The sequence below is a fragment of the Mesoplodon bidens genome, assembly GCF_964165515.1.
Source record: "Mesoplodon bidens genome assembly, chromosome: 7".
NCBI lineage: Eukaryota > Metazoa > Chordata > Mammalia > Artiodactyla > Ziphiidae > Mesoplodon > Mesoplodon bidens.
In genome coordinates, this window is record NC_138164.1 from 115,575,649 (window position 1) to 115,714,852 (window position 139,204).

Consider the following 139,204-nt stretch of genomic DNA (forward strand, 5'->3'; position numbering starts at 1 on the left):
TGTGGACCCTTGGTCCACAGGCCACGTGGGCCCGTCCTCCAGGTGTGTCCCCCTCCTCTTCTTAAGTAGAGGCCTCAAGACACCCGTGGAACTTGACCATGGGCCGGGCCTGGGGCCCAGGGAGGACCCTCTGGGGGAAGCAAAAGGAAGGGCAGAGTGGAGCCGGGCTGCTGGGTCCTCCAGCTATACGTACAGCAGGACTTGTAAGCAGTCAACTGGGATATTTAGCTGAGGAGATCTCCAACCAAAGTGTTGAAGGTACAGCCTGCTTTCTTCTTGCTGTGTGAAGTGAAAGATGAGATGAAAGGTAAATTGAGGGAAGAACTGTCAACAAAAGCGGGGAAACACTTGATGGTTTGAGAAATTCTCAGCCAAGCCAGATTGCAAAAGACGCTAAAATTAGGAGATGCGCTGTCGGGAAAATGTGCCCTAGAAAGAGAAAAAGTCAAGGGTAGCTGGACAGCCTTTTGTTAATACCTCAGAAAGATGAACAGGTCAGAGTATTCAGCCCCACAGAGGGTTCTTTGAAAAGACCTCAGTCCTCTCAGCAAAAGCCAGAAACAGAGGAAAGCTTTTCTTGGAAGGGTCTGGAGGAGCCTCTTGTCTTATGGAGTGAACCCCCATGACATACACAAGAGACCCACGTGGTTCTTGAGAATTTAATTCCATCAGAAACCCTGCCAGCTTGGGCTGAAAGGGACAGAAGATCCGGTGAAAGGCTGTTGGACTCAAAATTCTCTGGGCAGGAAACAGACTGATGAAACCTCAGCTGAGGACACTTGCTACCTTTCTTAAAAAGAAAGGATGGGGCTTCCCTCGTGGCGCAGTGGTTGAGAGTCTGCCTGCCGATACAGGGAACACGGGTTCGTGCCCCGGTCCGGGAGGATCCCACATGCCGCAGAGCAGCTGGGCCCGTGAGCCATGGCTGCTGAGCCTGTGCGTCCGGAGCCTGTGCTCCGCAACGGGAGAGGCCGCAACAGTGAGAGGCCCGCGTACCGCAAAAAAAAAAAAAAAAAAAAAAGAAAGGATGAAGGTGGAGCTGTGAGTCCTCCGGGCAGAGCCTTGGAGCCACAGAGGACGATTCCCAGGCCTTGATGGGCACCTAATGGGGCTTTTGCCCAGCTGGATTCTGAAATTGTCCACCACCTTCCATTTTCTCCTTTTGGATGGAACTATCTGTGCCTGGCATCTTATGCCTGTTCTACCACTGTAGTTTGGAAGTAGATAACTTTCCTAGGGTCACAGGTTCAATATGGAAAGGAATTTTGTGCTAGGATGGGTCGTACTCAGTCTCACTTTTACCTGATTCAGATGATTTAGATGAGATCTGGGGTTTGACTTGAAACCGTAATGGGTTGAGACTTTTGGAGACCTCAGGAATGGGGTGTGTTTTACACGTGAGGTAGATGTGGGACTTGCTAGAGGGCAGGCTGCGGTAGGCAGAATAATGCCCACCTCCCCCACCCAAAAGAAAAAGAGTCCACACCCTAATGCCTGGAAACTGTCAACATGTTACCTTCCATAGCAAAGGGGAAGTAAAGCTGCAGGTGGAATTAAGGTTGCTAATCAGCTGAACTTGAGATGGAGAGATTATCTGGGCCCAGTATAATCACCAGATTCCTCAAAACTGGAAGGGGGGCGGCAGAAGAGGGAGGAGCAGAGAGATGGCAGTGTGAGAAGGGCTCCGTCTGACGTGGCTTTGAAGACCGGGGAAGGGGCTGCGAGCCAGGGGCGCAGGCGGCCTCGAGAAGCTGGAAAAGACAAGGAAATGGATTTCCCCCAGGGCCTCCAGAAGGAACGGAGCCCTGCCGGCACCTTGATTATAGCCAGTTGAGACCCAGTTCTTGACCTCCAGATCTTAAGATGGCCCATCTGTGTGGTTTTAAGCCACTTGGTTTTTGGTAACTTGTTACAGCAGCAATAGGAAACTCATACATCTGTGAGATGGGCCATGGAACTCTCATAGGGTCATTTTGAGGGCCCACAGAGATGATCCACTTCACCCAGGGCCTGACTCCAAGGATGAGTGTGACAGACAGCAGTGCTTGGGCTTGTGACTAACAGCACAGACTCCGCAACCCCACCTGAGGCCCCAGGGCTGGCACTTGGCTCCCCTCCCTTGTGTGTGTCCATCTCTGCTGCCCTCCTCCTCCGCAGACTTCCCTGCCTGGAAGCTCACACAGGTTTTCTCTCCTCCTGGTCCTGGCCACTGTCTGCTCCCTGCTGACCTCCACCCCTTGCTGAGTCACACGGAGGACCTGGGCTGGTGGTGGGGAGTGGCGTGGGCCCAGGAAAGGGAAAGTGTGACGGGGAGTGGAGTGGACCTGGTGGCCTGGGGTGAGGGCAGGAGGAGTGGGCACTGACCCACGGGGAGAGGGCAGGGCGGGACGAGGGCCAGCCCACCTCCCGCAGCGCGCTCCCTGGCTGCTGCAACACCCTCCCTGAAGCGGCCTCAGAACACCAGGAACCGCTCCATCTCACAGCCTAGGAGCCTGGGGGGTCCTCTGCCCTACCCGTCAACGGAGAGCATGGACAGAGTCTAGGGCAGGCTCCTGGCAGAGCAGAATGAGGGCCGGGCTGCTGCTTACACATCCCCTCGCTCGTGTGTGCCCCCGCCCACTCTGGCTCTGGCACCCGGTAGCACTCAGAGAGCCCCTGTGGGGACACGGGTCAGACGGTCTCCCCCCACCCCCATCCATGATGGCTGTGGCGAGCACACCACGTTGTTTGTTCACCAGGAACCCAGCTCCCAGGCCAGTCGGGCTGGCTACCTGAGAGTGGGGCCTGAGAAGTCATCCTCTCACCAGGTGCTGGACCCACCACCACATCCTTTTTGGTTTTCACAAGTACCCATTTAAACTTCTACTTCATAGCAATGGTGTGAGGACCATTTGGCTTAATGCTCAGTGTAAAGTGCCCAGAAGGTGTCTGGCACATGGTAAGTCCTTCTGTGTTGGTTTTTATTTTATATTAGTAAATACTGACACTAACAGTTTTTGAGCTTGCTTTGGTTTCAGAAGTGGGATTGCAGGGAAGTGGCCCCTTCCCACTAAAGGAGTGTGGTGGTGGGCATACGGAAAGCTGCCCGTCTGCTGGGTGCACTGTGGTATTTTCTTTTGGGGACTCCATCATGTGCCCACTAAGGTTGACACATCAGACTGCAAACGTTGAGAGGGCCTAGTGGGACAAGAGGAAGAGGCCTGTGTGTGTCAGCTGCCCTTTCAGTAAAGCACATGCAGAACCGCAGGTCAGGGAAACTCTGGTGGCTGGCCAGGAGCCACATAACCACGTTCCCTGCCGAGACGTAGCAACCAAATCCCCTCCTTCAACTTGGTTTTTAAGCTAAAGTTAATGGGACACCACGCAGTCCAGAGATAGCAACAGAACCTGGTTCCCAGAGTACCTTCTGAGGCCTCCCTCAAAGGTGGGGTGCTGTGTCCGGGGCTGGGCAAAAGAGGGCACCAGCTCCACGTTAGCAGCCCTCCTTTGTGTCCTGGGCCTTGTGCCCTTCCAGCAGAGCCCCCGAGCTCACAACTAAGCCAGTGAAGCATGGCACGCTCCTGGCGCTCTCCAGCAAGGGGGCGGGGGAGGCAAGAGCGTGAACCCTTTAGGGCTGATTCTGTCCGCCCTCAGGGGCGGATGGCAAGGTTGGGAACAGTTTGTCACACGGGGCTGGGAGGCTGCTACCGGCATCTAGTGGGTAGAGGTCAGGGATGATGCTGACATTCTCCCACGGGCAGGACGGTCCCCACCACAGAGAACCACGCAGCCCCGAGGTTGGGAGTGCTGCAGTGGTGTAGACGGCTGGCTGCAGAGTGGCCAGGCCACACCTGATCCCCTCCACACGTCGGGGAGAAGGTGCATGCGTGAGAGGCTCGGGGAGGCCTCCGAGGGCATTGTGGTCTCTGCTGGGACCCCTCGTCGGGCTGCTCCTCGTCCCCCCTCAAGGCTGTATGGTGACTCCCAGGTGCTGCCCTCGAGACGTGGGCCTGGGTGGTCCGTGGCGCTCGGGAGGCTGGACCTGTCCTTGACGCTGCAGCAGCAGAGGGGGTGGCTCCCTGGTGCGTGGTCATGGTGCCTCCGTCCCTGGCTGGCGGGCGTGGTGGGCACGGCTGGGACCACACTGCCCTGCGAGCCGCCATCCCCAGGGGCTGCCCGCCAGCCTTGGCCCATCACTTGCAGGGCTGGGCCACGCTCCCCATCTGTCTCTTCCCGTGGAAGGAGTGGAAAGAAGGTTCGTCCTCCAGGAAGAAGCGCAGGTGCTGGTCTCGGGGTGAGGCCTCAGCGACCGGGCAGGGGGCCGTACTCGCCAGGCACCCCATCCCCAGCAGAGCTCTGCGTCAGCCTCTGGTGGTGCTTCCCTGTGCTCTCTGCTTCCCACCTGGCCCAGCCCATGTGATGCCCGCACAGACCCGCGGCACAGGGCCTGTCCTCTGGCTGGGGCGGAAGTAGCACCACGCACACCTGGCAGGGTCGGTCCCAGGTGGTCCCACATCCCCGCCCACCCGCCCGCCCGCCCGCCCGCATGGAGACCGGCGTGGGTGTCTTTGCTGAAGGAATTTATTGTTCGGAACTAACGTTGCTCACAGTTACTCGACAGGGGATACACGGGGCGGGGCTTGTCCGTTGCCGTGACGTCTGTGTGCGTCCCGAGTACAAAAGAGGAAGGCTAACGAGAGGTATTGCTTTCTGGTCCTCCGTCTCCGGAGAAGCCCTCCCGCTTGTACCACGGCTTTTGCCGTTAGAGGTGTTTCATTTTTTGTTGTGTATTGAAATCCCAGCCTGTGGTAGGGGGTCAAGGGAACAGAAGCATTAAAATCTATCCACGACGGGAGAGGCAGCAGGGGGGGCGCGGGAGAGACGCCAGACGCGAAGTGGACTCGTCACAGCGAGGGCGTGCAGCCACACGTGCCTCGCGGCCCCTCCGGGAGCAGAGGACACGCTGCCGAGGACGCTGCTCCCGTTCTCTCTGTCCTTTGTTGCTTTTTGTTTTAACTTTTTGTCATTTTAGTAAAAAAAAAAAAACCCTGCAGTGGCCCTGCCATCTTGCATGTTGTGTATAGGCAGCCGGCTCGGGCCTTCCTCCCGCCCCACACTCGGACACAAAACCAAGATGGCCCCCAGCCCGGGCCTGGCGGACGGGCCCTGGCCATGCCCGGCCCCCACAGGACTGGAGTCGCTTCTCCACGGTAACGGCACAGAACCGGGGACGGAGTGAACCGCGCCGTTCTCTGAATATATTTATATGCGTGTGTATAGAAAGAACCGAACTCAAAGCCTAGCCCTGCCCCGTGGTCCCCCCGGCCAACACCCTTCTCCAAAAACAACCAAGAAAAAAAGTTTATAAAAATATCTTGCAGGAATTCTTTAAAGTTTACAGTAGCTTGCCGGCGCTGCATCGGCCGGCTGCCCCCGCGGCCCCAGCACCCCGACCGCTCTGTCCACGGGGCACCTTGGCCCAGACCCCACCCTGCCCAAGACACACACACACAGACAGACAGACGGCAGGACGGCGCTGCTGCTGCCCCTTCCCTGAACGGAGAAGTAAAGAAACTCAGTAAGTTAAAACAGCAAGTAAATGATACTGATCTCGGCCTGCCCTGGGGCGGGCGGGTGGGCAGGTGGGCAGGTGCTGCGGGGCCCCCGGGGTTGCTTTCCACCTGCAGCCCCGGGGAGCTGGGGGGTGGGATGCGGCGAGGCAGGTGGGCGGCGCTGAGGTGAATGGACGTGGACGAGGAGGGAGCAGCAAGGAGGGGACGTGCCGAGGAGAGGCCGTGGCGGCCGGGCCAGACGGCTGCTTCGCCCCCTTGGGCCTGCCCCGGAGGCCGGCCGGACCCGCCGGGGGCACTGGTCGCCGCGCGTCCAGTCGGGTGGGCCCGAGGCGGCTTCCCCTCGGGGCCGGGTCCTCCTCCCCGTGGCCATGCGGAGCTGAAACTGGGCAGAGCTGGCGGGCGGGCAGGACCTCACTGCCCAGTGGGCGGCAGCAGCAGGAGAGGAGAGAGGGCAGGTCCACGGCAGCTGCCTTCGGTCAGCCGGTGTCCGGTGCAGAGCACGGAGGACGGCCTCGTGGAGATGACATGTTAACTTTTCGGGATAATTCCTGGTATCAGAGCGGAAACAGTGGCGTTGTCAGAGACAGGCAGAGAGAGAGACAGCGAGAGAAAGAGAGAGCGGGCGCGGACGGCCCAGCCGCGGCTGTGGCCCCCGGTGCCCCCTTTCCTTTCCTCCCCGGCTTCGCAACAGTCTAGACGGACAGACGGGCGCGGCCCCGGGTCCACACCGGGCGGGCGGCGGGCGGGCGAGCGGGCGGCGAGGCGGCCTGGGGGCCACTGTCGGGGCCGTGCAGGGGGAGGGGGCTATGTGTCTAAGGCTGCTCTCGGCGGGCGGCGGGCGGCCCCGTCCTGGCCGTGTCCTTGCCCGCTGGGTACTCGGCGTCCCCTCCAGGGCCGGGGCCAGCGGCCGCGGAGTCCCCGAGTGGGCCGTGGGCACTCCGCTTGGCGGGCGTGCTGGGGGCCTGGGCCGCCTGCCCGTTCTTCTCGTCTGAAAAAAGTTGTTTAATTACGTCAAAGAAGTTACTCAATGGGCTGCCTGGGTGCACAGAACAGAAGACAAAAGAAAAAAAGAAAAGAGAGAAAAGGAGGGAGGGAGGGAAGAGAGAGAACAACAGACGAATGAACGACAGGCCTGTGAGGGGGTCCGAGCGGGTGAGCGGGGCCGCGGCAGCAAGCAGGGCAGGGGGCCGGTGGGGGCTCGAGGCCTCTGGGCTGCGGGGCGGAACCTGGGGCCGGTGGGCACCCTCCTCCCTCGCCAGGCCTCCCGAAGGACCGGCCCTCCCTCCACCTCAGCCTCGGCCTCCCAGTCAGCCCTGCAGCCTGGCCAGCGGGCCGGCCCAGCTCTGGAGACAGACGCGTAAAGGCCGGGGTCGAGCAGGACCCTGGGGCTGGCGGCCGGGGAGGCTGGAGCCAGCGGGCCTGCCACACTCCTCCCAGGAGGCCTGGAGCCCGGCCCCCAGCCAGCCCGGGTGGCACAGCGTGGACACAGAGGTCAGCAGCGGACAGACAGATGGATGGGTGGGTGGACAGGCATGGAGCTTGGGTGTAGGGGGGCTGGGCAGGCAGCCACAGTGGGGGCCCTGGTCCCAGAGGGCATGTTCAGAGGGCAAGGAGGAGGGAACAGAAGCAGGGCCCCGCCCCACCCGGGGGCCCTGTGCTCACAGTCCAGGTGCGCGACTGGGGTCACCTCAGTTCTACCTCCTAAACCTGGCCCCCACCTGAGCAAGAATGGGCAGGGCCCTCTCCCCGCCAGCTGCGGCAGGGCGGCCGGCACACCTGCGGCCAGGCAGCTCAGGGCCTGGGCAGGAGCCACTCCCCGCCCCCCTCCAGTGGGCAGAGAGGGCCTGACGCCACCCTGACCCCCGGCCAGGGCCCAGACATGGGACCCTTGCTGGCCTTGGGGCTTGGGCACCCCTTCATGCTCTGAGCCTTGGGGTCCCTCCGTGGCCTGCCCTGATCCTAGGGCCAGGCCTGTGCCCACCCTGGAGGGTGACCGGCGCTGCTCGTGGCAGGGGCTGGGGGGCTGGGCACAGCTGGGCGCCTTGGGGGCCAACAAGGCCACGTGTGCATGTCCGGGCCCCTCGTGTACACAGGGATCCCAGGACAGCCCCGGGGGTGGGGGGGGGCGGGGCAGCAGCCGGCCAGGAGCAGGCTGCAGGGGGTGCAGGGGTGAGCGGTGGGGGTGACAGGCTGGGGGGGCCCAGGTGAGCGTGAGGGGTTCTTACCACATTTGGAAAGCCTCCCCGTCATCATTTCCATACAGTTAGTGGTGTCTGGAGCACAGAACGGAGAGAGGGGGGGAGACGTGTGAAAAAGGCTTCCAGCTCAGACCTCAAGCTGGATGCTGCCTGCAGCCTCGGGCCAGGCCCTGGGGGAGGGGCGGAGCCTGGAGTGGGGTTGAGGGGCTGTGGCCAAGGGGTGGGGCTCAGGTGGGTAGAGCCTGGAGTGGGGGGCTCAGAGAGGAGGGGCTCAGCAGAGGGCCAGCCTGGAGTGGGGCCCCTCTCCTGGGCACTGGAGGGCCCTGCCTGGCCCTCCCTCCCTTCTGCCCTCTGGGCCCAGCACACACGCTTTGGAGCTGAGAGGTCCAGGTCTCCGGCTGTGGTCTACACTGGCCACCTCCGTGTCCTCACCCTGCCGCTCTGTGACTCACGTGGCCGCAAGGCTCCCATTCACCCCTCGACTCACGGTGGCAGCCCCTTCCCTGACCCCCTCCCACTCTCTGCTGGGCTTGGCAGTGTTAGGGCTGGGGGTAGGGAAGGCAGCAGAGCCTGGGGTGGAGGGCGGCTGCCTCACGGCCCTCACTGGGGCCTCCCCTCCCTGGGCTGGGTAGGGGCCCTATTGGAGTGGCCACCAGCTCTCTCGGCCTGGTGCCCGAGGGGCCCCAGCTTCTGCCCCCTCCTCCAGTGGCTGTAGGACTGAGCTTGCTGGACAAGAGTGTCCAGTATGGGGCGGAGGGTGTTGGGAAAGGCTGACCCCTCGGGGAGGCCTGGGGACGGGGCCAAGGGATGGGCTGGGGTCCCGGAGTGGGCTCCCTAGGCCCAGGGCTCCCTGAAGGAAGGCAGGGGAGACGGGCTTGGCCCAGGGCAGGCACCCAACAGTCTCCAGGGACGTGGGTTTGGGCCCAGGGCTAAAACGGGGATGGGGCCCTGCAGAAGGGCCGTGTCCACCCTGCTTCCTGCTGGGCCTGGGACCTAGAGCAGGGCACGTTCGCCGACAGACAGAATGGTACTCCTTAGGGTGGGACTCTGCCTGGCCAGGAGCAAAGAGGGACCGTGGCGCTGGGCGGTGGGTGCAGGCACGGCTGTCCCCTGGGCGGCACACCAGGCCCCTTGCTTGCCTCCCTGGACAAGCTCTGTCCTTCCCCAGCCTCGGTTTTCCCCTCTGAGCACTGCCCTGCTCCGACGTGGAGGCCTTAAAGGCACCGGCCCCCAGGCCAGCCTGGCTCCCAGGGCCAGGGTGTCGGGGCCCCTCCAGCCCCAACCCACCAGTAGGGCAGTGAGGCACACGCTGGGGGAGAAAAGGGGGGGCAGGTGAAACACAGACGATGGAATGAGGATGGCAGGGGTGGGGTGGACGGTGGGGCCGGTCTGGCCTCTAGGACCCTACACAGAAGCACAGACAGCTGGCCACGGGGGGCTCTGAGAGGTGGAGCTGGGCTGGACCCTGTGCTCCCCAGACCCCACACCCCGACACGGGTCTCGTGGCAAGCTGGCAGCTCCCGCTCAGCGCACGCGCGCCGCTTGCCCTCCCTGACAGCTCATGCACGTGCCCCCGGGGCTCACCCACACCCACAGGGCTGCAGCCGCTCCCCGCCAGGTGCCAAGTGGCACAGACCCTCAGGCCCCTGGGCCCCTGGCGCCTGCAGGCCTGGGCAGACCTGCTGCTGTGTGGCCCCCTCTAGGCCCAGCTGGGGAGCCCCTGCTTTGACTGGACCTCAGGGCCCCTGTGTCCTGCCCACCACGGGGAGGGTGGGTGGCAGACAGCCCCTCACGTGCCAGCCAGTGTGGGTACCAGGCCCACAGCCCTGGAGAGTGCTACATGGGGGACCCTTGAGGGCGGCAGGGCTCCCGGCAGCACCTTGGTCACTGCTCTCCCAGAGCCTGCTCTCACTGGCCTGGCTGCCCCTGTGTCCAGCCGTTCGGCTGGGTGCTGGGCCTGCGGGGCCTGTCCAGGGCCGGGAGGTGGCCGCTGGACACGTGGGTGGGCACAGGGTGTCTCCTCGGGGCCAGTCTGGCTCTCGCAGAGGACCTGCCCGCAGCCCCTCCCTGCCCCAGCGGCGGGGCTGGACACCTTACCTGCCAGCGTCAGAGGCTACTCTCGTAGCTGGTGGCCACCTTCTGGCCCTTAAGCCCAGCACCCCAGCTTAGTCCCGGAGCTGGCGGGGGGGGGTCTACAGTGGACAAGAGGCGCCTTTCAGTGTGGCGTGCTGGGCCTACCCCCCTGGTGTGCAGAGACGGCCGGCTGCTGCGCCGGGAGGGCCCTGCTCCCGGGGGTGCCCACGGAGGGGCCGCACCCCATCGCCAGCCCTCAGGGCGGCCCTAGCTGAGCCCCTCCCTCACCTGACAAGTGCTGGGCAGAAGGCTGCTCGTGTGTGCTCAGCAGCTGGGTCTGAATGGTCTCCACGACCCTCTTGAAGCGGCGGCTCGGGCCTGGGGGTGATGGGGGGTGGGTGAGGCAGGGGCAGGGCTGGCCCGGAGCCCCGCCCCCGGGAGCCCCGCCCCCGGGAGCCCCCGCCCTCGGCCTCTGCCAGCAGGCTCACCTGACAGGAGCGTGAACGTGACGGAGTAGACGCCGTTCTCCTTCTGCGCTGCGCCGCCCTCGGTGTAGGTGATGTCCACCTGGAACTTGACCGGCTTCTGGAACACCGCCGGGCCCCCCGTCGCCTTGTGCTCGGCCCGGAAGCTCGTCTGGGAGATGACGCTGTGGCTGAGGCTGGGGATCTGCGGGCAGTGGGTGGCGTGAGCGTGGCCTCGTCTGGAGTCGCCAGAGGAAACCCCAGAGGGAAGGGAGCCAGCCGCCGCCAGAGGCCCCAGCGGCACTGGCTCCCCAAGAGCCTCAGCCGGACAGAGCTCCACACGGGTCGCAGATGGATCGCGACACAGCAGCAGAAAGCAGGGCTCTCAGCGGCGGGCGGGGAGGCCAGCGGGCAGCTGGAGGCCCGGGGCTAGAGCCCGCGCCCCGTATTGAGACAGAGCCCCCGGGGTCAAGGCCCCCGGCACCGCTGACGACAGCGCCCGCTGCTCTGCTGGCTCCGGGGTCTGCGGCCCCGGGCGCAGGCGAGGGGCCTCTGCGTGATTGGGCTGCACGGTGGCCAGGGAAATGTCCAGCAAAACGAACCCAGGAGGCGGTCTTGCCTCAGAGGGGTCGCCCCCAGGACAGGGCTCTGTTGCTTGGGAGAGCACAGTGCTGGCTCGCCGGTTACAAGGGGCTGAGTCCACGTCACGGGGGAAATCTTGGTGTCCCAGGAGAGGCCTGGGGGGCTCCAGGGAAGGCCCAGACCCGGGGGCCCGGAGGAGAAGAGGCTGCAGTGGCGGGGCTCAGGGGGACTCAGTGGGGCCAGGGTGCCCACACCTGGCACGAGGCCGAAGTCCCCGCCTGCTGCTGAGCTCTCCCGTTCCTGGAGACTTCCGGGAGGAGTGCCACGCTGTGCCCCAAGCCCTAATGGAAACCTGGCTGCGCCCAGGAAGGCAGGGTGGCCAAGTGTGTGTGTGTGGGGGGCTGAGGCTGCCACCCCGGCAGGCCCCGCCCATACCAAGGCGGGAGCCCGGGCTTGGGCTGTGGGGATGCCGAAGAACCCCAAGCCTGTGATCCCGGGGGGCCCAGCACAAGGCCGGCCCCATGCAGGGCAGGGCGGGTGAGGCCTCCTGACACGAGTGACTCTGGAAGACACTCTTCAGGGTTTTCTGCCCCACGCGCCCAAAGATCCCAGCAAAGATAGATGGAACCCACCCAAGGCCCAAGCACAGCCCACCTCAAAAGCCACCAGTGGGAGGCCAGGGACTGCAGGAGGCCGGCAGCATGTGGGAGTGGGCAGGGGCACACAGGACACGGAGCCAGCCCCCCGGGGCCATTCTTGAGGCTGCAGGCGCACCCACCAGACCCAGCAGAGGCCCCTCCCCTCTGTGTCAAGGCCTCAAGTTCCCTCCTCAGAGCCACCTCGCAGCCGCCCGTGCTTCACCCCCGTCTCAGCGAGGCGCCCCCCGAGGCCCGCCCCCGACCCGGGCCTGTGCACAGCCCGCGTCTCCCGGCCACAGTGTGCCTGCTGCCCTCGCACGCACGGCGCGAGGCTCACCGACAGGAAGGCGTGGACGATGTCGGCTTTGATGGAGCTCAGCGGCTTATCCTTGATGACCGCGAAGACCTGTTCCTCCTTCTCCAGGCTGATGAAGTTCCCAAACCAGGACCTTTTGGCGAGCCTGGGGGCGGGGCGGAGGGCTGGACAGGTCAGGGCATGCCAGCCGAGCCCCGAGCCTCCCCTCTGGGCTGCGGGCCAGCTGGCTGTCCCAGCCAGACCCTGCCCTGGCCCTGACTCCCCGCCCTGACCCGCCATCCTGACCCTGACCACCCTCCGCCCTGCCCTGACCCTCACCCGACAGCCCTCATGCGAATCGCAGAGCCCTCGGCCTCACACCTCACCCCAAACACCCCTGCCTGCTCGGGCCTGGGCTGCGCCCACCGGAACCCCACCAGGAAAGAAAGGAGGGTGGGGGTAGGGTGCCCTGCCCTTGAGCCCACCCTGACCCCCAGCCTTGCTCCTCTCTGTTGAAGCCACCATGTTTCGGGGTAACTCGCTAAGCCGCGATCCTGCAGCTTCCTGGAGAGAAGTCCCCCGCCTGGGGCTATGTGGGGGGCAGGAGTTGGGGGCGGGCGGCAGGCCGGGGACCCCTGCACAGGTATGTACAGGAGAGACAGGGGTGACATGGTGCAGAGGACCGGGGCTGGGGGCCCCGGGTGCTACCTGCCCCTCCCCCGGCGGACCACCCTCTGTCCTTGGGGACTGGTAGCCACCTGGCCGCCTGCAGCCCCGCTGCCCCAGCCCAGGTCACTCTGTGGAAACACAGTGGTCGCTTCGACCCCTGGGGGCCCAGCTTCTGTACGGGGCAGGGCAGGGGCCACGCCAGGGGCCCCAAGGCTGGCAGTGCCCTCCCGCATGAGACCCCTCATCTCACGGGCGTCACGTGTGCGCCTCCCTGCCCTCCACGCCATCATCCTCCGGTCTGGTCACTCTGCCCTGCTTCTGGGGGCCCCTTCTCTGCGGCGGGGCCCTGCCCTAGGGCGCACACCAGTGTGGGGGAGACCCCTTGCCAGCCCCACCATCCTGCCTCCGGGGTTCAGCCTGTGCGGGCCCCTCACTCGTGTGGACGAGGCCCGGGACTTGCTCCCGACCAGGAGAACGGGAGGCGGGGGAGAAGGTGACGGGGGTCACGTACGAGCTCAGTCTCTAAAAGGCTGGAGCTCCGTCTGGCGAGCGGGTCTCCACCTCTTTTTGACGAAGCCGACGGCACAGCGGGGACGGACGGACGTGACAGGCCCACGTGGCCAAGACCCTGAATCCTGCCCGCGACCCCACGAGCTCAGCAGAGGATCCTGTCCCAGCTGGGCCTTGAGATGACCACCGCTGGCTGATAGCCTGAAGCAGGGCGCAGCTGGGCCGTGCACGGGGCCTGACCCCAAGCCACGTGCCATTGGGAGCGGCGGCTGACTATCACGCTCACCCAGGCAGCTGTAGTGCGGACACGGCCAGGGCCCCCCTGGCAGACGCGCCCAACTCAGGCTACACTGGGGCCAGGGCCGGCCCGCTCGGGCCCGGTGTCTTGCTCCGGCGGCGCTGGCAGCGTGAGCCGTGGGGTCTGAGGCTCGGCTGCTGTTTCCTGCTGTGCGCCTTCCCTTTTCCTGCCTGTTTCCAGAGCCGGCTCTCCAGCCCGTGGCGATGTGGCGTCAACAGGCAGCTTGCCGCCAGAGGCCGCCCGCTCCTGCGGCTGGAGCCGCACAGACCTGACGGAGGCAGAGCCGCGGGGACACCTCCGTCCCGGCGCCACCCCGTCCTTGGCCACCTTCACCTCCTTCCCCACATCCTGCCGCCTCTGTGGCCGCGGGCGTGCTCAGAGCTCTGGGGTGCAGGCCGCCCGCGCTGCTCACCCCAGCACCACACTGGGGCCTGAGCCCAGGACGTGGGCCGGGAGGCGGTTCTGAAGCCCCCGGTGGGGGCTGCTGCCCCTCCTCCCTCGATGAAGACACAGAGCAACAGGAAAGCTCCGTGTTGTACTTTGGTGTCTGGTTGGCAAGCAGCCTGGACGAGCCGGGAAGGCCTGTGACAGGTAATTAAGTCTGGGCGTCAGCTGGGCCCGTTTGGTAAAAGGTTGGGTGTGCTTCTTGAGAGCAACTTTGAGACACGGTGACGAGCAGACTCTGGACGTGGCGGGCCTTGTCCTCTCGGCGGAAGGTCCTGAGAGCAAAGGCTGAGGCTCCTGGAGGGGAAGGCATTCTCAGCACTGAGACGGAGAAGCCGCCCGGATTCCCGCCTGCGAAGCCTTCGGTCCCCAGACTCGCCAGCCCCACGATCGCACGGGCCGGTTCTGGAACACGCGGACGCACACGCTCCATGGACACGAGGCTGCTGGCCGCTGGTGGAGGGGACGTCCTCGGGAGGAGTGGGTGCTGGGGGTGCAGCGGCCCTCCAGGGCCACCCGTCTGCTCCTTCCCGTCAGCCACATGCACCGGGCGGCGACGCTGGCCAGGGCCCTCGGGAGGGGGACGAGGCCTCCAGGACTCGAGAATGGGCAGGGGAGGCCGCAGGCCACCTGCACGGCGGTGTCAGCTGCTCTGGGTGGCTTTTTTTTTTTGAGTTTTCCGATAAACCTAACAATTCTGTTACAAACATGGTTGCGAGAGCTTCTGACGACAGCAGGAAACCGTGACCGAAGGGAGACCAACGGTGGCTCACGGAGATGCCGAAACCCCACACTTCAGGCTGGCTGTCCTCCAGCTCGGCCCCCGCCCGCTCCCGCTGCGTCCGCAGGCCCCACGCGGGGTCACGACGACAGGGTAATGGCAGCTTCTCCTGCCGGGCCGAAGGCTGCCGGTGAGGCCACAACAGGGCCCTGCCCTGTGCCCACTCCGCACTTCACGTTCACACGAGGTGGTGGGGAGCGAAGGCTGGCACCTTTCTGGGGTCTTCACCCCAGACACATGGGCTCGCGTCCAGACACCTGGCTGGGCTGCAGCGCTGCCCCCCCGTCGCCTCAAGGCCCTGCTTCCTGCCCTTGCAGGACGGTGAGCCGGGGGCTTGACCTGTCCTGACCTTGGCCAAGGCCACCCGGCCCTGGACACGTGTTCCCGCCGGCCATCCCTCCTCCTCACCTCCTCCCTGAGACCCTCCATCCCTAGGAGCCGCCAGGTGTCCGGCCACACTCTAGGCTGGGCTCACCCTGGGAAGCCCCAGTCAGCACTGCCCAGCGCCCCTCCCTGGTGGAGGCCCCCCCTGCAGGCACCGCATCCCCGGTCACCAAGGGCTGGGGACCCACACACTCCCCCATGTGGAGGCCAGGGCTCTCAGCAGGTGTAGACGGTCACCCTGAGGCGTGGCTGTGCTCTCCCCTGCCACCCCCAGTCCCAGGCACCCCCAGGCTGTGGCTTCTGAGCACATCTGGGAAGAGCAGCTCCCTCACCGCCCAGGTCCTGCCCCCCTGGCCTGGCATTCAAGGTGGAGACACAGAGACCCCAGCACTGAGGGGCCCCAAAGCCCTCAGTGGATCCCCCGGCCTGATACATGGGAGGGTCCGTCACAGACCCCCACGCGCTAAGAAGGCGGCGACAGGTCACTTGACCTCGGGCAGGGCCACTTACTCTGGGGACGACTCCGGGGTCAGGTTGGACATCTCCTCGGGCGTCGGAACTGCACACAGGAAGGACAGGGAGAGCGTGGTGACCACTCCACCCTTCCCCCACCAGGGCGCCTGCGCCGCGGGTGGGGTCTTGGGAGCCATGGCACTGTCTCCAGCGCCCATGGGCACGGGTCAGCTCCCGGCTCCTGCCCGCCGCGACCGCAGGAGCCTCGGGCCACAGGGAGCTGTCCTGCCTTCTGGTGCTGAAACCGGGCCTCACCGTCTCTGGCCTCCAACCAGCCCTGCTGTCCCGGGATAGACGGCACCGCCTGTCGACCACACTGGGTGGCTGGTGGGGCCTGGTGGCCTGGAGGTACCAGTTGACCCTCGGCACCCAGCACACAGGGGCAGGCTGCCTACCACTGCCCCGGCCCCGTGGGCTTCCTCACCACACCCACCCATGCCCGCCCACTGGCCCGCTCTCCTCTGTGGGGCTCAGGCAGCCTGGCCTGTGCAGGCCACTGGGCCAAAGGGAAACAATGGAGCCCGGAGGGGTCCCCAGGCCGCACCCACCGGGCAGGCATCCCTGCACTGTGGGGTCCTTGACACACAGGCTTGGGGCACACGTGGACACTGGGGGTACCTCCCGCCAGCACTTTCGGGAGGATAAACCACCAAGGGGGAGGGGAAGACCCTCTGAAGCTGGCTCCTGCCTGCCCCGCTCACCAGGACGGTCAGTGATCCCCTGGACCCCCGCCACCAGCCCCCCTGAGCCCCGCCCACTCCACGTGTCCCGCCACACTCACCTTGCAGTTTCCGGCGGTGGAAGCGGGGTGACCCCAGGAAGCTGTTCTTGATGGAGTTGAGCCGTGTCCTCCAGGGCACCCCTCCCACGCTGGGGCTGGACGGTGGCGTGGGGTTGGGCGTGCCGGCTGGGCTCTCCTTGGGCGTGTGCACAGGCGTCCCCTTGGGGGTAGGGAGGGGACTGCCCCTCGGAGAGGGGTGAGGGGTCACCTGTATGGTGGGGACAGATTTGGTGTTTGCTTCAGTCCCGGTGGGTGGGAGCCGGGCAGGGGCCGGCAGGGTGGGTGAGCCCGGGGTCAGGGCCAGCTGGGGGCTGAGGCCTCCCACAACAAGGGGCCGGGCCTGGGTGCCAGCCGGGAGTGGGTTGGACTTGGTGCCCTGCAGCGGCTTGTCGGTCAGCTTGGCCTTGCTCGGCAAGGTCTGGGTCTTGGGGTTGGGCCGCGGGGCGGCCTGTGGAGGGAGGACGTGTCCGGGCCGCGAGGCACTCCGGCCAGCTTCGGGCTCCACGGAGGTGGCCGGGGGGCAGGCCACAAAGGGGAGCTCGGGGGGCGGGGGAGGCAAGACAAACTTCCTAGCAGGCTACAGGGCAGCGCCGAGGGCGGGAGGGAGAGCGCGCGGGCCCCCGAGAGCCACGCGGCCCCAGTGCGTGCCCCGCCCGCCCCGCATGCACACACAGCACCCGGGGACCCCAAGGCAGGACCGGTGGGGGGCAGGCAGGCATGGGGGTGGGAGCATTCGCCACAAAAGAAAAGAACACACGAGAAAACAAACAAAACAAAACAAAAAACGTGCAGTTAGCGAAGGCAGCCGAAGCCCACAGAGCAGCAGCTGCCACCACGCGGGCGGCCCCAGCAGCAGGCGGGGTTGGGGGGCCCCACCGAGCCACCCCCAACCCGGGTGCACGCTGGCGACAGAGCTGGGGCGGGGTCACTTACCCGGGGGCTGCTGAGTGGGCTGGTGGAGAGGCCTGAGGAAGCGCCGCTGATGGACCTAGACCTGGGGACACAGGTGCAGAGGGCGGCTCAGACCAGGAAGGGGCCTCCAGCTCTCGGCTTCTCTCTCCCCTCAGGTGGACCCTCCAGGAGGCCTGGGGCCCTGGTGGAGAGCCCCGAGGCTGCCCCCGTCTGCGGCACACCTGGCCGTGCCTGGGGCTGTCCTGCTGTCCCCACCCCGCCTCTCACCAGGCCCAGGAGAGCCCACCGCCCCTTGGGGGTCCCATCAGAGCCCCAGTGGTGCAGCTGGAGACCGTGAGACTCCTCTTCCCCCACGCAGAAGGTGCCCTATGTCCAAGGCCTGAGGCCCCAGGTCCAGGATGGCACGGAGAAGCCCTCGGCAAGGATCTCTCGGGGCCCAGGATGAGAGGACACAGGGCTTCCTGTGAGCCGACGCCAGCCCCGGTGCCCTGAGGCAGCCCAGCTGAAGCCCGAGGCTGAGCTGTCACAGGCCCCGAGTCCTGCACTCGGCCCGGCGCCTCACACCCGGCCGTGGGCGCCACCAGCTGGCACCAGCCCAGCCCCTCCACGCTCGCGGCCCTCCCCTTGCTCACACCACGAGCACCTGGGACGGGCGTCAGCAGGGACGCGGACTCAGCCCACCCCGGCCCCATCTGGCCTGCAGACCTGGCCTGGGCCTGGCCGGAGAGAGGCCACCAGCGCAGCGTGCCCAGCGGAGACACGCGTGCAGCCGCCGCCCCCCCAGGGCAGGAACTGGACACCTCTCGGGGCGGGGCAGGGCCAGGCCTGCGGGGCCTCGCCCCACCACCCCGCGTGGCCTCGAGGGAAAGGAAACGCCCGCTCACCCCTGGGCACCAGCACCTGCCATCCTTAGAGCAAGGAAACCGGAGGGGTTGAGGCAGCCACAGGAAGAGGAGGACAGAAGAGTGAAGGGTGTCCACACCGCCCACCCGCCAGCGCGGCCACACCGCCCACCCTGCAGCTGGCCCCTGGGCCTCGGGCCGGAGCTAAGCCCACGCTGGCCGGTCCCCCGGCACCTGTGGACTGGGGCCCCGTGGCGATGACCCTCCGACTCCCGCCCCGCGAGCTGACACAGCCCGGAGCCGGGGGCAGCGCTGACCCTGCTCTTGGCACCCCCGACCCAGCCTGCCCGAGCCCAGGACTGCACTCGGAGCCAGGCCCGGGCCTGAAGCTTCCAGATGCTGAGAACGGGGCTGGGGGGCTGGTCGGTGCCAGCTGGTGCCCACCCCAGCAGCCACAAGCCAGCCATGAGCTTGCTGCTCGGCACGAGGAAAGCGGAGAAGCAGCAGCGGGAGAGAGAGGGGAGCCGCGTGCACGCCCTCCTGTCTAACCAGGCGGTCCCTGGAAACTGAGCTGCGGAAGGACGGCGCCAGCACGAGAGCAGCCAGGGCGCGGAGCAGGGCAGGTGCAGGGGGAGTCAGAGGGGGCCCGGGGGCGAGCGAGGCTCCGCCACTGTCACCGCCAGGCAGGAGGCCCTGCAGGGGCGGGGCTGGGGGCTCCGGAAGGCCAGACCCTGTGCAGAGACCCCTGGGACCGCACACCTCCTGCCCCTTCCTAGGGAGCCTGCAGCCGCCTGGGGCTGCCACGTCTACTCCGGCCCTTACGGGACATGAGCCAGCGTGGGATGGGGGAGGGGAGCTTAACGAGGGCCACGGAGGCCCACTGACCACAAGGCGAGGGCCGGCCGGAAGGGACCTCACGGCCTGCAGCCCAGGGGCCCAGGGCAGGGAGAGTCTCTGGGTCTCCCGGCCCCTCTCGGGGCCGGCCGTGGGCCTCGTCCCAGCAGCCCCGCTCCTCCTCCTGGGCCTCAGCCTAGCCTGACCCAGGCCCTTCCCCGGCTCGCTGGAAGGTTCCCTTGCCAAAGGGGAGAGGGCCAGATGCACCTCAGGCCCAGCCCTGCCACCAGGCCCGCCGCTGTCTTTGGGGCTGGGGGGCGGGGGATGGGTGGGCAGGGTGTATACCTGTCTTCTTTGCTGTATTGGGGGTGGGCTTCAGCGATATCCAGGCTTTTACTGAACATTGCTTTACTACAGCGGGAACAAAGCGAGAAAACAGAGTTACTGACGCAGCCCCACCAGGCGGTCCAGGAGGCCAGACCTCCACACAGCTCCGAGCTGGGCACCACCCACCTGGCCCCAGGCCAGGGTGCACAGACGTGAGGGGGGGGGGGTCAGGCAGGAGAGCACCAGGGCCGTCGCACACCCGGCCCCAGTGACTTGTTCGGCAGAGTGGCCTGGCCAGGGCTTGGAGGATGCCTAGCACTGCCGCCAGCCCCGGGACCCCTCCAGCCCCAGCGGGTGTGGCCTGTTGTGGTAACGAGTGGCCAAGCCAGAGAGGAGATAGAGCCTGAGAAGCAGCAGCGGGTGGGGAAGTGCCAGGGAAAGGACGGCTCACACCTGACCCCACCCCACCACCCCCGGGCACCCCCAGCCCCCGAGGTGTCCAGGCCTGGAAGGCAAAGCAGAAGCCACGACGGGGGGCCTCCCACGCCCAGCCCCTGCCCCTGCCCCTGCGCCTGCCCCAGGCAGCTGCGGTGTGCGGGGGTGTGGGTGGCTGGTGCGGGGAGGGCTGGCGAGCCTTCAAGCTGCCCTGCAGGTGTTGGACCGGAAGCCAGGACAAGGCTCGGGAAAGGTGGGCTGGGGAGAGGTGACCTCTCACCTGGGCCGCTGGAGGGGGCCGTTTCCCTGGGGCCCCGCCAGGAGAGGTGCACTCCCAGCGAGCGGGACACAAGGCACAATCAGGGCAGGGCCGCGGCCAGCAGGGACCTTCCTGCTGCTCGTCCCCCCACCCAGTGCACGAGCCCGCAGCGGGTGGGCCACGCGGCCCGGAAGGAAGCCCCAGAGGCCAGGAGCCCAGGTCAGAGGCTGAGCCAGCCTGCTTCCCCGGGGAGGGCCTGGCACCACCATGGGGCTGTGGCCTGTGAGCTGGGAAGCCAGTTGAATCCTGATGGTGGCCCAGTAGCCCTGCGGGTCCTCGGAGGCCTGGCCGAAGGGGCTGTCCCCAGATGGCTGAAGCCCCTGCCTGGGCAGGAAAGCTTGGTCTCGCCCAGCCAGCCCCGAATCAGCAGAGGCTCTGCAGGACCTGGACACCCTTCCCTCCTCCAGGGGGCGCTCTGTTTGGATGCCCAGACCTGCTCCTCACCTACCGCCCTGCCCCCAAATTCCACGTCCCTGACCCCTGCACTGCCACAGGTGACCCAAACGTGGGCTCAGCATCAATCAGGGATAAGCCTACTGGGCTGCAGCTCTGAACACAGCTTGATCTCTGAGAAGCCCAGCTCAGCCCACTTAAGTCCAGCTCAGCTAAACTCAGCTTAGATCTGCTCAGTCTAATCCACTCCAGCCCAGCCCAGCCCAGTCCTGTCCAGGATGGCCTGACCCAGCCCAGTTTAACCCAGGCCAACAAAGCAAAGCCCTGCCCAGCTCAGTCCAGCCCAGCCCAGTGTACTCCAGTCCAGCTCAGCTCAGCCAGTCCAGCCCAGCTCAGTCCAGCCCAGCCCAGCCCAGATCAACCTACTTCAGCTCAGTCCAGCCCAGTCCAGAGCTGCCCTGCCCAGGGCAGCCTAGCCCAGCTCAGCTCAGTGCAGCCAGTGCAGCCCATGCAGTCAAGCCCTGCCCAGTGGCCTTAGCCCAGCCCCAGGGCCAGGGGCGCAGAGAAGAGCCAGGCCAGGCCCAGCACAGCCCGTGAGGGGCCCCGTCGCTGACTGGGCCGGAGCACCAGGAGGCAGAGTGCTGGACCCTCCCAGAAGGCACGCACCTCTGGCCGTGCTGGGCCATCTCGATGGCCCGCCGCGCAGGCACCGGGGAGCCGCCGTCCGTCACGCTCAGCACCTCCATGGACTTGCGCTCAGGCCGCCGCTTGCCGTGCCGGTTCAGCATTGGGGAGTCCACGCGCTTCCGGGGAGGGTCTGCGTGCAGATGGGGGTCAGGGCCAGGCAGCCTGGAGGGGGCAGCATGGGCCAGGCCACCCTGAGACCTTGTACCTATCTCGTTCCTGGGCGGCAGGTCCTCGTCCTCGTGGCTCGGATACCTTTCTTTCCGGTCCAGGAGGAGGAAATAAATCATCTTCTCCTGGTTTTCCCTGCAGCGGGCGAGAGGCGCCAGGAAGGGTGGATGCGGGTTCCCGGAGGGCGGTGTTCCCACCCACAGACTCCACCACGGCCCCGCCCCGGCGCGGCTCCCAGACGCACTCCTCGGACAGCAGGTCCTGCAGCAGCTTGTTGCGGTCCCGGAAGCAGCCCAGCGAGTGCATGCTGTCCAGCACGTCGGGGTCGATGTCCTCCAGGCTGGGCAGCGAGCGGATCTGCACCTTGCGGGGGATGGGCTGCTCCGGCTCAGGCTCGTTCTTGCCTCCTCTGTGGGTGACAGGGCACCACCACCACCAGTCACTCACCTCTGGCCCAGCCCGAGGCTTCCCCCGCCCCTCCCCTTCCTGGGGCCCCGAATCCTGCTGCTCTCCCTGTGCCCAGCCCCTGCACACCTCCTGCGTCCTGCATGTGCCCAGCGCAGGCCGGCCCAGGGGCCCCCGAGAGCTGGCCGGGTGTCCCGAGGCTGGAGGCAAGCCTGCGCCGGGCCCCCTGCCCCCCCCGCCCCCCCGCCTTCCCTAGCAGGCCCTCCAGGCCACAGCAGCAGGCAAAGCAGGCGATGAGGGGAGGAAAAGCTACTTACATATACCAAATGTGTTTCTGAATGTGCTCTAGCTACAAGGAAAGAGAAACAGGAAGTTAGTACGAGGAAGGTGCACAGACCACGTTAGGAGGCCAGAAGGAGCGGGGAGGCGGGGACCTGAGTGTGGAGAGAGCAGGAGAATGGGGGAGGGGAGGAGGGGAGGAGGAGGACCCAGAGGGGTAGGGGGAGCCTGGGGGAGCATGGAGAGTGGGGAGAGCGCGGGGCTCCAGGCTAGCACCTCTGACCCTGCCTATCTCAAGTGGAAGAGAAAACGCCACCCTAGAGACAGCAGAGCGCTGGGGAGAGTGGGGGCTGCAGGCACGGCCGAGGGAGCGGGTGGGGGGCGGGAAGCAGGAGCCCCCGAGGCTCAGGGCGGGAGGCCTGAGGGAGGACAGCAGGGGGAAGCAGCCAGGGCTCAGCCCACCTGTGCCGGAGGGGCTGGGTGCAGGTGTGAGCAGGAGGCTCGGGGCTAGCCCCACCCTCCACCCTGACCTGGGGGGCTTGCTTGGGGAGGGCGGCCTCTTGGGCAGTCCTGCTGCCCCTTCCCCGGCACGAGCCGAGCCCAGAAGAGGCCAGAGACGCTGGCGGGGGCTTCCCTCAGACCCTGGCCACCCCCTGGCCACTGGAGTCGGTCATGAGGAACTATTCGCGCGTACAGGGCAGGCCCCGGACAGCCGGAGAGGCTCCGCGCTCCTGGACCGCGCTCGCGCGCGGACGGCCCCGGGCGCGCGCACCCACCACCTGCGCACGGTCACGCCGGGCACGCGCCCATGCCTGTGCCCTCGCGCGCCCGCGGCCTCCGCCCCGCGCCTGTGCGCCCAGGGACGAGCTCTGGGGGAGGAGGGACGCACCGTGAGGCGCCGCGTGGCGTCCACCTCGATCATGCCGCGCAGCAGGCTCTGGCAGTCGGGCGGGATGAAGTGCGGCATGTGGAACACGCCCCGCTTCACCTTCTCCAGCAGCTGCCGCAGGTTGTCGTCGTCGAAGGGCAGCGCCCCCTGCCGGCGGGACCGGGTCACCGCGGGGGCGGACCGACGGCGGGGGCGGGATGGGGGCGGGATGGGGGCGGGGGCGGGGGAAGCCTCACCACAAGCAGGGCGAACAGAATCACGCCGCAGCTCCACACGTCTGCCTTGCGGCCATCGTACTTCTCTCCCTGCGGACAGCACTGGGGTTGGTGCGGGCGCAGGGCCGGGGTCTTTGCGGGGACCGAGGGGCCCAAGGGGAGCGTCTGGGAGGAGCTGGCCCCGTGGGCGCCGCCAAGGACAGGAGGCCAGGCCCCGGCCTGGGGGTCCACGATCTCCGGGGCAGGGAGGCCCCCCTAGGCGGGACAGGGACCAGGGTGGGGGCGTGTGGTGGGTTGGCTACTTACCCGGATCACCTCCGGGCAGGCATAGTGGGGGGACCTGAAGGCAAAGGCAGCAGTCAGGGCAGGAGACTCAGGACCCACTGTGCACGCAGCCTTCCCGCCCCCTGGGCTTCTGGACTGTCCCCAGGGCCGCAGCAGGTGGAGACGGAAGGAGGGGCCCTCCCCGCTCCCCCCCCCCCCACCGCAAACTCTGCCTGGGACGGATGCCCCACTGTGGGATGCTCAGGCCCACCAGGAGGCCTCAGGGCTTTGGTGCCGATTCCCTCACAACCTAATCACCCCCCCTGCATGCTCCTGGGGGAGGCCCAGGCCTGGGACCCAGGGGCCCACTCTGCTCCAGGCTGTCTGCCCACCTGCCCTGCCCAAGGAGATGGTCACCAGAGGCTGGACCGTGAGGCACGTCCAGGGTTCCAGCCTCAGCACCCCCATGAGAGTGCATGGAGCCAGGAAGCTGGCATGCCACCCTCACTCCCAAGCAGGGCAGGGAGCTCCCAGGGCAAGACCAGCCTTTCCGAGCCTGGCCACAGAGCCGAGGGATGTAATGGGCCAGGCGGGTCGCCTGCAGCCCCTCACTGCACTGGGGAGACGGTGCCAGGAGCAGAGCCGGGGCCCTGCCTCCAGCCCAGGCTGTGGGGTGCTGGGGGGCCCTGGGGCTGCGGGGCCACCTGGCTGGGCAGCCGCGGGGCCAGGCTGTGGGCGGGGCAGCAGCCCCTGGCCACTGTTCCTGGCCTATGGAGAACCGGCAGCCGGTCCAGGGCACAGCTCACCCGCAGCTAGTCTCCAGCAGGCTGTCGCCAACCTGCAGCGACGCCATGCCGAAGTCTGCGATCCTGATGTTATTCTTCTCGTCCAGCAGAAGGTTTTCTGGTTTCAGATCCCTGTGGCTGGGAAGGAAGGCGGGACTGAGGCTGACAGGGGTGGGAGCTGCCGCCCCTCCCGAAACCCCGCCCTCACAACATGAGGCCAACGGCAGCGCTGCCTGGTGATGTCACCAGCAGCCAATCGGAAGTCTCCTACGGGGCAGACGGCTTCAGGGTGGCAGGATGGAAGGACAGGGACTCTGCCAGCAACGGGCACACTCGGCTTTGCTCCCTGGGGTCCCGTTCCCCTTCGCTGCTTCCCCCACCACACCTACTCTGGGCCGAGGCCAACCTGGGGCCCCCAGACCGAGGGTGCCGTGACCCCAGGACCCCTGAAAAAACCAAGGAGACTTGGGTGGGCACCTGGCAGAAAGCTTTCTGATGCCCCTGGGCTGGGAGGCCAGTAGAGGATATACTGCCTGATCCAGGGGGAACGGGGGGAGTGCAAGAGTGGGGGGAGGCACACCTGCAGGGACGGGGGCTACCTGGTGGGGGACAGGGCACCTGGAGGGGCGGGGGACGCACCATATGGAGTGACTGTGGCAGAAGTCTAGTGCAGAGATGATCTGCCGGAAGAACTTTCTAGCCTCTTTGGGGGTCAGCCTCCCCTTCTTGACAAGGTAGTCGAAGAGCTCCCCACCAGACACGTGTTCTAGCACCAGGTATCTGCGGGGGACGGGCGGGTGTCGGGTGGGCGCACCCAGCCAGGGCACCGCTGGCCAGAGGCGGTGGACCACCACCCCATCCCGGCGCCATCCTCCACCACGCCCCGGCACTGGGCACCCTCAGCGGGTGGGGTCCCCACCCGCCTCCAGGGAAGCAGGTTCAGAGGAGCAGGGCCACATTGGGCCCCAAGGCGAGAGGGGCACTGCAGTTGCTACCTTCTTGCGAGCCTGAGGCTTGGCCCTTCCAGGCCCTCCCTGGCCACCCCGGGCTGGGCTCCCAGAGGAGGGGGGGACACATCAGCCACTCAGGCCCTCAGGGAGCCCTGGCCAGCAGGGCAGACCTCAAAAAGGCATGGGTGGGGGACAGGGCACAGCTGGTCTCGGAAGATATGGGGGCAGGGGTGGGATGAGGGACTGGGTGGGTGTGGCCAGAAGGCAGGTGGTGAATGCCCCCAGCTTGGCTCAACACTGCTGGGGTGATGCCGAAGGGTAGGGGTGAGCTGCTGGAGGGGTGGGCTTCCCATGGTGCCCCGGGTCCCATGGGGACCCCACGCCCCTCTGCGGTGAGCAGTGGGCTGTGTCCAAGCTGAGCCTCCCTGGGGTGGAACCTGAGGGGCTGGTTTCTAGGGGGGGGTGGGGGGGTGGTCCAAGACACATGGACACGGATGCCTGCAGGCCTCAGGGGAGCTGGGCCTGGAGGGTTGAGCACAGGCCCGAGGAGCCCCTGGTGGGAGCCAGGGAGGGGTGGTTCTGGTGGGCTGTGGTGGCTTGGGGAGGGGAGGTGGGTGACAGGAGACGTGCGGGACCAGGGCGGGCAAGGATGAGGGTGTGGGCCTCGGGGGGCTGGTATCAGGAGCTGGTCTTGCAGGAATGGAGGGGCTGGAGCGGGCGGGGGGGCAGCCTGTCTGCAGAGAGGAGGGGTTGGGGGGAGGAAACGGCTGGAGACACAGGGTGGGGACACTGGGTGGGGTTCGAGCAGAGGCGGGGCCAGTCCCAGGGGACCTGCCCTGCTCCTGAGTGGGAGGCCACACAGCACAGGCCCAGCGGTGCCCCAACCTCGGTGGCAGAGGCCCCCTGCCTGCTCCCCTGCCTCCAGGCTTCCTGGGCCGCCTTAGGACCCCCGGGAGGGCGCTGGGCCCAGCAGCACCAAGGCCGGCCTCTGTCCACCATGCTCCTGGCATCCTGTTCCTGTCACCCCGCCTCTGCTCGGCTGCACCCCCGCCTGGCCTGCTGTCTGGGCCCCTCCCTGCTTCCTGCCCCTCCTGGGGGCCTCTCCCCCTGCCTGGCACCCCCACAAGTAGCTGAACAGAAGGAGGCAGTGTGACCAGTCTCCTGTGTGCAGAGGTGGGCAAGGCCTACCCAGCACCCGCCCGTGCCCCAAACTCATGGATGTCATCAGAACACTGCCAGGTGGGTCCCCACGTGGGCCTGTGGCCCTCACGGCAGTTCCGATGGCGGCTTCAGCTCACCAGTGTCGGGGGCCCAGGACCACCACCTGCCTCCCACCCCCAATCCCGTGGTAACCGGTGCCCTGCTCTTCTCAGGGCCCCCATGGGGGGTGGCTCTTGTCATCCCATCTGCAGTTAAACACTCAGAGTTGGGCATTCGTGCAGCGCTGGGTCCGCGGCTGGCACAGGAAGAGAGGGAGGCCCGAGAGCGGGCGCTGCTTGTCGGAGGGGCTGGGGCCGAACCCGGGCCCCCTGCTCCCCCAGGGCCACTTCCTGCCCCCACCTCCCCTGCCCAAGACAGCGCTGCAGGGGCTAAGGCCAGCCTGCATCAGGGACCCAGTCAGGGCTGGGCTCGAGGCCTTGAGGGCCCCTGGGGCAGTGGGCCTGTGGGGACCGTGCCAGGCCAGCCCCCTGCCCACACCCCCGCACTCAGCTGCCCATCCCGAGGAACGCTCTGGCAGAACCCCTCCCTGAGGGACGCGGCCCCGCAGCCAGGCCTTTCCTACGGCCACACACGGGGCAGCGGCAGAGCTGACTCCCCTGAGGGGACCCTGTGAGCAGCCGCCCACACCCCCAGGGGAGCTCGCTGAGGCCACACAGCGGGGGACGTGGGGGGCTGCCCACGCGGGGAGACGTCCGCCAACCTCAGTGGCCTCGGCGGTGACAGGAGGTCAGCCACGCTCAGCATCCCGACAGCAGCCTGGGTGAGGGGCCTGGGTGGCGACAGTGCGGTCGGCCGGCCTGGGGTCCCCACCCACATGAGGGAGCACACGGGGGCTCCAAGGGGCTTGGCAAGGGGTCCGTGGCAGCCCCCGGCAGAGCGGCGGGTTCCTGAGGCTCACTGGGGCCTGGAGAAAGGGCCTGAGCTGCTCCTGCCCCTCGACCCTCCCCCCCAAGTCCACTCCCCACGAAGGCCCCATCCTCAAGCCGGTGGCTCTGCAAGTCCCCGCTGACCAGCCCTGGACCTGGGCAAGGAGCAGTGACCGCCATGGCCTGTCCTTCAGTCCCCCTCCTGGGACAGCCCCCCTCTGCCCCCCAGCTCTCCAGACCCAGCAATACCTACAAATATTTTTTGTTTTCATAGACGTCATGCAGCTTGAGGACATGGGGGTGCTCGATCAGCTTCAGGATGGCGATCTCCCGCTCCACCTGCAGGGAAGGGGGCACCGTCACGGCAGGCTGGGCTCATCCCCCACCCGTGCGCCGCCCACCCACCCGTCCAGGCTGTGGGGTCACAGAGCCCCCGGGATGCTGGGCTCCTGGGGGCAGCACTGGGCCCTGGGGCAGGTCCAGCCTCGCACTGGCATCTCTACCCCTTGGGCCGCCTCCCTGCCCCTCCCCCAGCTGCGCTCGGTCCCTGCCAGGCCTCCGGGGGGGGGGCCCGGTTACACCCCCAGGTCCACTTCCACTGAGATAGCTCCTGTCTCCCCACTCAGGTATCTTGTGGCATCTTGACCTTAGCGCCCCAAACTGACGTGTAAGACCCCGCCCCCAAGCCGGGCGCTGGCCAAGGCAGCCACCAGCCCTGCCCACACCCCATCCAAACGACCACCACCTCCCCTTAAAACCAGCCCGTGGCGCATCCCCCAGGGTTCCCCAGCTGGGCCCACCCGGTCTCCCCCGCCCCCCCACCCCGGCCAGAGGGGTCCTCACTGTGTCACTGGCCGGCCCCCGCCACGGCCCTCCTGCTCTGCTGCCCCCGTGTGCCTGGAGAGCCAGGCCCGCTCCCCCTCTGCCCCTCAGCCCTGCCCGCGAGTTGACAGCCGTTTGGACAGATGAGCACAGACAGATGGGACGGCAGGACCCAGCAGGAACCCCCTTCCCAGGCTGGCTCGCCTGCGGCCTGGCTCCACCCCGCCCACTGGGCGCTCCCCACCTGCCCCCCGCCCACCCCCGCCCGCCCCCATGCTCACCTTCATCAGTACAGACTCGCTGAGCTTCTCGCGGTTGACGATCTTGACAGCCACCTTCTGGCACGTGACACAGTGAATCCCCAGCTTCACGAGGCCTGGGGGCGAGGGGAGCCCTCAGACCCCGTCCGGCCACCGCCCAGGCCTGACCAGCAGGGCCCCTCCCGCACCCAACCCCGGCCCCTCACTCAGCACCGGGATCCTGTGCCCCTGCCACCACCACCCCGCCCCGCCTGTCTTGGGCCAACCCCAGGCCAATGTCTCTCCCAGCAGCTGCGGCCCCGCGGCCCGCCTCCCTGCACCTCCCACGGGACAGGACGCTCCGCCGATTCACCTCTGCTGTCATCACCACGCTGCAGGCAGCCGCAGTCCTGGTCACTGCCCCCTGGCCTCCTGCCCTCCGCTGGACCCTCTGTGGCCTCAGACCGAGACGCCCTGCACTCTCCCCTCCCAAGCCTGGGCCCGACCTGGACGTTCCCGAGGTGGCCTGTGTCCCCCGATGGGCACAGAGGTGACCACCATAGTTTGGGCCGCCTCTGGCATTCAGGCGCCTGGATGCAGCGTAGGCCGACCTGCTCCCCACGGCACTGCAGCCTGTCCACGACCTGTGCTGGGTTTTGAGGGATGTGGAGCGCTGGACACCCCTCGGTTTCATTCACACTTTGCCGACTCTGTTGCTGCTGCTTTAGTTCCGACCTTGACACAGTCTCACGGTTCCGACCACTCGGGTTTGCACTTGCCCCTTTTTATGCTGCTGAGGGGTGGCTCTTACCAATTTGCAAAGCCCTTTGCTTTGTATGGGAAATGAATTGTTTGTCATATGCATTGAAAACACGTTCCCCTAAGGGGCACATCTCTTTATCAGGCCTTCGGGGTCACGAGCAGTCACACCCTCCCAGCAGTGTCGTGTCCTCCTCCTTCCTGCTCCCCGTGGGCAGTGAGCCCGCTGGCGGCCGGGAGATGACCTGTGCCCCCCAGAAGCGGGAGCAGCGGCAGGCGGGGCTGGACAAGGGGCAGGGGACCAGGCCCGGTGGAACCCCCGAGCCCTGAGCCTGGGGGCCCGAAGCTCCTCGGCTCAGGGAAGGACAGAGGTCCCGCAGGGGGGCCCGCTGAGCACCAGCTCCCACCCAGGAAGGGCTGCAGGCTCCTGGGGGCTCTCCCCAGCTGCCTTTGATCCGGAGCCCGAGCCCTGCGATTGCAGGTCAGGAGCCGAGCACAGAGAACGGGCCCCGGGCAGCAGGAAGAGTGTCACCGGCATCTGTAATTCAGAGCCGTGGCCCAGGACGGCCTCCAGGACGGGAACTGGGCCTGGCACTGACCCCTCCACTCCGGCTCCAGGCAGGTCCGGGCCCGGACGCAGAAACGGAGCGGGAGCCAGCCTGAGTGAGAAGCAGGCTTCTGCCTGGCGGGGCCCCCAGACAAGATGCACAGGCCTCGAGGAGCCGCAGCAACGGCGGCCAGGCTGCTCCCCGGGGGCACAAGTCCCTCCAAGTCCCTAATGCCCAGGACAGATGGCCCAGAAACGCCCCACAGATGAGCCTCACACCTGTGCACACACACCCCTACACGCGTGTCCTCAGGAGGCAGGGGTCACGGGCACATGGGGAATAAAGGGAAGTGAGCTTCAACTCAAAAGGGAGCTGGACAAGGACGCAGGCGACCCTCCGGAAGTGGAAAACTAAGTGGCCGCTGCCACCACCCCCATCACTGACCACCACAGCAGCCAGTCTGCTGACAGAGCGTTGGGGCCATGTGACATCGGGGACCTCACTTCACAGATGAGAAACTCCATCACCAGCTGGTGCACAGAAAGGCCAGGAGGACAAAGGACCCAGTGGACAAGGTGCCCTGGACGAGCCCCATGCCACCAGGGCGTGAGCCTTACCCACCCTCACAGCTGCTAGCAGGCCTGCGGGCTGGGCCCCCGGCCAGGATACGTGGCTGGGGTGCAAGGGGCTGCCCTGGGCCGTGTCCTAGAACTCTGGTGGCTATCTCCCTGCCTTCACCTTCCTCCGCTTGCTGCCTCTTTCCCCGAAAGTCCTCTGCCCACAGACTCCTACACACCCCTCAAAGCCCAGCATGGAGGTGCCCCTCCTGGGTGAAGCTTCCAGGCCGCCCTGGCTGTGCTGGTCTCCTGCAGCCCCGGGGTCCTCTGGGGTGGGAGGTTTGGGTTCCAAGCAGTCCTGCCACTTCCCTGGAGGCAGGGAGCAGAGTGCACCCTCAGGAGGGCCTGCTAGGGAAGCCCAAGACCGCCCTAATTACCCCGCCCTCCAACAGCTCAGGCTCATTTTCCAATTGTGATTTCACCTCTAATTATTGCCTTTGCAGCAAATACGGCGCACGTCAAGAGAAGGAAAGTACAGAGCGACACAGATAATTGCGGGAGGAACAGAGGCAATCCCGCCCGGCGGGGGCCTGAGGGTGCTGTGCCGTCTGGGCCCTGCTGCAGGAAGGGGCTCCTCAAGGGCATCCTGAGGACCCCAGGCCCACCACGAGCTCCCCACCACACCCCAGGCTCAGGCACAAGGACGCGTGTGCACGAACACGGGCCCCCACCTCCCGGGGCTCCTGAGCATGGCTGGGAGAGTCAAGGGGATCCAGGAGCCGCTAGCTGAGAGCAGACCCCGCCCCAGGGCGCCCAAGTGTACGGGACCTCCCCGCACCTGGGCCAAGGGCGCAGGGCAGCAGGACGGCCTTCTCGAGCACCCCGGCCCCTCCACTCACCTACTATGGCTCGAGGGCCAAGAGGCGGCCCCAGTGCTGGGGGCAGGGAGCTCTCCAGGCCTGGCTCAGCGCCCTCTGCAGCCCCCGCTGGCCCCCGGTTAGCCGTCAAACCCAGGGCACCAGTCTGGTCGGAGGAAGGAGGCCAGGGCCCCGGGCGGCCCGGGAGCGGTGGGGAGCGGGAAGGTGCAGCCCTCGGGGCTCTCAGACCGGCAGGGGTCCAGCATGGGAGGTGGCTGCACAGGCCTGTGGGGTCAGAGGTCAGGCAGGGGTGGTCCTGAGCAGATGCCTCACCCTACGGCTCTCTGGTCATCCTTGGCCTCCCTATTCTTCTTGGTCAGGTACCTTCAGGGAAAAACCCTGCTGGAGGGCCCTGCACCCAGGGGGCTGCCAGCTCGTAGGAGCGAACAGAGCACGAGGGACCACCGCCCAGTGGGGAGCTGCCAGAGGGGGGCCCAGACTCCACTGCCCAGAGACTGCCATTGGGGCTGGACAGGGGTCCAGGCCAGGTGACAGTGCTGCATCTGGGGCGGGGGGCGGGGAAGGGGACCCTCTGCACCTCAGGCTCAGCCCCGTAGCCCAACAGGGCAGTCAACACTGGGGGTGTCAGCGGGGCCGCCTGAGGACTTCCCTCCCTACAGACACAGTGGGGTCACTCCCTCTAACTGCATGCCAGCCTCTAGCGCTGTTTCCACCCCCAAGTAATGAGCCTCTGTGGGTGCCTGGGAGGGGAAGGCCCTGGTCTGGTGCAGGCGGCATCAGGCTCCCCTCTCGACCTCTCAGGGTGGCCCGGCCAAGGCCTGCTGCCCCAGCCCTGCAGCCCCAACCCTGCAGCCCCCAGCCCCGCTGCCCGCAGCCCCGCAGCCCCCAGCCCCGCTGCCCCCAGCCCCACAGGCCCCAGACCCGTGGCCCCAGCCCCGCTGCCCCCAGCCCCGCAGCTCCAGCCCCGCAGCCCCCAGCCCCGCTGCCCGCAGCCCTGCTGCCCCCAGCCCCGCAGCCCCCAGCCCCGCTGCCCCCAGCCCCGCGGCCCCCAGCCCCGCAGCCCCAGCCCCGCGGCCCCCAGCCCCGCAGCCCCAGCCCCGCAGCCCCCAGCCCTGCAGTCCCTGTGGGCAGACAGTGCGGCTCCCAGGGGCCTGCCCCTCCGCCCTTCGTCCTGAGCTCGGAGCCGCCCCAGGCCCTCGGCTGTCTGTCTCCTCTCCAGGTGCCAGGCCACTGCACGGCCTCCTTCAGGGCATGCTTGGAGCACCTCCCAGAGGGCCCTTCCCCCCGCCCCGGGGCCCCTCGCTCCTCTGCCTGTGGCCATCAGGTCCTGAGACCCCAGCTGGCCCCACCCCACCCCTTGGGGGCCCAGTGAGCGTCCTGCACCCAGGGCTTTCCTGGCCACCCCCAAGTGGCGGCTGCAGGTGGATCAGGACCAGAGGGAGGTCCCACTCCTGTCAGTGACATTCCTCTGTCAGTTTCCATCTGATTACCATCCCCCCACCCACCCAGCCCACGCGCTGCCCACCTCATCTGAACCCCCGGATGGCAATGGGGGCACCGTGGCTCAGTCTGTCAGCCCCCCACCACACGGCACTGTGTCCACCCTCCCGGAGGGGCGGCGTCTCGTGGGCGGGAGCCTCCCTCCCAGAATTGGGGTGCCTTTCCTACACTTATGGCCCCTGAAGATGGCCTGTGGGTTCCCGTCACCCAGGGCCTTCCCAGCACCCTCTTTAACAGGCCGGGAGGGAGATTCTCGGGGCCTGGGGGCCATGCTCAGCCGGTGTCTGTGGCAGGAGAGCTTCGTGACCTTCTCCCCCGCAGCTGACCTGTGTCCCACCCACCGCACGACAACACAGGAGTGTGACCTCGCGCCTCCTCTCCTGGCTTGAGCTCCACGCTGCCAGCCAGCGCTCGCCGGCCGTGTCCTCTGCACACGGGAGCCAGGGCACGAGAGGGGTGTGCGCAAGCTAGCGCACACACACGTACGTGGGTCCTGTGCGTGGTTGCCCCCGCCCACACCTCCACACCGCCGACTGGCTGTGTGACCTCGGTGACACAAATCCCACAGGCTCTGCACAGCAGCCGGGTCTGCCCCAGGCCCTGCTGGCAGAGTCCTGCGAAGTGACACATGCAGGGTGCACGCGGCTCCCACACAGACGGGAAAGCAAAGAGACAAGAGACTTGTTTTTGCCGTTTCTCGTTTCAATCACCAAATCTAGATCATTCTGCCACCGTGAGCACCCATCCCTGGGGCACGGAGCCAGCTGAAGGAAGAGAGAAGGCCCCTCCACCCCCTGGGCCGGGCTGTCCCCTGCGTGGGCCCCTCCCTCGGTGGCGTCAGCTCTGCAGGGCCCTGGAGTTTTTGCCTAAAAGGCCCTTCTCCCCGCTGCCCCGCCGTCTCCATACTGCCAGACGCACCGAGCCGTAGCTTCACAGGTTCAGGGGTCCCTCCTGCCCGCCCCAGCCCACGGGGGAGTCCCCTGCCTCAGGGGCCAACCCCGAGACCCCTGCTGTGGCTTCTGCCTCGCGCCCCCCAGAAGAGGGCGACGGTTCAGATAAAGGGTGGGGGTCGGCCTGTCTCCCCGGAAGCGGGCCCCAGGCTCTGGCGGAGGGGGAGGGGCGCCAGTCCGGAGTCAGCACGTTTCTCGGTTACTTCCGCGTGAGCCAGCGGGAGGCGGCCTGGAAACCAGAACCCGCTCTGCCGCAGCGCAGCGCCAGCTGCTGTCCGTGGTGCTGACAGAGCCGGGCCGCAGCCTCCGATGAGCCCAGGCCTTCAGGGGACAAGAAACAGACCCTGAGGGGAAGGGACGGGACACACCCGCTCCTGCGAAGCCCCCGTCCGTGTGCCCACACTGGCCTCCTCGCGCTGGGGACGCGGGCACGGGTGATCAGACGGGGTGGAGGGCAGGACGCGCCAGAGCCCAGCTCGGGTCACCTGGCACCTCCAGTCCCCCGTCAGGCTTCTGCTGAGCCCGGAGGAGGACAGGGCAGCCTGCCTGGACCCCCCAGAGCCCCTCTGAGCACCCTGGGAGACACCAGTATCCAGCCGCTGATGCTCACAGGACCACCGATCCCCACGAACGCCCAGGGCGGTGACCGGCCCTCCTCGCGCACCACTCCCCACTGTGCCTCTGGACCACGTGGCCAGCTAACGTGGTGCCAGGGCCACAAGCACAGCTAACGGCGACCCACTTTCCACCCACTGTGGGGGCGTCGGGGGATGCCGTTTTCCTGGGGTGGACAGGATGGAGCAGCCCTGTCACCCCTCCCGCCCAGGCTCTTGTTGGACGATGAGGAGGCGGCTCCACACTGGTTCTTGGGAAGAGTCAGCAAAGCTGGTCACCCTGCTGCCCGGCCTGCTGCCCAGCCCTTCTGCTCGACCTGCTGCCGGCCCTGCTGCCCGCAGCTGGCACCAGGGGAGACTTAGAGAGTGGTCGGGGCGAGACGGGCTCAGCTGCCCTGAGATGGGGCAAGAGCAGGAATGGGGCTGAGTCCCCAGCCTGGGAGGGGACGCGTCTTCTGGCATCAGTGCAGTGGCGCCTGGCCTCCCGGTGCAGGTCCTTCCTGTCACCTAGGTGCTGGCTGCTCCGCCCGCCTCGGTGGACTGCAGCCCCACGAGGACCCCCGGTGACTCGTACCTCCTGGAAACCGGCCCCCGGGCAGTGTGGTCGCCCCCACGCTGCACCAGGGCTGGTCTTTGTGGCCAATGGAACGTGGCAGAACGGATGGCTTCCTGTCTCCAAGGTCAGATGCTAACAAGAGCACAGCTTCCTTTGGGGTCCCTGGGGTCTTGCTCGGGTGGAGACGGCTGCCTTGTCTCTAGGCAGTGCCCCTCGGAGACGGCCACATGGCCTCCAGGAGACAGCAAGGGCGGGGGGAGCCTCCAGTCCAGCCCACACCTGGAACCTCGTGAGACCCCTGAGCCCCATGCACCCAGCTCAGTTGCCCTGGATGCCAGCCCCTCAGGGGTGGTGAGAGAACGTTTGCTGTCTCAAGACACTAGGTTTTGGGGGCAGCTTGTTATACAGCAACAGAGATCAAAGAAATACACTCAGCCCTACAACCGCCAGGCCTCAGAGGAACGCCCAGGACGGTGCCCAGTGTGAGCTGAGCACACGTGGGGGACAGCCTCACAGACAAGACACATGGCCTCAGCGGCAGTCGAGTCTGGTGGTCCCGGCCGGCGCTCTCAGATAAGATCCCGAACCGCCCCAGGCCCGAGTGTCCTCACCTGAGGAAGCAGGAAAAATAATCCCCCAACAGGCCCCCGGCTGGCCCAGCCCAGCCCCGTCAGACAGCAGGAGGTGCCTGTGAAACCCTGGGACCGGAAGAGGGGCGGCCTCTCCCCCTAGGCAGCCTGCCCAGAGGGCGTCCCAGGGCCAGAGCCTCAACCCTGGTCTGTCCCGACCCCCAGCCAGCTGGCCGGCTCCCGCCATCGCTGGGGGAGAGCAAAGGCCTGCCCGGCTCCCAGGGCTAAGTCCTCCCAGGCCCGGCCGGGTTGGGAGCCCTAGGGACGGTGAGTCTCACGGATGCTGGTGGTGGGTTGAGGATGATGCACGGCCCTCCCCACTCCTGGGGGGGGGGCGGTGGAGGGGGCTGTATCCTAGTCTTTTAAACCTTGGGGAAACTCCTGCCACCAGGTGGCCGCTGAGAAAAGGGGACTCCTCGGCCCGACCTCTGTCTCCTACACTGACCCCGTCTCTTCCCCGGCACAGCCCACTCCGCTGTCTGCCTGCGTGGGTGGGGGATCCTGACGGGGGGCAGGAGGCCACCCCACTAGGGTGACGGTTAACCCCACCTGGCTCTCCTCCCATCACCCCCCCACTCGGGGTACCCAGCTGTGGGGGAGGAGCCCTGGTGGCACCGGGGTCCAGGCTTCCAGGAAGAGCATCCACTCCCTCATCCTGCAGGACCAGGGACGGCTAGGCGACAGCCAGGCGACAGCCCAGGGCTCCCGGCAGCAGCCGAGCAGCTCTTGAGCCCACGGGCAGGGAGCGACAGTGCAAAACTCGGATCCACTTGAGGCCCCAAACCCAGTGTGCAGGGGTTGAATGGTGGCCCCAAGAAGATGTGTCCACGTCCTAATGCCCAGAACCCATGAGTGTGAGCATGTTTGGGAAAAGGGCCTTTACAGAGGTACTTCAGTTATAGATCTCAAGAGGAGACCACCCTGCATGGAGGATAGGTGGGCCCTAAATCCAATGACAAAAGTTCTTATAGGAGAAAGACAGAGGGAGATTAGACACAGGTGCACGTGAAGATGGAGGAAGAAGCCGCGGGGATGCTTCTAGAAGAGCCAGCAAACCACCGGAAGCCGGGGGAGGGGCCTGGAACCATCCTCCCTCAGAGCCTCAGGAGAACCACCGCAGACTTCCGGCTCCTGGAGTTGAGGATAAGATTCTGTTGTTCTAGTGACCAGGGTTGTGGCAGTCGTGTGGGGCCCCAGGGAACTGTGCAGGGTCCCTTCAGCTCACACGGTATTTACCTGAGTCTCCTCTCACCCCAAACCTCCTGGTACGTTTCAGAAGGGTTTCCGCTCACTCCAGAGGCCTCTATGTGAGCACGCACCTTCACGTCACTCAGTGTAACGGGAGCCCCTCCCCAGGCCCCCACACACGCGGCAAACACCTCTGTGCCCGCCACAATGGGTAGCTGCCAACAGTGCTCGAGCACCCAGGGGCCCTGGAGAGGTGAAGGTCAGGACTGGGGGTGGGCTGTCAGGTTCTGCTGTCTCTGTGAGTGCTGAGCAGCTCTCACGGCAAGCCTGGCCGGCACCGGCGACATCTGGGGCACGGGCCCTGGGGGCTGCAGACCTGGTCAGCCTGGCACCACGGCTGCGACCCTCGGGCGGGCAGGCTCTGGGCAGTGGTCAGGACTGGGTGTGGCCCCCGCTCCAGCCACTGTCGGGTCAGGACGAAGGCTCCCGACTATGTCCCACTTGAACCCTGATCCTTGCAATGGCTCCTCCCTTTCTCCGAAGGGGACACAAGGCTGGGTGAGGCCTGCAGGACCCCAAGGTCCATTCACTGCCACCGCCCAGGGAGTCAGGGTGAAACTGCCCCACGGCCAGCCCCGGAGGCGGGGCTTCCACAGCTGGTGTAGACACAAGTTCCATCCCCATCACCCCCTCATTACAGACTTGGGGAGTCGAAGGTGTGCTGGGCAAAGAGGTGGGGGAAAAACATATGCTGGAAAGAATGCCTGCAGCTGCCCGGGGCTGCAGGAGGGGCAGGCGGTGGGCGGTGGCACGTGAAGCCCCTTTCAGCACCACGGACAGGAGCCGGCACACCCTCCAGGCCGGCTGAGCAGCTGGATGGCCCCGTCCCCGCCCAGGGACAGCAGGCGACTTACTCCGGACCACACTGGAGCTGGGGGACACCGGAGCTGGGGGACACCAGAGCCTGGGTGCCCTTGGAAGACAGCTGGCCATCCTGGGGCACCTCCACCGGCCACAGCCCTGGCTCTCCCCTGCGCCGAGCAGGAGGCCTGCCTGCACCACAGCCTGGGGACATGGCACCGCTGTGGCCTGTAAGCTCAGGACACCAGGGGCACACACACCCTTCTGCACAGCCCCATGTGCATCAGCCCCAACCTCAGGAGATGCCGCCCGGCCCCCACGTTTCAGCGCCTGGACACGCAGCCCCACCCAGGCCCCCCACAGGGTCTCCCACGGCTCGGGCCCACAGAAGGGTCCTCGGAGTCCAGGATAACACCCCCCTCCAACCGTGGGGTGGGGAGGTGCTACAGGAGCTCCCACCCCTCGGAGGGAGTGCACCAAGGCAGGGCCCGGAGTTGGGCCGGGCAGAGGATGGAGCTTGGTGGCCCAGGTGGAGCCCTGGGGAGAGTGGGGGGCAGGGCCCAGGCGGCTCCACCCGGGGAGGGACCCTCGCCCCCTCCAAGTCTCTGAAGCCGGTGCTCAGGAAGGTCCAAAACGCCCCCACCACCACCACAGCAGGGACTGGGGGAACTGCCTTCGCCACCTCCAAGGCCCGAGGGGGAGACCTTGCTGGGAGAGGGTTCACGTTGCTCTGGGCTGGCGAGGGTGGGAGGTGGGGGGATCGCGCTGAGGCCAAGCCCCCCAACACCTGCAGCCCCCCCCGCCCCCCCAGCGGCCCGGGCACCCAGCTGCCAGCGCCCTCTCAATCCTGCCTGACTTCTGTTCCCACCCGACCACCAGGGGCCCCATGGCTGGGCTGGGGAAGTTCGGGGCCTGCAGGCTCGGCCTTCAGTGGGCCAGATGAATAAACGAAGAATGGCCACAGAGAGGCCAGCAGCGTGGCGGGGCTCTACCTGCGTCCCCTGCCGCGGCCCCACTAATCGCTCCTACTGGACAGGAGACCCGGCCTTGGAGGACGTCTGGGGGCGCTCCCCGCAGCCGCCCCCTCTTCCTCCCTCACGTCTGCTCCTCCAGGAGCAGCGCGGAGAGGGAGGAGCACTGGACCCGGGAGCGCCACGACCTGCCCCGGCCCCCGGGTCCCCGCCCAGAGGGTGCCCACGCCCAGGGGGCCCACTTCAAACACGCGCCGCCTGCGCGCCTCGGGCCTCCCTCGGGCCTCCGAGGACTCAGACCTGCGCGGTAGGGGGCGGCCTCGTTGAAGTTGCCGCCAGACATCAAAGCGCGCACGTTCCCTCATTACTGGTCCCGCCTGGTTCTTCCCGCGCCCCCCACCCCGCGCCTCCCTCCTTTCCCCGCCCGCCCGCGCACACTCAGCCCCAGCTCTCGGTGGGCTGATAAGGCGCCCCGGTTCTCTCGGCCTCTCCTCCTGGGGTCGGAGCTCCCCAACCTCCTCCTCTCCCTCCCCCCTTCTCCTCCCCCCTTCCGGTTGGCGGGGATGCCGGGATCGCGCGCCCCAGCTTTGCGCTGCATCCGCCCCCGGTGCGCCCACGCTTCCGGGCTCCCGGTGACACCCCGACACCCCTCACCGCGCTCCCGGGGGGGACGGGGGGGTGGCACACTCTCAATATAGATTCCGCTGTTTCCTTCGCCCACCAGCGCCAGGCAGGCGGGAGGGGGAGGAGGTGGCGGCGTCTCTTGGGAGACAACTGTTCACGCTCCGAAAAGGAACCTCTCAAATTAAATTAATTAAGCCCTGACATATTTCACACGCACTGAAGCCACTCAGCCGCCTCCGCTGGGCTCCCTGCCTGCCCCGCCCACAGCACCCAAACACAAGGGCACTGCTGCCCCCTCCGTGGGACAGGCCGGAAGCCCCAGGGCAGCCCTTGACCCACGGGAGGAAAGGGACATGGGGGCCGCTCCCCACCCATCCCCAAGAGCCCTGCCCACCTCCACGGCCATTCTGCGCCCCTGACGAAGCTCGGGGGGCTATTCTGGTACCTGAAGGCCCTTCCCCCGCTGAGCCAGCCATATTTGGCCAGCAGTGGGCACAACGGCTGTGGTCAGGGCCGAGGCTTTGAAGCCTGGTTCCCCATCTCCGTCCGGAGTGGGGACTTGGGTGGCCCCTCCAGCCACAGGGGTGTGCTAACACCCTCTCCTGATGCCAGTAGAGATTAAATGAGAAAACACCCCATCGCTCTCTCACACACACACCTCAGTCCTAAGCATCCTACACTTCCTCCCTCCCCCTCCCAGAGGCATCTGGGATTGCACCCACGAAAACATACAGCTGAGGGTTCTAACCCTCAGCACAGCCAGGGGGTCTCCAGGGTGGGGCCAGGCACCCTTGCCCCACAGCCCAACGCAGCCCTCAGGGCCTTGGAATGCTTTCAGGCCCAGAACCGCTGAAAAAAGATGATCAGCCATGCCTGCCCACACCCCCTCCCTGCAAAAAAAGAAACAAAACAAGCTCCCTGCAGCTCTGTGCCCAGTGGGAAACTGCTGACAGGAACCACCAATTGAAGCCCTGGGATGAAGAACTTCATTTGCCAGGACCCAGCTGGAGGGTTGGGGGTGGGTGCCGCAGTGATCCTGGGGACACAGACCCTCCTCCCCCAAGAGACACTCAGGCCAGGCTCCCCAGGTCAAAGCTGAGAAGGGGCGAGATGCTGGGCACCTGCTGGACGTGAAGGGGATGCCAAACATCCAGGCCTCTAGGCTCAGTAAGGGGGCTCTGGAAGCAGCTAGGAATAGGAACATGCCCTGTGGCCGGGAGGTGCCCGGAGGCACTTCCTAAGCTGGCCACACTGAGGCGTGTGCTCAGAAGCATCTCCACTGGAGACGGATGGGGAGTCAGAAGACAGAGCTGGAGGGAGGAGGGCTGAGCCCAGAGGACTCTGCTGGCCCAGGTGATGGAGGAGAGGGCAGAGTTGGGTGGAGTTCTGGGGAGGAGGGGCCGGGACAGATGCTTGCTGGGAGACCCTAGGAGGAGTCTGGGCTGGAGGCCAGGACCTGGAGAGGTTGCCAGGGCCCTGCTGGCCAGACAGACCCAGGTCCCTTGCAGTTGCCTCCTACTGACCCCACCCTCTGGTGGTGGAAAGGAGAGCTCTCAAAACATTCCAGAAACCTCTTGAAGAAGGAAGACAGGGGGCAGGTGATGGGGGACAGGGCAGGGGCCGGGCCTGCCGGCCTCCAGGGTGCCCTAGAGAGACTCCAGGTGCCAGCATCAGCCAGGAGCAGAGGGCAGGCCTGGGATGGGGCTGCAAAAACAGATGGGCACGTATCAAGGGCATAGATGTGGGGAGAGCCCGGGTCAGCATCCCCTCCCTCCAGGCAAAGACTGAGGCACAACCAGGGACAAAGCCCAGGACCACAGGGGCCAGGAGGCTGCCCTGCTCGTCCTTGTTCTCACACGCTGAATGCTCAGCCCCTGCCATCACCATGCCCCCACCAGACACCCCACACTCTGAACTCCAGGCAGGAGACCCCCTGAGGAGAGACCCAGGCAAGAAAATATTCCTGCTTCTCACACAGAAGGTAAACAGCCGACCACATCACTAGAGGAAGTCTGAGAAAGAAACAGCACTGACTTGGTAGAAAGAGACATTTAAAAATTATTTTACTGTTTATTGCATTGACTTGACAGGATTTAATCAGTTGCTACACCTATAAAACAAGAAATTTACAGAAAGGATGAGAAAACAAGAAAGAGCCCTAAGATATAATAGTAACGGCTAGAGAAAGAAACTGCTGAAATAAGGACTAAAAACATGAGAAAATGCCCAATGAGGTGGAGCAAAAAGCAAAAAGAAAAGGTGAAACAATAAGAGATGATCAATCCAGGATGCCCAATGTTTGTCCAAAGGGAGTAGCTAAGAGTGAACAGAAATAATGCCCTGGAGCAGATGGACGTGCCAGAGCAAAAGGCCCTTGGTCGGCCCAGGCCCTGGCTGCAAGCTGACCCACACCCAGGCACGGCCTCTCGAAGGTGAGATCCCGGGAGCCTGCTTCATTCTTTCACTCATTCACTTGACAAGTATTCACTGGGCTTCTCCAGGGACAGGCATTCAAAACAACAGCAACAAAAAGAGGTTCCACACCATGGAGCTCACACCCTTGAGACACTTGGCTAGAGATGAACAGAAACTCGCTGAAGTATCCACTTAGTCCTGACCCAGAGAAAGTTCTACCACCCTACATGCCTGACAGAGGGAAAGGCAAGCCCTTTCTGGAGAAGCCTTACCCACTGTGCTGATCTTTTCAATAAATAACGCCTGGCACACAATAAAGATTATGACATACACAAAGAAGTAGGAAAAGTGACCTACCCTCAAGAGAAAAAATAGCCAACAGAAGCAGGCTGCAGCTGACCCAAACAGTAGAATTTTCTGAAAAGGATTTTGCAATAATATTTATATATCTATATCTATATATATATATTTTTTAATTAGACGAAAAGATGCACAAAAAGAATTCATTGAATGGACTTAACAGCAGACTAGACACAACAGAAGAAAGGACTAGTGAAATCTAAGACAGGTCAATATAAACCATCCAAGCTGAAGTATGGAGCAAAAGAACAGACAGACAAACCAAACAGCACGAGAGACCTGGGGGACAGCACCCAACAGTCTAACATATTTGTAATTGGAGTCCCAGAAAAAGAGAAGGGGGGGGTCGGGGGACAGGGTGGAGGACATATTTTAAGAGATAACAGCCACGCATTTCCCCAAATTATTAGATATTTCAGCCCACAGGTCCTTGAGGCCCACTGAACCAAAAGTATGACAGAAACACAGAAAACCACACTAAGGCATATCACTGCTAAACTGATAAAACTGAGAGGAAGAGAAAATCTTAAAAGCAGCCAGACAAAAAATGCACATCACATCACGGGGAGCATCAGTAGTGCCTGACTTCTCACCAGAAACAGTGCGACCAGGAGGCAATGGCTTAACACATCCTTGGTGCTGAAAGAAAACCTAAAGTTCTATAACCAGTAAAAATATCCTTCAAAACTAAGGCAAAATAAAGACATTCGTAGTTAGGCAAAAGCTGAGAGGATGTGTTGTGAGCACTAATAAAAGCACTGAAGGAAACTCTTCAGGTTGAGGGAGCCCCAATCCACAGGCAGGAAAGGGTGCACCAAGAAGGGGACACATGAGGAAACTGGAACACCCTCCCTGGAAAGGGCATCTCTTAAAGAGTCGACTCTGCAGATGCAGCAGCGAAGTACTGTGGGGTTAGCACCAGGCAGAAGCCAGACACAACAGGGGCCCAGAAATGAGGGACTGCGTCAGGAAGCCGCTCCCCTCTGCAATGTGGGGCAGTGCCAACTCCATGAGGACTGTGACAGGCAGGCATGCTGCAACCCCTAAATCAGAAAGTCTCAGCCTTTGTGGCCTCATGATCCCCAGATACTCATAAAAGCTACTGAGGACACCAAAGAACCTTTATGTATGTGGTTATATCTACTGATATTTATTGGATTAGAAATTAAAACTGAGAAATTTTACAAATATTTATTAACTCGTTAAATATAATAAACCCAGGACTTCCCTGGTGGTGCAGTGGTTACGACTCCACGCTCCCAACGCAGGGGGCCTGGGTTCGATCCCTGCATAGGGAACTAGATCTCACATGCATGCTGCAACTGAAAGTTCGCATGCCACAACTAAGGAGCCCACCTGTCGCAACTAAGACCCGGTGCAAATACATAAATAAATAAACAAATAAATATTTTTAAAATGTATATATAATAAACCCAGTATACACAAACATAAATAATTTTTTATTAAAAATAACCATTTTTTTCAAAGCTAAAAAGAGCTAGTGAGAAGAGTGGCACTGTTTTACATCTTTGCAGACCTCTTTTAACATCTGCCTTCAAAGAAGACACATGGGGAACCTCCGGAAATTTCCCTGTGTTGAGGCAAATACTATCGTATAATGATATCCTATAATGTATGAAAACAGTTTGGGCCTCATGGACCACCCCCCACAAGGATCTCCCCAAGGGGTCCCTGGTCTAAGACTTTGAGAACTACTCTAGAGTAACCGCTAAAGAAATAATAAAAGAGGTGTAGCGAAAACACTAAAAGAGGAAAGAAAGTGGGATGACTAAAAAAATACCTGGTTGACACAAAAAAAGCCAGGAAAGGAAGGAAAATGTACAAGGAACAGATGGGACAAATAGAAAACGAATAGAAAGATAGTAGACTTAAACCAAAGCATGTCAGTAATTATACCAAATGTAATTGATCTAAACACTCCAACTAAAAGAGACTCAGACAGGGGAAAAAGGAAACTCAAACCCAAGTACGTGTGGTTTACAAGTGACACTTCAACTGAAAGGACACACAAGGGTTGAAAGTAAGAGGATGATAAATATGGGCCATGCAAACCCTAAGCATGCAGGAATGGACAAGGCCACCTGGGGTGACCATCAGCAGAGAAAGGCCAAGCTGACCGGGGGCACTCCAATTTTCAGGCTGGCAAGATGAGGACGGTCCAAGAGAAGTGGAATGGTGAGGAGGGGAAAAAAAAGGGCAAACGTGGGGTTTCATAAGTTAAGTGAAGGAGGATGTCCAACTGCGTCTGATGCTGCTGACGGGCCAGGGACTGCCAAGTGCCCACTGATTTGGCACTGTAAGGGTCATGCATGCAGCAGGGTGGCCAGGTCAAGAGGTAGAGGGAAAAGGTGTGGGTTCAACAGGAATAACACTTTCGAGGAGCTCTGGTGTAAATGGGGGCAAAGAAAAAGGCAGGTAAGTCAGACTGGCATCTAATCTCCCATCAGCACTTGAGGTCGGGAGCTAATGGGAGGAGCATGAGTCCGCAGAGAAGGTGCCTCCGTGTCACTTTTCCTGGAAGTCACCTGACAAAAGGAGGTGGTAGACCAGAAGGAAGTTAAGATCCCATCCAGAGAAGAGTCCTGGGAACTCCGGGAAAATCAAAGGGCCCTTCAAGAAAGTCATGGTGACGCAAGTGGAATGTGTCAAGAACACAAACATTCATGGGGTCTCAGAAAAGAGATTCCGCTGATGGACTGCAAACCCCTGATTTCCCCAACTCCTTAAAGACCAGGCTGGTGCACAGGCACAGCTTCCTTCAAGCGGGTCACATGACCAAGACAGGTGATCCCGGCACACTACCTAGCCCAGCACTGACCCACAATTCCCGAGTGACATCTAGGAAAACCCTCTTTACGGTTTTTTACTTTTGAGAGTCAACCAACGGGCAATCCCACAAGGCACGGGTGGGCTGAAGGACAGAGATACTGCTCTTCAGAAAAAAAAAAAAAAAAGGTAAAAGTAGCTGCTAGAAAGGAGGATGGGAGGGAAAGAGAGGTGAGGACAGCAGTATGCTCATCTCGCAGGGAAAAGAGAAGAGATACGGACAAGACAGGCGTTTCCTGCGGTATCTGCAAGTCCAGGGAAACCCAAGGATGCCCCGGGAAGAGCCACAGGTATCCACCTCGGGGGGCTGGGGGGAGATGCAGGGGTCACTGGGGATTGCCTAACTTGACCCGTCAAGCCCCTGAGGTGTGAGTTCACCCCCAAAGCAGTGCAAGTGGAAACGGTTCAAAGAGGTAGCCTTCGGGGCAGCGCTCAGCAAGCCATCTGCGCCCGGGCCCCTGAGCGGCCAGCGGACCAGGGTGCAGTCTCGTTCCCGCCACAACATCCAGACACTTTCGCAGCAAGTGGACCGAATCACCTCATGTCTGGTGAGCCTAGTAAATGGTAAAGTACACGGCCTTGTGCTGCACAAGGTTTACGGTGTTTTCCTCACTGTGTTTTATTGCATTTCACTCCCACGGACACGTCAACGCACCACTGGGCCCCACCCCAGCCAGAACACAGCCCTTGATGGTGTGGCCTGTCTCCCTCCCCTGCAGCCTGGCTTCCCAGCCGCACCCCCTCCCCAGCCCCTCAGAGGCCACACTGCCCTGTCTACTGGGAGGTGCCCCATGCCCTGGACAAAGCCCAGGGCTACCACGGGAACCAGTGGTAAACTGTCCATCGTGTTGCTCGGGGTCCCAGCTGGCAACGGACTTCAAACTCTCGACTTGTCCAAATCTGTAAAAACTAAGACACAGAACAGAACCACTGAGAGCTCAAGGCTGGGCGCTCAGGGCTCCCACAGCCGCCTTCCCAAGTGACAGTGGCCGAGGGGCGCCGTGGCCACCATGGAGCCCGGTACAACAGGCAGGCAGCAGCCCAGGGAGCCCCCACCAGGACTAGGACCACCTGTGAGCATCACACAGATGCAGGCGAGTCACACCCTCCCTCTGAGCCAATAAATTCTGCAAAGGAAGAGAGGACAGTGGTAGGGTGGGCAGTGGGGGCCACCCAACGGGTGGGGGGAGGCAATGGGGGGGCCCTGTCTATGGAGACATTAACAGCAAAAATAAACTGACTAAAATTGGGTCTATCAGAAAGCAGTCTGGCCGTTCTTCAAAAAATTAAACCTAAGGGTTACCATTCCTAGGTGTGTCCCCAAAAGAACCAAAAGCAGGGACTCAAACACACCCACAGCAACCAAAGGTGGAAACAACCCAAGTGCCCATCGACAGATGAATGGATAAAAAAATGTGGTCCGGTGGTTAGGACTCGGCGCTTCCACTGCCGGGGCCCGAGTTCAGTCCCTGGTAAGGGAACTAAGATCCCACAAGCTGCGTGGTTCGGCCAAAAAAAAAAAAAAATGTGGTCCATCCACACAAAGGAATATTATTCAGCCTTAAAGAGGAACACAGGTTGACACAGCTACAACCTGGATGAACCTTGGGATTTTCTGCTACGTGAAAGCAGAAAGGCCACATATGCATGATTCCATTTCTATGAAATAACTACAATAATACATAAACCCACAGAAACAGAAAGCAGCTTAGTGGTTGCCAGGGCTGGGGAAGGGGCATCAGGTGCCACTCCTTACGGGCACCGGGTTCCTTTGCGGGATGAGACTGTTCTGGAAGCAGGGGCGGTGACTGCACCACACTGAACACGCCGAACGCTGCAGAACTGTGCATTTTAAAATGGTCCATTTTATGTTACGTGAATTTCATCTCAACTTTTTTACAAAGAAAGACACGGGTCTACTTTCTGCCACCACGCACCGATGCCAAACGTCAGCGATAAAATAAACACCCGTTTCCCCCAAACGCAGTCCGTCACCCTCCCAGTTCCAGACAATCGCTGCTCACAGGTGGGTCTCTGTCCCATGTGCGGAGGCGGCGACAGATGCTGCATCTACACGGAGGATGAGTCCTCGAATCCCGACACATGCCACCTTCTGCAGGAGGCAAGTTCTGGCTGCCACTTGGAGGCCCCCACCCGCCCCAGAGCCTCCCCTGCGCTCACGGCTCAAAGCAATGACACGGGGTGAACCTCAGGGTGTGATGTCTTTGGAAGGTGCAAACCTTGGTTCATACACGAAATACCTTAGTATCTTTGAGTCTGAAAGTAAAGTCTTCTTTTTAAATGAATTAAATTAATGAGAATCGTTTTAGGTCCAAAGAACGAATCAAGAAAACAGTTATCACTGACTGTCACTGATTATTACCAAACACACTTTTGTCGTAAGAACCGTTCAGCTACGGCCTGCTCTGGATGTCAGGATGCGAGGGGGCACCGACCCCCAGGGAGGGGCCATTCTCCAAGGGGGTCCAGCAGGGGTGGGGCAGGCTGCCGCGTGTCCCCACAGGTCACCAGGAGGTGCCACAGTCACGGGCAGCCCCACTCACATCCCAGGCCCTGCAGATGAGCCTCTGGCCCCCGAGGGCGGCCCTTGTCCTCTGCCCTGCAGTGCTGGCCACTGGCTAGGGCTGCCCTTGGCCTTGGTGTCCCTAAGCCCACCCCAGGTGGTCACCTCCTTCTCTCTGCCTGCAGCCAAGGCTGGGACCAGTGGCCAGGGCACCTGCCCAGGAGTCACAGCTGCCCTGCCCCTCGAGCACCCCAAAGACACTGTGAGGTGGAGGGAGGGGTAAGGCAGGTTCCGCTGACCCCGGGGCTCAGGTCAGGGCCCCTCCTCCTGGCTCCCACCTGCTTCGCCCAGGAAGGCAGCACCTGGACTCGTGGGGGACAGGGGAACAGTGCAGGGATCCCCCAAGACAGGGCTCAGCTTCCGCACCGCAGGCCCTAGACGCCCTGTGCCCACTCCCTTCCTGACGGGGGGCTCTGTTGGGGAGCTGGGGGCTGGGCACTGGGCTGGGGGCAGACAGCAGCACACCTGCAGGTGAGGGACGGGGCTGAGGGTGCCGCTGGCGGGGCAGGACGGCCACAGGGCCCAGTGTCTCATGCCTCCTGCAGCTGCACCGCAGTCCCCTGGCATCTGCCTGGCACCCGCCCAGCCAGGCTGCCCTGCGTCACGTCATTCAGCGGCCTCACCCCAAACTTGGGCTGGCTCTGGCCTGCCCCTCCCCCACCTTCCAGGAACAGTTCTCTTAAACTGAAAACAGTCCAATTAAGTCCCCCCAGAAAAGGCATGCATTTTACCAAACCAGCCACAAAATTCTCTGGCTTCCCTGCTGGCAGGCAGCTGCCCTTGGTCTCCAGTCACTTCCCCAAGGGCAGGGGTGTTGCAGATGCTGCCCTGACTCTGGAAACAGCCCCGGGGAAAGGGCTGGTGAGCTGCGCCCACACCGGGGCCTGGGCTGACCCAGGGGTCCTTTCCCCCCCTCCCCCCAGTGGCCTGCAGGAGGCAGTGCCAGGGGCCAAGCTTAACAACGCGCACAGAGGGGCAGCACACCCACTCTCACCCCAGGCCCTGGGACTCCAGCACAGTCTCCCCGGGGGTGGGGGGCTGGGGGCACAGGGCAGAGAGAAGAGGGGCCCCCACCAGCTGGCTCTCTGAGCCACTCCCCACCCTGGGGACAGGTCACTGTGTCTGCCCTGGAAGCTGCCTGGGCTACACTGCCCCTCCCCCCTGCCCTACCCACCCTCCACCCCTCCCCCTTCTGGTGCCAGGTAGGAGTCGGGAGGTGCCTGAGAGCCCACCTTCATGGAAAGACACACACACACACACACACACACACACACACACACACACACACGTGTGGCTTTGACATCCCCACCCATCACCACACACCTCATTCCCCCAGAAAGGTCAGGAGTCAGCCTGCAGCCTGGGCCCCCCAGACCCTCTGCAGTGAGGGGACCTCGACCCAGGCCCCAGGCCTCCTGCTGTCCAGGCCCTGAAGGAGACCCAGGCTTCCCAAGGTTGGGGCGGGGAGTCAGTCTCCCCCGAGGGCCTACCCAGGCCCTTGACAAGTCCTGAGAGGGGGGGTCCCTGGAGGGTCTCCGGGGATCAGCGCTGGGGCCTGGGGCTGCAGAGGTGGGGTCCCCCGGACTGTTGAGAGTGGGTGGTGGGGTCAAGGCAGAGAGCCAGGGCAAGCTCCGTGGAGGCACTGAGCTGAGACTGCAGGGGGACATGGCCGGATGCTGGTGATGGGTCGGGGCCCCAGGGGTGCTCGCAGGGCGCTGGGGCACACCTGGCGTGCCGACCTGCTCGGCCGGAGACCCTGGCCTAGGCCTGAGCCCTGGGAGCCATGAGAGGTCTCAGAGAAAGGGGCCCCAGAGCCCTCCAGCCAATCTTCGTGAGGAGGCTGGGTGCAGCGGCTGGTCCTGGGCGTGGCCACAAGCCTGCAAAAGCAGCAGGAGCCCTGTGGGCGGGATAGGAGGAGGGGCCCTGTCCCCACCCCCCATCCCACCCGAGCTGTGCTGTGTTGGGGCTGTGCTGTGTTGGGGCTCGGGGCCGATGCAGGGCCTCCGATGCCAGACTGGGTTGGGGAGCCCGCCCTGCAGTGGCCCAGGCAGTGGTCTCCAAACCTCAGCAGGTGACCGGCAGCTTCCTCACCCATGGGGTGGGCGGCACCAGGCCAAAGACTCAGCTCAGTGTGCACTCTGCCCTGGGAACCCACAGCTGGGGCTCAGCTGGGCCTGATGGACACGTGCACAGGGCCCTTCCCCCCGTGGTGAGGCCAGGACCCCCTCTCACGCTCACACACGGCCTCACACTCACACTCCTGAGGAACAACCAGGGCCGAGTTCGGACTGGGCCTGCAGGTCGGGAGGCTGTGCAGGAAGCGCCTGCCTGGCCTTGGGGAGAAGCCAGCAGGCGCAGTGGGAGGGAGGGAGCCAGGTGCAGGGGTGGCGGTAAGGGGCCTGCTCAGGTGATCACCCCGGAAAGCCTGAGCCCCTTCCCTCCCCCCTCTCCACAGGCAGAGGGAGGCTGGCCAAGTGGAGGGGTTGCAGCACAGGGCTGGCTGGGACTCGGTCCTCCTGGGACGGTGCCCCGTGGCGGTCGCCCCTGCAGCAGGTGGCAGTACAGGGTTGAGGCTCCAGTGCTCCAGCCCGGCCTTCTCCCCATCCCCAGGGCCGGGGGCAGAGCCAGGCCCACTGCCCAGCTGCAGCACCCCCACCACAACTTTGCCTGCTGACCCAGGCTTGTGGGGTGTCCAGGTGGGGGCACTGGTCTCTTTCTGATTTGCAGCCCTGGTCCAGGAACCAGGGGAGAGAGAGAGGGAGGTGCGAGCAAGGAGGGCCAGGCGGCCACTGTGAGCCGGGGTGGGGCTGGCACTCCAGAGGAAGGAAGCGCAGACCCGGGTTTCGGTCTAAAACCTGCCCTGTGAACGGGGGCTGCGCTGGGGGCCCAGGGGAGGAGCTTGCTCAGCCCCGTCGCCAGAGCCCCGCCCTGTCCCTGAAGGATCCCAGCTGGTCTCCAAATCCCGAGCCTCCTCACGCAAAGCCCTCCCCCTCCTCTCTCCTGCCAAACCACCATCTGTTGCCATGACAACGGGAGCAGAAAGGCAGGGGCACTGAGCGCTCTCCCCCACCCCCTTCCTTCCTTCTCCCTTCAGCTGGGCCCTGGACTCAGAGCAAGCCACTGGCTGCAGCCCTCACCGGCCTCAGAGACCCCTGCCCCCAGCTAGTGGGCATGGCCTCAGCCGCGCTAACACCCGCCTCCTGCACAAAAAGGCCAGGCGAAGGGCCCCCACTCCAGCTCCCAGCGCCCCCACCACCACCACCCCTACCCCTGCCCCCTGTCCTGCCATGGTGCCAGCCCTGCCCAGGGCAGGACCTGTCTCACACTAGGGAATGGCTGGTGCCCTGTCTGGTCCCTGACCCATCTCCCACGCTGTGCTCCCACCAGCGGGGCCCTGGCCTGCTGCAGGCCCAACCCAAGGAGCAACCCCAGGAGGCCAGCCTTCCCCCTAACCCACCACGAGGCAGTCTCGGACTCCGGGAGTCCTGGCTGCCCAGCGGGCGGTGCCCAGCAGATGACTAAGCCAGGGAGATACAGCAGGCAGCCCCGCCTACACATGCTGCCCAGATAAACTCCAGGTAGACCAAGGAGACCACCGAGAAGGAAAGCACCGCGCACGCTCTGCAGCCGGGGCACAGCCATCACGGTGACAAGAAGGCACATGGCTGCAGCCACGTCACACCACACCTCTGCCAGGCGGACACCATGACTGCCCCTCTCACAAGGGCCCCGGGCTCAGAGAGGTTCAGTGACTTTCCCAGAAGCGCCCAGCCTGAGACCAGGCGGAGTTCAGGGTTTTCCTTTTCCTTGTGTTTGTTGAGCCCTGGTTTGCTTCCTAAAACCTGCTTCCCCAGCAGTCTCCCCTTCTCAGCAGCTCCTTGGAGGTGTCAGCGACGCGCACACTTAAAGAGTGTTTCTCCCTGGGTCCTGCGGAAGGGCGTCCCGGCGCCCCCATCACCCCGCCCTCAGCAGCAGCCTGGTCAGTGTCCACAGCCCACCTTCCCCGGGATTTCGTGTCAACGGAACCACTGGTAGAACCACAGCCAGAAGTGACTCAGAGCGTCCCACCTGCAGACAGAGGGAAAGGCCCAGTGAACCCGGCCCTCGGATGTGAAGAGCTCCTTTAGAAACCCGCCAGTGCGGCTGCTTCAGAGGAGCCAAGGATGGGACCGGTGATTCCCAAGAGAAACACAAACGCCCAACACACCAAAACAGGGGCTTCAGCCAGGCTGGCCGGGCCTGAGCCGGACGCACCCTTGAACAGGCCCAGGGCGGGCTGAGACGCTCCCAGTGCAGTCACAGCCCCCCAGGCTCAGGCACAGGCCCCGGCAACGGGGGAGCCAGGCCGGGCTCGAGGCAGAGTCATGGGGGCCACAGGAGCAAGAGGGCCCCGGCCCTCCCCAGACTGTCCCACTCTTTCTGCCCAGCAGCCCCCGGGGGCCTGGGAGGCGGGGGCAGGGGCGGGAGGGAGCGGGGACAGCCCGAGGCTGCAGTGTGAGACCCCCCTGCCACGTGATACCACGTACACCCCGGCTCCTTCCAAGGGCAGCTGCCCTGGCACCCGCCCACCGTGGTGTGGCCAGGACGGGGCTCCTTCCCACCACAGTGGGGACTCGCTCGGGGCTGTGGAAGGAACACGATCAAGGCGGGCGGAGTGTGGGCCGCACACAGGGCTGCAGGGACAGACCCGGGGAGGCCCCGGCCGCGCACCGAGGGCCACCCCAGGTCCCCACATCCCCGGGCTGCTGGGAGAGGGCAGGGGGGCCGTGGCTTCCTTCCTGGGCTGAGGGCCCAGCCAGCAGGGCACACTCTCCCCAGAGTCAGTGCCCCAACCTCAGCAGCCCGGTGCTTGCCACGGCGACCACAACAGGCCTTCCCTCCCCCGCTTCCTCCGACCCCAGGGCCAACTCCCCACCCCCGCCAGGAACCCCCACAGTCCCACCCGCAGAAGCCGGGGCACAAGGGTGGACGCTTCTCCCTCAGCCAAGGTACCCTGGCCGACACCCAGAGCATGGAAATCATCACCCCTACCTCCAGGCCGGGTCTCCCCCAGATGCACCAGGGCCCCCCAGGACATCCCTCAGCCACGCCACAGAAAGCCCACCCACGCAGCCAGTGTCCCCAAGGGGCGTCCACCTACTGTGTGCTCAGCAGCACGTCCTGAGAGCCCCAGATACCCGGAGGCCTGACCTGTGTGCCCCGGGCCCCCTCTGCGGGGAGAGGTGGAGGGAGAGGCCGGCACCTGGGCCCCTCGGCCCTCTGACTGCACCCTCGGGGCGGGATGTCCAGGGGGACCCGGCGGCCTTGTCTGGGGGGCACGAGTGCTGGGAAACCATCGGTTCTGGGGTGCGCTGGGGGAAGCCTTCCTGCCCTGCCTGCCCACACTTCTGCCCACTCTCGCTTTGAGAGCCTCTGGGAGGAGCAGGGCTTCCCAGAGGCCGGCGAGTGGGCCCCGCATCTCCGCTTCCCATGGTGGCAGGTGACCACGTGAGCTTTTTATTAACTGCTTTATCAGTTCAACGCTGTAAAATTAGCCCAATGAAACATTTTGATTGAATTCAGTAACTATTCAGTAATTCAATCTGGTAAATTGTTGTTGTTGTTTTAAGCTGGTGCCCTAGTTTCAGAAGCCTTAGGACTGGGGGCTGATGCTGGGGTCGTCTGCCAAGGGCCTGCAGGAAGGAGGGTGACTGGCCCAAGGGACCTAGGAAGGGGAGGGGTCGGAGGCTTGTGGGGAGCAGGTGGCAGGGGACGCAGCTGCTGTGAAGACGAGGTGCCGGGTCCCGCACGCGAGGAGCCAGCTGTACGAGGAGGCTGGACTCCAGGGGGCCGAGGTCACACGTGCAGCGTGGACGCCATGCTGTGACATGAGCATGCACCACCAGCAGCTGTCCAGCCCTCCAGGGATGTGTGTGCGGGGGAGTGGAGGGACAGAGCCATGGTGACCGGCAGGAGTGCTTCAAGGTCAGTGACCCAGCGCCTGGGAGGGGGGAAGAGAAGGGGTCGCCAGGACAGGAAGGCTGCCTACAGGCCAGGCCCCAGGGGGCTTCAGCAGCAGACACGGACTGTCCCCCCCCACCCAGCACCAGGCCTTCCCTCCTTACTGCTCCACCCCCTCCAGGCCCCAGGGATGGTGATGCGGTTGCCTTGGTGACGAGGCCGGGATGCCTGCCCCGGGAGGCCCAGGCACACACACCAACAGCCTCTCTGGTAGCAGATGCAACGCCACACAGCCCCACTCACACCTGCCAGGCGTGGGGGGCCCTCCGGGATGGAGCCAGGCCCAGAGCCGCTCACAGCTAAGCCAGGTGTGGAAATACCTCCCAGAAGCCCCTGGGCCTCCCCTCAGCCCCCACCCCGAGGGGCAGGAGCTGCAGGTGACCAGACCCCAGAGGTTGGCCGCCCTCCACCCCTGTCCGCTTCCCAGCCCCCACCGGCCCCCTGGCCACGCCTCCAGGCCCCGACACAGGACACAGCAAAGCCCTGTGCAGGGAAGGTGCCCCTCATCTGCGGGCCGGCCTGTGGTCAAGCAGAGGAAGGCAGAGCCCGCCCGCCTGTGGCCACCAGGCACCCCCGGCAGCCCCCTCGCCTGGCACACCTGGGAGGGCTGCCAGGGTTGGCCTGGGAAGCCACATGGGCTCCCGCGGTCCAGCGGGCAGGGGAAAAAGGAACAGGAGGGCGGGGCGGGGGGCTGGCGGCGGGGCAGACAAGCCCTCTCTGGTCTATGGCTGAGATTCCTTGTCCCCACGTGGGAGTGGATGGGGGCCAGAGGACCACTCTGCAGTGTCAAATCTGGGTTTATCATTAAAAAAAAAAAACCCAATCCACGTTTTAAAAACTACCTGCTGAGTTAGTTGGTTTCCCCAGCCACGAGGTAGGTCTGGTGTCCCACCCTCCCCCGGGCCAAGAAGCCTGTGTCCCCACCCTGCTCACGGGTCGGGGAGCTGCAGTCCCCACCCCAGACTTGTCTCAGGAGCCAGCCGTCCGATGCCCCTGGGTCAGGGCGCCCAGGCAGGACGGGAAGGCGCTGGCACCACAGCACTTGCCCCGACCATGGAGCTTCGAGACCGCTCGTGGCGGGTGCCTGACCTGGGGGAGCTGGGGGCTGAGGCAGCTGCTGGCTGCCCAGGGGCCCAGCCAGTGCTGGGCACGAGATGGACACCGAGGCGCTGGGCCAGGCAGGCCGTGTGCAGGCTGCTCCCACCTGACCCAGACAAGTTCCCTGCCCAGGTCCCTCGGACGGACGGACAGACAGATGCACACCCTGCCTGCGGTACCAGCAGGAAGTGGGAAACAGGCCTGTGGCCCGAGCTCCGCCCCCGCCCAGCGGGGATCAGGTGCCAGGAGAGCCTGCCCATCCCCGGAAGGGCACCGGCAGATGTAACCTCCAGTGTGGGGTAATAATAGAAGCTGCTTGGCGGTCAGCGGGCAGCTTCTCCGAAGGACAGAGAGGAGGAGAGAGGCAGAGACCCGCCTGCCCACAGCTGCCACCTCATCCTCCCAAACATCAGCTCAGTCCCTGAGCGCCTCTGACTGTTTCCAGGAGGCCCGCCTGCCTGGAGCTGTCCATGGTCACGGAGCCTGGGCAGGACGCCCACCTCTGCCACCTCCTCCTCCCCGGGGCTGGCACTTGCGGAGCAGCCAGAAGGGCTGGGCAGTGGGACCTGCCACTCAAAGGCGCAAATGGGCACGAGGTGTCAGGACAGGAGCCCAGCCCAGAGGGGATGCAGAGCAGCCCTGCCCTGGTACGCCATCCACAGAGCCCTGCTCAGTGTCCCCTGGGCCTCTGCCCTGACCCCCCGACCCAGGCAGCAGAGACCGTCCTGCACGCCTTCCCCCGGCACATCCCCCCAGGGACGGGCAGGCAAGGCGCTCAATTACGTATACATCTTTGCACCTGCAAACTTGAGGTTGGCCTCGGCGCTGGCCACGGAGCACAGGCCTGGTTTATGAAGTCCCCGACCCAACACCTCCAGGAGACCGCCTGTCCTGAGGTGCACTCACCAGAGAACCCCACATGGTCCTGCCAGCACGGGGTCCCCAGGATCTCACTCTGCTGACCCCGCTGACTGACCTGTCCCCACCTGCCCTGGCCCCTCGAGCAACGGGAAGCGGAGGAGCACGTGCGCCCCCCCGCCCCAACCACTCCATCAACACCCACTGTGAGCCTCCCGGAGCTGACGGCCCCCCGCACGCCCACGCTGTTTCTGGGGGCCGCTCCCCCAGGGTACAGGCCACTTGGTGTCCAAGAGAAGAGGCACCCCCATGGGGATGGGTGCTGGCCTGCAGCCCCCCAGGCTCGGCAGGACTCACCCAAGTGGTGAGCTCCCGAGGCCCAGCGATGGACCGCAGAACCCCCAAGACGGTGCCTGGGGCACGTGCCCATGGCCACCACGCCTGAGGTCCTGTGCAGGGCCAGAGAGGCTCCCCAGGGGCCATCTTTCCTCCCCAAGGCCCACTGCAACAGGCATGGGGGGGCAGCCCGGGCCCCAGACCCAGCCTGGACTGGCATGGACAGGCCCAGGAGCTGGCCTCCCCCGAACCCTGGCTGCCCAGTGGGTTGCTCTGCCCAGGACAGGACTGTCCCCAGCACAGAGCCTGGCCAGCTTCCCAGAGGTGCCCCCAGGTGTCCACCGGCCAGAGGCCAGCACCTCCCCCAGCAGCACCAAGAGGGCTGCCAACCAGGCTTTGGTCAGCATAGGACCCCATGCACACCACCCGGCATGGGGGGACTGGCACCCAGAGGCCACCCACCCAGGGGGACTCGGGATGCCATAGCCCCCGGGCAGAAGGGGCAGAGTAAGCCTGTGGGGTCAGAGGCCCCGGCTGGCCGCCCAGCCCCTGCCAGACCCTGAGCACCTCTGGAGGCCCACAGCACTGACCAGCCCAGGCTGGTCCCCCCAGAGCCAACTCTCCTGCCCCACCAGCCTGGATCCTGACGGGGGCATCACCAGCATCACCCCGACAGAGAGCCAGTCCCCATATCCCCTTCTGCAGACACCAGGGCAGCGCACAGATGCCCACAGGAGGGTGTGCATTGCACATAGGGTGGCGGGAAGCAGGGCCCCCGAGGTCAGAGGCCCTACGGCCAGCTGACTCCAAAGACAGGCTGTGGGACAGGGGTCTGAGCACCCCTCAGGCAGAGGGACCCAGGAGGGGGAGGTACGGACGTGGGTGGCACTGAGGGCAGCGGCCAGCTCTCTGAGGATGCCGAGGACACCGTGTGCCCTGCCAGGGCCGGCAGCGAAGCTGGAAGTGAATCTGGGAACCCGGCCCATAGACCCTGGGCCACTGGGCGTCACCCAGAGGGGCCCCTGTAGCCCCCACCAAGCCCCCGACACGGCTGCCCTGATTCCCAGGCCGACGCAGCCCACGACCGCCCACAGATGCCCTCAGTCGCCCCGCGGCATCTGCTGGAGGGTGTCCTATCTGTGCCACTTTATGATTAGTTATAAATCCCTTGGGATTTGGGGTTTAGAGTCAGCAAACCTCCAATCAGAGACGCGCTCTTGCCCCTAGAGCTAAGCCAGCATCTACCCTTTCCCATCTGCCCGGTCCAGCCCCACCCCCTCACACACAGGAAACAGTCCCTCCACCTCCAAGGCCTCGGTCCTTCCCAAACGTCTCCTGTCTCCAGTCTCCCCGCCGAGCTAGCCCAGGATGCTGGTTAGGATGCCGGGGTTTAGTGGGGGTTGGAGCTGAGGGCTTGCCTTCCTGAGTCCAGGCTCAATTCCCCCCAGTGCCCAGGCCTGGGGAGGGGGCTGCAGGCATGGACTTGGAGGTCAGAGGACCCTCCCTGTGTGCATGGGGAGCCCCACAGATGAGTACAAGGCAGAACCAGCGGGAGGGTAACACCCGCGCCTTCACACCCACCACATCTCTGTCTCCCTGGGTAGGGGCTCAGGTGGGCAGACCCCTGACACAGAGGGTCGGTGCACAGCCCGGGCCCCAGCTGGTCTCCCCTCTTGGCTGCCCCAAGGCCATCACTGATGTCCCAGCGTGCTGCAGAAACTCCTGCATTTCATCCACCCTTGGGCCACAAGACCCTTGAAATAAGGGGACCCAGGAGATGCAACTGGCTGGTGTGCACCAGAGCCTCTCACGGTGTGCCTGCCCCTCCCTGGGGAGCCCAGGCGACGCAGGGCACCCACAGCCTACAGAGCACGGGGCCAGGTGGCCGAGGCCTCCCTGGCTGCTATGTGCCCCCAACAGAACCCACACCCGGGCGATGGGGGTCTCCAAGGGCTTCTGGATGGGAGGGTTCACTGCAGCAGCTCCTGCCACCTTGGAGACACCAAGCAAACGTCAGGGATGCCAGGGACTGCCCTGGAGAGTCACCTTGAATCAACCCCAGAGCCAGAGAAGGTGCCGGCAGCCTTGGAGGGCGAGCAGTACTCATGTTCACGCTCTGTGGGGCCCTGGCCCTCCTCCCGTCCCGGCAGGTGAGCAGCAGCCACAAGAGAACTGGCCACCAGCTCCTCCTGACCGAGGAGGGGAGTGGGGGCCGGGGTCTCCCCTGGGAGCACACCAGGCAGCCTCCCCCTGCCCACCTCCTCAGCACACAGCCCAAGTCCCACACTAGGGAGACAGGTGCAGGAGCTCACCAAAGACCCACAGACCCTCCCACAGGTCTGCTCAGCTGCAAAGGAGGGCTGAGGACAAACTGCTAACCGCAGCCTCCCTCCTGGGCCGCGGAAGCTGCAGACTTCAGCACTGCCGCGCTGGACAGCTCCCACAGGCGGGCCCAGGGAGAGGGCCTGGCCCCAGGCTGCAGGGCCAACTCAGGCCCCTCGGCGCCCCCTCAGGAACAGGGTGCAGCCAGCGAGCTGCCCCGGCCTCACCCCCACAAGCCACCCCACAAGCAGAGTGCAGCAGAGATGGGGCACCACCTGAGGGCTTTGCCGCTGCTCTCCTTGGAGACTTAGGGAGGGGAGAGCGGGGGTCCTAGGCTGCCTGCACACTGCTCATGGGTAGCTGGCCCCTGGACGCAGGGTCTCCTGGCAGCCCACGCCGTGTACGAACACGTTGGCCTTGAAGAGCAATTCTCCCAGGTCACCAGGGCCCACGGCTTCGTACAGAAGCAGGCGCGTTTGGGGAAAGCACGGAGCCCCCAGCGTGGGCCCCACTGCAGGAGGAGCGTGTGCCCCAGCCTCAAGCAGCCCTGACACCAAGCGGGAAGCCCCAAACCCCAGAGAGCACAAGGGGTTCGAGCTCAGCGTCTCCCATGTGAGGTCACGTGTCGGAGCCACAGGCCGGGCGTGGTGGCAGAGGGCCTGGGGGAAGAGCTGGAGGCGTGGGCCGGGCGTGGGCAGGCTGACTGTCCACCCTAGGCTGTGAGTGCTCAAACTGGCCCTCCGTGACAGGGCCACTGCAGCCAAGAGGGTGAGGCTGCACACAGAGACGGGCCCAGCGGGACGTAAGGAGACCAGGCGCCTGGTGGAAGCTGCTCCAAGCTCCCCAGGAGGGCCTCCTTCAGGCCCCCACCGAGCCTGTTCCCTCACCTACACGCCCCGCCCAGGGCTGCAGCGGCTAGGGGCCGAGGGACCAGAGAGTGACCGGCCAGCAGTCCTCACCTGCCTTAGGTCCACCCCACAGGACAGAACCCAAACGGGGCGCTCCTCACGTGCCACGTCCCCCACTGGGCCTGCACCTCTGTGCGCGTGACAGCAGAGAAGCTTCTGGGCTGGGTGGACCCACTGCTCCCAGGCAAGGCCAGGCCTGTATTTCGCTGCTCACTGCACGCCAGCACCAGTGACCATCACGTCAGGGTCGGGGCGGGAGTGAGGGTGGGACAGGCCACAACCATGCGTAGTTTCCTGTCCAAGTGGGGCCCCGCCAGCATCAGCACCCCCGGAAAGTCAGAAACGCGCAGATCCTGAGGTTGAGGACCCCGGGAGCAGCTCCGGTGCTGAGGCCCCAAGGTCTCCAGACGCCGCACGCAGGGGGCCATGGGGACTCAGGTTCCAGGAAACAGCCCTTACCCGCTAAAAATGCAGCGTTTGACTGTATTTCTGCCAGTTTGGGAAATCAGGGTTAACTTCCCAGGGTACTAAATGGTATGGTGCTTCTTTTAAAGAGTCTCTATCTTTTAGACCCAGCCCGAAAATATTTACATTTCAGGGAAGTCTGGGGGTGGGGTGAAGCAAACTGACCCCGTGTCTGTGTCGCTGAGGCTGGGGTGGGCTCGCGGGGTCCAGGGTGCTCTTTTCTCTACCTCCGCATCTGGAAATGCCCGTTTGCAGAGGGAAACGAGAAGCCGGTTCCCACGGTGGCCCAGGAACATGGGGCCTCTACTCCAGGTGGGCCCCCAGAACAGAGGCATCTGCCGGCCAGAATGCAGCAGGTTGGGCGCGAGAGGTCAGCGGGGCAGGGCCACAGGCAGGGCAGGCCGCGTCGCAGGGCACCGTGTGGCAGAGGGAAGGGATGAGGCAAGCCCCTCCCCAGCCCAGACTGTGCCCCCACTGCCGGGTCCCTCAGCCCCGCACAGCTGGCGGCCCAGCTCTGCCACAGTCTGCATCCACTCTCCCCACTCGCTGCCCCATAAACAAGCGATGCACGAAAATACCACATCCGCGGGGATAAGCAAACACGATGCCCATCTGTCCACCCTCGTCCTGTTTCCCCCTCGACCCCCTGGGCCCGGGCTGGACGTGAAGGCTGAGTCCACTCTCAGGCCCACGGCCCAAGGGTGACACGGGCTGCCAGCCCCCTGCCTGGCCCCAAGCAAACACGTTCCCTCGCAGTGTCGCTCACCCTCACACCTGAGCCACAACGGGGACACGGGGGCCTGCAGATGCTGACTTTCCCACCCAGTCTGGGCTGGGGGCCCTGCCCCGGGGGCTCTGCACGCAGGCTGACCCCAGAGACCCTGGATGACCCCAAATGCTCTGTGCCTTCTGGCTGACTCCTGGGGGCAGCCAGAGTGAGCCCAGGACGGAGCAGCCCATCCAGCTCCTTCCTGGCTCCACGGGGCCAGCCAAAGGACTTTCTCTGAAGGGTCTCGGAGGACCCTGAGTCCCTCACACACGCTCCAGGCACACCCCTCTCCACAGGCATCGGGGATCCCCACGTCCCTGCAGCTGCCCACCGAGCACCAGCCCCTCACCCTTCAGAGAAGGAACTGGCCCCACGAGGCTGCCTGGGCTCCACTGCAGGCCCCTGCCAGACGACTGAGTAGGGAGTCGAGTCTGGGAGGGGCGGCAGAGGCTGCAGCTCCTGCCCCAGGCAGGGGCTCCTCCCAGCCTCTGCAGACCCGGGCTCCCCACCGCCCTGCCGGCCCGTGCCCCGGACTCCAGCTTGGGCCCAGCGTCAACACCTGTGGAAGCTGGACCCGCACGCCTCATACACCGCTGGACCCGACTCAGAACTAGGCGCAGGAAGCACCTGGCCTCGGGGCCCGCGCCCTGCCCTTCCCTGGGGCTGCTCTGGCCTCGTGGCCTGTGATCCAGGCCGAAGTCGGCCACGGGGAGGGACCCGTCAGGTTCCCAGGCGGCCACCCCCCAACACGTAGGCCCCCCATTTATCCTGCTCCTCCACCCAGGCCAGCGGCTGCCAGCAACTCTAGAGTCGCCCGGGGCACCACGGCCAAGGCCCCCCCACAGATGCCACATTCCTGGCCGGGCAGCCTCCTGCCGCCCCCGAAAACCACCCACGGCCGAGACGGAGCAGCAGCCTGCCATGTCCCCAGCCCCAGCTACGTCACTCAGGCCACGCAGGCGGCCACTCAGGCTGCCCTCCCACCTCCGCCCCGGGGCCAGGAAGGCCAGCCCTGGGACCCAGTCTGAGCCCAGAGTGGGCAGCAATGGCGCAAGTGCCCCGCGGTCCTCCTCCACCCCCCAGCCCAGAAGCACAGGCCCCAGAATCTTCCATCCACCCTCGGCCAGGCCTGTGGGCACGGTGTGCGGGAGGCCCAAGTGGGGGCGGCCAGCCCTGGGGCCCCGTGTAGACGAGGCTGTGGCAGCACCTGGGGAAGCACCTCTGTCCTCAGAGGTCAGCGCCCCCAGCCAGGGTGTGGGTTCCCGGGACGCTGAGTCAGCGCTCAACAGGCATCGCCCTCAGTGACCCCTGAAATCCACCCGGAGGCGCTGTCAGCCCAGGGCACAGGGAAGAAACCAAGGCCCAGCAGCAGCCTCCCTGGGCCCTGAGGGATGAAAGCAGAACGAACAGGAAGAAAACCAGCAGAAGAGAAGGGCCGTTTTCTCATCCTGGGGTTGGGGGGCGGTGCTCCCAGCTGCCCAGCTCCAGAACACTGGGCCCTCAGAGGCTGCAGAACAAGGCCTGGGCCGCCTCTCAGGGCCCAGCCCGCACAATCCCTGCTTTGTCCCTGCGGCCTCTGCCCCAACCCAGCCTCCATCCCGTCCGGAGTCTGAGGCAGCTTGCTCAGGGCAGCCCCGCTTGGCAGCCGGCACCCCTGTCTGGGGTGAAACCTCGGGCAGGCGGGCGGGCAGCTCGGCCATCCCTGGCCAGGACCCAGGGCTCTGGGCAGGCTCATGGAAGCCCACCCGGGGCCCACCACCCAGTGCTGTGTGGCCTGGACACGTCAACCGGCCCACAGGGGACAGCGGGGCTGGCCGGGCCTGGCACCGGGGAGAGCTCCGTTGGAGCAGCTGTCCGAAGGCACCAGCTTGCCCCATGTCCGAGAGGACTTCCTGCAGAATCCAGGGCAACGCAAGGTACCACCCACAGGGAAGGGGGTCCTTCCCCTCCCCCGAGACCCTAGATGGGCCCTGACAGATGCTGGCCTCCTGCTGGGCACCGAGCACAGCAGACGTGCCCCCGACATTGTTCCCGTCCATCAGGGCCTCACAGAAGCACTCCTGCCGTTAGGGGGCCTGAGGCTCAAAGCCCCTCAGCTACCGAGCACCAGAGCCTAGGGGGCTGTCCCTGGCTGCACCTCCGGGACCAGGGGCACAGAACCACCCCATTAGGGTCCAAGGTGGCCTCGGGGGCCTGGGGGCCCTGGCTGTACCGCTGGGGAAGGCCACGTGGGCAGCACACAGGGCCACAGGCAGGCGGTGAGGCCTCTCAACCACCTCAAACACCCTGCCACGTGTGTGCCGCCACCGTGCTCCCTCTGTGCGTGGCAGCAGGCCCTGGGGAGCGCCAGCATGCCCCACTCCAAGGAGCCCAGACTGTGCGGGGGGACACAGGCAGACAGGGCCCCGGGCCCGGGCAGCTCCAGGCGCAGCCTGTGGGCGCGGGCAGACGGGGGACACAGCCTCCTCTGTGGGCACCGCCGCCCGGCCAGGCCCCCACAGACACCGGTTCTGTGTCCACTGGCCTCAAAGGCACAGGTGCTCTCCAAACCAGAGCACTAGGTGACCAGGAAGTCGCCCTCACGCTCCTCATGAGCACCAGCCACGCACCCTCCCACTGCACCGCTGACTCGGGAGCACGGCCGACGTGGGCCATCCTCAGCGCGGGCCTCTGACCTGGCAGGACCTGTCTGCTCCGGGCACACGCAAGGTGCCAGGCACCAAGCAGGGCTCATGCACAGGCAGAGAGGATGCAGTCAGTGCTGCTGCCCAGCCCACCTGCCTCTCAGATGCCGGCCTCCTCTCCCTTCCCTGACGTTTTCAGGCCCAGTGGTTGCCCCACAGATAAGCCCTAGCGATGAACACCAGGGGAGGAAGTAGCCAGAAAAAGGCGCGTGTGGGCAGGGGAAGCACACGCTCGCTCGGGCCCCCGTCCAGGCGCAGGCGCAGGCCCACGGCGGTGCCGGTCAGCCGCTGCCGTGGGCAGCAGGGGACCCTGCGTCCTGCGGCAGAGCCCTCGGCGGCCCCACACAGCTCTCGAGGCTGGTTGGGATGGGCCAGGAGGCAGGGGGAGCAAGCCCCGGAGGCCCCAGTCCACACGCGCCCCCAGTACGCACAGCCAAGCCTGCCTGTCACCAGCAAGGCTCAGGTACCCCTGACCACCCTCCAGCAGACCAGGGTTGGGGGCACCTGGAGCCCTCTGAGTCTGAGACCTCTCTGCTCCTCTGCCCTGAGCACAGCGCAGACGGCTGTATATCCAGCAGGGTCCCCCCGGATCTGCTGGAGACAGGTTCTGCTAGGACCTCGGGGCCGTGGCTGGCACTGGCCTGGCTTCTTCCAGAAACAGCCAGGCCTGGCCTTGCCCCCAAAACCCGCTCCGAACAGACGGCTCTGGGGACAACAGCTGGCACGTGGTGGACAGAGGCTGGCCACAGGTGACGTACTCTTTCCGCATCATGCTGGGGGCCCTGCAGGCGAGGGCCTACAGGCCTTGATGCCCCCTGTGGAAAACCCCCAGCGCAGAGGAACCCACGGCCAGAGCTGCACTGGGCAGCAGCCGGCTCTGCAAAGAGCATCTCTCACCTCTGTACCCTCGCCCGGGCTGTGCCCTCTGCCCCACATGCCCTCCCTGGTACAAACACCCATCCCACCATCCCTGCAGAGCCACAGCCAGTGGTGAGGCAGGCGGGACACGTGAAAACTCAGAGGTGCTCAGGGCCACAGGGGACCACGGTGGGTAGGGGACACTCTGGGACCAGGGTCCTAGGGCTCTGTCCACCCCAGGACCCTCCCAGCCCTACCTTCAGGAAAATGCCTATCCTTTGACGCAAGACCCCCATCACCCCAGGAAGCCCCGTGCAGAACTGCCCTCCATCAACAAGGACAGCATACCCAGGGCCAGCTCTCAGCTCGGGGAAGCGGTTTTCCTGGGGGAGGGTCTGTGCCTCGGGAGGATGGCTGAGCAGCCTCTGTCCCACCCAAAGTCACTGATGGGTTGCTGAGCCTTCCTAACCACTCCAGTGGGGCAGGGAGACAGGTGGGGGATCCCCACTGCCCCCCAAGGTCTGCCCACAACTATTTGAGAATATGGTCCTAACGTTTAACCAGGCTCGTGCAGTGAGCATCTGTGGGCTTTCCTACCATCCCCAGGAGCAACTGCCCTGGACCAAGTTCAGGTTCTGAGCCCGTTCCCTCACTTATAAAACAGGTTAGATGGACTGAGGCCAGCCTGAGGCACAGAGGGGGAGGCTCTGGACTCAGCAAAGGGCAATGTGGCCTGCGGCCGTTCTGACCATCAGGCACGACAGGCGGTCCACATGCGACCAGTGGAGGCCCACCCCACTCATCCTGCTCTGTCCACCTTCACTGTGCACCCCAAGTCCAGTGCCTCCACCCACATGGGGAGGCCCACTCCTTCTCTGGGCCTCAGCCCTCCATGGCACCCCAGGCCGGTTCCTGGGCCAGCCCCTGCCCGCCCCATCCCCAGAGCCGACGCACTGCGGCCTCTCGTTGGCTCAAAGCTGCCTCCGGACTTCCCTGGTGGTGCAGTGGTTAAGAATCCGCCTGCCAATGCAGGGGACACGGGTTCGAGCCCTGGTCTGGGAAGATCCCACATGCCGCGGAGCAACTAAGCCCGCGCGCCACAACTACTGAGCCTGCACGCCACAACTACTGAAGCCCAAGTACCTAGAGCCCACGCTCCACCACGAGAAGCCGCCGCAATGAGAAGCCCACACACCGCAACAAAGAGTAGCCCCCGCTCGCCACAACTAGGGAAAGCCCGTGTGCAGCAATGAGGACCCAATGTGGCCAAAAATAAATAAATATTTTTAAAAATTAAAAAAAAAAAAGCTGCCTCCTTCTGCTCAACCTTCTAAAACTGATGTGGTCCCCCACGGCCCAGGTGCCTCCCCGCCCACCTCGGCCACCGGCTCTGCCTCCCCCGTCCTGCTCTGAGCTGGGCTCCCTCCAGCTCTGGGCCATGGGTCACCCCAGGGTCTGCCAGACTCTCCCTCCAGCTCACCTGTCTCCCTCTCACACCTGTCTCTCCTCCCAGCTCACCCGTCTCTCCTGCTCACACCTGTCTCTCCTCCCAGCTCACCTGTCTCCCTCCAGCTCACCTGTCTCCCTCTCACACCTGTCTCTCCTCCCAGCTCACCTGTCTCCCTCCAGCTCACCTGTCTCTCCCTCCAGCTCACCTGTGTCTCCCTCACTCACCTGCCCCATCCCACCCAAGGAGTCCTCTCCAGCCTGCCTGCCACCAGCACTCACATTAATTCTCCTGAGGGTCCCTCGAGAGCCTGGAGGGGCTCTCCCCCTGCCCACCCACCAACCTGCGAGCTCAGCCAGATGAGCAGCAGGGAGGCCCCTCACCGCCCCCTTCTCTCTTTAGCTGGACCAACCCCTTGCCTGAAAGCCCCGTCTCAGTGCTGCCCCCCGCCCCCATCTCCTGCCCACTGGAGAAGGGTTTCCAAGGGTGGGCCCCACATCTTACCGTGGACCTTGGCTCCAGGAAAGGCTCCCAGAGCCCACCGTCCTCCCCATCGAGCCCCGGGGTCCTCCCGGCCTATGGGCGCCGAGCCCCACTTGGGCTTGCTGCGCCCTGGCTTGGGCAGGGCCGGGCACTGCTCCGTTTCCTGATGGGGCTGGAGGGGTGAAGACAGCACAGCCCACACCACTCACCTCCTGGGCCTACTCGGTCCCCACTGGACCCTCAGGGGGTGTCCTCCCCACCCCCCAGCTGAAGAAGCCTCTCCTGGATGAGGGAGGGGCCAGGCGGAGCCTCGGCAGTGAACACCACAGGGCACAGTGACACCCGCCCCAGCAGGCCTGGAAGGTCCCGTCCCTTGACCAGAAACCACATCGCAGCCGAGGCGGAGGCACCCTCCCCAGGCTGCTTGCAGAGGTGACGCCAGGCCGTCAAGGACAGCTGGGCAGAGGAGATGACTTCTCAACCACGGCCTCGCCAGCCCTGACGGGGAGGCCCAACCCAGCAGGAGTGACGGACCCGTTCCCTGAGCCCAATGCCAAACAAGCAAAACAGAACCACCAGGGGTTAAAAAGATGCAACAGAAGTGTGAGCCGGACCCTGCCAGCCCCAGCCGGGTGGAAGGGGCGGCTCTGCCCACACCTGCACTCTGCACCTGGCGGCGTCCCCCATCCCACATCTGACTCCCCAAAGGCGGCATTTTGGGGGAGAGCAGCGGGCCCGCCTCCCAACAGGCCCCCGCTCGGGACACGCAGCAGGAGTGCCCGGATCAGCTGGGTTGAGAGGCCCAGCTGCCCCACGCGGCCCACAGCCGCCGACGTCTACTCTCCTCAGTTCCCCCTTTACAGGACTTGGGCAGAGGGCTGGCAAAGAGCAGGGAGAACAGAGGTGCCCGTGAGATGAGCAGGGCTGGGCTGGAGTCAAGGGACAAACCGCGGGCCCCACCACACCCTGGGCCTGGGGGCTGCACGGCTCCGGGGGAGCAGCTCCCAGCAGCACTAACGGCTGGGGAGGGAGGCGGCACACTTCCACCGAGGTGTCCTGGCAAGAAGCCTGGCCCCCAGAGAAGCTCAGGTGTTTATCTCGGGAGCGAAAGGACAGGCCTGGGAAATCACAGCTTTCTTAGCATTTGGTGCCAAAGAGCAGCCAGCAAGCCAAGCAGCCAGGCCCGGCACACACACACCGTGAGGCCCCTAGGTCCACCGAACTCCAGATGACCCTGCCACAGAAAGGACGGAGAGACGGGCGCCAACAGGACAGCCTCCTCCCCAACCTTCCTGGGAAGCAGGTGCTCCAACCATCAGGATCTCGAGTGGCAGCTCCAAGCACTCAGGGAGGCCAGAAGAACAGAGGACGGACAGACCCCCAGAGAGGGGGCCTCAACTAGAGACCTGATCCCACTCACCAGGGAAGGGCCTGAGGAGAGAGGCTGCTGGATGCAGGGGCCACTCAGAGCTGCTTCTAAACATCACACGGCCTGTTGTTCACACACTGTACATCCTTTTGTGTTCGTTACTGTTAATTACAGTGGAACCCTCCTGTAATTAACTGTAGAACAGAATAACTCAATGAAGAGTACGGAGACCAGCCCCTACCCTTGGAGACCTGCGTATAATTCACGGCTGTCATCGCTTGCACGCCGATGTTTCCCTATAATAACATTTTATTGGTAAGATAATTAGATTATTTCACTGCCTCCTGCATTCTGCTGCCCCAAGCCCCTCCCCCACTGAGAATTTCACCAACTACAGTTGTTCCTCCCAGGAAACATGCACATTTTGAACTCAGCTGATCACGGGCTGTCTGCCACCTCCTCTTCGAACCTGGCCCGCCACCCCGACTTCCAACAGCACTGCACTACTGCCCCGGGCCCCACGGTGCGAGGGCTGCCGGCCCAGCAGGGGGCGGGGGGCTCCCACTGCCTCTAGCCCAGACGCCTTCACAGGCTCTGCCTTAGTTACATCACAGCCCCTGCCCCCCACCCCAGCCCGGGGCTTGGCCCACTTTCCTTCCACCTCCAGGCTCCGCCTATGGGCTACCCTGGGGGGCTCGGGGAAGGCCTGCAGCATGCCTGGCTAGAGCGCTCCCTCCTGGGCCCCAGCCCTGCACCAGTGGGGTGGGCCCAGCCCTGCCGCACCCTCCTCCTCCCTTGCTCCGCTTGCCTGCCTGCTCTAGGTCTAAGGAACTTCCCAGAGAGGCAGGGAGAAGGAGGCAGTGCCAATCGGACCTCTGGGCCGCCAAGAGAGGCCCATCCAGGGAGAAGAAAGAAAATGGCTGAGCCCAGTGTCCCACAAAGCGACTCTGCGAACGCCCGGCCAGCCAGATGAGGGCACTGGCCTTGGGGCTGCGATCTAACCCGATCGCCAGAAGACGGCTGTCCAGGACCAGCCGGGAAGCCCCCTCCTCCCATAGGCTGGGGTCTGCTCCACCGCCGGTGTGGGATCCGTGGCCCAGGATCCGCGGTCGGGCCCAGTACCGGTCTCCCTCTCCCGCCCCTGGAGGAGTGCAGTGTCGCAGACATCCTGACAGGTTGGGAGAAGAGAGGCGCTGTCCAGCCCTCTGAGTGGCCCGGGCACTCTCCCACTCCCACCGGGGAGGGAGGTCCCGGCCTGGCTAAAGTGGTCCGGTCCCTGCAGGACGCGCATGGCGGCCTCGCTGCTCGCCGGCCGCGGGAGTTGGGGGTCGTGGCCGGGGTCGCGCGGCCCGGGGCGCAGCTGCTCGGGCAGCACGCCTATTAGCGCGGCCGCGGCAGACGGCAGATGGGCGCCCGCTCGGCCCCCTCCTCCCGCGGCACAATGGGCCCGGTCGCTCGGGCGCACAATGCGGCGGGGGCCGCGCACCTGCAGCCTGCAGCCGGGCCGAGGGGCGCTGGCCGGGCCAGTGCGCCGCCGTCCGCGCCGAGTGTCCTTGGGCCGCGCCCGGCCGACCGCAGCCGCGCGGCCTGCGGGGCTCCGCGGCGGGACCGGGCGCCCGGCCTCCCATTGTTCGCGGCCGCGGGCCGGAGACGTGGGCCGGGCCTGCAGCACCCCGCTCCGGGCGGCCTCCTTCTCGGGCCCCCGCTCGGCGCGCCGGCGCCGGCCTCCCCGGCGGCGGGCCTGTGCGCCCCCGGCCCTCCCGGTCCCCCGGCGCCCCCGGCCCCCATCGGTGTCCTCGGCCCTCTGGGCCCTCCGTGTGCACGGTCTCCCCGGCCCGGCCCCCGCCGGCCCGCACGCACCTGTCTGCCCCTTGCCCAGCGTCTTCTCCAGCCGGTAGGGCCCCACATACTGCGCGTGCTGCGCCCCGCCGCCGTCCTTCCCCGTCGATGTCATCGCTCCCGGGCCCGACGCCGGCGAGGTGGGCGCCCCGGGCGGGCGGCGGCAGGGAGGGGCCGCGTCCGTGCGCGTCCGTCAGTCCGCTGGGCCGGGTCGGCGGCGCCCGGCGGGCCGCGCTCGCTCAGCGCCCCCCGCGCCTCCCCCGCGCCGCCGCCCCCCGCGCCTGCGCCCGCTCTGCTGCGGCCGGCCCGCGCTGCCTCCGCCTCTCCGAGACGACCGGGCGGGCGGGGACACAAGGCTTCCGCCGCCGTCACCGCCGCCGCCGCCGAGGCCCGCGCCCCGCGCCCTGCGCCCCGCGCCCCCCGCGCACGCCCGTCAGTCCGTCCGCGGTCGCGCAGCCGAGCTGAGCCGAGCCGCCGAGCTGAGCCGAGCTGCCGAGCCGAGCCGAGCCGAGCTGAGCCGCCGAGCCCAGCCGAGCTGCCGAGCCGAACCCGTACGAGCGCAGCCGGATGCAGCGGCGGCAGCGAGTGGCTCTCGCGCCGGCCAATCAGCGGCATAGGCCAATCAGCGGCGCCTTCTGCCGGCCCCGCCCCCCGCCTCGCTCCACCCCGCCGCGGAGAGCGCTCCTGGGAGCTGGTCTCCGGGAGGCGAGGCCAGGGCGGGGTCCGGGCGAGGCCCGGGCGGGGTCGCGGCCTGGGCGTCTCGAGCCCCTCGCCCATCGCCCACCGCCCCTGGTCCCCCGACCCCGCCCGAATGCCGAGCTGCGGCGGCCCTCCCGTAAAGCGCCTCCCGGGACGGTGCAGGCGGCGGGCTGTGGGGATGGGCAGTCAGCTGCCTCGGCTCCCGGCGCCGTCCCTCTTGGCCGCGACCACCGGGGTGGAAAGGAGTTACTAGCCCCTCCCCAACCCCATCCCGGGGGCGGCGGCGCTGCGTGGCTCTTGGCCCAGCCGTGACTTTGTGCGTCCCAAGGCCGTGCCCGAGTCGCTGCCCTCCTCCGCTCCGTTTTCCCGGGTACACAACTGTGACCAGCACAGTGGGGTCAGGAACTCAACCCAGGCCACACAGCAGGCCTTTGTGCCGGCCCACCTTCTTCCGCGATTGGGCCGAAGGTGCACCTGCACCGACGGCTCTAGGGCTCGGGAGAGGCGTCTGCAGTGGAGCCAGACCTGGAGGGCCCCTGTTCCTTGCGGAAAACACGTGCTGCCTAAGCCAGTGCTGCAGAGGTGGTGAGAGAAGAGAGGTGAGGGCCGGGAGCAGGGAGCCCCGAACCCTGCACGTGAGGGTCCCACACCCTTTGAGCCGCTGGGTGCCCTGCCGTGGCTCGGATCTGCCGCCAAGTCCTGGGTGGCCGAGTTTCACCTGAAGGTTTTCTGCGGGCTCCCAGGGCTCCACAGCTAGCCCTCACTCCCATCAGGCTAATCCCCTGCTCCTGCCCGCCCTGGGGGGAGGACTGAGAGAACTCTGGAAACTCGCAGGTCTTCCCAGCACCCCTCCTGGAAGGGCCTGTTTGCATTTCTATCTCCCCTATCTGAACTCAGAATACCTGTCTGCTCCACTCAGCCGTTGCAGGTCCCCCCTTGCTTCCCACTCGTTTCTTAAAAGGTTGCAGATTAAGAGTCTTTAGGTGCCTCCAAAGGTGTGCGGTGCAGGTCAGGGGAACACTGCCGCAGACAGCGCCAGGCTTCAGGGGGGTGGTGCAGTTTAAATTGGATAGATATAAGGAGAGTTTGGGACCTTGGACTAGAGAAATTTTCCAGGGGCTAAAGGCAGACTGGGAGTCGTCAGGTCAAAAGTGGGCAAGAGATGGGCTAGGGCCGTGGGCAGGCAGAGGAGGGGTGGCATCCCGGTACCTGGAGGAGGGTCACCTGCCAGGGAAGGACATGCCCCTGGCCTCCCCATCTTCCTCTGCTGGAGCTGTGCCTTCCACAATCACCTGGGCCTCCCCAGCCTGCAGGACTTACCAGACGCATCGTTCTTGTACCCTCAGCAGCCCTGGCCCAGCTGACCATTCTTTTTTTTTTTAATATAAATTTATTCATTTATTTATTTATTTTTGGCTGCATTGGGTCTTTGTTGCTGTGCACGGGCTTTCTTTAGTTGTGGCGAGTGGGGGCTACTCTTTGTTTCGGTGTTCAGGCTTCTCATTGCAGTGGCTTCTCTTTGTTGTGGAGTATGGGCTCTAAGCATGTGGGCTTCAGTAGTTGTGGCTCGCAGGCTCAGTAGTTGTGGCTCACGGGCTCTAGAACACAGGCTCAGTAGTTGTGGCACATGGGCTTAGTTGCTCCACGGCATGTGGGATCTTCCTGGACCAGGGCTCGAACCTGTGTCCCCTGCATTGGCAGGTAAATACTTAACCACTGTACCACCAGAGAAGTCCCAGCTGACCATTCTTATCTGGATACTCTTGGGCTAAAATTCCTGGCTTTCAAGATTCCCACGTCCCCACCCCCACCTCACCCTGTGCTCCTGGGGTCTTCTTCCCTCTCTGGCCACTTCTCGATTCTCTGTGTCCGTGCAGCCCATACCCATCATCATTTCTCAGGGCTCCGTGGGGGACCCCTGTACTGGCCTCTCCATGTTCTCCAGGTGACCACATCCTCTCCCATCTCATTCCTGAATCAGCACTGCCAGCCCCCCTCACTCCAGGGCTGTGGGGCAGCCTCCCTCCTGCGTTCCTCCTGGTATTCGTTGCACAAACTCTCAAACTTAGTGCATGCACAGCAGAATAGCTCATCTCCCCATCTTTGTGGGGGTCAAGAGCACGACCCCTCGTGGTCAGGCTTCCATCTGCCTGCTCCAGTGCTGGCCTTGGTGCAGAGAATGTCAAGATGGGAGGCCTCGCTGGAGGATTACAGCAGACCCTTAAAGGAGAAATAACACAGTCACTACAGAAGTGCTTTCAGAACACGGAGGAGGAGGGCACACCCGCTAACTCTTCACGGGAGTCTATCTTAACCCTGGTACCAAATCCAGATAAGGAAATGACATGAAAAGGAAATTAAAGTCCAATATACTTCATGAGTCCAGAAAAAATCCTTAACAATATTAGCAAGTTGATTCCAGCAATATATTAAAACAATAATACATATGACCAAGAAGGGCTCATTCCAAGAATGTAAAGTTCCTTTAACATTTCAAAATTGATGCAATTCACAATGTGATTGGTCTGAAACAGAAAAACCACACAATCATTTCAATAGATGCCAAAAAAAAAGCATGACAAAATTCACCCGTTTATGGTTTAAACACACACACATACAACACACACACACAAACATGTCAGTAAACTAGGACTAAAAGGGAGCTCCTTCAGTTGATAAAGGGGATCTTCAAAAACCCACAGTGACATCGTACTTGATGGTGAAAGACTGAGTGGGAATGAGGCAAAAGCATCCACTATCACCACTTTACTAGAGAACCTAGCCTATGTAATAAGGCAAGGAAAACAAGTTATACCTTATATTTTTATATGATTGGAAAGGAAAAATTGAAACAATCTTGATCCACAGATGACATTTTTGTCTGCAGAAAATCCTAAACTACAAAATACTCATAGAACTAACAAGTGAGTTTGGCAAAGTCACAGGATACAAAGTCAAAATATAAAAATCCTATCTCTGTGTCCTAACAAGGGACAATTAGAATTTGAAATTACAAACACAATACAATTTATAAATAGAATTAAAGAACATGAATTACTTAGAGGTAAATTTAACAAAATATGTGTGAGATACATACCCAGAAAACTATAAAATACCACTGAGAGACTAAAAAAGACCTAAGTAAATGGAGAGTCATACTGTGTTTGTTACCAAACCAAACTTGGGTCCACTCACCCCAATGTGCAGCAAATCCAATCTGCTAACACTGGGTTGTGGTGAAGGAAAGTGCAGTTTATTGCAGGGCCAACAAAGGAGAATGGGCAGCTTCTGTTCAAAAGACCCAAACTCCCCCATGGCTTTCAGGAAAGGGTCTTTAAAGACACTGTGAAGGAGAGGGTCAGAGGGTGGGTGATTAGCTTTTGCATAATTCTCTGATTGGTTGATGGTGATGTTTCAGGAACCTCAATCATCGACTTTCCTCTTCCAGCTGATCTGGGGTCTCCATGCTGGTGGTCAGCATGCAGTTAACTTCTTCCACCTGGTGGAGGTTTCAGTATCTGCAAAACAACTCAAGGATATGGCTCAGGATATTATCTATAGCCCTTGAGAAGGAAACTTGACTTAGTTTTATGGCTAAACTATTATTATTTTGTCTTGCTTGACTACTTTCCTATGTTTCTGCATTTTCTCACTTCTCTGATTAAATTTCCTCTTCAGAACTCGGGGAAGGCCTAGAAGACTGAAGCCTCTCTGCAAACAAGAGGTGTGGGACTTGGAGGGGGTCTGTCCCTGAAGCCCCTGCAGGGTCCTGCTTGGTTTCATGTTCATGGATTCCAAGACTGAATATTGTTAAGATGTTGATTCTCCCCAAATTGATCTATAGGTTCAATGTGATTTCAAGCAAAGCTACCCAGTTTTTAAAAAGACATTGACAAGCTGATTCTAAAATTTATAAAGAAATGCAAAGAGCAAAGGAAATTCCAAACAATGATAAGGAAGAAGGAAGTTGGGAGACTTACACCACCTGATTTCAAGACTTAAAAAGCTACAGCAGTCAAGACAGAACAGTGTTGGCTTAAAGATAGACACATAAATCAAAGAATGAGGCTAGAGTTCAGAAATCAATCCTTGCATTTACGACAATAGGTTTTCAACAAAGGTGCAGAGGTCATTTAATGGAGAAAGGACAGTCATTTCAGCAAAAGGTACTGAAATAATTAGACATCATATGTTAATAACCTCAAAGCTTACACTATCTATAAATATCAACTAGATTAATATTTATTAATATTAACAAACAATAATACAGGCATAAATGTAAGAACTATAAATATGAACCTACTAGAAGAAAACACAGGAGAAAATCTTTGTGTCCTTGAGTTATGCAAAGATTTTTCTAGATGAGATGCGAAAAGCACAAACCATAAAATTTTTAAAATAATAATTGGGTCTCATCAAAATTAAAAAATTTTTGCTTTGGGGACTTCCCTGGTGGTCCAGTGGTTAAGAATCCATCTTGCAATGCAGGGGATGCCAGTTCGATCCCTGGTCAGGGATCTAAGATCCCACATGCCGTGGGGCAACTAAGCTCATGTGCCACAACTAGAGAGAAGTCCGTGCACCACAAGGAAGAGCCCACACACTGCAACTAAGACCTGATGCAACCAATAAATAAATAAATATTTTTTTAAATCTGTGCTTCAAAAGACACTGTAAAGAAAATGAAAAGCCACAAATTGGGAGAAAATATTTGCAAAACACATCCTCGGTAACAGATTTGTATTTTGAGTACAGAAAGAACTCTTGCAACTCAATAAGAAGAAAACTTGATTTAAAACTCGGGCAAAACACTTCAACCAAGAAGAGAAATGGATGGCAAATAAGCACCTGGAAAAAAATGATCAAAGTGATTAGTCATGTGATCCAGGAAAAGTAAAACCACAACTACAGACCTATTAAAACAAATAAAACTCCCAATGCTGACAACACCTACTGGAGAGAATTTGGAGCGCCTGGAGCTCTCGCATGTTGCTGATGGGAATGTAAATATACAGCCACTTTGGAAATCAGTTTGGCAATAATCTACAAAGTTCAACATTCACTTACCACACAATCCAACAATCCCAGTCATAGGTATTTTCCCCCCAAAATGAAAACTTAGTCTACATGAACCAGCATACCAATGTTCATAGCAGCTTTATTTGTAATAGCCAAAAATTGGAAACAACACAAATGTCCTCCAGTGGGTGACTGGATGGACAAGCTGTGGTCCATCCACACAGTGGACAACTGCTCCACAGTAAATAGGATGCCTTTCAGGACTCAGGTGAACCTCAAAAACATCACGCAGAGAATCTGGTCTCAAGAAATAGTGTCCTGTGTGATTTTATGTATGACGTTTTAGAAGAGCCAAGACTGCAGTTACAGAAAGCAGACTGGGGTTACCAGGTATGGGTTGTGGGAAGGAGATTGCTGGCAAACGGTGGAGGGAGCCTTGAGGGGTGCTGGAAACGCTCTAGGGCCCAATTGTGCTTACGCCACAGTGGCTTTTGTCAACCTCATTGAATTACAGGTCGATTTTTTTTAAAAATAAATTTATTTATTTATTATTTTTATTTTTGGCTACGTTGGGTCTTCGTTACTGTGCGCGTGCTTTCTCTAGCTGCTGCGAGCGGGGGCTACTCTTCGTTGCGGTGGGTGGGCTTCTCATTGCGGTGGCTCCTCTTGTTGCAGAGCACAGGCTCTAGGCGCGCGGGCTTCAGTAGTTGTAGCACGTGGGCTCAGTAGTTGTGGCACATGGGCTCTAGAGCACAGGCTCAGTAGTTGAGGCGCTCGGGCTTTGTTCCTCCGCGCCATGTGGGATCTTCCTGGACCAGGGCTCGAACCCGTGTCCCCTGCATTGGCCGTCGGATTATTAACCACTGTGCCACCTGGGAAGCCCTACAGGTCGATTTTACCACACGTGAATTTTACTTTAGTAAAACTGACTGGCACAAATGGGATCCACCCTGCGGGGCCAAGATCCAGGTGCGGAGAGAAGGCCCATGACCTCTGCCCGTTTTCAGCACCCCCCGGCTGTGGGCATGTGAGTGGGAGAGGGCTTCCTGGAGTAGGCGGGCTTGGGCTGCCTGAGTACCTGAGTGCACAGCAGTGAGGGCAAGGATACTCGACTGTCACTGGGTCGTCCCAACTCCACTGCAGCCTAAAGTTTCCTTGAGGCAGGGCCGATGCTGCCGGTTCCCAGCTGCCACAGCCCCAAACAAGGGCCCTCAGGAGGACGAGCTGGAAAGAGAAGGCTCGCTCGGCCCCCGTGAGACACACAGGGCAGCAACCAGCTGTGGCCACAGGTTGGGGTTGGGGCACAGGGCACAGTAGCTCCGCCAGGAGGCACTCCAGGTGCCACGCGGTGCGTCTGGCCGGGCTGTGACTGCTGCAGGGGTGCTCTCTCCCCCTCCCACCGTCCTGCCCACTGGCGTCCCCAGACCCAGGGACACCCGCCCTGGCTCCAGGACTCCAGCACTTGTTTACTGAGGCTAAGGGCAGACAGCGTCATCATTCATTCATTCATTCATTCATTCCACATTGCCTGAGGTTCATGGCCACAGTGTGGCAGCCCCTTCCCCAGCTGGTGACCCTCTGCCCTGGAGAGAGAATCACACAAATAAATGATTACAAAACCTGGGTGTGGGACTTCCCTGGTGGTCCAGTGCTAAGACTCTGTGCTCCTAATGCACGGGGCCTGGGTTCAATCCCTGGTCAGGGAACTAGATCCCACATGCTGCAACTAAAAGATCCCGCATGCCACAATGAAGATCCCGTGTGCCACAACTAAGACATGGCACAGCCAAATAAATAAATGTGGAAAAAAAAAAAAAAAAAAAGACGTGGGTGGACCACATAAGTGAGCCAGGGAGACATTCACAGCCCTGAGTCACCCCCGTGGAGGTAAGTGATGCTGGGTGTGAGTGAGGCCCCCCAAGGAAGGTGTGCAGCTCTGAAGACAGGCCAGAGGGACACAGAGAGATGGCACGGTAGGCGGGCCTACAGAGGAGATGGAGGACAAGCGATGGACCCAGGATGGGAGGGGCGGGAGGAGGGGCAGGAGGAGTCTGCAGCTGAGCTTTGGAGGGAGGGGTGTGGAGGGAGGCGTGGGACCAATGTGTTCTAAAGGCTCTGTTGGGAAAATGATGCCAACGTGACTCGATTACCAAGGAATGTGTGCTCACTGAGAGCATTTCAGAGCACAAGTGTTGTGCTTCTTTCATTAAATTTATTCCGAAGTATTTTATTCTTTATGATGTTATTATAAATGTGTTTTCTTAATTTCATTTTCAGATTGCTCTTGCTAACATATAGAAATACACATTTTTTTTGCACTGCATCCTGCAAATTTGCTAAACTTATTAGTTCTGGTAGCTTTTAGTAGATTCCTTACGTTTCCTATATTCAAGCTCATGCCATCTGCATATAGAGACAGCTTTACTTCTTCCTTTCCAATCTGGATGCCTTTATTTCTTTTTCTTGCCTTATTACCCTGTCCAGAACCTCCAGGACAGGGTTGAATAGAAGTGGTGATGGGCAGACATCCTTGTCTTGTTCCTGATGTCAGGAGGAAAGCACCTAGTCTTCTGTTGTTAATATGGTGTGAGCTGTGGGTTTTTTCTAAATACCTTTTATCAAGTGGTAGGAGTTCACTTCAATTCCTAATTTGTTAAATGTTTTTAATCATGCAAGGGTATCAGATTTGGTCAAATGCTTTTGCCAAGTCTATTGAGATGATATGGCTTTTCAAAAGCCAATTGATGAGGTGTATTACATTAATTGATTTTCGAACACTAAACCAACTTTGCATTCTTGGGATCAATACTACTTGGTCTTGGTACATAACGTTGATCGATTCAGTCTGCTAACGTTTTGCTGAGGATTTTTGTATCTATATTCATAAGGTAATTGGTCGGTAGTTTTCTTTTCTTGTGACGTCTTGGTCTGGTTTTGCTATCAGGGTGGTTCTGGCCTCATAGAATGAGTTGGGATGTGTTCTCCTCTCTTCTTGGAAGGGTTTGTGAAGGATTGGTATTAATTCTTCACTAGTGTTTGGTCGGATTCACCAGAGAAGCCATCTGGGTGAGGGTTTGTCCTTGTGGGAATCTAAATTATTAATTCAATCTCTTTACTTGTTACAAGTCTATTCAGATTTTCTATTTCTCCTGGAGTCAGTTTTGGTTGTTGTGCCTTTCCAGGAACTTGTCCATCTCACCTAAGTTATGTAGTTAGTTGGAGCACATGTATATTCATAGTCGAGTCCTTTGCTGTCTTTGGTTTTCCCCTTGGCCTCTCAGGGGCTAAGACTGGGAGTCAGATCCCACCCCTCCTCTGCTCACACCCTTCCCTGGGTCCCTGTCACCCAGCTTAGAAGGTGAGGTGGGCTTCCCTCACCCCCTGTCTCGGGGCTCCTCTCCCACCAGAGGCCTGCTTCACACTGCTCCTCCCACCATGGCCCCTCGCTGGCGCTGGGTGCCAGGCACACTCGTCCTCACAGCCTGGAAGGGCTTGCAACTTTTTCATCAAGTGTCAGGGTATTTGCTTGCCAGGGAGGCCATAAGAGGTGCCACAGCTGGGGCGGCTTAAACAACAGGATTTATTGTCCCCAGTCCTGGAGGCTAGAATCTGAGATCCAGGTGTGGATCCTCCTGAGGCCTCTCTCCTCAGCGTGTAGACGGCCGTCTCCTCCCTGTGTCCTCACAGGGTCGTCCCTCTGTGTGTGTCTGTGTCCTGATCTCCTCTTCCTATAAGGACCCCAGTCCTATGGGATTGCGGCCCACCCTCGTGACCTCACTTTACCTTCATCACCTCTTTAAAGGCCCAACTCCAGACACAGCCATGCTCTGAGGTGCTGGGGTTAAACAGGTGAATTTGGGGACACAATTCAGCCCATAACATGAGGCCCACTGTGGCACGCCTCTTGAAACTGGCAACTTTTCCTTCCAAAGACTCCACATCCTTCTCACCTGCTCACCATTTCTTTTTCCATGGCAGGTACCATCTTCTGAGGTCCATTCTACGTTACCTTTGGCCCGTCTCTCCCTCTGGAACTTAGCCCCGTGAGGCAGGGTCCTTGTTTTGTTTCTGGATGGATCTCAGGAGCCAGAGCCCAGCCTGGCACATGGCGGGCGCTCGGCCAATGAGCCACTTTCCTCCTCACAGCTTCTTTTGTAGCATTAGCTTCAGGGGCTGCAGTAGGTGCAGGCACTGTAACTGTGAGTGTTAGCTGGGGTCTCCAGGGGACAGAACCAACAGGAGATCTGTGCATCCTCTCTCTTTCTCTTTGTATCTCTATCTCCATCCCATCTCTCTCCCCTGTCAGCGGGCTGGAGATTCAGGGGACCGGGCAGTGCAGTTCCAGTCCAAAGGCAAAAGAAGACCGATGTTCCAGCTCAGGCAGCTGGGCAGGAGGAGTTCCCTCTTACTTGGGGAGGCTCAGCCTTCAGGCCTTCAACTGATTGGATGAGGCCCACCCACATTGGGGAGGACCATCTGCTTTACCGAGTCCACTGATTCAGATGTTCTTCTCATCCAGAAACACCCAGACTCTTGTTCAACCAAATGTCTGGGCCCCCTATAGCCCAGTCAGGTTGACATATAAAATTCACCCTCACACTGTATAAGATGTATAATGCCTCCATTTACAAACAAAGATGCTGGTCTGGCCCATCTGCACTTGCATGTTTCATGTGCCTCTCTGATGACTTTCCTACAGTGAATTTCCCAGCGCAGGGTGGTTAGGGCAGTGGATACTGCATTTTACACGCCTTCTATCCACCCCCAGCACGGCCCTGTCTCTAGAACAGTTGTGTTGATTTACTGCCCTCTCTCCTCCTCTTCATCCCTCATCATCCATATGTTAATGAACCACCTTCGTCCACCCTCACAGAACTGGGTCATGTTTTGACACCCGGCGGTTCGGATGCAGGGCAACCACCCTCTTCATTCGCGGGGACGGTTCCGGTCACTGGTGAAGCTGGACGTATTCTTTCTTGCATTTAGTCACCATTTGCATTTTTCTTTTGTGAATGACTTCTACATGTCTTTTGCCTACTTTTCTTTCGAGGCGTTCAGGTTTCTCTCACTGATTTGCAAGAGACCTTTTAGTATTTTTTTTTAATAAATTTATTTATTTATTTTTGGCTGCGTTGGGTCTTCATTGCTGCGTACGGGCTTTCTCTAGTTGCGACGAGGTGTGGCTACTCTTCATTGCAGTGCGCGGGCTTCTCACTGCGGTGGCTTCTCTTGTTGCAGAGCACAGGCTCTAGACACGCGGGCTTCAGTAGTTTTGGCACATGAGCTCAGTAATTGTGGCTCGCAGGCTCTAGAGCACAGGCTCAGTAGTTGTGGCAATTGGGCTTAGTTGCTCCGCAGCGTGTGGGATCTTCCCGGACCAGGGATCGAACCCGTGTCCCCTGCATTGGCAGGCGGATTCTTAACCACTGCACCACCAGGGAAGTCCCCCTTTTAGTATTGAAGATATGAACATTCCCTCTAGCGTGCTTGCTGCAAATGTTTTTTTCCATGCTTGTGCTTTGACTCTCAATCTTGGTTACAGTGTTTTGCAGGCTAAGTGCATTTTCAATGTCTGTGTCGTCAGGTATTGTAATCTTCCCCTTTACAGTTCTGGCAAAGTGGAGACCTCTGGGCTGTCACTCCAGATTAGGGTCCTTCTGCTGTCAATGGCCTTAACCTCGGAGTTGGATCTGTTGGTGCCCTGCGACATCAGCCGTGGCTCATTGGACCAGGATGCCCAGCTGCCCACGTGGGGCCAACTGGGGTCTCCCTCCTGACCATTTGGGTCTGGGATCCAGAGGTGCTTACCAGACACTGCTGCCCATTCCACCTGAGGACACAGAAACCTGGGAACTGTGAGGGTAGGACGACCCCCAGGGGCCCTGAGATGCTGGAAAAGTCAGATCACAGAGAGAGGGGGAGGAAGAGAGGGCTGCAGAGGTGAATGAGAGGGCTGGGATGGGAGAGGCACAAGCGGACAGGATGGAGAGCTCCCCGGACCTTGAAGGCTCCCCAGGCCTGGGCCATGGCTTAGGAGACTGGCCTGTGTCCCTGGGGCATCTCCTGCTTCTTAGCTGGGTGGGTCACTTGCCCTAGCAAAGCCTTGACCAAGCCCTGCAGGGACTGGACACCAATGCTCCGGGTGTGTCTGGCAGCCTTATGATCTGCTGTCCTCCTGGAAATGAAGACCTTTGTGAGCAGGCAAGCCCTCCCACCTGTGCCCTCCCCAGCTTGCCCTGGGGAGACCCCAAGGGAGAACTTCACTCTTCCTGGCTGGGCTGGCTGCAAGTCACTACTTCCTGGGGTCACCACTCTTTCCCATGAGCTCAGGGTAGGGAGTAGGGAGAGATGACAAAGGCGAGGGGCTTGGAGCAGGTGACCCGGTGGCCCCAGGGCCAATCCCAGGTGCCTCCCTGGCTACACCACACAGATACACCGAGGTTCCCAGTGTTTGGCCCTTGGAGCGTTTGGCCCTGGGGGTCTCAGTGGCAACTCCTGCGTTCAGCCCCCGCCCCCATACTTCAGTCTGCTGGGGGAGGGGCCGAGCCCCTGCAGCCTCAGGACAGCGGCTCCTCCAGGCCCCCGTCCAGCCTTCTGCTGCACACAAGCGCCTTCCCCCACTTTGGGCACCTGAAGACAGCTGAAGAGGGAGCCAAGGAGCAAGGAGGGCTCAGGACTCTGTGGGTGCCTCTGATCATTGGGGGCTGACCCAGGAAAAATGGGGGGGGCCCGTTCCTGAGTGACCCCAAGGCCCCAAGGGGTACAGGTTCCAGCGACAAGGATCTGGCCTGAGGACACAGAAAGACTTTCTAGTAATTCAGAGGTGGGTGGGCCGCCCTGGGTCGCAGGAGGCTCTGAGCCCCACCCCCAGCTTGGTGGGGGGTCCACCCACGGGTGGGAGGGGGTGGAGGAGCCTCCAGAGCGCAGGGACCTCTTTTGCTGCAGGGTCAAGATCCAGGCACCCCTGGCTTTGCTCCCCATCTGGGGTGGGGGGTTGGGGGTGAAGGGCGGTGGGGGGGTTCCACTCTCCCCACGAGTGTATTTCCATCATTATTTGAATAAGAAATGGGGAGTTAAAAAGCAAGCGGTTGGAGCTGGTTGCAGGACAATGTGAAGGTACTTGACACCGCTGAACTGCATGCTTAAAAATGCTTAAGAAGTTACATTTTATATATATATATATATATATATATTTTTTTTTTTTTTTTTTTTTTTTCTTTTTGGTACGCGGGCCTCTCACTGTTGTGGCCTCTCCCGTTACGGAGCACAGGCTCCGCTGCCATGGCTCACGGGCCCAGCTGCTCCGTGGCATGTGGGATCTTCCCGGACCGGGGCACGAACCCTTGTCCCCTGGCATCGGCAGGCGGACTCTCAACCACTGCGCCACCAGGGAAGCCCCATTTTATTTATTTATTTATTTTTATTTTTATTTTTTTTTCTTTTTGCGGTATGCGGGCCTCTCACCGCTGTGGCCTCTCCCGTTGCGGAGCACAGGCTCCGGACGCGCAGGCCCAGCGGCCATGGCTCACGGGCCCAGCCGCTCCGCGGCACATGGGATCCTCCCAGACCGGGGCACGAACCCGTATCCCCTGCATCGGCAGGCGGACTCTCAACCACTGCGCCACCAGGGAGGCCCTTTATTTATATTTTTAAACACAATTAAAAACGTAAAAGAACAGGCCGGAAAAAAGATGGGAGTCATATTCTTCAAAGTAGGGCTTTGTTTCTTTCCCCTCCCTCCGCGGGACTTCTTGGGGGTGGGGGCGGGGTGGGCAGTGTGCGGCGAGTCAGACGCGCAGGTGCGGCAGGACAGCGTAGGGAGCCTGGCCTCTTGGACCCAATACGGGCGCTGGGTGCGGGGGGGAGGGAGAGGGGACGGAGGGCGTTGTTTCCAAGCCGGCTCTCCCTGCACTGGCCGCCTATTTTTGGAGCTTTAATCCCATTCCTCGAGAGACTGCCTAGCCACACGCCCCCTCCTCCCTCGCTCGCCGGGTGAACCGACGCGGAGCGCGCAGGAGACGCTGCGCGGAGACGGTGCGCCCGCGCCACCACCGAGGAAGGAGGAAGCAGGCCACGCTGGAAATTACACTTATTAGGCAAGCGCAATAAATGCAGGTGCTGCGGTTGCCAGGGTGTGTGCGCATTTCCTTCTCCCTCGTTCGTTCTCGAGCTGGCCGCGAAGAGTAGAAAGAAACCGTGCCCGAGCGCCACGGCAGAAAACGCTTCGCGCGCGGAGTCCCCACCTGATTCATAACCGGACAGACTGATAAAACGTAATGACGCTTATAATCCGGCGAATTGTGGCTTAATAGTCGATGCATTTTCAGTAAGACTGTCTTTGTATTTACTTGTTTAATGACATGGGGCTCCAGAGACCCTGGAGAGGTCCCAGCCCCGGAAGTGCTGTGGGAGACAGGGAGCTGCCCCAACCCAGCTTCCCCTCCTGTCTGCTCCTGGCTCGTAATGGGGCCATTTATTTATGTTTTCAATTTGGTTATTATTATTATTATTCGCTCTTACAGAATTAGGAGTACATCAAACATCCTCTCGCCCCCAGAACCGGGTCACATGTCTCCAAAGTGCAGGCAAAAGCTTCCCTCAGATGTAAACAGAAGAAAAATATCTAATAATTATGTTGAATGTTAATAATTACAGTTAATATAACTCAGTGGATTGAGTCCCTCTTTCTTGGAGTTTGCCCGTCTCATCATGAGGTAAGCCTGTGCATCAATTCTCTGTACGTGAATAGCTGGCAGATTTGCATTTTTGCAATATTAGTGTTTCCCATGAAATTGGTGTTTAATGTGGGATTTTTCTCTTGTTTTTTCAGGACCCTTTCAACACCGTGATCAGTCACTTGGTCTTCACCTGACCCGTTTCCTGAGTTCCACATGAGGGGTGAGGCTGCTTCTGTTTGGCACCTTGGTCATCTGCTGACTCCACCCCATCACACGCCCATCGGAAAAACTCCCGTCCTGTCCCACGGAGCCACATGCCAGAAATTCAGGAAGCAACTCACTGCAGTAAGAGCCCCATGCGGGGAGCTCGGACCACAGGTTAGGATTTGGAATTCATTTTGGTCACCTGAAGGTAGAGCCTTTCAGGGTTGGGTGTGGCTGTTGGAGACCCTTGTAAAGTCCCGGAGACCACTTTCTTGGGTACAGGAATTGTTGCCCTTCTCTGTGTTGGTCAAGGGTCTACCGGCTGCCAGGGTGTCTGCTGACCCCGAGAATGTGGGGAGTGGAGAGTCCATGGCCAGAAGGAGAACTGAGTGGGCAGCTTAGGTGTCCAGGCAGCAGCTGTGGTGGGTGTGCCTGGCAAGGCGAGGGTGGGGCTGGGGAATATGCACACAACTGTCCCTTGCCAGTTCTCAGCGCATCCTAGCAGGGATGCCACCCTTTCCTTCCTGTTTATACCACCTCTATCCCCGCATGAGCCCAGTAGCCACTACCCGCCCCCATCCTTTTGTTTCTTCCCCCACTATCCATCCCCAGCAGGATAATTCAACGTGTACTTCTGTGTCCACCCTATACACCCCCGGTAGTCTCCTCAAGGCTGGAGTCTCATCTGCCTTTCCATGGAGGCCTCAGTAATGCTTTCTGGATGCACACAGTTTTGTTCATTTGCTTTTTATTTTTTCAAATTTTTAAATTTGTGGTAAAATACACATAACATAAAATTTTCCATTTTAACCATTTTTAGGTGTACAATTCAGTGGCACTCAGTGCATTCACAAATGTTATGCAGCCGTCTCTGCTATCCTCTATGGTTCTTAATTGGTGAATTTTAGATATTATTCACTAACTTCTGTTATGTTAGATGAGGATTAGCTCTGTTATTACCCCTCACCTGTCCTTCCTCATGTACTCAATATAGAGAGAACTTTTAAATTTGAATCAATGGTCAATGTTTACAACATCATGTCTAAACACCATCCCCTCTAGTAGGTAGTGTAATTTAATTTCCTTCTTTGTACAGCCTATTGTTTTTCCTGGAGTTTGTTATTGCCGCATATCCTACTTGCATCCATTGCTGTCCTTTTGTCTTTAACTCTTTCCAATTGCTCTGCCCTACTGTAGAGCTGCCTACTGCTGCTGCACCAAAGTGCCACAAATTTAGTGGAGAACACCGTGAGAGACATGACTAATGAAAGTTCTAGAAACGTCCTGTCTAGTTGGAGCAGGTCCTGCCACAGTGGATAGAGGTCCTCCCATGAGCACAGGGCCAGGCCAGGGGCCAAGCGTAAGGAAAGAAGGGTGTGCAGCGGCTCCTGTCCAGACCTGGAGACAGTGCCCACCTGGGAGGAGGAGTTGGCAGCAGCAGGTGGCATCTGGCAGATACACGACATTAGGGCAAAGGCCCAGAACCAGGAGCCGCTCCCCGGGAGATCCCCCTCCTCAGCCACGCCCTCCACTGAGGGCAGGACCGTCCGCCGTCGCTCACCGTTCTGCTCCAGCGCCCAGCAGGCCCTCAGACAAGCAGCTGCCCCAAGACTGACTAAGTTCTGGATGGAATGCTCACCTGCACGGGACCAGATGTTTCTGGAGAAGGCCAGACTCGGGCGGTCCTGGAGAGGGGGATGTGCATTCCTGCAGAGAGGGAGGGGTCCCAGGAGGTGGAGGGCAGATGAGCCAGGGCTGGACGGCAAGGACAGCCAGCACAGGGGGTGTGGCCAAGGGGATGGCTGGGGTCAGTGACGGAGGGGTGCTCGCCCTGGGGAAGGACGCAAATCTGATGGGCCGGGCCCCCCAGGATGCCATGTGGGTAGGCAGGGGCTGGGTGTTAAGATGGGGGTGGTCAGCTGAGACAACCCAGGTGAAGCCAGAGATGGCAGGAGGAGGGGCCACCAGAAGGTTCTAGAAGCCAGTGGGGCACCAGCCCATGTTTGGGCCAGAGCCTGGGCTGTATGGACATGGGGGTTCCAAGCAGGACATTCTCTACCTGAAGGGCTGTCCAGCCCAGCGCCCGGTCGGTTCCCATGGCCACAGCCAGGCCCTGGCCGCCCCACAGGCCTGTGGGATTGGAGCCTACTGCCCGGGTCTCGGAGGAGGGAGGAAGGACAAAGACAACAAAGGCGGCAGCCGGTACTGAGCCCGTCAGAGTCAGGCCACATGCAGCAGGTGGGCCTCAGGGCCAGGCCCGGGCCTTTGTGCTCTGGGCCCAGAGACCGCCACAAGCCATCCATCAAATGGAAGGTCCCATTGAAATTCTAATAGGAAAGGGGCGGGAGGCAGGGACTTCCCTGGGGCTGCCCTCCTGGCTCAGAGCGCCCACAACAGGGTCACAGGGCCCCGGGAGGGGCACACAGAAGTGAGGTCACTCCCCTAGGAAACTCAGAGCACGTGCTTTTGGTGGCTTTCCCAGGGATCCCAAGGAAGACTGCAAACTGCCCCCAACACCGGCGGGAGTCTGAGCAGAGGACTCTGCTGTGGACAGGCGGACGTCCCACTGCGAGGCTGGATTTTCGGAGGGGCTCCCGGTGCAGCCGGCGTTTTGTTTGCGTGAGTCATAGATGCCCCTTCCCTGGGAGGCAGGATGTGGCTCTCCCCGCAGCGCCCCACGCTCTGCACAGGTATCCACTCAGGACACCCCACCTGGCTTCAAGTGCTCAGTACTTCTTCTTAGTTTTCATTCAATTCAGAATGTGGGTTGGGAGAGAGGTGCCAGCGATTGAAGCCTCACACCCCCACGTGCGTCCAGTGAGCAGGAAGGGGCCCCGAGGCCAGCGGGCTGGGGAAGGGTGGCATGAACCAAGGGGGGGCCGGTTGCAGAGAGGCAAGGCGAGGCAAGGACTTGGACTTCTGTTCCAGAGGGACATCCAACTAATCTCCAGCCAGAGATGCACAATTCAGACCATGTCACCCTCTTGCTGGACCTCCTCCCACCAGGAGGGGGACTGCTGGCCCTCTGCCCCTTCTTTGGGCCCTGCCGCCCCAGATGCACAGAGAAATGACCCTGCCCAGCTCCTGTGAGGCGGGGTGACCACACCCCACCCACCACTGCTGATCCACCACCAGAAAACGAAGTGCGAGGGCCCTCGAACCTGCTGCCGATGGTGCGACCTGGGATGGAGGTGGACGAGGACTCGCAGGCGTGGGGGCAGCTGGTGCCCACGGACCCCAAGGAATAGTGGTCAGTGCCGGACAGAGAGGGGCAAACCCACGGAGTGTCCATGGGGAGAGCTCACGGGGGAGGAAGCCACACCCGCATCCTGACAGCAGTGAGCAGTGAGGGTGCCACGGGGGTGAGCGCGGGCGGGGTTCGCTGGAGGAAGGCAGGCTGGTGAAGGCTCTCTGAGAAGCAGCAGACCCCTAGGCCCCACCCCCCTGCACCCTGGGACCCCTGCAGGTGCCTTCGGGTTTATTCCCCTGGAGGGTAGCGGGGAGACTCCGGTCGCAGCTTGGGGTAGGTGGGGGGCGGGGAATCCCTGGCCCAGGAAACACCGGGACCCCGGGTGACAGAAGCCCAGCACTCTCAGTGGGCAGCCGGCGACGGTGCCACCGCTAAGACCAGGCGTGGAGTTGGCAGTTTGTGGGGCTCCTGGGGGTGCGGACAGGAGGGTCCCCTGGAGAAGCTCAGGGAGAAGAGATGGGGGGTGTGGGGAGGGGCCAGGGCTGCTGGTGCTGAACGGGCCCTGAGGACGGGGCTCAGCCGACCACGTGGGGGTGCTCAGGAGCACCCCCGCCCGGGGAGAGGGCTTTAGACCTGGGTCGCAGCAGGTGGCGGGGTCCTCCCCTGCTGTCCCCTCCTTGCTCCACTTCCTGGGGGAAGCAGCTGCCACGTGCTGAGCTGCCCTGAGGGGGACTGGGGGGAGGGGCCCTCACGGCAATGGCTGGATGTCCCGTAGTAACTGCCAGCAAAGGAAGTCCTCCAGGAAGTGAACCCGCCAGCACCCACGGAGGAGCTCGAGGCAGGGCCTCCCCAGGGCAGCCTTCAGGGGAGACCACGGCCCTGGGGGACCCAGACGAGCCCCTCCCGGATCCTGACCCTCAGAAGCAGGGAGGTGGTGAAATGCGTGTTGGTTCCAGCCGTGACATCTGTGGGTAACTTGCTACACAGCAGCCGATGCAATAGGTCACGGAATAAAGAATGTAGCAGCGGGGCTGGACCCGCTGTGAGTGTCGGAGGTTCTAGGGAAGGAGGGCCTGGGGGTGGCTGCCCTCGCCTCCCCCGCAGCTGGGTCTGGACTCGCGCAGCCCCGGCTGCTGCCCCCCTCGCTGTTGCCTCCACCAGTCCACAGCCAAGCACCCGACAACACCTGGGGTCCCTGTGGGGCAGCGGGGACCCATCGGAAAGAGGGCTCAGGGCAGGAAAAGTGGAGACACCTGGAGAGTGCCAGCCCTGTGTCTGCCTCACTGCCTGTGACCACCGTGACCTTAAGAGCGTTGTGACTGGTGTCCCCACAAGAAGCAGTCTCGGAGAGACACGTGCTCACCCGTGTTCACGACATCATCATTCACAGCGCCTGAAGGTGGATGCAGCCCACGCCCGTCAACAGGAGAACAGGCAGGCAAACTGTGGTCCATGCACACAGTGGGGCATTACCCAGCCTTGAAAAGGAAGGAAATCCTGACACAGGCTACCACAGGATGGACCCGGGAGGATGTTATGCTAAGTGAAAAAAATCCAGACACAGAAGGACAAACCCTGTCTAATTTCACCCACGTGAGGTCCCTGAAGGAGTCAGATCCATAGAGACAGACAGGAGATGGTGGGGTCCAGGGCTGGGGGAGGGGAGGGGAATGTTTAATGGGGGCAGAGTGTCCATTTGGGAAGACGGAACGTTCTGGGGATGATGGTAGGGAAGGTAACACAAGCATGTGAATGTGCTTCGTGCCCGAACATGTACACCTAGAAATGGCTGAGATGGTAAATTTTATGTTGTGTGTTTGTTACCACAACCTAAAATAAATGAATAGTATTTTTAAAAAAGAGCACAGTGGCTGCTGAGTTTTGTTCCTCTCCCAAGTCCCGCCAGCTCCTCTCTGGCCGACTGTGTCCTGAAGACACTCATGGCCCTGATTCAGCTGAGTTGACACAAACCACTGCCTGGGGCCTCACACCCACCCTGGACTGAACCATGGCGGGGGACTGTTTTCAGTTTGAGGCGTCTCTGGAGAGCTGGCTGTTTGGAGAGGCCACAGCCTTGGAGTCAAGAATCCAGGCTCCAGGCCCCGATGCCCGAGCACCAAGCCAGCCTTGCACATTTCTACCTGCAAGGCTTTGGAGAGGTTCTGGTGGGGGACCTGCTGTCCTCTTCTTTCATAAAAACCAGGGTCACGGCAAGCCAGCCTCATGAGGTGCTTGAGAGAGCTGAGTGAGTCAACACGTGTAAAATCTTTTAAAAGTACCTGTTACTATCAGACGGTATAGAAGTGTTAGCTCTTGTTGTATCGTTGAAACATAATGGTGTGTTGAGTTTGGGAGTATATTTATGATGTCATCACAAAATCTCTGATGGCCTGTTCCAGACAACATGGCCGGACACAATAAGCTTGGGAAATAGGAGGGAAATAATGCATTTACACCTTGGACGGGGTATGAGTTTGCTCAGGCTGCTGTAACAAACATCACAGACCAGGGGGCTTAAACAGCGGACATTATTGTCCCCAGTCCTGGAGGCTGGAATCCCAGATCCAGGTGTGGGCAGGGCTGGGTCCTCCCGAGGCCTCTCTCCTCGGCGTGTAGGTGGCCGTCTCCTCCCTGTGTCTTCACAGGGTCGTCCCTCTGTGTGTGTCTGTGTCCTGACCTCCTCTTCTTATAAGGACATCAGTCATTGGACTAGGGTCACAGTCTTATGACTTCATTTACCTTAATCACCTCTTTAAAGACCCCACCTCCAAACACAGTCACATTCTGAGGTCCTGGGGTTTAGGTCTGCTACACAGGAATTTTAAGGGGACATGACTCAGCCCATCACAGATGGAGAATGGCACTGGAATTAAGTATGGTTCTAACCGCTTCAGAACCTTCTAGAGGTAAAGGCTACACTGCCTCCCAGAGGCCCCAGGAGGTTGGGGACCAGAGGTCGGGGTCTCTGTGGACGGCCCTGGGAGGGGGCTCATTCATCCACCACAGGCTTTTTGTTTAGGAGACAAGAGGTGGTGGATGTGTCCCTCCGCCCTGATGGCTCTTCCCGTAGATTGGGGAGGGGGCCCTGCTTATTGGAGAGCTAAGGGGAGGGGCAGGGCAGGGGTCCCCACTCCTCCCTGGGAACCAACCTGCTCAAGCCTCTTCCCTGCTGTTCCAGCCTCCGGGGTTTCCAGCATCAGGCTCTACCCTTAGGGAAGGACAGGGACAACTGTGCCTGGGGGGCAAGTCTGAGGGTCGTTGTTAAAAAGACCCCTTAGCTCATATTCTCCAACAGCAGCTTTACCAGTAATAAACAGAATGTTGGTCCCCAAAACCTCACTCTTTTATTTCTCAACTGGTGCAGAGCTCCACGGGGAGACGTGTTACTTAGTGAACCTCCTCAAACCCTATCAGAACGAGTCCAGAATTCCTGGAATCTGAAGAACCAGATGAGAATTCTGTGGCCATGCCATTTTTCTCCTGGCCCTGGAAGAAAACAAAACTCATCTACAAGGAAGATTATCAGGCTCGTTTCTGAATTTTCCACAGGAACATTCCATGCCAGGAGCAATGTCTACAGGAACCTCAGAGAAAGAGAGTGTAATCCAGTAATTCTATAACCAGCTAAATTCTTGTGCAAGGAAAGGCCACAGACTTTTGAAATGGGAAATTTTTGAATTTTTCAAATTTTGTAATTGGAAGCTTTGTTGTGATGTAATTGATACACAACAAATTATAAATTTATACACAAATTATAAATTCATAATTTATTGGAGGATAAAATGCGCCCATGTAAACTGTCCAGTTCAATGAGTTGTAAAAAAAAATGTACACCCCTTTGTAACTACCTTCCCGGTCCAGACCCAGAGCATTTCCATCAGCCTGGAAAGTTTCTTTGTGCTCCTTTGCCGTAAATCCCTGATGCCCCATCCCCAGTGCTGCTGACCATTGATCTGACTTCTATCAATAGATCAGTTTTGCCTGTTCTAGGACGTTGTGATAGTGAAATCAAATGGCCTGTTCTTTGCGTGTCCATTTTCACTCATTATCGTGTCTGTGACATTTGACCCTTTTGTAGCATCGCAGACAACATTTTCAAACATCTCAAGAACAGGAGCCTCCCGGAGACTCTGTGGTGCTTCCTCCACTTGCTGAGAGCCCCCTGGCCAGGGAGGACCCTATTATGTGCATCACTTTATATCCAGCCCCTCAGATAGGGCCCCAGCATCCGTTGTATAAATGAATGATGAAATAAAATGAGTTGCTGATGTAAAATGAGTGAGGTTGACCCTGAATCAACTTAAATGTAGAATGACTAAACAAAGCAAAGGAGAACACAGACATGTCAACCTTGACGATTTAGAAATAATAATATGACCAACAGGAATTGGGGAGTCAAAGGGTGAAGTGGGGAAGAGCTTGGCAGTGCTTCTAGGATGACTGAGTGAGGAGCTTGGTAAGTCTTCTCCCCAAAGCTGCGATGATAGAACAGGGCAAAATGGTCAAAGACGACCGTTTAAAAACCCTAGGAATTGTCCAAATGCATGCAACAAATTGAGACATGTTATTTTTGTTTGTTTTGATAAATTTATTTATTTATTTTTTGGCTGCATTGGGTCTTTGTTGCTGCGCGTGGGCTTTCTCTAGTTGCGGTGAGTGGGGCTACTCTTCATTGTGGTGTGTGGGCTTCTCATTGCCGTGGCTTCTCTTGTTGCAGAGCATGGGCTCTAGGTGCGTGAGCTTCAGTAGTTGTGGCATGCAGGCTCAGTAGTTGTGGCTCGCGGGCTCTAGAGCACAGGCTCAGTAGTTGTGGCGCACGGGCTTAGTTGCTCTGCGGTATGTGGGATCTTCCCGGACCAGGGCTCGAACCTGTTTCACCTGCATTGGCAGGCGGATTCTTAACCCCTGCACCACCAGGGAAGTCCCTTGAGACATGTTTATCCAGGGAAATCTGCTGAATCTTGGTAGGAACCGTGAGAGTTTGTGGCATCTTAGCCAGGGGCTGCTCCTCTCCTTCCCCGCCCACAAGGCCCATTGCAGGGAAGTCCAGCCCAGCCTGGAGAGCAGGAGGACCGTGGCAGAGGGGGCCGGCTTTCTCTGGAGCTGAGTCTGGAAAATTCCATGCTCAGGGCGTTGCCAAAAACAACAACAAACTCTGTGGCAACTGACAGATAAGGCCAACACCCCAGCTAGCCTGAGGTCCCCGTAGTGGTCAGGGCAAGCGGCGGACCACCCAGACAGACAGACATTTCACGTGGACATCTGGGGGATGAGAAAGCCAGGGAGGGCCTTGAAAGATGCCGTGTGTCCCTGGTGGCCTGGCAGATGGCACCCATGCTCAGTAGAGAGCAGAGAAGCCCTAGCAACCACTCACGACAAGACGAACGTGAATCCCTTTTCCGACGGGCCACTCGGTTCTCCCAACGCCATCACTGAAGATTCTGTCTTTACCCCGTGACTTGTGACCCACCCTTGTCATCCACGAACTTTCCACCCAGCCCGGCCCTTTCCGTGGTCCGAGTCCACTCCGGCACCAGCACCACGTGGCTCTAAACAGGTCACAGAGACTTTCAGGTATCATCACGTCTGCTGGGTCCTCACAGTTTCTCTTTTTCAGGGCGCTCCTAGCTTTTCCTATACGTTTGCTTTTCCATAAGAACTGTATCACCAACTCGTTTCACTCCATAAACGTGTCTTGGTATCTTGATTGGGGTTGCATTGAATTTATAAATTAACTTAGGAAGAAGTGACACTTTACAATGTTGGGTCACTCTGTCCAAGGGGACGAGGATGTCTTTCCACTTCTTCAAGCCGACTTGTGCCCCTTTCCAGAGTGTTCTAAAATTTTCCCCATGGGTTTCAGTGCAGTGTTTTTCAAAACAGTGGTCCACTGTGTCTCCCTTTGAAGCAGCTGATGCCAATTCTGCAAGTTCTGACAATGATATTAAAACAAACAAACAAAAACTTACTATGGGGGCTTCCTTGGTGGCGCAGTGGTTGAGAGTCCGCCTGCCGATGCAGGGGACATGGGTTCATGCCCCGATCCGGGAAGATCCCACATGCCGCAGAGCGGCTGGGCCCGTGAGCCATGGCCCCTGAGCCTGCGCATCCAGAGCCTGTGCTCCGCAACAGGAGAGGCCACAACAGTGAGAGGCCCACGTACTGCAAAACAAAAAACAAAAAACAAAAAAAACTTACTATGGGGCTTCCCTGGTGGTGCAGTGGTTAAGAATGCAAGGGACACGGGTTCAATCCCAGGTCTGGGAAGATCCCACATGCCGCGGAGCAACTAAGCCCGTGCGCCACAACTACTGAGCCCGTGTGCTGCAACTACTGAAGTCCATGCGCCTAAAGCCCGTGCTCCACAACAAGAGAAGCAAACACAAGGAGAAGCCTACGCACCACAGTGAAGAGCAGCCCCCTCTCGCTGCAACTAGAGAAAACCCGCGTGCAGCAGTGAAGACCCAACACAGCCAAAAATAAAAATAAATAGATAAATAAATAAAAATTTAAAAGTTAAAAAACAAAACAAAACACTTACTAGAGTGTTAGGCAGGGTTTCAGACAAGAGTCAGGACTCATATCCTTTCTCCAGATGGTCCTTACATGCCCTTTTGGGTGACAGCTGTGGAGTGCCCGTGGTTGTCCAGCCAGACCCACAGGAGAAACCGCCAAGTTTTCCTGTGTGTGGGTGGTGACCAAATGTCCACATGTCACAGTTGCCACCAGGGTGGCAGTGATTATAAGACAATATCCACTGCCACTCACAGATCTAGAGAACAAACTAGTTGTTACCAGTGGAGAGGTGGAAGCGGGGAGGGGCAATGTAGGGTTGGAGGTTAAGAGGTACAAACTATTAGGTATACAATAAGCTACAAGAATATATTGTACAACACAGGGAATATAGCCAATATTTTATAATAGTTATAAATGGAGCATAACCTTTAAAAATTGTGAATCATTATATTGTACAATTGTAATTTATTGATATACAATATTATACATCAAATATACTTCAATAATAATAGAAAAAGACAACATCCACGGCAACACTGCACCTGACTTCAGAGATGTTAAATGGTGAAAAAAACATGCCTAGGAATTTACAAAATATAGTGCCTCAGGAGAACATGCCCACTGGAAACCTCATTGCCGTGGCTCACAGATTAAAGGAGGATATCCTGGGACTTCCCTGGTGGTCCAGTGGCTAACACTCCACACTCCCAATGCAGGGGCCCTGGAGTTCAATCCCTGGTCAAGGAACCAGATCCCTCATGCTGCAACTAAAAGATCCCGCACGCCACAACAAAGATCCCACGTACTGCAACGAAGACCCAGCACAGCCAAATAAATAAATACATATTTTTAAATACATTTATTTATTTATTTTATTTATTTATTTTTGGCTGTGTTGGGTCTTTGCTGCTGCACACGGGCTTTCTCTAGTTTCAGTGAGCAGGGGCTACTCTTCATTGCGGTGCGTGGGCTTCTCACTGTGGTGGCTTCTCTTGTTGCGGAGCACGGGCTCTAGGCGTGCAGTCCTCGGTGGTTGTGGCTTGTAGGCTCTCGAGCACAGGCTCAGTAGTTGTGGCGCACGGGCTTAGTTGCTCCGCGGCACGTGGGATCCTCCCAGACCAGGGATCGAACCGTGTCCCCTGCATTGACAGGCGGATTCTTAACCACTGCGCCACCAGGGAAGTCCCTAAATATTTTTTTAAAGTAAATTAAAAAAAGGAGGAAGTCCTGCGATCATCTCAACAGAGACTGTGGATGGTTTTGAACAAATCCAATCTTCCCTCACTTGATTTAAAAAATGACTAGTAAACGAGGTGAGTCACAGAAAGCTGTCCCTCTGCGGCTGGATGCCTATATTCAGTGCTGGGGTCCTGACCACTGCTGTAAGAAAGAGAAATTAAAAGGAAAAATTAAATTATGTCATCACACATGATATAGTTGGGTATACAGAAAAATCCACAAGAGCCAGTGCTACCGGTTGAACTGTGTCCCCAAAATTCACATGTTGGAGTCCTAACTCCCAGACTTCAGAATGTGGCTGTGCTTGGAGCTAGGACCTTTACAGAAGTGATTAAGTGAAAATGCGGCCACTAGGATGGGCCCTAATCCCGTAGGACTGGTGTCCTTATAAGAAGAGGAGATCAGGACGCAGACACACACAGAGGGACGACCCTGTGAGGACACAGGGAGAAGACGGCCGTCTACATGCCGAGGAGAGAGGCCTCGGGAGGACCCAGCCCTGCCCACACCTGGATCTCAGATTCCAGCCTCCAGGACTGGAGACAGTGAATGTGTGTTGTTTAAGCCACCCCATATGTGGCATGCTGTTATGGCAGCCCTAGCAAACTAATACAGCCTTGATTGATACAAAATCAACATACAGGGTATATAGTTTCTCTTTGGGGTGACGAAGACGTTCTGGGGCTGGATGATGGCGGTGGTTGCAGAACAATGGGAATGTGCTTAATGCCACTGAACTGTTCCCTTAGAAATGGTTAAAATGGTAACTTTTATGTTGTATTATTTTACCACAGTAAAAAAAATCAATACACAGAAATCAATTATTTATGTGCCTGCAACACACTGTTGAAAATAGAATTTGGAAGCTGACACTATAATAAGCATCAAAAATATCAAATAACTATGAATCTAATAGAAGAAGTATAAGACCACTCTGGTGAAAGTCATGACATTTTGAGGGAAGTTAAAGATTATCACTAAAAATTGAGAAATACGCTATATTGATGGATCTTGAGACTCAGTACTGTTCGGATGTCAGTTCTCCTCAAAGCAGTTATCAGTGTTTGACACCGGATTTTAATGGAGTGCTTTTAATATCTAAGAAATAAACAGGGCAGTTGCTGTAGGTTTCCAGCTTCATGAATGAGGGATGTGCTTTTGTGCTCCTGATTCGCTGAGGGTTTTCACCTTTGAGCTCCTAACGTACGGAATCGCACTGATGGACGTGGTAGCGTGGACACACCCTCGCAGGCCGGGAGGAGGCTTCCTTCGGGTCGAGGACCAGTTACTCTTTTGATCCCTCACTTGGTTTTTGCCGGTGTTTTATTTAGGCAAGTTCAGAACAGTACGTACCTCCACGTGGACGTGCCTGAGAGATTCCAAACAACAACCAGGCATTTAACTCTGGGAAGGGGAGGGCCTGGGGCTTTGAACCATTGTCTGCGTTGTGTGTGATGCCCGTCTGTGGCTTGTGCAGCTGAAACAAATGTGAAATGGAAACCTGCAGGGTGTTTGCATCCACAGTCTCCTGTGATGCTGCCTGTGGTTTTCCTTCACGTTCTTTTTTCCTTTGTGTGTGTCTGTGTGTGAGACTGCATGTGATTGTCTGTGTCTGTGAGTATCACCAGGTATGTCTGTGTGTTTGATTGTGCGTGCTCGTGTATTTGTGTCTGTCTGTGTGTATTACCGTGTGTGTGTGTGTGTGTGACTGTGAGTGTGTGAACGCCTGTCGGCTGCAGGGGGACGCTGGTGCGGGTAGGCTGGTCCCAGGGCCAGGACCGCTGTCCATCTTTCACTGTTGGCCGCTCCCACATAAGGGGGCACTGCCCGCTGCTCGGACCTGCTCTGTGGGTCTCCCTGGTGTTGATGGCTGGCAGACGGCCACCACGTCACATACTCCTGGTCATCGACTAGTTTCCTTAGAGAGTCAGTGCCCCGAGGACAGTGGTCCCTGTCAGTCTGTCTGTCCCTGGCTCACAGGAGATGCCCCCAAATATCTGGGGAGAAATGAACGAGTCCATTTCATCCCATAGTTCCTCAGTTTCATTTAGACCTTCAGAGTGCTGGGTAGAAACTTGTGCATGAAGTTCTCGTTTAACTTTTGACATCCCGTTAGTTTCTGTCATTATTTTACTTTTTTGTCTTTTATCTTTAATAAAATTCATTTTCCCCCAAAGTCCAGCTTTGCGTTTTCCTGGGCAGGTCTACTTGTCAATTTCCTGTTTTCTCAGTTTCCTTCTGCCTCATTGAGCCCTTTCCTGGGGGCATCTGCCCTGTGCTTTCTGGCTTCAGCATCCCCCCCCACCCCCGTTCTCCAGGAAACGCCCGCGGTGCTGCTGTGAGGCCATTTCCAGGCAGCTTTATCCAGGAAGTTGTTTACAAAGGTCTCTTTAAAGGGTCCCGGGAAACGGGGCCCTGCGTCACTGGGGCACGGAGGGAGCTCATGGGTGCTCCCGGCCCCCGTGTGGCACTGAGCGAGTCCACCTTCCCGTCCCCAGCCTCCTCTGCTTACTGTGACCACACGTTCGGCCTGCCCTCCGACCAGCTAACTCCATCCCCAGGGACCTACTTACCTATTTACCTTCACCTTCATCAGCTTCTGTGAGCGTGTCTGGTGTCTCACTGTGAGGGTGGAGCTCACCCGAAAAGTCCTAAAGGGTTTTGCTTCCTACATCCTGAAGGTGAGCATTTAGCTGCACGATTCACTACTGTTACGTCTTTTTGGAGGATTATACCTTTAGTCCATATAAAAAAGTCTTTCCATCTTCATTCTATTTTAATTAATACTTGTTCAGACATAGAGTGGCACAACCGTTTTCTCTTTGTGTGCGTGGCTGCTTTAATCTCTGTCTTTCCCTCTATGTTCAAAGGTTCCTTTTCATTTAGCTTCTAACTGCATCTCTTATAAACAGCATACAGAATTGTCCACTAATCCCTCTCCCACCCCCTCAAATCTGGAAGATTCTTAGTAGGGACCTAAGCCCTTGACGCTTTTCCGTGATCATTAGCAGCTTTGCATTTACCTGGCCGTCTGGTCTTGTATTTCTTATTTACCATGGTTTTTACTGTTACCCCTCCTCCCAAGCCTTTCATCATATTGACTGAATTTTCTTTGCTCTATTTTTTGTCTCGATGATGGTTTGGAAGTTCTCCATCCAATTTCTGTTCTCCTGGTGGCTACCTTTAACACCTATTTTTTTTTTTTTTTTTTGCGGTACGCGGGCCTCTCACTGTTGTGGCCTCTCCCGTTGCGGAGCACAGGCTCCGGACGCGCAGGCTCAGCGGCCATGGCTCACGGGCCCAGCCGCTCCGCGGCATGTGGGATCCTCCCAGACCGGGGCACGAACCCGTGTCCCCTGCATCGGCAGGCGGACTCTCAACCACTGCGCCACCAGGGAAGCCCAACACCTTTTTTGAAGTTATTTTATTTTTAAATTTTATTTTGTATTAAGAGTTGATTTACAACATTGTGTTAGTTTCAGGTGTACAGCAAAGTGATTCAGTGATACATATACTCATTCTTTTTCAGGTTCTTTTCCCATATAGTTTATTACTGAACACTGAGTAGAGTTCCCAGTGCTATACAGTAGGTCCTTGTTGATTAGCTATAAAGTCTTAACATGGGTTGGAAGATATTTTTCTGTTGATACCTGGAATCAGTCTCCTGTCGGGGGTTACAGAGGAGCTGCCAGTCTGGGGAGACATTTTACCGACATTGTTTAGGAGGGTCAGAGCGCAGTGATGACGACGCACACACATTTGGTCAGCTTATTATGGTTCTTGGATTCCCTTATGCACCCGGGGGGCGGTGCCCATCACCCTCTTTAGGTGCAGTCAGTCAGCATCTCTGCCCTCCTCGGAAGCAAGAGGAGAAGCTGCTCTTATGCTGGGTTTGAAATGCCCACATAAAACCCACAGGTACACACGTGTGTGCACATGCATACAGATACACCACACATTCATAGGTACAACTATACACCCACAGCACAAATGTACACACCCGTACACACACTCACACAGATGCACACACACTCACACACACGTGCACACATCGGCCCCAAGGCTGCAGGGCACGGCTCCTTCTCCTCTGTGTCCCCGATGCCAGGAGCAGGGGACGCCCGATGACACCCAGTGAAAGCTCGGTGACAGGCACCGAAACTGCACGCGCAGAAGCAGCGCAGAACCCACGGTGAGGTGGTGGTTCCGTCCTTCCAGGGATGTTGTGTGAGTTTCCACAGATGCTCTGAAAAGGAAACAATTTCCTGCTGGTGGCCGAGCAGCTGGCAACAGTCCAGCCTTCCAGATGGCCGTCCACTGCTGGCCCAGATGCCCCAGAGGGCCGCAGGGCCAGCGGTCACGGAGGGAGTCTCAGTGCTGGGGACAGCTCCAGCCACGTGGACAATCGCCAGCCTGGGACGCACTGTGAAGATGGGGCCCAGGGACTGAGGGGGGTGGGTCGCAGGGGGACCAGAGCAGACGGAGGACGAGGACCTGTGCAGGGGAAAGGCTGGAGCCTGAGGCCGTGGGTGAGTTCCGGGGAAGGGAGCCGCTGGCTCGGGACAAAAGAGACGCAGGAAGACCAACCACAGCAAGTGAAAGGAGAAGGAAAAGGTTCTCTGAGGAAGGAGAATGCTGGGAGGAGAGAGACACAGAGACGGGGAGACACAAAGACAGCGAGAAGAGACAGGGAGACATACAGAGACGGAGAGATAAAGACAGAAGAGAGAAGGAGGAAGGAGAAAGGGGGGTTGACGCGGGGCGGGGGGCGCACAGGGAGGCTTCCAGACCCAGAGCAGCGGGAAGAGGCCCGCGTGGTGAGGGGCTGGGAGGACGCGCGAGGACCTTGACGCCCAGTAAGCTGAACCGGCGGCAGTGTGGCTCCTCCTCACCCAGCTCTTTTTCATCCTCGTAACCGGCCTCCCCGCCTCCCCGCACAGGGGCCGCGTGTCCCCAGGGCCGCTGGCTCCGGTGCTGCTTCCGAGGGAGCCGCCAGGGGGCGGCGGAGACCCGGGAACAGAGGACGCAGGAGCTCAGAATCTCTCCCCCAAATTCTAACATTTCTCAAATGAAGATGAAGTGGAATAAAAACCATGCCTGGAAGGGAGGCGAGCCCACCAGTGGGGACACGAAAGAAAACCTGCCTGTGAAGGGAAACGGGGGGAATGACAGCAGCGGAGGGCAGGGCCCTAGGGGCCCCCGGAACTCCGGGCTCTGCGGGCGTCTCGGCTCCGGCTCAGGGGAGACAGACAAGCGCCAACACTGGGGCAGGTGCAGAGTTAGAGACAGCGAGGCGCTTACACCAAACCACGGAGCAACGGAGCCGTCCTGCTCACACGATCAGCTCGGGGTCTGTGTCATCATCATCGTCGTCGTCATCAATAAGGAGACCACCAACCTCCCTGGGCCTGGGGGTCTGGGCCCGGCACACCGAGGCCCCTGCAAGGAGCTGGCTTGGTGAGCGTGAGATAGAAGGGCCTAGTGGACCACCTGACTTGGAGCCTGCACTGGGCACAGCTCCGTCCAACAGGGATCGCCCCGAGGAGCAGGGTCAGGGAGTCGCGAGGCGGAACCCTGTTCCCCCCCCTCCCCCCGCTTCCCCCCGACAGCAGGCCTCCGCGGGGCCGTCCTACGCTGGAGGAAGAAACTTTCCAGCTGGGTTTGATCTGCATTATGAACTCTCTACCGCCTCCTGCAGGCGACACCGTCAACAGAACCGGAGTCCAGGCCTGAGGCGTGGCCTTGGCGGATTTTCTCGCTAAGTCCTCCCACATGGGCTCCGAGCCGGAGTTGGCGGAGGTGCGCGGCAGCCTCTGCGGCCCACGCGGGTGCCCCCCACGCGGAGCAGCGAGGGGCCGGCAGATAATTAGGAAGCGGTGGTTCTGGCTTTACTGCAGGTTATTTGACTGTAAGCTAATACACATTAACGTTTAAGGACGGCCGTGCTTCCGAGCTCCTGGACATCATTGGTCACTTCCCCGGCCCGTGGACTGGCTGCTCCGGAGGCCGCGGAGTCACGAGTAGCGCGTGTGTTTCTGAGCTCCGTTCAGAGTGAAAGTACGGACTGGCGGTTCCTGAAGAGATGCGCCTCCAATCGCTCCCTGGGCGGGGCCGAGCTGGGGGGCGGCAGCCGTAAGAAGGCATGGGAAGGGGTGGGGCGGGGCTGGGTGAGTGGGGGTGGGGTAAGGAGAAGGGGGGGTGGAGTGGGGGCGGGGCGGGGCTAGGGTGGGACTGGAGCTGGGGTGAGCTGGGGTGAGCTGGGGTGGGGGTTTGGATGGCGGGGGATGGTGCAGTGGCCTTGACCCAGCGCTGGCCCCGGCCGGGCACAGGGAGCGGGGAGGGGGGAGGGGGGAGGGAGGCCGGCCCCCCCAAGACCAGCCCCTCGCTGGGCTGACCTGTTCGCTTACAACCAGGCAGGGACCACCTGGAGAAAACTCGCCAGCAGGTTCGCTCCATCTTGAAGATGTATTAGGACACGTATTAAAAACAAAGACCCGGCTTTGTTACAATGGAGTTTCGTTCCCAGAGATTGTGGTGTATGGAACTTCCACTCCAAACATCTCTGAATTAGTTAGCACTTGGAAAATTGACACCCAATGTCTTGCAAGAGCTGCTAGTTATAGGAATTCTGGATTTTAGCAGATTCTCTTGAAAGCCCACGAGGTTGCTCTCCAATGTAGCTGTTTTCTCCGTTGACATCGCTACACAGGGTATCTGATTTTTGTGTTTCTTAGGGCACACCTCTTAGATACTCTCAGGGGCTCAAAGAGAGAGTTTTGGGCTTCAATTTAGTCTCATCACGTAGAATCCACCTCTTTACAAACAATTCATCTGTTCATCTATCCATCCATTCACTACTTGTGTGGACTTGGGAAAGGTGCTTATGTCCCTGAGCCACAGTTTCTCCATTTGTATCATGGGGCTGTGTGGCTCTTGCAAAGAGTGGGGGGATTGCAAAGTCCCTGCCGTAGGCCCTGCTTGGTGAACGTTGGTGTAAATGTTGGCTGCGTGATTATCAGCAACACCTCCTGTGCACCTAAGGGTGTGACTCAGAGATGACCAGCTTCAGCGCAGGACTGGCTGTGAGACCACATCCCAGGGAGCAGTTAAAGCTGCCCAGGGGTGTGGCGACAGCCTGAACACAGGAGGCAACATGGGGCAGGGGTTTTGGGGGCTTTTTTTAAACATCTTTATTGGAGTGTAATTGCTTTAAAATGTGTTAGTTTCTGCTGTATAACAAAGTGAATCAGTTATACGTATACATATATCCCCATATCCCCTCCCTCTTGCGTCTCCCTCCCACCCTCCCTATCCCACCCCTCTAGGTGGTCACAAAGCACCGAGCTGATCTCCCTGTGCTATGCGGCTGCTTCCCACTAGCTATCTGTTTTACATTTGGTAGTGTATATATGTCAGTGATGGGGCAGGGTCTTAATGTACACATAGGAGTTTTCCAGGTAGCAGGTGGTGGAGAGGCACTTGCAGGCAGAGGAATCAGCTCTATTTACAATAGCCCGGAGATGGAAACAACCTAAGTGTCCATCATGTGATGAACGGATAAAGAAGATGTGGCACATATATACAACTGAATATTACTCAGCCATAAAAAGAAACGAAACTGAGCTATTTGTAGTGAGGTGGATAGACCTAGAGTCTGTCATACAGAGTGAAGTAAGTCAGAAAGAGAAAGACAAATACCATATGCTAACACATATATATGGAATTTAAGAAAAAAAAATGTCATGAAGAACCAAGGGGTAAAACAGGAATAAAGACACAGACTACTCGAGAATGGACTTGAGGATATGGGGAGGGGGAAGGGTAAGCTGTGACAAAGCGAGAGAGAGGCATGGACATATATACACTACCAAACGTAAGGTAGATAGCTAGTGGGAAGCAGCTGCATAGCACAGGGAGATCAGCTCGGTGCTTTGTGACCGCCTGGAGGGGTGGGATAGGGAGGGTGGGAGGGAGGGAGACACGAGAGGGAAGGGATATGGGAACAGATGTATATGTATAACTGATTCACTTTGTTATAAAGCAGAAACTAACACACCATTGTGAAGCAATTATACTCCAATAAAGTTGTAAAAAAAAAAAAAAAAAAAGGAATCACTCCTAGGGGCAGGTCCCTCACACCCCACAGAAGAATGAGCTCAAAGTGGATCATCAGGATGAATCTCATAGGAGTGGCCAGTCATCCTGACATCAAACCACCATCACTTCTGTGGAGGGCATCATAGTACAGCAGAGAGACACAAAGCACAAACACTTTAAAAACAACAAAGAGAGAACAGAGTAGAACAACGATTAGTCTAATGAGTTGCAATCCGGCTCATGATAAGGCACTGAGTCCAGAGGGGAGCCCGCTGAAGGTTTCTCGATGTCAGGGTCAGAGCATCTTTTGCAGTGTGAAATGTCGCTGACCATGTCATCAAGGGTTTAGGTAAACTTTCTGAGTGGCTCATACAACAGCAGGCGTGAAGATTGTCTGTACATGAGCTGTTATGGTGATTTCTCTGAAATTTATATCAAGTTTTCTGATGTTAGCTTGCATGACTTTGGGAAAAGGGCATTCGTAGTTCTAAACATTTCCAAGTCAAAGGGATGGGAGGAAAACTGGAAATGTTAGTTTGGAGTCATAGCCAGATATTAGAGGAAACTAGGAGAATTCAGGATCTAGTCCAGATTACGGGTAAAATACCAAAAGCTCAAAGGCAATTTAACAGCACTAGAAGCTGGTATCCACAAAAGTATTACTGAAACATAACTTTTCTCTCTAAAATTACCCTCATTTCTACCAAAGTTAGCCAAATTAATTTTTTTGCAAAGTAAGTCTGATTTCAATAAACTCAACCCAATTATTTACATAAGTGGAACAAGAATAGCAATTGTTCATATTTTTATGATCATTTAAATTGGCTTTGCTGGAACTTTTCATAAAGAATCTCAGATTTAACTTTTTAAAAAATTTTTATTTATCTGTTTATTTTTGCGTGTGTTGGGTCTTCGCTGCTGCACTTGGGCTTTCTCTAGTTGTGGCGAGCAGGGGCTACTCTTCGTTGCGGTGCGCAGGCTTCTCATTGCGGTGGCTTCCCTTGTTGTGAAGCACGGGCTCTATGCACGCAGGCTCTAGAGCGCACGCTCGGTAGTTGTGGCGCATGGGCTTAATTGCTCCACGGCATGTTGGATCTTCTCGGCCGAGGGATTGAACCCATGTCCCCTGTGTTGGCAGGCAGATTCTTAACCACTGCGCCACCAGGGAAGCCCCTCAGACTGAACTTTTATTTATTTATTTATTTTTATTTTTGGCTGTGTTGGGTCTTTGTTGCTGGGTGCGGGCTTTTCTCTAGTTGCAGTGAGCAGGAGCTAGCTACTCTTTGTTGCGGTGTGCGGGCTTCTCATTGTGGTGGCTTCTCTTGTTGCAGAGCATGGGGCTCTAGGCATGCGGGCCTCAGTAGTTGTGGCACGTGGGTGCAGTAGTTGTGGCTCGCAGGCTCTAGAGTGCAGGCTCAGTAGTTGTGGCGCATGGGCTTAGTTGCTCTGCGGCATGTGGGATCTTCCTGGAGCAGGGCTCGAACCCGTGTCCCCTGCATTGGCAGGCAGATTCTTAACCACTGCGCAACCAGGGAAGCCCCCAGACTCAACTTTTAAAGTCCTCTCGAGGCCAGCAAAGCCAAGCAAGAACTTGACATCAGATTTCGCCTGCAATACCTACAGATTTGGTTACATTCCTTTTTTCTCCAGGTCCCCAAAATATCTTGAGGTTTATGCACCTGCCAGGAAGTGACTTTCCTTACTCACATGTTTAGGCTGCTGGGAACCCTGTAAGCAAGGCCCCAGGCTGTTTTCCCAATGGGCTTTTGGCTCCATAAAGTCAGGCTTAGTTCCTTAAAGCTTTCTGGTCTGAGACTATGCATGTCCCTCTCAAATATGACATTCCAGTCAAACCCTTGGTAAAAGAACCAATGTTTCCAATTATGTCCTGTTATAAGGAGAACAGAGTCTTATTGAAATTATGCAAATAATTATATTGCCATGGAAACAAGAATACCCACTCAGAGTTTCCAAATTCTGAGGGATCAGGTAGGGAGAAAAGATAGATATTTCATCTTTGTCTACAAAGGTATACTTTATCAAATTGCTGCAAGTCCTAGATAGCTTGAGAGGAAAGGTTTTCTTAAATCTGGAAAAGCAAAACATAAAATGACCTGCAATGTTTAAAACAAAAAGTCATAAAAGTGATAATCCTCCTCACCAGTTCATTCAGTTCCATGGAATTAATTCTTGATCTTGACCTTTTGTTAGTAGTTTTATGAAGCCATCAGTTTCTTCAGTAGAGTTCTGTAAATTCTTACCCAGTTGAATGATATGATCTAAAAGTTTATCAGAAACCTGTAGTCTAGAGAAAGTGTCAGAGCCCTTTCCATGAATCTCTCTGAAGAGGAAACATTAATAAAGACCAGAGTAAAGCAATGTGTATAAGTGAAAAAAGACTTAAAATGGCTGGTTAAAGACCTGATCACAATGCAATTGACAAGGAAATTAAGTTATTTCACTGACATATAGCATTTTAAGATAATAACTAGAATTATGACTGATGACATTATATCAGGATATACCAGATTTCCAGAAATTTCACATAGTTTCAGAAACATACTTAACATATACCTACACGGACACAACATAAAGGAGGCTTAGTATTACTTCTTATTTGACAATGCTTCCCGTGTAATTTAATATATCAAATAAGCCTAATTTGTTTAACATCTCCTTTTTATAAGGAGAGAGAACAAATCTCTGAGTTATTTCAGGGGCCCTCTGAAACATCTCATACCTCAAAGTTAGTTCTAAGTCAAAAAGACTTCATTTAGGGGCTTCCCTGGTGGCGCAGTGGTTGGGGATCCACTTGCAGATGCAGGGGGCGCGGGTTCGTGCCCCGGTCTGGGAGGGTCCCACGTGCTGCGGAGCGGCTGGGCCCGTGAGCCATGGCTGCTGGGCCTGCACGTCCGGAGCCTGTGCTCTGCAGCGGGAGAGGCCACAGTGGTGAGAGGCCCACGTACCGCAAAAAAAAAAAAAAAAAAAAAAAAGAAAAAAAGTCTTCATTTAGAATTTGATTTGGGGAATTTTGCAATAAATACCAAAAGTTTTTAAAAGAACACTTGGTCAAATAGGATCATAGGTAACTGTGAAGCAGTGCTTAGTTATCCATTTAACCAAAATAACAATTAAAGACTTCACAGGCAAATATAAAAAGTTATGTATATTGTAAAAAGCCTGAGCTATACAATATAGAATCTTTGTTTTTCTAGACAGATTACATTAAAGATAAAGAAAACCTTTGTCTACAATTTCTTATTAAGATCAGACCAATAATCTAAGAAAACTTTTCCTTTCAACAGAGAAAACAAAGTTTAATTTTGCACCAGCTTGCTTTTGATATTAAAAATCATTTACTTAATTGAATTCATTCCAATGTTAGCCAGTTCTGACCACATAGAAAATTCCTTTCTAAACGTTCGCTTTTTTGTTTCATTTCGTTTACAAACCTTCTATAACTTCCTATATCCATATTGTTTGTCCCCTGTTTTCTTTCCCATTTAGAAATTACCAGCTTTAGAACAAAGTCACTTTTTTTCCCTTAACAAAATGCATTTCCTTTCCTTAGACTTTTTAAAACAAATTGCCTTGCATGTGAAGATGTTTTTCTTATTAATTTTGGTAGTTTTAATTACATATATTAATTAGAATTTTAGCCCTTAGGAACCTTAATTTCTAGTAAAAATTAGGAAGTAGGCAATTATGGACTGTCTTTTACATTAGCATTCTGTAGATTGGCAAATTTATAAATACTTTTTACAATTTCTAGAAACATGTACTTTCTCACAGATAATTACTCCGGGTGGCACCAAATATATTTACTAATAGCCCCAAATATCTTTAGTTTCTCTGTAAAAGGAAGCCTATGTTCAGTAATTAATGTTTCAGCATCTTATTTGGGGGGGAATGATCTAGATATTTAATAAATTTCTGTCATTTAACTTAACAAAACTCTAAAGTTTCCAGTTACCAAAAAGAATGGGGAAAATATTTTTAAGTATCATAAAACATAAAGAATTCACCTAACAACCCTTATCTCATTTACATTTAATTCACTTATGAAGAGATCATCATACCAACTTTTTTTTTCTTTTGGCTGACAAATTTTATAACAAAGATAACATGAACTTTTTGACTTTTAGTAAACCTAGGTATTGATACAATAAAAGTATTATACTTAATGTTGATGCTGAAGAAATGTCTATGTTAATTAAACCAACAAACTTAAACTAGTTTTAATAACAAATATTAATTTAATACTGAAAATTTCCCAGATCACATGAACCTGAAATTCATTTGGTTTAGATTCTATTATATTTCTAAAAATTTATATAAGCAGTTAATTTTCTTTAAGTCAATTACATAGAGCCCTTTGACAAGTTAATTTTGGCAATACCCTCCAGAGGTAGAAACATACCATATGCGTAAGTACATACATAGACATTCACACAGTCACCCAGACAGACACAGACAGAGATCTCATAGTTTCCATTTTAAAACTTTTGTCATGAATCACGTACAATACAAAACTCACTAGTTTATAAATAACAGTTGGAATAAATTAAGTCTACTCACTCAGATGGCTAAAGTCTTTTATTATCTGTGGAGAACACTTTTTTTTTTTTTTTTTTTTTTTTTTTTTTGCGTTACGCGGGCTTCTCACTGCTGTGGCCTCTCCCGTTGCGGAGCACAGGCTCCGGATGCGCAGGCTCAGCGGCCATGGCGCACGGACCCAGCCGCTCCGCGGCATGTGGGATCTTCCCAGACCGGGGCACGAACCCGTGTCCCCTGCATCGGCAGGCGGACTCTCAACCACTGCGCCACCAGGGAAGCCCGAGAACACTTTTAAGATTTGTATTTGCCCTTGACAAAAGGCAGGTCACCAGGGGGAACAATGGTGTGATTAGAGGAGGGGGCTGGGGGTTCAGTTCAATCACCAGTGGCCAGTGATTTAATCAATCAGGTAATGAAGGCTCCAAAGCACTGAAGAGGACCGGGCTGTGAACACACGGAGGTCTGGGAGACTGCACTCCTGGAGATGGCATGGGAGCTCCTGACCCTTTCCCCACACATTGCCCCAGGCATCTCTTCCACCCGAGTTACATCCTTTTATAATAAACTGATGATCTAATGAGTAAAATGTTTCTCTGAGTTCTGTGAGCCACTCTAGCAAATCAAACCCCAAGAGGGGATCTTAGGAACCTCCAACCTATACCCAGCCGGTCAGAAGCACAAGTGACAACCTGGATTTGGGATTGGCATCTTAAGGTGGAGATGTGAGACTGAGCCCTTTACCTGTGGGGTCTGATGCTAACTCTAGACAGGTAGTGTCAGAAGTGAATTAAATTTGTGAGACACCCAGGTAGTGTCTCACAGGAGAATCACTTGGGGGTGTGGAAAAAACCACACATTGGAATACCCAAGAGAAACAAAAATATGTCCACACAAAACTTGTAATATTCACAGCAAAGTTATTCATAACAGCAACAAATGGAAACAGCCCAAATGCCCAGCATCTGATGGATCAATAAACAAAATGCTGTATCCACACAATGGAATGTTGTTTGGCCATAAAGAAGCATGAAGCAGAGATGAGAGCAGGCTCTCAAACAGGTACTCGCACACCGGTGTTCACAGCAGCATCATTCACAACAGCCAAGAGGCAGCAACAACCCAGGTGTCCACAGATAGATGGATGGATGAGCAAAATGTGGTCTGTGTGTACCGTGAAATATTATTCGTCCTTAAAAAGGAAGGAGATTCTGACACAGGCTGCCACGTGGATGACACTTGGGGACACTATGCTCAGTGGAAAAAAAAAAAAAAAACAGAGACAAAATGTCACAGACCGTAGGGTTCCATTTATGTGAAATGTCCAGAATAGGCAAATCTAGGAGGTATAAAGGAGATTCGTGGTTGCCAGGGGCTGGGGGCAGGGGGCAGGGGAGGGAGTGGTCTATGACCGCTAAGGGTGCAGGACTTCTTAGGGGTGGGGGATGTGCTCTAAAGTGGATGGTGGTGATCTGTGGATCCACTAAAAGCCGTTGAACTGTAGGCTCTAAATGGGTGGGTTATATCTCAACAAAGCTGGGGGAAGAGGGGAGGGGGAGGGAAGGGAAGCAAACCCCGGCTGGAGGGCTTGGTGGGCGGAGCCCCGGAGGCTGGGATGACCCGGTGCAAGGTGATGTGGGCGGGAGCGGGGGACGTGGGAGGAGGTGAAGACTGGGGTCTGGTGAGACCAAGAGCCACGACGACAGATCCTGAAGAAGGGCTGCTAACTGACCACCAGAATCTCTCCTTCCCTCTTCCTTTAATTAACTAGTTAGGAAAGACCTTCCGCAGGGACTCTGTTCTCTATATAAAGAGAGTGGCCACGTGCTGATGAAGGAGTGGGTTCTGACCAGCCCTGAAGGGAGAAGTGTTCTGGCCACTACTTTTTCCTGGCGGGACTGACCAGCGGTGGCCAGACACACCCCCACCGCACTGCACTGGGAGGGCAACGCCCTGGGTTGGCAGGGCCGTAGAAAGACCCACCAGGGCTGTGAGAGACATACCCGTTCCTCTGGTTTTGGTGTCTGTTACAGCAGAAAATCTTTATTGTGCATGTTTTTTTGTTTTTTTTTGCGGTACGCAGGCCTCTCACTGTTGTGGCCTCTCCCGTTGCGGAGCACAGGCTCCGGATGCGCAGGCTCAGCAGCCATGGCTCACGGGCCCAGCCGCTCTGCGGCACGTGGGATCTTCCCGGACCGGGGCACGAACCCGTGTCCCCTGCATCGGCAGGCGGACTCTCAACCACTGCGCCACCAGGGAAGCTCTATTGTGCATGTTTTAAAGGTCATATTTGTAATTTCTTACCCCGCTGGCCTTCTCTTTGACCCCAGCCTGAATTCTGCTCTCCTGTGGCTAATACCTAGAAGCAAGAAGTGTGCCCTGGTGTGGTTTACGGGTAGGCATGTGAAAAATGGCTTCTTTTGTGAAACCTCACTTTCTGCAAGCTGTAAGCTGGGTGCCCCCTTGTGTCCTTACTCAGCTCTCGCCCACCTGGGCATCCATTAAGGACATGTGCCTCCTGGGTGCCAGCATGAGGACTCCCCTGAGCGCGGTCTGGGCTTCGACCTGTTCCTGGAATGATGTAGGTCATTTTTTTTTTTTCCGTAGAGAAGATGCAGGTGCTGGCACACTGACCATGAAGGTGGTGAGGGACCCTCTCTGTGCCTCTGGATCCCAGAGGGGTCCTGCATCCTGGGAGCAGGATAAGACCCCCTGAAGAGCGGTGTCACTCTCTCCACAGACCTTGCCCCAAGCAGCTTCAGCTGGGCTTCCAGAGTCGCCTGCCAGACGGAGTTTGTGTTGCACTGAACAATAAAACATCCTGAGCATAAAGCACCATAGTGCTGCTTCCTGGATGGAGAAGAGAAGCCGGTGTTCCATGCCAGAATGTGACTTCCTGGTGATACACAGAGTCCAAGAAGCAGCGGCCAGACTCTTGGGGACCAGAGCCACAGCGGACCACGCTCTCCAGATTCCAGGTGGAAAGACGCGGCAGAGGTGGGTCATTTCACTGGGCCGTGTCAGTGCCCAAGCAACCAGGACACAGAAATAACCTGTGATCAGGAATAATGTGGAGTGCGAGTTTCCTGGAGCGGCCCTAACAAAGGCCCACAGATCAGGGGGCTTAAACAGCAGACACTCACTGTCCCCAGTCCTGGAGGCTAGAATCCGAGATCCAGTCGTGGGCAGGGCTGGTCCTCCTGAGGCCTCTCTCCTCGGCGTGTAGACGGCCTCTCCTCCCTGTGTCCTCACGGGGTCGTCCCTCTGTGTGTGTCTGTGTCCTGATCTCCTCCTCTTCCCAGGCCTATGGGATTAAGGCCACCCCTAATGGCCTCATTTTACCTTCATCACTCCTTTAAAGACCCCATCTCCAAATACAGTCACATTCTGAGTTCCTGGGGTTAGGACTCCAGCGTATGAACTTGCAGGGACACATTCAGGGGTTAGGGGTAGGGTTAGGGCCTAACATCAGGCCATGACTTAAGACATTTTGTACAAAAGCAGTGAAGCCCCATGGAATCCCGAGTCCCAAAACGTGCAAGTCTGTGTTGGCCGGAGGGCCTCTGGGCCCTGTGCTGGCCCTGGCGGGGACACCTCGCGGACACCCCGTGAGCAGTGGCCGTGCACTGAGATGCTGCAGCTTCAGGTGGCGCACTGCATCACCTGGGCTGGGTGTGTGGGGAGGCTGGACCTGCGCCTGAAAAGAGCGTCTTTGGCCAAAGCCCCCTTAGCAGACAGCAGATTGCCACTTCTCTCTTGGAATCGCTTCCAGGGGGTGACGTCGGGTCTGTCCTGCCCCGGGTGTGGCATCTCCTGTCCTGGCCAGCCTTCTCCAGGTCGCTGGTCACCACCTCCTGTCCCCTCTCACAGCAGCTCTGTTCCTGACGATCAGAGAGGCAGGACACAAGACAAGAGCCATTCTTCCCTGGAATGCGTCACCGTCCTGCGGAAGGACCCACTGGAATCTTGATTTTATGCCCAGGAAACCTCTCCCGCGCTGACCCCCCACCAGCTGCGAGAGCCTCCAGCACGAAGCACGGGTCACCTGGGTGCCCCCGAAACAGCGCCCGGGGCAATGTTAAAGTGCCTCCGTCCCTTCTGTGGAGCCAGAGAGCCGGCAGGTGATTGAATGCGATCAAAGAGTGGATCTTCACCCATGCCCGACTGGCACCCACGCATGGCAGCGGCGGGACCCTGGCCCCCTCCCTTGGGCTCTGAGGCTTCTTCGACGCAAAACCTACCCACAACACCAGGGCGCAGAGTGGGGCTGTGTCTGAGTGAGAGGCCCCCACTGCTGTGTTTCTTGCTTTCTCTTCTTCTTTTCCCCACTGTAATAAAATACACGTAAGATTTAACATTTTTAAGGGTACATTGTCATTAAGAGCACTCACAGTGTGTTACCATCACACCATCATCTCCAGAGCTTCCCATCTTCCCAAACGGACACTCTGCCCCCATAACACTCACTCCCCTCCCCTCCCCCAGCCCTGGGCACCCACCGTCTACCTCCTGTCTCTATGGATGTGATGACTCTGGAGACCTCATGGGAGTGGAATCACACAGGATTTGTCCTTTTGTGTCTGGCTAATTTCTCTGAACATAACGTCCCCAAGGCTCATCCAAGGTGTAGCCCGTGTCAGGATCTCCTTCCTTGTCAAGGCCAAGTAATGTGCATTGTGTGAATGGACCACATCTTGTTTACCCCTGTTTTGCTCTTAAACAGCCTCTTACAAATCCCAAAGGTGAACCCAGGGCTGTGAGGTGTCAGTTAGGTGGAGTGGCAGCTGCTCCTTGGCTCAGGAATTTTGCCCCGGGATGACTCATGCGCTGAGTACCCGCCATACCTGATTTAGCAGAGATTTGTATGAGCTCTTGGACTTGGAATCAGTGCTGCAATGGGGCAGGACCTTTGGGGGTGGCGGGACGGGGGGAGCATAGTTGCACCCCGGGATGTGAACGCCGAGGGGGGGGAATCCTCCTTGGAGCAGGTGTCCGTGTACTTGCTGGCTGCTGGGGCCGCTCCTGGGGTCGCCCTCCCCGTGGCCCAGGCTCTCCCAGGTCAACAGGGACACAGAGATGACCGTCTGCTCCCTGGGCTCTGCTCTGTGCTTCCTTCCTGGGAGCCCAGTGTCTTAAGTCCTGTGAAAGTTGTCCCTCAGTGTCAGCCTCTCAGGGCCCCGAGCTGACGTCTCCCCACCGCTGGGATTTGGCTTGAGCAGCATCTGTCTCCAGACCTTGTAGGCATGGGCACCCCTACCCCGGGCGTCCCCCCCACACGAACCCAGTGTCAACCCCACTCGGGACACCCTGCCCTCCTGCACCAGCCCTCCTGTGTCCCAGCCAAGGTCACAGGACTCAGGGAGCACAGAACAGTGCGTGTGTGAGGTGAGGGAGCACCCATAGGTAAACCTGCAGGTCAACAGGGGCAGAGGTCAGGGCTCACGTGACCCAGGGGGGCTGAGGGGCTCCCTGTCCAGCGAGACTTAACAGGAGTGTACTTAACATGGCAGTGTGACTTTTCCAAGGGAAAAATGTGTGTGTGTGTAATGTGTGCGCACGTGTGTATGTGTGTTTGGGGTGGGAGGGAGTAAGTCAGACTTGGAAGGAGGACTCGAGGCAAACGTGCTGGCCCCGGTGTCAGAAGTCCTGACCCGAGGACTTGGGATGGGCAGGGCCAGGGTCTCCCACCCCTGGGAGGCGTTATTGGTGGCCCCAAACATAGTCCACATCTGAACCCCCAGAACCTGAGGTGACCTTTTTTGGGAAAAGGGTCTTTGCAGCTGTGATCAAGCTAAAGGTCTCGAGATGAGGTCATCCTGGCTCACCAGGGTGGCCCTAAATCCAATGACAGGTGCCCTGACGAGAGACGAGACAGAGTGAGGAGGAGGCCCGTGAAGACCAGGCCGAGGTCGGGGTGACGCGGCCATAAGCCCAGAGATGCGTGGGGCGCCCAGCAGCGGGCAGAGGTGGAGCGTGACACTGAGACACCTCGATTCAGACTTGGGCCTGCAGGACGGGGAGAGGATGAACCCCTGGCCATATTCCAAGTCAAAAGACCCCAAACGCACCCCTAAGAGTGCCGAGCGGCCAGAACGAAGATGATCTGACGGACACTGGATGGTCCACGTGTACGTCTGCTCACAGAGGGAGGGTGAGGTCCCGCATCCTGGGTCCTCTGGTCACGTGGTGGGGTGCTGGTTTTCCCCATCAGTTTCATGATAACACAGAGCTCACATTTCCTGACCCTGAGCCAGGGTCCCCAAGACGCTCTGCAAAAATGACCGCATTTGACCTTTGTGGAGAAAACCCCATGGGGTAGGTGTTCTCTCATTTTCACAGGTGAAAAATCAAGGTCTAAAGATTGGCACCGGGTCATGCAGCCCGTGGTACAGAGCCCAGGTCAGAGCCCACCTGTCTCCCCTTTTCAGTGACGTGGCAGAAAAACACAGAAGCTGGCATGACCAACTCCCGTTGACCGGGGCTGCCATCTCTGTAGATCTTTGTGTCTTTGTAAGAGACTAAACAGCCTGCCCAGCCCCAAGCTCCCTTCCCTGCTGGTGTGGGCACAGTGGTCCCCACGGTGGGTCTGCTCCGTAGCACCTCCAGGCCGCAGGTGCAGCGTGGAGCCGCTCAGCCTTCTCTCGCCCGAGGCAGAGTGTGTGGCACACACACTTCCCTGTGCACACGACTTTGTGAAACGTGTGTTTTTTGCACTTCTTTAGACCACGTGTGGAGGTCCAGCTCACGTACAATGACGGCACGTATTTAAACTGTGCTGGTTGATAAGTTCTGGCTTTTGCAAATGACCCCAAAAGCATCGCACAATCAAGATAATGATGTATCACCCACCCCCGGAAGCTTCCTGTGCCTTTGTTGTGCCCCTCCTGTCTGTCTGTCTGTCTGTCTCCACCCTCTCTCTGCCAGCTCCTCCCCACTCATCCGCTTGTGTCCTCACAGAGGAGTTTGCATTTTCCAGAATTTTACATATTTATTTTTGGCCGCGGTGCTGCAGGATCTTAGTTCCCAGACCAGGAGTGGAACTCCTGAGAGCGCCCAGCCCTAACCACTGGACTGCCAGGGAACTCCCCAGAATTCTACATATATGGACCCATACACACCGGCAAAATCATTTTGTGATTCATCTTTGCTGCCCTGTGTGCCAACAGCCCCTGCCCTCAGGTCACCCAGAAGTACCCCGCTGGGTGGACCTTCCAAGGTTTCTCTCTCCACACTTCGGTGCACATTTGGGTTTTCTCCAGTTTGGGACCATTACAATTAAAGCTGCTGGGAGAATTCTCCATGTGACACATGCTTTCGCTCTCTTAGGGAAAGAGCCTGGGGTGGAATCACATCATGGGCGTAAGTTTAACCTTGGCGGAAACTCAACAACAAGCAAAGAAACCTTTTAAGAAGCTGCCCGACTGTCCCCCCACCCCACCCCGTAGTTGCACTTAGTTCTTCCACGTTCTCTGGGCATAGGCAGTCTTTTTCGTTTTAGAATTTAGCCATTTAATAGTGTGTAGTGGCACCTCACTGTGATTTTAATTTGCATTTCCCTAATGCCTAATACGTTGAACACCTTTTCACATGCTTATCTGCCCCTATATACCTTCTTGCATAAATTATTCCGATCTTTTGCCAATTTTTAATTGTGTTGTTTATTTTCTTGTTACTAAGTTTAAAGTTCTTGACACGTTCTGCATACAAACCCTTTACTAGATGTATGATTTGCAAATATTTTCTCTTTGTCTATGGCTTGTCTTTTTATTTCTTTAACCATTATTTCTAATTGTCTTTAGAAGAGCAAACGTTACTAAGTTTACTAAGTTTACTTAAGTTTACTAAGAAGCACAGTTTACCATTTTTTTCTCTTATGGATTGGGCTTTTGCTGTTGTATCCAAGAAATCTTTACCTAACTCAAGATTACAAAGATTTTTCTCGTATTTTCCCCAGGAAGATTTATATTCTTACATTTTACCCATGGACCTATGATTCATTCTTAGTTAATTTTCTATAAGATGTGAGATACCAATCAAAGTTAATTTTTTTTGCATGCAGATATCCAATTGTATATGGATACCCAGCACTATCTGGGAAAAGACTACCCTCTCTTCTGACACGCTGGAAGCTTGGAAGTTGCCGTTCTGTGCTAACAAAAGTAAAAAGCGGAACAAACAAAAATCAAAAACTCTTCTTTGATCCGTAGAGGAGCGAGGTCACAGGGCAAACTACTGTCCCCCAAATTGGAGAGACAGGCGCACACAGGGAGTCGGGGTTTACCAGTGCAGCTGTCTGCATGGGAACCAGCACTGGGGTAGGAAGTCTGGACTGGAATTGATAAATGGCTGAAGGCTCGGTGTGGACAAACCTGAGGGATGAAAACTCCAGGGGCACTCGGGCAGAGGGTCCCCTGACCCTCTGAGGGAAGAGGGCACTCGGGCAGAGGTCAGAGGGCACTCAGTTAGAGGGTCCAGGAGATTCACCTCCAGGAGCACCACCAGGTCCTCACAGTAGACACTGGAGAAAAATTCCTGGTGCTTCCATCAGTGGGAGGGAAAAGGATCCATTCTGAAATGGATGGAGAAAGACACACTACGCTAACCTGAAGCAACGGAAAGCAGGGGTTGCTGTATTAATTTCAGGCAGAGCAGACTTCAGAGCTGGGAAATTTATCAGGGAAAATGATAAAGCATCAATTCTCCAAGAATACATAGTACTCCTTAATGTGTATGCACCGAACAACAGAGCATCAAAATACACGAGGCAAAAACTGATGGACAGGCTTCCCTGGTGGCACAGTGGTTAAGAATCTGCCTGCCAATTCAGGGGACATGGGTTCGAGCCCTGGTCCGGGAAGCAACTAAGCCACGTTGCAACACACATGCTGCTCAGCAACTAAGCCTGTGAGCCACAACTACTGAGCCTGTGTGCCACAACTACTGAAGCCCGCGTGCCTAGAGCCCATGCTCCACAATAAGAGAAGCCACCGCAATGAGAAGCCTGCGCACCGCTACAAAGAGTAGCCCCCGCTCGCCACAACTAGAGAAAGCCCGCGTGTAGCAACAAAGACCCAACTCAGCCAAAAATAAAATAACTAAAATAAAAATATATAAATATTTTAAAAAAACAAAAACTGGTGGACCTGCAAGGCGAAACAGATGAACCCACTGTTACAGTTGGAGACTTCACACCCCTCCACCAGAAATGGACAGATCCAGCAGGCAGAAGACAACTGAGGACATAGCGGTACTCAACAACACCAGCAATCAACTGGATTTATCTCTGAGTATTTAATTTTGGGGATGCTTTTGTAAATGGTATTGTTTTTAATTTCAGTTTATGAATGTTCAGTTTGTACTGCTAGTATATAGGAACACAGTAGATTTTTGTTTACTTCCTTTAACGCTGCAAACTTGCTAAACGCACTAACTAGTTCTAGTAGCTGTTTTGTAGATTTTGTAGGATTTTTCAGGTAAACGATCATTCTGTCTGTAAGTAAAGATGGTTCACCTTGTTATTTTTCAAGTGGGATGCCTTGGTTTTTTTTTTTCTTGCCTGATTGCCCTGCTACTACCTCCATTCCACGCTGAATAGACGTGGTGAGCGCAGACATCCTTGTTTTGTTCCTGTCTTAGGAATAGTATTCAGTCTTTCACCACTAAGTATGATATGTCAGCTGCATGTTTTTTTGTAGATTCCTTCTATCAGATGGAGGGAGTTCCCTTCCGTTCACATGTGCAGAAAGTTAACATATGGAGTGGAGTTTGGAGTTTGTCAAATGCTTTTTCTGCCTTTATTTGGACAACCATCTGTTTTTTGTTTTTTGCTTTTGTTTTCAGTTTATTAATGTGGTAGATTGCATCGCATAATGATTTTCAAAAGTTAAACCACCCTTGCACTCCTGAGTTAAATGCCACGTTGTCATGATAAATCATCCTTCCTATACGTTGATGAATTCAGTTTGCTAAAAATCTTGTTAAGAATGTTGCATCTAGGTTCATGAGGGATATTGGTTTGCGCTTTTCTTTTTTGTAATGTCTTTGTTTGGTCTTGGTACTAGCATAATGCTGGACTCGAATGAGTTGGAAAGTATTTTCTCCTCTCTTCTTCTCTAGAAGAGAATTTGTATAGAATTGATGTTATTTTTTCTCAAATTTTGGTAGAACTCAGCAGCGGAGCCATTTGAGTCTGGAGTTTTCTTGGTGGAAAGGTTTTTAATTTAATAGACAGAGAACTGTTCTTCATGAGGGAGCTTTGGTCATTTGTGTCTTTCAAGGACTTTGTCTATTTCACTCTATTTCATTTAACCTAAGTGAAGTTGTTCATAACATTCCCTTACTATTCTTCTAATGTTTGTAGAATCTGTAGTGATGCCAACTTTATCATTCCTCGTATCGGTAATTCATATTTTTTAACTATTTTTTTCCTGATCAGTCTGTTTAGTGGTTTATTGATCTTCTTTTAAAAATGAGCTTTTGTTTTTACCCATTTTCTCTGTGGTCTTTCTGTTTTCTATGTCGTTGATTTCTTCAATGACTTTTTTTTTTTTTTTTGACTGTGGCCCTTGGCATGTGGGATCTTAGTTCTGTGACCAGGGATAGAACCCGCACCCCCTGCAGTGGAAGCACAGAGTCTTAACCACTGGACTGCCAGGGAAGTCCCTCTTCAATGACTTATTTCCTCCTTATTTTCTGCTTACTTAGAATTTAATTTGCCTTTCTTTTTCTAGTGTCTAAAGGTGAATGCTGATGTCAGTGATTTTCTAACGTAGGCATGGATTTCCCCTATGTAATGCTTTAGCTGAATCCCACAAAATGTAATATATATTTATCTTCATCCAGTTGAAAATGCTGTCTAACTTTCCTTTTGGTTTCTTTGATACATGGGTTATTTAGCTGTTTGTTATTTAGTTTCCAAATATTTTGTGCCTTTTCCAGATATCTTTTAATTATTGATTTCTAATTTAATTCTGTTTCAGTCAGAGAATATACTTTGCATGATTTGAATCATTTTAGACTATTTTCTGGCCCAGAACATGGTCTATCTTGGTAAGTGTTCAGTGAATACTTAAAATTGTGTATTATGCTATTGTTGGATGGAGTTTTCTACAAATGTCAGTCAGATCAAGCTGTTGATGGTGCTGTCCTGGTCTGTCATCCCTTTACGAGGCTTCTATTTGTTCCACTGAATACGGAGGGGACGGTGTTGAAATCTCCAACGACAGCTGTGCGTTTGTCTCTCTCCCCGCAGTTCTATCCGGTTTTGTTCCAAGAATTCTGAAGCTCTACAACTAGATGTATAAACTTTTAGGATTTTTATGTCCTCTTGATAAGCGTATCCCTTTACCATCTAAAACGACCCACTTCATCCCCGGCAATTTCAAGGCAAAGCCTTTTGCATACTCTACTCAGTGCCCTGTTGGTTATGTGGCCTTTTACCCTGACTAGTGGGAACAGGAACTATTCCTGCCCCGTTTGGCTAACAGTATTATTTCTGTAGCTCTTTCAGGTGGCGCTGTCTCCTGCCTCAGCAGTTTCATCCCATGTGTGCTCTGGTCTGTATTCAGCTGAAGTCTCCAGGGGGAGTCTCTGCAGATAGCAGTCCCTTCTCTGTGCAGGAACTCCCCCCGGCGAATGCCAGCCTCCCCGGCCTCCTCAGGCTCCCGGCCAAGTCCCCTCAGCTCAGGGAGACCACTGCCCTGTCCCTTGGTCACCCTCCCTGCCCTGCAGCCGGCAAGCTCTCTCCGGGCAGTGAGCAGAGGCCGTCCTACAGCTGAGCTCACTTGTTCCCCGTCCCGCAGGGACCACTGACCCTCATTGCCTGATGTCCGGTGTCTTGAAAACCTGCTGCTTAATTATCTTGTGTGGATTTTAAAAATTCATACAAGCTGTTCTACAAAAAACTACTTTATTGTTTCTCCCTGTCGCATTGCACCCATAGTGTGTATGTATCACATTCTACTGATTCATTCCCCTAAAGATGGGCAATTAGGTTGCCAACTCTGCTACACAAACAACAAACAGCCTTGAATGTGGGTCAGAGTGAGAATGTTCCGGAACATATGCTCAGGAGAGAGCTCCTGGGGTGTGTCTAGTCCACTAAGCCCAGCTGCGTTACTCCTCAGAGAGCCTCTGCCAGCCTCACAGGAGCCGCCCTTGCCTGGGTTCTCACCTGCCCTTGGTCTCCCTCCCCTCCTAGTTGTTATTTTTCTGATGGATGTAATGTGGTGTCTCATTACTGTTTTATTTCTCTTACTCTTAGTGAGTCTGAAAACCCCTTCCCATACCTGTCGAGCCTTTGGGCTTCTCCTTTTTGAACAGCCAGTTTACAATATCTGTCCATTTACCATCTGGTCTCCTGTTTCCTTGTGATTTATGGGAGGTGTTTCTATATTCTGGACATTCATTACTCGTTGGTGTTAGACACTGAAACATTTTTGTCCTTCACTTGGCCATTATCCCTTCTGTCAGGCAGATGACAAACACATGTGCCTCATGGGACCGTATTGTAAATTAAATGAGATAATACACACCGAGCACTTAGATCAATACCTGACACCTATGAAACATGCAAAGGTGTTACTTATCATCATTGTTACTCAAGAATCCCACCCAAAGACATACAAAACAACTATCAGGGGCTCTTGGTACATTGGGATGTTCCATGAATACTGGGACCTGTGGGTGCCATTGTGAGTTGAAACCTGGACCCAGAAAGGCCACGGAGAGCTCACCTCCCATGACAACATGGAAATGGACTGGGGAACAATGAGGATTACACAGGTAGATGACATCGCCCAGGTGACACACAGGGTCAGGGTCCTGAGTGTTGGTGTCGGGTCTCTGAGCAAATGTAAGCAGTTAGGGGGAGGAGCTGGTGTTTAAGTTAGAATTCCCTTCACAGTCTACATTTTCTACAGGAATTCACTTGGCTGGACCCCTGGCCTCCAGCTTTGTCCCTCTTGCAATTCTCCTGCCAAGGATGTCTTCTCTGGCCACCTCTATGGCCATACCACTCCACTCGGTAAAGCTCCATGAGGACGGCTCACTATTACACCTTGCTTTGGTCCTAACCCCCACTCTAGGGTTGAAACCTCCTTTTCTGGCCCACCTAACTCTCACTTTTTCTGCCCATCAGCTCCCTCTGCCTTTCTCAGGGATATGTGGTCGGCACCCTGGGGGCCAGGTGGTCCTGGTCTGCTGAACAACTTGTCCTCATGTTTGACTTACCAAGTGTCTCTCCTTTCATCCTACGTGTTCTCTCCCAAGACTTCAACTGCTGCTCAACCCTTCCCAGATGGAGCAGAGGAGGTGCCACCTTTTTTTGATTTAATCCTTTACGAACCTGACATAGGTGTTGAATTCATCAGATAGTCACTGGATCAGTTCCACCAGGAATTGCTTTTTTGTTCAGCATAAGGTAGGGGTCCAATTTCGAGTTTTTTCCTAAGTAGAGCCAATTGTTTTAGTACAGAGTATTAGAAGATATTTCCTTTCCCAACTGCTCAGCAGTGCCAACACCCTCATAAATCAAGTTTTCAGATTTTGTTCCATTGGTGAACCTGTCTATCCCCATATCCATACCATAGGCTCAATTACTGTAGTTTTTGAGTACATTTGGACACCTCCTAGGACAGTTCCCTCCTTCTCCTCTTTCTTCTCCTAGAATGTTTTGGCTATTATTCAGCCATTGTTCTTCCATATAAATTCTAGAATCAGCTTGTTCAATTTCTTTTAAAAAAACCTGTTGGGATTTTAATGAGAATTTCTTTTGTAGAGCAATCTGGGGGAGAATGGACATATTTCTGATACTGAGCCTTCCTATCCATGAATATGGTATACAGTTCTCAACTTATTCAGGTCTTCCTTACGGTCTTTTAATAAGATTTTATAATTTTTCCTTAACACTTTAAAAAAAGTTATATTTTGTCTCTTCTTTTTTTTTGCCCTTTTCAATGGTATGTTATAAAACTGTATCCTCTGGTTATTGCTGATATTTAGACACACATGTAGAAGAGTCTCTGTTTGGCCTCCCAGATCCTCTCCACCTTTCTCTGCCTTTCTTTGTGCCCCAGGAAGTGTTTGTCTACAGAAGGCATCACCTGGTTAGGTTAATGGTAGACACCTGTAGAGATTAGAGATGAGAGAGGTCAGGGTGTTTATTTCCCCAGGTCCCTCCCTGCAAGCCTGAGGTTGGCAGTGGCTTCACTCCTCTGCTGAGGAAGCCTCTTTCCCTGATTACTGCTTCCTCCTTTCGTCCTTTCCAGGCCAGGAGTGGTGGCCACTTCCTGAGGCTAAAAGAAGTCCCTCATGCTTTGCTTATTCACTGAACTCTGCCCCTCCTTTGTAAACTGCAGGGATTTGCTGACAGCCCTCCGGCGATCTTTCTGTGCACGCCATCTGTTTCTCGCCAGGACCATGACGGATACCATAATTGCCACCAGAAGTGGCCCCAGAAAACAGACTCAAAGTGGGATGCTAGCATTGGGTTGCACATATATTTGATGAGCATGTGGCTAAAATCCTTGCCCCGGGAAATCGAGTACCAGGAGCCTGTGTCATCCAGGGGCAACCCAATTCCTCCAGTTATCACCAATGGTGGCATGGGATGTGGTGCAAGTGGAGGGCAAACCGATGTGTGGCCAAGTGGATTAGGTATTTAGTCGCTATGGCAAATGCGGGGTTACAAAGACTATGCAGTGGGCTGGCAACTTCTGAGGGCTCTGGGAAGTACACACAGGAAAAGGACAGTTCACACCTTGGGTGTGTCAGTGCCCTCCAGGCAGGCCACCAGGAACACACCTGTAACTCAACAAGCTGGGATTCTTACTGGTTGCAGCTAAGGAGACCACACACCTGGGGGGTGCCCCCGGGGACTTAGAAGGTATTAGAAAGGACTCCTTATAGAATTGGGGCTTTTATAGGTGATTCTGGGAAGGGTTTAAGGAAGCGGGGTTTTGCTGTGGATTGGATGCTGTCTGGAAGCTTCTTAATAACTCCCATCTAGAAGGTGAAGCTGTACTGGGAAGCGGCAGCAGTGTCCCAGCTCGGGTGGCGGAGGAGGTCCACCCGTGACTGGAGTGATCAGCAGCCCTGTCTGATCGTGGTGCCTGGGAAACTGCTTGTGTCAATAGCAGAACACCAGGCCTAGGGGAAGCCAAGCCTCTCCACCTCCTCCTCGGACGGACAACAGCAAAGCTCCGTGGTCTCTAGAGGAAGCTCGGCCAGCAGCCTCGGGGCAGGCCCTGCTGAGGGGCCGGCGGGGAGCAAGGGGCGGAGTGGTCAGCGCGCGGCCTCACCGCGGACACACACGGAGGGCGGCCGCCGCACCGAGTCACTCCGGTCACTCGGCGAGGCGCGGCGGGGCCACAGAACCACTCCGGTCGCGGGGCCAACCGGAAGCACCAGCACCTACAGTCCGCGGCCCGGCCCCACGGCCCGCCCCGCAACAGACCGGCGCGCATGCGCACACTGCCGGCTCGGGAGCCATTTCACGGGGCCGAGGGGCGGGGAGCGACTGCGCAGGCGCCCGCGCCGGAACGGGCGGGGCGGTGTTACGCCTGCGCAGTTGGCAGTGCGGGGGCGGGGCCGGCCGTCAGCTGACTGTGGCGGCGGCGGCCTTGCGGGGTAGTATATAGATCGCGGTTCCGCGCGGAGCGTCGGCGGCGCGTCACCTCTCGGAGGGCGAGGCCTGAGGCCGGCCAGACCATGGCGACCACCGTCAGCACGCAGCGCGGGCCGGTAGGCTCCGGCTGGGGGCGGGCTCCGCGGCCTCCGGGCACAGGGGAGGGCCCGACGCCGGGCTCCGGGCAAGCGGAAGGGAGTCCCGGGACGGGGGCGGCCCCGCACCGGGTGGGTCCCCGGGTTGGGGGAGGCCCCGCACCCAGTGGGTCCTCAGAAGGAGGAGGCACCCAGAGAAGCACCCTGAACCCTGGACAGGCTCTTGGATGGTGGAGGCTCCCAGGCCTGGCTGTGTTCCTCGGTTTCTTAAGTGACAAATGAGGGGTTGGGAGCCGCGAGCTGGGAGTGCCCTTCCGCCCAGCCCTCGCGTCCTGTCTTCTAGCTCAGCTTATGGTGTCACTGCGGGCGAGCGAGTCCAGACGGGCGCGGGCCGGCTCCTGGGGACTCGCCTCCAGCCGGGCGTTCAGACTGGGTTGGGGCGCGTCTTCAAGAGTAGTGTGAGGTTTTTATCACAGCGGCTTGAAACGTACAGTAGACGGACATCTGGGTCCTTCTGAGTCGGGACGAGGTTCTGTGGACACTTTGATGTGCCTTCTCTCAGAATGCCGCTGCTGAGGGTGAGCCCCCGGCTGCCGGGGCTCCTCGCCCTCGAGGCGGGGTTGACAAGTCTTGTTTGTGTTTCTCCCGACTGGAGAGGAATCCACAGAACGTTTTTCCGAGTTTGAGGAAGACCAGGTCTTGTTAGAAGCCCCCTGGACACAGATGCTCGTTCTGAGCGTTTGAATGGGACCTGATGGGAGTTCCTAGCCGACCTGGGTGTGGAAACGCCCCAGAGTCAGTCGAGTATTTCTAGGCTCGGATTCTCAGCGTTTCCACGTCTTCACCGTCACTGCGTACAGCGAGTTACAGCAGGCCGAGTGGCCGTCAGCACTTTCTCATTTCTATGCAAGTGGTTCATCAGAGCAGCACAAGGAGCAAATTAGTGTCTCCCCCGGGAGGGGAGCGGTGGCGTAATGGGCAAGCGGCCCGGCCCCGGTCCTGGCCTGTCACGTGTCCTCAGCCTGCTGGGAACTCAGATCCCTTGTCGGGAACCACAGGCAAACACACACAGCCGGCTCGGGGCCAGGCGAAGGGAGCGCTTGGTGAAGGTGGGCCCCTCCTCTCACCAAGGGGGACGTTGGCCATGTGCTGTGACAGGGCCGGGGCGGTGGACGGTGTCCGGACTTGGGGCCTGTGCTGTCGGGGTCTCGATGACCCGGCTGTCTGGCCCTGTGCGGTGCTTCCCGGCGTGTTCTCTTGTCGAGTGGTCGTGGGCCTTCTGTCCGTGTGTCGTGGGCCCCATGCGTAGACCAGCAGGTGTTTGAGGGCTGCCCTCCATGACCTGTGCTCATGCAGTAAGGTTCGGTCTGGGCCAGAGCTGCTGGGGGCTCAGGGGTCTTGGGCGCCCTGGAGCCTGTGCGGCTTGCTCAGCTGGCGTGGGTGCTCTCGGTATCTTGGGTGGCACCGTATGGTGACGCCTGCCATCAGGGTCTCACAGAGCATCCACTCTCAGACCTCGAGGTCTGAATTCTAGTTGGGGTGAACGGTGGCCTGCCTGGGCCTGGGCCGGGGTCGGGGTGAGTAAGGGTCTTGGGGCAAGGGTCTCTGACTGGAGACCTGATGGGGGAGCAGGAGCTGTGGGGTGGTGGGAGGGGAGAGCATGGAAAGCAGAGTGGGACAGGATCTGGGAGATGGCGGGCTGCTGCTTCAAGGCCAGGAAGGGTCCTGAGCAGGGGTGTCTGTGCCAGAGGGCGGGGGCTGGCCAGTGTAGGTACATCTGGCCTTGAGTTTGATCTGGTTGCTACAGTGTACTGTCTACTGGTTTTTCTTTTCCCCCCTAATGTTTTTGCCTGGTACACATCCCCTCGTTTACACATCTCCCCGCTGGCCCACCCTCTCTGGGTTAACTGTACTCGTAAAGGCTTTTTTGCCAGTTATCAGGCTTGGAGAGCCCTTCCTTTAATGGTTTTCGGGGTCTGGTGGAGACCTCTTCCTTTGCCAGGTGTACAGACTTGGCGTTGAAGGAGCTCCCACGTGCTGTCGCGTGTGTGGTGCGGTGGAGGCCCCGCGGGACGGCGTGGTTTGTGGCAGAAGCTGCGAGTCCCGCTGGGGCATCCGGCAGGTGCTCCCCATGCCGGGTCCTGGCTGGGCGGCTCTCCCGAGTGTCCGCCCTCGGCCGGGGGGCCCCAGCCCTACCCACACAGGACGGGGTTCAGCCTCGGCCCAGGGTCACTCAGCAGGGCTCCCAGGGCCTGGATTCACGCTCGCTTGGGCTGACTCTGAAGTCTGACCGTCTCTTCCCGCTCGTGGTGAAGGAGGGACAGGCAGAGTCCTCGGGCATGTGGAGCAGCAGGGGGGGTCCCACGGGTCTGGGGAGGTTCCCTTTGTCCCTGAGAAGGGGAGCCTGAGGGGCTAGGAATTTACTTAAATTCCAGGGGACGTGGTGTTTGCGCCTGCGGGTCAGTCTTTCCCTGAATGGCCACTGAGGGATGCCCAGCCCTGTGCCGTCCGCCCACTTTCAGCAGTGCTGGTGTTTCTGTTCTGACAGCCCCTCTCCATCCCGTGATTTTGTCTGGTCCACGAACTATTAAGAAGTACCCGATGGACACCCACAGGAGTACCTGTGTGGGGGCCCCTGCCTTCTGAGGTAGAACTCGGGTCAGGGGAGGTTTGCGGGACCCGCTGCTGTTGCCCACAGTGCTTCCGGCCAGCTCGACGGGACGGCGGCCAAGGCTTGGTCACAGGCTAAGATGTGTGGTATGTCCCATCGAGTCCAGGCCAAAGGGGGCCAGTAGGGACCACTTGTCCTGCTTTTGGAGATGCTGGTTGATCAGTGTGGCCCTTCCTTCCTATCACACCTTTTCCCTCGTCAGGCCTGAGGGTGAGCGGTCTGGTGATGCCTGGGTGGGCGGGGATGTCCAGGTCCTCATCAGCCTTGCACAAATGATAATTGACTTCACTGGGGATGGCAGAGGGTGATAGTTGAATTTTTTTTTTTTTTCCGGCTGCGTTGGGTCTTTGTTGCCGCGAGCGGGCTTTCTCAAGTTGTGGCAAGTGGGGGCTACTCTTCGTTGTGGTGTGTGGGCTTCTCATTGCGGTGGCTTCTCCTGTTGTGGAGCATGGGCTCTAGGCGTGCGGGCTTCATTAGTTGTGGCACGCAGGCTCTGTAGTTGTGGCTCGCGGGCTCTAGAGCCCAGGCTCAGTAGTTGTGGCGCGCGGGCTTAGTTGCTCCGCGGCATATGGGATCTTCCCGGACCAGGGCTCGAACCTGTGTCCCCTGCATTGGCAGGTGGATTCTTAACCACTGCGCCACCAGGGAAGCCCCTGATGTTTGAATTTTGTCACTTGTTCTGCATTTATTAGCTGGACCTGTTTGTATAGATGAAGGCTGTCTGGTTGTCCTTAAATACAGTCTGTATGGGAAAGGCGAGACAGCTGCTTAGTTCTTTCTCTTTCATTTCCAATGATCAGAGGAAGGAGTTGTTTTTCTTTTTAGGCCTGCGCTTGACCTTCTCTTTTTCGGGTACAGTTGTGGACCCGCACTGTTGGAGTCTGGACCATCGCCCGTGTCCCCGTGAGCGCTGCTCTGGATTCTCAGGGTGAGTTAGGAGCACATCCTGGTTTAGGATGGCCCTGTCTTCCTGTGAGTTGGACCTTTTTGCGTGTGGTGACCCCTCTGGCCATGCACAGGCCTTTCTTGTTTGGTCTGATGCCACGTGGCAACGCCAGCTTTCTTTTAGGGAGTGCTTGCCTGATGGGGTTTTCATCGTTGGACCACATCTTTCTGACCATGTGTGTCAGGTTGGTCTGTTGTCAGCAACATGGAGCTGGAGTGTTAAAAAGTCAAATCTGAAGTTTGTCTTCTTTGTTTTTTAGCTGGAACGTGTTAGATAGTTTTATGTGTATAGTTATATGCACACACTTTTTGTTCCTAACACTTTCTTTTGTGCTTTTATTTGTCTGTTTTTGTTTCTTTTTCTCTCCTTGCCTTCTTTTGGATTGATTAAATATAGTTTTTTAAGTTCCATTTTTTGATTTCTGCTTGTTTGGAAAACACATGTTGTCATTCTGTTCTCTTGGGGTCACCCTGGAAATGTTAATGTATGGACTTCACGCTGCAAGGTTAACCCTCGTAACCGCCCTCCTCCTCATGGGTTGCTGCCTCGGGTGGCCTCTGCCCATCCTCCCAGGGGCATTGTTACCTTGATAAGCTGGCGCTTGCTCACAGGCACTGAGACATGTGCTGCTTCCTCTAGTTCCTGAAAGGTGTGTTTGCTGTCTGGGATTCTGGGCTCACAGTCTCCTTCTCTTGGGACGTGAACGTCCCTGTGTGGCATCTGCCATTGAGCTGCTGGTGGCAGATTCGCCTGTGCTCCAGCCCTGTGCCTCTTCCCGCATCGGAGAGCACCCCCAGCCCCTCTTCCCGTTCCCCCGCTCTGCTGTCTGTCGGTGTCTGTGGCATCCGTCTGGGCATTGTGGCCAGCAGCTCTGTGCCCGTGCCCTCCCGTGTACACGGCCTGGGGACTGCCCGGCCCCTGCGTTACTTGTTGTTTCCCAGACACCTGGCCGACTCCTCGGGCTCCCCGCGTGCAGTCCTGCCTGCGTTCCTCCTGTTCCGCCCACCTCCCTCTGGTGATTCTGCTTCTCCACCAGCTGGACAGGAGCTGGGTGGGAGGATGGCGGTGCGGGGCTGGGGGCCCAGGAGGGGCAGCTGCCTCAGCCGACAGTGAGAAGGTCCTGCAGGGCGGGGAGCCGCCTGTGCTTTGCGAGGGGCGGGGGGACCGAGTTGGGGGGGTGCTCGGGCGGGGGCCCCGCAGCGGCTTGTCTGGCGGGTTCATGGTGGGCACGGCCGCGGCAGTGGGCACAGGTGCGATGGCCTCTCCCTGCCCAGGGTCGCGTTCTTCACACGGGTTTCCTTCCACGGCTCCTCCTCCTTTCTGTGCATCTTGCTCCCTCGGGGGTCTTGGGGGGTGTCAGCGCCCACCCCACTCATCCCCAGGCTTACCATCCTGAGCGGCTCCCTGTCTCCCAAGAACATGGCACACGGACCCGCCCTTTCCTTCCCTGGGACCCTCTCTGGCTTCCCCGTCCCCTTGGGCGGCCTTGGGTCTCCTGCCCACTCAGCCGCTCCTGTGGTTCTGCCTCCCAAGCAGGTCCAGAATCGGATTCCTTCTCAGCCTCTGCTTCACTCACACCAACCGCACCCCTTCGAGTGGTCCCGCCCGCCCCCACGCCACCCCCAACCCCCACTGTCACACGCTGGGGCCGGGCGCCAGGCAGAGCCAGATGTGCATGCGCGCAGCACCTCACCTGCCCCAGCTGCTCACCTGCCCCGGCACCTCACCTGCTCCCTTCCTCATCTCTGAGTCAGAGCCCATCAGTGGCCTTGGTGCAACACTCCTGTCCGCCGCTGCACCCTCCTGCTCTCCCTCGCTTCCTCTGCTCCTGCCACCTCCCTGCCTCAAGCTGCCTGGCAGGCTCCTGGCCAGGCCTGTGCACAGGGCCCTCCCGGGCTCTGCATGCCCGACGCCTTCATGCCATTCAGGCCTCTGCTGAGGTGGCATCTTCTCCCGAAGCTGCCTCAGCCGTCTACACCGTCTTACCTCACCGGCTGCTCACCTGCCCCGGGGTGCTCACCCTGTGTTTATTTACAGCGCTGCGACTTTCAGCAGTTATTTGTCTTCTTTTGTTAAGCTACGAGCACCACGGGAGCAGTGATTTCCCCCCAGCATTTGGCGTGAAAATCCGCACATACGGTGAAGTTGAAAGACTTGCAGTGCGATGCTCGGCCCCGGCGCCCCTTGGCCCATTACTGGCTGTTTCATCTTACTCAGATGTGGACAGGGTGATCCATCTTGCTCGCACCCGGACCCCGGGCTGGTGTGAGAGGCTTCGGAATCCCTGGGTGAGGCCCTGTGGAAGCCGCTGGCTGTCCTGTCAGCATTGTGGTCTGGTCCTCATTTGGGCCAGTGGCGTTGTCTCTTTCGCTGACCCTCCGGCGTCCTCGTGCTCAGTTAACGCCGTGTCTCGGTCCCCTCGTCCGGAGCTGGTGTACACTGTGTCCGGCAGGGCTGGGACAGCCAGACGTTTTGTCTTGAATGGCCTACCCAGCTTTGGGTCATTTAGAAAGTTGGGGGAGGCCTGAGGGATAGGAATAAGGGAGGAGAGCTGACACAGAGGTTTTTACAGTGAAACCTGGAAGAGGATTGTGGGGGGAGGGGACGAGGGGGGAGGGACGAAGTGGCACCCTCTGGGGAGCCCCCCACGGCGCTGGTGGTGCCACCCTTCCCTCCCTGTTGCTTCTGGGCTTTTTCCTCTTTTCCCGTTTCTTGAAACCAGGTCATCGGCAGGAGGTGCTGGAGACGTGAGGAAGGAGCAGGCTGTGTGTGTATGTGGGGGGCGGTGACTCGTGCGGAGACCCATCCCCGTGGCTGCAGGTGTCGGCTGGCAGTTGGAGTTTTCCTCGTAACTTTCTTTGGGAAGATGCTGAATTGATGGAAGAATGTCAGTGACCCGTCCCGTGACTGGCAGGTGTCTCTTAGGCTTCAGCGGGCATGTCCTGGGGCCTCTCTGTCGGGGTGGGATGCGCTGGGATGAGCGTGCAGCCTGCTGCTTGCCGCAGGCCTCTGAGGCTGCTGTGCAATGGGGCCTATTGGCTGGTGGGGCAGCTATCAGCTGCCCCGGGTGCTGAGCCCCATCACCCTGGGCCTCAACCCTGCTGTTGTCTCTGGCGGGCGGGCCTAGGGCAGGTGTCCCCAAGGTGCCTTCAGCGGGTGGCCCTGCAGACCTGGAGGCTCCGGGTTCAGTGTTGGCTCCTCCTCCCTGGGCTGTGGTCCCCCCTCCCCCGCCCCTCACAGGCTCTGACCACGTGGGATTGGTTTGTTGTGCTGTGTCCCCCTCCCTTGAGGCCTCAGCGTGGCCCGCTGTCCCCACCTGGCCCCTGCGTGGACTGTGCTGAACCCCAAAACCAAGACGAGTACAATAAAGAGGGAACATAACCCCTAGGAGTTTCATTTCTTTCTAGTTTCATAACCTCTAGGAGACAGACGGGATCAGTGAAGGAACGGAGACGCCTTTCCTGACCTGTCACTCTCGCCACTGTATGTCCCCACGCGGCCTGCTCCCTGTGGGGTCCTTGGCGCCGAGGTGGGCAGTCACTCCTCAGACCAGCAGGCGGGGGTGTGGTCTGTGCACCAGCGACCCCTGGGAGAGTCATTTCTGTAAGATGAGCACCGGGCAAGCGGGGCTGTGGGCAAACGGCAAGGGGCCCGAGGAGCTCTGGATGGGGTGCGTCTGGGGGGTCACGGGGGCCTGGCCTTGGCGCTGGCAGGAATTGACGATTGGCGTGTCCCCGGCATCTCAGCCCTCCTGAGGGCTGTGGCCCGCGGGGTGTCACCACCCGCCTTCCTTCGAGGGCCCGTCCTGGAACCCACTCAGCTGCACTTCACGTCCAGGAAACGCGGCCTGCGATGCCCTGTGGGGGGGGGCGGGTGGAAGGCACCGCGCTCCTCTCCTGGCAGTGCCGGGGCCTCTGGGGGGCAGCCTCCGGGGGCACCCTCCCCTGCCCTGGGCTGGGTCCTTGATGCAGCGGAGGTGTGAGACGCAGAGCTGGCTCCCAGACAGAGGGTCTGGCGGGGCGGTGGGGGGGCAGTGGGCACGACTTGCTTTTAGAGAGAAGCAGCGGGAGCGCTAGGCCTCCGGGTGCAGTCGGCGTGCGGGCTGCTGGGAGCCGGCGAGCGCCCTTGTGTGTGCTTCCATCAGCCTCGGTGGGAGCGCATGATCTCCAGGCCCAGACTCTGCCAGGGACCTTCGATAGGAAAGGTGCTGGGGGCGCTCGCTGGGGGAGGTGCTCTCCCAGGGGTGCTGTGAGCTGGGCGGGTGCGGTGCTGTCTGGGCCCCTGCCTGGTGCCGTCTGGTCCGTGCAGGAGAGACCTCCATGTCATGCGGCGTCAGGACGTCAAGTGGTCCCTGGCGGCCGCTATAAGCGCAGTTGCCAGAACTCACTGTGACACGCTGGGGTCTTTCTTTCCGTGTTCCCTGAAACCGCCCAGTTCTTCAGGGCTCCCGGCTGGGGTCTGCGACGTCCCCTGGGCGGCTGAGGGGGCCTGTGGCTCCGGTTTCCCCCCCAGCAGCCAGACCTCTGTTGTGGGTCCTGTGGCTGCTCCCTCCCATTCACCTGGGCTCTGCTCGCACTGTGGCCCCTCCAGGCCCGCACCCCCCCGCCCGGGAGCGAGCAGCGGTGCAGCTGTCCAGGGCTCTGAACACCGGGGGGTCAGGCCGTCTGGCTGCGGGCCATCTCTGCGCGCGTGGTCTCCTGCGGTTTTCTTGGGAGTCGTCACTCTTGGAGCCCCCAGGCTCTACCGGGCTCCACACTCAGGTGTGTCCCTGGGAGCCGGCGCCTCCCCATCACTTCACCTGTCCAGGGCCAGGTCTCCGGGCTTCTGGTGGTTAATCTGTTGGGTTCTTGGTCTCTGGGGCGTTTTTGCATGTGAGCTGTTTCTCATGGAGACGTTTGAAGGGTATCAGCACAGAGGCCTTTCCAAGTCACTGGGCATCCAAGCTTCAGGTTTCACCCCGTGAACAGCGCTCACGGTGGACAGGCCTTGCTTGCGGCGGTCCTGGTCCTGGGGAAAGGATCATGGACACGCGGACCAGAGCGTGTGAGGTCCCCAGGCCCAGTGAGGACGCGAGGCCTGCTTACAGGGCGGAGATGCACTCGGGCCTCCTCAGAGCCCCCCGTTTGCTGAGCGTCCTGCTCCTGAGAGCGCAGGCCCTGCGAGGGGCCCGCAGGGTGGGGATCCTGCCACGCGGACCCTCGTCCTGTGGGGGGGTGGCGCCCAGCTCTGACCGCCGTGCTCTCCGCAGGTGTACATCGGAGAGCTGCCTCAGGACTTCCTGCGCATCACGCCCACGCAGCAGCAGCAGCAGATCCAGCTGGACGCACAGGCTGCGCAGCAGCTGCAGTACGGAGGGGCACTGGGCACTGTGGGCCGCCTCAGCATCACCGTGGTGCAGGTGGGTGTGGCCGCCTGCGGGGGGGAGGGGGCCGGAGCGGGCGGGGCCGGGCCTTCGCTGTCATAACATGTTTCCACGTGGACGGGTGGGGCTTCCTCTGATCCCGTTTTTCCGGAAACATACCTGGTGGAGAACGATGGACGAGAAGATACTGACGATCCCCCGGGTTTTGCCAGGAAGAGTTAGAGAAGGGGTCCCCCCCGCCGGTGCTGGGGAAGGGGCAGCGCAGCTGCTGCCGGGTCATCCCGGCCCCCTGGAGAACCAGATGTGCTGTCAGGATGGAAAGGGCGTTGCCACGTTGCTCTGACGGGCTGCGTGAGGGCGCGGGAGGCAGAGACGTCTGTCCATCCGTCCATTTGTCCGCAGCAGACACCAGGGCCGTGCCTGGTGGGTCGTTGTGCCCAGTAAGCTTCGGGGTGACCTTCCTCAGACACTCGTGTGCCTGCAGCGCAGCCCAGTTGATGTCTCAGGGGAGCCACTTGGAAGGGGGCAGGCCAGGCCTCCGTGTCCCCTCCGTGGTGCCGGGGGTGCGGGAGGAGAGCACGGTGGCAGACGGGCCTCTGCAGAGGGCAGCAGCTGTGAGCAGAGCGTGGCCTTGGGGCCAGTCGGGGTCCAGGTGAAGGAAGGCGCCTCCCGCACTCACGGGCAGCTGGCCTTGCTCAGACCACGAGCATCAGATTATTCAGGTGGAAAAGCCTTAGCGGCTAGACAGAGACAAAACAGCTGCCTTGAAGCTATTGAAAATCAAGCCCGTTTCAGACTTTGCTGCTACATGTTTTCCAGAAAATACCAGGGCAGCTTCTAGGAGTTTTGGGGGGAAAATCTGCCGTCCTGAGAACTGCTCTAGTGAACTCACAGTGAAGACAACAGCATGTGAGGGCTGAGGCCCTCTCCCAGGCGCTTTCGGGAAGACATTACCCGTGTGATCCATGTTCGGTCTTGCAGTCATAGGAGCAGCAGGAAGTCAGCGGGTGAGGAGGGCAGGGGCAGGATGGCAGTAAAAGCCTGCGTCGCCCCGAGGGATGGAGTACGGTGCACCGATGGCGAGCTCCGAGGGCAGGTGTGGAGCGGCCCAGTTATCGTGGAAAGTACAGCTTGAACAGGAATTGCCGCCCTGTGCCGGGGCTGCTTCAGGGCCAGGCCCTCCTGGTGCTGCCAGCTGGGGGTCCTGCGGCCTTGGGGCTCGGCTCTGAGTGGGCACCCTGTCCTGAGCTGGAGTTCAGGGCTCCCTTGGGGTCTGTGTCGGGAAGATGTGGGCGAGGCTGGAAGGCCCTGCGCTTGGTGCTCCTGGGGGAGAACCAGCCGACTTCGGGGAGCACCCACATAGGGGCGGGAGGGTGTGTGACCCCAAGGCCTGTTGCCAGCACCCAGGGGATGGAGGAGCCTCAGCCAAAATGGGGGAAATTACAGGAGGAACAGGCCGGGAAGGAAACTCGCGGTTCCGTGTCGGACACGTTAAGTCGAGGATGTTTTAAAGGTGGGGGGCCAAGGCTGGGAGGCTGTGGACTTCAGGGGAGAGGTCCAGCAGTGATACAAGGCAGGCGTCCTGAGGGGCTCAGGCTGGTCCTGCATGGAGGGGTGTGGCTCTGGGACGTGCGGTCATGGGCAGCCCCGGCCAGAGCTCTGGGGAAGTCAGCATGAGAGTGGGGGATGCGGGGGCAAGGAGGCTCGCAGACAGAAGAGGGGCTTGTGCGGAGCCTTCCAGAGGGGAGAAGAGAGAGGGTGTCAGTGCAGGCAGCAGGGCTTTGGGGAATTTTTTGCTGTTTTTTTAAAAAATTGACCTTACTGAATATGGTTTACGTATGTTAAAATGCACTGATTTGAATTAGCCTGTGTTTCAATGACCTCTGACCAGCCTGTCCACCCCTGTAATGAAGAGAGCTTCCCCAGCAACACAGATAGTTCCCTCTGCCTGTCGGTGGGCCTGCCCTTGACTGCAGTGCTGACCAAACTCAGCCCCCGGGGCACTTCCCAGAGTCTGTCTATTGCCCAGCAGGGATGGGGGTCCCAGCCCCGAGCCTCTGTGAAGCGCAGGCTTCTGTGTGAGCGTTGAGTTCCCATTTCGGAGTGGACTCCCAACTCCCGAGCTGGGTGGAGTCTGCTTTGGAGAAGCTGCCAGGCTGGTCCCTGCACAGCCGCACCGCGGCTTCTCGCAGCTGCCTGCAGGGCTCCTGCGCTCTGGGGGTGGGCGGCTTGGCCCGGCCGGGCTGGGTCTGAGCCCGTCCAGCAGCTCCTGTGGCCTCATGGGCTTCTGGTTTGCGTGTCTCTGTTGACCAGTGGCGGGGCGCATCTTCTCACGTGCTTATTGGCGTTGAGCTTTCTTCTTCAGGTCTTTTGCCTGTTTTTTAATCGTGCTGTGTTCTCATTGCTGAGGTTTGTGAGTCCTTTACATACTGGACACGGGTTTGTGATCAGACTTGATGCCGCAGACGGGGCTGGTCTGTCTTCCTCCTCACAGTCCTCAGGGGGCCGCCAGCTGTCCTTCCTGGGTCATGCTTTTGCTGACCTTGCCTAAAAGATGACAAAGACTTCTTCTGGTTTTTCTTGTGCAAGTTTTATAGTTTGAGGTTTTACATTTAAGCCCATAATCCACTTGAGTCAGTACTTCCTGACCGACAGCCTGATGAGTTCATCGGTGTTCACCTTTCCTCCTACAAACGCATCCCGGCCATCCCGAGCAGCCCGTCTGGCTTGAGGTGGGCCTATGACCTATGTGAGATGTGGGTGGGCTCCGCTGGGATGCCCAGGATGAGTCGCCTGCACCCCTGGCCCCAACGCAGCACTGGGCAGGGATGGTCACTGCCGAGAGGCTCCTGCGCGGGAGGGGAGGCTGGGGAGCCAGCACGGTCACTGTCCGAGGGTGCAGGGAAGGCCTTGGCTGGGCCCTGCTTCTCCGGGGTGGCCCCCGTCCCCCTGCTTCTCTTCTCGGTGGCTCTTGGCTCTGTCCCGGGACGGCCTGCCCCTTTCACCCTCCTCCTCTGGGTGGGGATCCAGCCCCTGCCTAGCAGCAGCCGGTGTGTCCTGAGTGTCAGGCACGGCGCCGGGTGCCTTATCGCAGAAACACTGGACCCAGCCTGGACTTTCTCCTCCCTCCTGGGTCCCAGAGCATGGTCGTCCCGGGGATTGGTTCTGGGACCCCACAGATACCACAATCCAAGGATGCTCAAGTCCCTTATATAAAACGGTGCAGTTTTGCACGTACCCTACATACATCCTCCCGTGTACTGAGAGTCAACATTTGATTACTTGTAACACCTAACACACAGTAGATGCTGTGTGCATGCAATTGTAATACAGTGTAAAGCTATAAAAATCGTTGCTGGTGTGGCCAATTCAAGTTTTGCTTTTTGGAACTTTCTGGAATGTTTTTTTCCTAATATTTTCGATCTGTGGTTGCTTAAATCCACAGATACGGAGGGCTGACGGTTCAGTTACAGCCGTGTTCTGGTGCGTCGGCACCCAGAAAACTCTGGAAGCCGTGAGTGGAAGGGGCGGCCCACTTAGCTGAGCTGCGGCTTCCACTGTGACAGCCGCTGCCCCTCTCATACGTTGGCTTTATTTCAGGCCAAGTTGGCAAAGAACTACGGCATGACCCGCATGGATCCATACTGCCGACTGCGCCTGGGCTATGCAGTGTACGAGACGCCCACAGCCCACAATGGCGCCAAGAACCCGCGCTGGAATAAGGTCATCCAGTGCACGGTGCCCCCAGGCGTGGACTCCTTCTACTTGGAGATCTTTGACGAGGTGGGGGCCGCGCGGGGGCCACTCAGCCGCTCCAGAACTTCAGGTTTCTTGTGGCTTTGTGACAGGCGTCCTGGTGTCCCCAGCATAGTGAAAAGCACGTTTCCCCTGCAGAGTCTTTAGAACTTGCATTCAGACACGTCACCACCCTGTGTCCAGCGTGTGGGCGTCACCCGACCAGGCAGGTCAGGCAGCAGCTATCTGTACGCAGCTTGGGTGTGATGTGGTCAGGGCCCGTGGCTGGGTGGCGTGAGTGGCAGGAGCCTCCCGAGTGTCCCTGGGCCATCGGGTGCCCTGGGCTCTAACTCAGCCTGGCCCTCCGAGGGCCTGTCTGGGTGTGTCCCACCGCTCCTGAGGCCGGGTCGGCTGCCCCCTCACCTGTGGTCGGCTGACGGGGCTGGGGGGGTTGGGGTGGGCAGCGGGGCTGGGAAGTGGCCACAGTCCCCAGGGTTCTGCCTTCCTCCCTTCCTCCTGGGTCCTCCCTCACACCCGGCCCCATTGCCTCTGGGGCCCTGGGGTGGAGGGGAGGAGGGGAGCGTGTGGTTCGTGGGGGAGCGCACGTCTGCAGGCGCCCGGTGGAGCCTCCCTCCCCCTGCACCCACAGGAGGTGGAGAGAGCGGGGCGGCCCCGGGCCATGCACACCCTGCCGGGAGGGCTGGGGGAATGGGGCGGCCTCCCGGGCAGCCCTGGGGTCACCGCCATCTCCCGTCGCCCCCCAGCGAGCCTTCTCCATGGACGACCGCATTGCCTGGACGCACGTGACAATCCCCGAGGCGCTGAGGCAGGGCAAGGTCGTGGATGAATGGTACAGCCTGAGCGGGCGGCAGGGCGACGACAAGGAGGGCATGATCAACCTGGTCCTGTCCTACACGGTGAGGCCGGCCGGCGGGCCCGTGGCCACTGGGGTGCCGTTCCCGGGCTTACTGGCATCCCCGCCCTTACTCCCAGGTGTTTCTGGCATGTGGACGCCGGGAGGGGGTGCAGGGACCCCGGGTGGGACCGACTGCCCAGCCTCACAGCCGCCGCCTCTGGCACCTTGTCTCACCCCCTTTCTAGTGCTGGACTGATTCACAGCAGGTCCCAACATCAGTGAGTTTACTCGTGAACGTGCCATCGTGCCTCTGTAACAGACGTTTCTACGTAGATGGAAAGCCATCGTTGTACTTTAGTAACTAAAGAATTATAAACAGAGAGAGGCTGTTTGACCCTGGAATTTAAGCTTAGGTTTCCTTTCTTGAGCGGGGTTCTCTGTTGGTCACGTCTCAGCCGTGGTTCAGCAGGTCTGATGACACCTTCTACCCGAGTCCTCCAGCAGGGGAGCCTTTGGGGTGTCGGTGTGGGCAGGGACTTGATGATGCTGGATGGGGTGCAGGGCCTGGCTGGACCCGCCTCGATCCTGGGCCCAGTGACTGGGCTCCAGGCCCTGTGCTGTCCCTCCCAGGACGATTTTGGCGAGGCTGGGCGTGATGAGGTTCGGATGTGTGCTGTGTTCTTCTCTGACCCCCTGATTGTCTTTGGTGTGTTTCAGTCGCTGCCGGCTGCCATGATGATGCCACCTCAGCCCGTGGTCCTGATGCCCACTGTGTACCAGCAGGGCGTCGGCTACGTGCCCATCACAGGTGTGTGCTGCTCCTCCTCCCCGGGCGCGTGCCCTTGGGTGTTCGAGCAGGGGGGAGGCATGTGGGGACTCGGGGTGTGGGCTAGAGGCTGGACCTGGTCTTCAAGGGATGCCCGGAGAGGAGAGCCTCCCAAAACCAGGGGTCCGCTGTTATGTTGGAATGTTACATGCACGTGTAGGAAATAGGTTTGTTTTTTCTCTGTCGGCACGAAGAAGGTGAGTTGAAATTTATGGAGATGTTGAAATGTGATTTCTAAGCATTTTGAATCACCGCAGCACGAGATCACTTCCTGTTGGGTGGATAGACCCCGGGCTCCAGCGTTACTGTTGCTCTCCCGTCTTTTTACCTTTATGAGGTACTTACCTTACACGGTGGTAACTTTTCTGAATGAGTGGTTCGCACAGCACAGCAAAGTCAAGTTGGACTGTGGCTCTTCCGCCTTTGGATTTTTGAGCCTTCATGTCAGCCTGTGATCGGCTCCCACCCTGGGCCGTGACGGGTCCTGGGCTCAGCTCGCCCCCCCGCGTGAGCCACCATAAAACCGGGCGGTGCATGGGCAGCAGGAGGCTCGGGGCACCGGAGAGACCAAGTGACGCCGAGGATGCCTTGTGCACGGTGGTGGCCACGTCCCCGAAATCCTCTGAACTCCGTGCAGAGCGAGGTGAAGACTGTGAGGCCCCGAGTTAACTGCCCTAGGACCGCCCGCCTCCCACGTTAAAACCCAAGACCCTCCGGGTGGAAGGGGCCTAAGGAGAGCCAGGGTGTCTCCTAAAGTTTGTCTCGACTGTTCCCAGAAGTGTCAGAAATGCAGGCAGTGGGAGTGTGGCCTGGATGCGAACCAGGCAAGGGCGGATGGCGGGGGCTCGCGGAGTGAAGCTGTCAACCATCCCCAGTCCCGGGTTCCCTTTCCCTCCTCCCCGTTTCTGAAAGGCAGTGGGCGAGCACCTTCCTGGGCTCATGGAACGACCTGGGGGCCCTGGCCTCACCGGGTTTGAGTGCCCACCTGGGACCCAAGCGACCTCTCGCCTCTCAGGACGGCCAGGACTAAAGGCCGGTGGGCAGCGGGTGTGGGCACGTGCTCGGCCCGGCTGGCCGAGGAGGGACTCGGAAGGGCTGGGCTCTGCTGCTGCCTTGGGAGCACGTCCCGTCCCCTCCGTCCCTGGAGGCGGCCGTATGTGTCCAGCGCAGCCTCGGTCGCACACCTGCAGCTGATGCCACCTCGTCTCAACACTTGTCGGCCCTTCTGCCAGTTTTGGTTTGGACAGCGTTGAGCTGCCTTTAAGATCTTCTGACTTCAGACAGGAAAGGAAATCATGTCCTAAACTTCTCAGTCCAGCGCTCCTATCCTGATTGGGCAGATTGTTGGTGCTTTTGAGTTTATAAGAACTAATGGTTTTATTTTATTTTATTTTTAAAATTTATTTATTTATTTTTGGCTGCATTGGGTCTGCGTTGCTGCACGCGGGCCTTCTCTAGTTGCAGCGAGTGGGGGCTACTCTTGGTTGTGGTGCGCGGTCTTCTCATTGCGGTGGCTTCTGTTGTTGTGGAGCATGGGCTCTAGGTGCACGGGCTTCAGTAGTTGTGGCCCCCGGGCTCAGTAGTTGTGGTGCACAGGCTTAGCTGCCCCGCGGCATGTGGGATCTTAGTTCTCGACCAGGGCCTGAATCCGCATCTCCTGCATTGGCAAGCGGATTCTTTTTTTTTTTTTTTTTTTAAATTAATTTATGGCTGAGTTGGGTCTTTGTTGCTGTGTGCAGGCTTCAGTAGTTGTGGTTCGCGGGCTCTAGAGCGCAGGCTCAGTAGTTGTGGCACACGGACTTCGTTGCTCTGCAGCATGTGGGATCTTCCCGGACCAGGGCTCGAACCCGGGTCCCCTGCATTGGCAGGCGGATTCTTAACCACTGCGCCACCAGGGAAGTCCCAGAACTAATGATTTTAAATCCCTTTCTACTTTTCAGAGAGGTGTTTGACTAGGCTCTGTACTCTGTTAGGCGTGAAGTCTCTGTTAACACTCTCCTTCCTTACGTTTGTCTGGGTTCCCCCACGAGACCATCTCAGGACAAGGAGTCAAAGCTTTGACTTGGGGTCCGGTGGCACCAGGTGCTCGGACTGAACCTTCCAGCAGTTGAGATGCCGTGAGGTTCTCAGTTGTCACCTGTGTCTAACAAGGGAGTGAGGGGACGTGGCTGGTGTGAGGGAGTGATACCAGGAGCCCCACGTGTAGCTGGCGGGGCTGGGCATCCGGGGCCAGCCCGGGGCCCCACGGCTTCTGCTCAAGCACACAGACCCCGGTGCGGCAGTGCTCGTGAGCGCCTTGCCTCGTGGGTTGTCTGCTGCCACGGGGAAGGCTGGGCACGGGCTGGGCACGCGCTGGGCGAGTTTTCTTTCCTCATCAGTGTCTGATTGTGATGTGAGTGCCAAGCTGGGAAAGTCTGTTCTGGAACGTATGACAGAGGAAACGGCGTGAAAGTCTCAGGTGTTAGGGCAAAGGAGCGTAGACTGTGTTTGCTGTTTCGTTCTCAGGTGGAGGGGACTGTTTTGTGGCCTTTGATGGATGAGAATTGACCCCTGTGGTGTAAATGCACACGTTCTTAGGCTTGTT

General features: G+C 58.8%; 2 protein-coding genes and 1 long non-coding RNA gene across 8 annotated transcripts in view; 2 read left to right on the forward strand and 1 right to left on the reverse strand.

The window, feature by feature from the left end:
- Window positions 1–5,068: 5,068 nt before the first annotated feature.
- Window positions 5,069–68,426, reverse strand: BRSK2 (BR serine/threonine kinase 2; the record flags this gene model as incomplete). 3 transcript variants are annotated; one of them, XM_081241227.1, is made up of 21 exons in its annotated part: window positions 5,069–6,540; window positions 7,778–7,825; window positions 10,112–10,201; window positions 10,312–10,492; window positions 11,845–11,968; window positions 15,399–15,447; window positions 16,183–16,390; window positions 17,116–17,176; window positions 19,116–19,181; window positions 20,911–21,061; window positions 21,137–21,234; window positions 21,344–21,508; window positions 21,822–21,853; window positions 22,673–22,819; window positions 22,909–22,977; window positions 23,194–23,227; window positions 23,958–24,074; window positions 24,576–24,716; window positions 27,227–27,312; window positions 28,077–28,171; window positions 68,333–68,426. In XM_081241227.1, 21 exons carry the CDS (start codon window positions 68,424–68,426, stop codon window positions 6,365–6,367), a joined length of 2,232 nt encoding a protein of 743 aa, XP_081097353.1. In that variant the 3' UTR covers window positions 5,069–6,364. The 3 variants fall into 3 exon arrangements, with proteins under 3 accessions (XP_081097353.1, XP_081097352.1, XP_081097354.1); XM_081241226.1 differs by having other exon boundaries at window positions 5,069–6,588; window positions 16,183–16,759; XM_081241228.1 differs by lacking the exon at window positions 19,116–19,181.
- A 31,208-nt stretch (window positions 68,427–99,634) lies between these two features.
- On the forward strand, window positions 99,635–110,847 carry LOC308621072. Of its 2 annotated transcripts, none has more exons than XR_014016378.1 (3): window positions 99,635–99,910; window positions 109,245–109,501; window positions 110,277–110,847. It is a non-coding gene; the product is annotated as an uncharacterized lncRNA (long non-coding RNA). The 2 variants fall into 2 exon arrangements; XR_014016379.1 differs by having other exon boundaries at window positions 110,375–110,847.
- An 11,241-nt stretch (window positions 110,848–122,088) lies between these two features.
- The window catches only part of TOLLIP (toll interacting protein), a 19,390-nt gene continuing 2,274 nt past the window's right edge, over window positions 122,089–139,204 (forward strand). Inside the window, exons 1-6 of one of the 3 annotated variants that reach the window (XM_081241233.1) lie at window positions 122,089–122,245; window positions 125,721–125,823; window positions 131,090–131,239; window positions 134,804–134,986; window positions 135,703–135,855; window positions 136,512–136,602. In XM_081241233.1, coding sequence (XP_081097359.1) covers window positions 134,828–134,986; window positions 135,703–135,855; window positions 136,512–136,602 — 403 coding nt within the window. In that variant the 5' untranslated portion in view covers window positions 122,089–122,245; window positions 125,721–125,823; window positions 131,090–131,239; window positions 134,804–134,827. Of the gene's footprint in view, window positions 122,246–125,720; window positions 125,824–127,918; window positions 128,130–131,089; window positions 131,240–134,803; window positions 134,987–135,702; window positions 135,856–136,511; window positions 136,603–139,204 lie in introns of all 3 variants that reach the window. The other 2 variants (XM_081241234.1, XM_081241232.1) reach the window with 2 other exon arrangements.